The sequence below is a fragment of the Eurytemora carolleeae genome, unplaced genomic scaffold, assembly GCF_000591075.1.
Source record: "Eurytemora carolleeae unplaced genomic scaffold, Eaff_2.0 scaffold75, whole genome shotgun sequence".
In the NCBI taxonomy this organism is placed as follows: domain Eukaryota; kingdom Metazoa; phylum Arthropoda; class Copepoda; order Calanoida; family Temoridae; genus Eurytemora; species Eurytemora carolleeae.
Window position 1 is genome coordinate 42734 of NW_019396178.1, and position 144179 is coordinate 186912.

General features: G+C 31.4%; 3 protein-coding genes and 1 long non-coding RNA gene across 8 annotated transcripts in view; 2 read left to right on the top strand and 2 right to left on the bottom strand.

Moving 5' to 3' along the window:
* The window catches only part of LOC111697332 (guanine nucleotide-binding protein subunit gamma-e), a 10128-nt gene extending 5106 nt beyond the window's left edge, over positions 1-5022 (bottom strand). The window contains exons 1-3 of the mRNA XM_023467288.1: positions 4935-5022; positions 3120-3173; positions 2286-2365 (exon numbers count right to left, since the gene is read on the bottom strand). Of these exons, the coding sequence (XP_023323056.1) occupies positions 2286-2365; positions 3120-3173; positions 4935-5000 (200 nt within the window). The 5' untranslated portion in view covers positions 5001-5022. The remainder of the gene's footprint in view (positions 1-2285; positions 2366-3119; positions 3174-4934) is intronic.
* A 27951-nt stretch (positions 5023-32973) lies between these two features.
* On the top strand, positions 32974-113977 carry LOC111697310 (acetylcholine receptor subunit alpha-like). Its single transcript, XM_023467262.1, has 12 exons — positions 32974-34880; positions 67469-67513; positions 68354-68463; positions 69715-69895; positions 76879-76909; positions 78346-78430; positions 80051-80219; positions 88187-88323; positions 93402-93548; positions 102479-102697; positions 109426-109687; positions 110585-113977. Exons 1-12 carry the CDS (start codon positions 34314-34316, stop codon positions 110804-110806), a joined length of 2175 nt encoding a protein of 724 aa, XP_023323030.1. The 5' UTR covers positions 32974-34313; the 3' UTR covers positions 110807-113977.
* On the bottom strand, positions 105196-107236 carry LOC111697311 (uncharacterized). Its single transcript, XR_002764262.1, has 3 exons — positions 107177-107236; positions 106387-106509; positions 105196-105455 (listed from the first exon to the last, which is right to left on the bottom strand). It is a non-coding gene; the product is annotated as an uncharacterized LOC111697311 (long non-coding RNA).
* A 26615-nt stretch (positions 113978-140592) lies between the features above and the next one.
* The window catches only part of LOC111697312 (UPF0746 protein DDB_G0281095), an 18946-nt gene continuing 15359 nt past the window's right edge, over positions 140593-144179 (top strand). For all 5 annotated transcript variants that reach the window (XR_002764263.1, XM_023467263.1, XM_023467264.1 and 2 more), the window contains exons 1-4: positions 140593-140689; positions 141848-141909; positions 143101-143214; positions 143521-143593. Coding sequence is in view for 4 of the 5 variants with exons in the window: in XM_023467263.1 (XP_023323031.1) it covers positions 140651-140689; positions 141848-141909; positions 143101-143214; positions 143521-143593 (288 nt within the window). In the remaining variant the exon portion in view is untranslated. The remainder of the gene's footprint in view (positions 140690-141847; positions 141910-143100; positions 143215-143520; positions 143594-144179) is intronic.

Genomic DNA, 144179 nt, shown 5'->3' on the forward strand with positions numbered 1-144179 from the left:
CTGTAAAGTAAACACAACAAGGATGTACAAATGATAGTATGTATTTCTTAACGAAAGTATGTATTAGCTAGCTGTATGCTGCACAAAATGTGTATCAGCTTTACACTGCACATAATGTATATTAACTGTACACGGCACATAATGTATGTTAACTGTACACTGCACATAATGTGTATTAACTCTACACTGCACATAATGTATGTTAACTGTATTAACTGTACACTGCACATAATGTATGTTAACTGTACACTGCACATAATTTATGTTAAATGTACACTGCACATAATGTATGTTAACTGAACACTTCACATAATGTATGTTAACTGTAATCTGCACATAATGTAACTGTACACTGCACATAATGTATGTTAACTGTACACCGCACATAATGTATATTAACTGTACACTTCACATAATGTATGTTAACTGTAATCTGCACATAATGTAACTGTACACTGCACATAATGTATGTTAACTGTACACTGCACATAATGTGTATTAACTGTACACTGCACGTAATATATGTTAACTGTACACTGCACATAATGTATGTTAACTGTACACTGCACATAATGTGTATTAACTGTATACTGCGCAAAATGTGTATTAGCTTTACATTGCACATAATGTGTATTAACTGTACACTGCACATAATGTATTTTAACTGTACACTGCACTAAGTATGTATTAGCTGTAAACTGCAAAAAGTATGAATTACAGTGGTGTATGTATAAACTGTACAATTGGTGTATGTATAAACTGTACAGTGGTGTATGTATAAACTGTACAGTACTGTATGTTTAAACTGCATAGTGGTGTATGTGTAAACTGTACAGTGATTTATGTATAAACAGTACAGTGGCGGATGTATAAACTGTATAGTTGTGTATGTATAAAATCTACTCTGGTGTATGTATAAACTGTACAGTAGTGTATGTTTAAAATGTATAGTGGTGTATGTATAAACTGTACAGTGATTTATGTATAAACAGTACAGTGGCGGATGTATACTGTAAAGTATGTGTAAGAATAAACTGTACAGTGGTGTATGTATAAACTGTACAGTATGTGTAAGAATAAAATGTACAGTGGTGTATGTAGAAACTGTACAGTATGTGTAAGAATAAAATGTACAGTGGTGTATGTAGAAACTGTACAGTATGTGTAAGAATAATATGTACAGTGGTGTATGAATATACTGTACTCTGGTGTACGTAACCCTGTATTCTGTCCTCTACTGGTGCTACTAGGCCTCCTCAGCCTCCATCTTACCCTCCTCCCCTTCCTCCAACCCCNAACCATGCATTGATTTAGAGACATTTATTGTGAAACCAGCTTTGCCCGTAAAAGTCGACCCACATAAGTTTTAATTTTTAAACATAACTATATTTCGTAGGTTCTACCGAATTTTTCAATCAAATTTGAGGCAAATCGGCTACAAGGTTCATTATTTATGATCGTACATCCAATCAAATAGACAAAAAAAGAATTCCACTTCTTTTTTTATTGACCGATTTATCTCGAATTTTGATTGGAATTTTGATTGCCATGGTTTAAAGCATTCAAACGTTAAGTACTTTGAAAATCAACTTGTTAAGAGAAATGGGTAAATGAGACTGTGTAACCGCCACAATCACTAAGATTCATTTACATTGGACTATTTAAATTCATATCAATAAATATAAAGTTGTAACCTCTGTTTGTCTGTCTGTTTGACTATTTGTTCGAAAATAACCCAAGAAAACTGGAGTAACCTGGGCACGAGCAGCCGTAGTACATTTGAATTTCCAAGCCGGGTCAACCTTTCCGGTCCCAGTTTGTACTGTATCACCCGGACATTGGGTAAATAAAGCAGACACTCAATAGGACTGGTCGGTGCAACAAGGTTGACGCTGGTCAGACTTTAGGTTGAATTTACTTTAACTAAAGGGTGAGAGGTGCGTGTGGGGACCGATGGGTTCCCAAGCTATAGTATCTTTATAAAGTTGTGATTTCTGTTTTTTTTGTATGTCTGAAAAGAACTCATGAACTACTTGACCAATTTGCTTCAAATATTAACTGGGGAACTCGGTAGAACCATAGGAATGTAATTAGCTAGGTTTAAAAGTTGTAGAGAATGTCAACTTTTGAAGAAACAACTTAGTTTCCAGGTAAAACTGCGTTGCTGTGCTGCGCTAGTATTTAAATATTATCATCAATTAATGTAGTTTTTAATAATTTTCTAATATCTGTGTTTGTGACTAAATTTTTCTCTGTTGTTTCTCTTTAGAACTGTAGTAACTTACTCTTTAATATTCTCACTGAGCATTGTTCGTTCCAGGGCTATCTGAGGTTTCAACAACTGAACTTGCAGTTTCAACATATCCTAAACATTAGATTCAACATATCATAAACGTTAGTTTCAACATATCATAAACATTAGTTTCAACATATCATAAACATTAGTTTCAATATATATCATAAACATTAGTTTCAACATATCCTAACATTAGTTTCAACATATCCTAAACATTAGTTTCAACATATCATAAACATTAGTTTCAATATATATCATTAACATTAGTTTCAGCATACCCTAAACACTATAAGTTTCAATATTTCCTAAACATTACTATACAATATATCCTAAACATTAGTTTCAACATATCCTAAACATTAGTTTCAACATATCCTAAACATTAGTACAACATATCCTAAACATTACTATACAATATATCCTAAACATTAGTTTCAACATATCCTAAACAATAGTTTCAACATATCCTAAACATTAGTACAACATATCCTAAAGATTGGTTTCAACATATCATGAACATTAGTTTAACATATCATAAACATTAGTTTAACGCATCATAAACATTAGTTTCAACATAGCATAAACATTAGTTTCAACATAGCATAAACATTAGTCTCAACATATCATAAACACTAGTGTTGTTAAAATATTTAAGAACGCTTTTTCTGCATCATTTTTTAAAAGATAAAATTTTGTGATCAAAAAATTCCTGATTTTTTTAAAACAAGAAAAAGGAAAAAATTTGAAATATATGTTTTAGTACTCCTAACAAAAAAAGGATTTCAATGGTTTGTTACTTTATTTAAGATATATTTTTACTTGCCTTGTCCATATTATTGATTGCTGCAGTGTCCATTTTATTACTTATAAATATTATCTAAAAAATAATAATTTTTGATTATTTTTAGTTTTCTTTTCGTCATAATTGTCAATTCTATATATATGTGTGAAAATAGAAAAAAACCTCACACAGTTGCCTGGAATTAAAAGGATTGCAAATAAAAAAAATGTATTTTTTTGTAATTTAATTTTTTAATCTCAAATTTTAAATAGGAAAATTTTCCATAACTGTATATTCATCAGGACAATATGCCGCTGTAAACTCCGGTTCAGTTCAAGTACCGGGTCGACAGGACAATATGTCACTGTAAACTCCGGTTCAGTTCAAGTACCGGGCCGACAGGACTATATGTCACTGTAAACTCCGGTTCAGTTCAAGTACCGGGCCGACAGGACAATATGTCACTGTAAACTCCGGTTCAGTTCAAGTACCAGGCCGACAGGACTATATGTCACTGTAAACTCGGTTCAGTTCAAGTACCGGGCCGACAGGACTATATGTCACTGTATACTCCGGTTCAGTTCAAGTACCGGGTCGACAGGACAATATGTCACTGTAAACTCTGGTTCAGTTCAAGTACCGGGCCGACTTTTCACCTGCTATAGAAAGCTTAACAGTACATATACAGACTATAATGTAAGAGTAAACCAGGACGATACGCCAAGTCAATGATCCCCTTCTAGTAAAAATAAAATGATGCAGAATGTAACATATGAATTTAAACTGCAGACTATTGGCAAATGAAGCCAATGAAACACTGTGACTCCAAATGTTCTGATGTTGGGTGTATATCAAAAATTTTAATTTTTAAATCTCATAAAACAAAAATACACGTATATTTTTACATGTTTATGTTTTATCTAACATCCTAATAATGTTATGATTAGAAATATTGAAATATTTTTTAGTATCCCTAATTACAGAAGAAGCCCTACAATAAATATATATATATACTGCCGGCCCCAGGTTTATCATATCCTTTATTTTACAAATTGATTTAAATTAAATCAATGTCATATACTCAATAAAAAGTAATTTTTCCTTTTTTTCTTATTTATAATCCTACAAAGGCAGACAGATAGTAAAACAAATTCACACGGGTCCAACCGTTGCATGATCCGTACCCAGTGTGTATTGGACCCATGGCGTGAGTTATGCAAAAAATGCATGCTGCTTGAAAGTCTTGATACATGTACGTACAAACCTCACCCTACTCTCACGTTTGGTTTCGATGGCAATATCGTTTAATGCGAAGCTCAATGTGATATATATATTTTATTTAAGCTATATATAAACTTGGGTTGGTTTTCAGTCTGATTTCATTAAAAAACTTTCTTTTTAATCTCTTCTGTCAAAGGTGATTTTTCCTGTTCTCTACAATAATTGAGAAGTCCATTTTGTTCATTCAACATTTAATTTAAATCCTAAAAGGCGTTCTCTAATGTCGTCTTCTGGTTACGGTCTCTTAATACTGAATTATAAACAAGACACAAAATCATAAATAAAAGGATTGTACAATGTACATGGTTACCCACAAATGACGAGACTTGAGGAATTTTTACTGCCTGTTTCCTTGTATTCTTGATTCACTGCAATTGTAAACCTGTTTGTTTCTATGCAAAATCATTAAATTAGCCATTGGATTACTAAATCTAAGGCAGAATACTTAATTATAACCTTGGTATCAAATATTTTAAGAGTTTCCAGTTGTCTTTACAGTCTTATTCTTTGTTGATAACCTATATTTTATTTATGAATCCATTTTATAAAATAACTAGTGGTGCAACTANCACAAACCTGATTTCTGATGCTAATAGAATTTCCTAATATTTTTTCTTTTTCAACTCGAAGGAAGTTAGCCATTTTAATAAAAGGAACATCAAGAAAAAACCATAGATAAATAAACAAACATAGATAGCTTATGTAAGCAAAATCACCAAGAATTGTACAGTCCGCAAACTCATACTTCTAGGGGTCAAAGTGTATATCAATAATAAGCGGGGTGGTTTGGTGTTTTAATGGATTTCATAGAATAGAGTGTAAAATAACTACGGGAAGGTAACTATTTGAACAGTGATATTTCACTGAGAAATATATCATATTGACGAGAACTTAAGAAGGACATGAGATACTAACTTAAATTTCTCTATACAGAACTCATGTACACCACATGTACTCAATAACATAAGAACAGCCAATGTTCACAACCGACCTAGTTAATCTATATAATAGGAATATCTTTAAAATATCTCTGTACATTTATATCTTTCAAGATGAAAAATGTCGTCTTATGCGTAATCTATCTTTATCTATGGAAAAAACTAGGATTACCGGTAAACAAGAGGGGAGGGACTACAGACTATATGGATTTTAGACAGACGAAAGTTAGTCAACAAATACTTCCAGGAACTATTACTGCTTAAAGGACTATATAGACCAACAATTAATGGAACAAAAACCTGCTTTGGATTAACGGTTGAAAAAAAAACGAAATGAATGTGTAAATGTGTAAATTAACGGCAACTTTCGTTCTTATTTCTGCTTAAAATTGCATGAAAAAAGGTTTCTTTAATCCATTTTGAAGGGTTTAAACGCCCTTTTTCCCTCGCTTATTTGTTGAAATTTATAATGTTATGCAGTTATAATGTTTTGTTTTTGCATTTTTTAAATGTTTTTCAATGTTTTCTGTGAATTGTTTCGCTACTTTTACATAAAATAATCGCCAACGGCTCGTTAACGGCTGGTACCGTTACGATTTCTAAAATATTTGCCGTTTTTAGCTAAAACGCGAACGACTGCCTGAAAAACACTTTTAACGGTTTTAACTAACAAATAACGAACGGCTAGAAAAAAGTCAGAATGGCCCAGCCCAAAATAAGACTAATGTCGTTCATTTTACATCTGTTGGAAGTATATAACTTTTTATTAACACAAGAACAAGCCATAGGATATAAAAATAAATTGGTATATATTTAACACACAGGCAAACCTGCAATGATTGGAAAATTCGAAAATAAAATCCCCCCCCTCCTTCACAAAAGGGCTAGCTGCGCCTCTGCAAAAAATTCACTATTACCCTTATTACATTTATTTACTGAAATGAATGTTCTGAACATTTAAGCCGGCCCACTTCAATTCGATTGATGTATTTTCAATTACAGAACTAAATTAAAATTTATCCACGTGAGAGGAAATACATTATATTTTGATTTCATTTTTTGTTATTTATAAAATAGTTTAGATAAAATAAGGTTTAAAAACCGTTAAAGGTTAACGAATATCATGTATTTGATTGTATAAAGGTACTGTGAGCGTAATTTCAAGTCACTCTCGACATGAAAAGTTGGCAATACCAAATTCATAACAGTAACCATACAAGCTATTAAAATATGAATATAATTGTTTTCAATTGTGGTTTCTCTTCTGAAGTGACTTGCGCATTTCTACTGCAGGAAAAAATATAGAAATAATCATGCAGGAGTTGTCGTTTTTGAACCTATAAAAACGACAATATCTATCACATTATTTACCAGAAACAGGTGTTAAAGGTTTGCATGAAGAACCACTTGAAGTTACGCTCACATTCCCTTTAGGCTACGTGTACTTATGATAAGAAAAAATTGAAATATTGAATTATTTTTTACCTCTTCTGTTAAATTTATTTTCTCTTTTTTTCATTAAATTTCCAGTGTTTGTCTTCAAGAAAATGTCATCTCAACAATTTGTTTTTCATCTTATTTTTCTATTTTTGTAAAAAAAACATTTTTGTCTAGAATTTAATTAACTCTTGATGAACATTTTTTAAACAAGCGATCAAAGCATTGAACCTTTTCTACTGTCAATCCTATCTTATCAGTCAGGTTGTAATTTTCATCCCCTTCATGCAACATTTAAGTTTACTAATTTTTCGAGACACCTATTCTAGATAAATCAGTATAGGTGTTTTCCGTTGATATTATGAAGGAGACGGGAAATAATCAAATTATTGCGCGCAAAACGCGGCAAATTTTGTACCACCCTTCAATGGCAAACAAAAATGTCCTTCTCCCGGAAATGTGTACTGGAAATTTGGTAATTTTTATGTCCAAACCATGACAACCTGGTGGTGGGAGGGGGAACATGAGTTATCAAATGTTGGATTTCTATATTTATAAATTTCTTTTCTTTTAAAGTATATTCTTAAAAATCAAAATCAAAGGGCCAGGAGGTCCTTGGTCTCATTTGTTATTGGTTATCTGTTATCTAGGTTCGCGTCAACGGTAGAATAAAACAAATACTCTTTAAATCCATCTGTTTACGGTCACTTTTAATTTTTAATTTGTCGAACACAAAAATATTCTAAATCTAAAGAAATATCTGTAAGACATATCTCTGAGCAAATGTATAATTTATATGTGTATTAGAACTCCCTTGAGAGGATTGAGAGGTGTGTGGTGAAACAAATCTATTGATGAGACTCAATTCTTTTATGTTCCACTGAGTGGAGTGTATAGTAGAGTATAGTGATCAGTCTTTAGATAATTGAACACGGTATTCCGTTATACAGACATACATTACATACTCATATACTAGTACACTAGTACATTATATACTCATATACTAGTACACTAGTACATTATATACTCATATACTAGTACACTAGTACATTATATACTCATATACTAGTACACTAGTACATTATATACTCATATACTAGTACACTAGTTCAATATATACTCATATACTAGTACACTAGTACATTATATACTCATATACTAGTACACTAGTACATTATATACTCATATACTAGTACACTACTACATTATATACTCATATACTAGTACACTAGTACATTATATACTCATATACTAGTACACTACTACATTATATACTCATATACTAGTACAATACTACATTATATACGCATATACTAGTACAATACTACATTATATACTCATATACTAGTACACAAGTACATTAAATACTCATATACTATAAGTAGACCAGTACATTATACACCCATATACTTGTAAACTTGTACATTAAATACTCATACACTAGTACATTAAATACTTATATACTAGTACATTAAATACTCATAGACTAGTATCACTAGTACATTACATACTCACATATACTAGTAAACTAGTTCATTATATTTACTCCGGCACTTCAAATGAATCAGAATTTTCAGTGTTAATTGTGGCACAAAAACACATGTACATTAAAATTTAATTTGCCCATTAGGTCATTAAAGTAGTCCCACAGGAAGTGGATTACATTCCACGGTGGAATAGGGTCATTGAGTTTGAACCGGACCTACCTTTTGTACCGGACTTAGTGTTGCGCAACGAGTTAATAGTGTATAGAGTGATGATGTACGCTAATCCTTTACTAATTTTATAGGCAATAAGCTATACCGAGAGCGTACTGCATATTTGTTTGTTGTTGCGCTCCGTTTCAACTTTTTTGGACGGATCACGCAGACACAGATGTCAGTCACAAATTATTCTTTTTTCAGCAATTTGAAATCCTGTTCTAAGGTTCTAAGTTTACAATGTATACTTTGAATGCATTAAATTTGAATACACCAATAAAATAGATTCTAAAGGGTTAAAGCTATTTAACTTTCCACAAAATATAAAATATGGTTGAATTCTACAAGAATGTGAAATCTTTAAGAATTGTTTTTGATTGTGGCATTTAATTCAGAGTGCAGGACCATTTGACACTTTTTTGATTTAAAAATGTTTAGATTCTTTTAGGACGCATTTGGAATTTTTCTGTAGTAAAATTTGTAAAAGAATTTGATTTTTTTCTTCAAAAACTTATAAATCGCATGTTTTTTGGTAACTAGTAATTGAAGCCAAAAAAACGTTCTTTATAATATGTCAAAAAGAAAACCGTTCTTGAAACGTCGAAATCATTAGAGTTTATGTATACATTAAACAACTTTTTATATTGCAAAGGTTTTATATGAAAGAATATCAAAGTTATTCTGATCCTGCTCTAGCTTGAAATTAAAAATAATAATTTTATTTTAAAATATTAAAATTAAAGTTATAAATGATAATAACACTTAAAGCAGCAATGCCAATCTAGAATTGTAACAATTTTGTGCCATAACATGATCGCAACAATTCTAGTCAAACTATGCTTTTATAGCGCTTCGCGACCCTTTCCTGCAATCAATTATACATTTTACTTGTTTGCTCTGAAAGTGTGTACTAAGTAAAAAAGTATGTCCATGTCCATAATTTGATTTATTCTAAAGAAAAGTTTTGAAGAGTACGTGTTCCTTGTTAACAGATAGGTTTAGTATTCAGGCCGGGTTTACAAGATTACTAGAAACCTTTATCCACTATTTATATATATATAATATATAGTATTATTTCATGCGTGTTTGTGTGTTTGTTTGTTTGTTTGTATTTGCAATAAACGTTAGTAAAACTCAAATGACCACAAGGAAGGTTTCATAGCCTGGTCGAACATTATTGCCGGAAAAAATGTTGACTATTAGGATTTGTGAAAATCTACCAACACAGAAAAAGCAGAAAAAATTTATAGCTTCTGCTTATGGTTGAAATGGCGACTTGAACAGAACTAGTTAAAAGTTATTACTAGAAAATAAGGCGCGAAACCCCCTTAAATGGATATCTATTCATATATCAACTCTGAGACATGTACTCTATTTTCTTGTATTGGTTCCTAGGATAAAAATTTTTGTTGTTCCTAGGTAAAAAAAAAGTATTAGAACGTCCTGTCCAATCCGGTTTTAAAAAATCAAATTTAAATTAGAGAATATTATTTTATAAAATGACAAGATAATTTCATATGTGAATCAAAAATAAATTCATAAATCCAAACTATTATTCGGAACTAAATATTTTTTTCGGGGTTGAATAAAATTGTTTAATTTTAACCTTATTGTTGTTTGGGCTAAAAAACTTGCTTTTAACCACAAAGAACTCAAACTATTAAGAAAAACTTAAAATCAAAAAAAAAGTTTAATGAATTTTAAAATTTAAAAAACTTTTCTCAATTTTAAAAAGTATAATATTTAAATGGATGCATTTTCTGTTTTCAGAAAAAGATAATAATTCAAATATATGATATGTGCATATAAGTAATATATATGCATTCCATACATATTATCATATTTTGCTGTTTAAACTAACCATGCATAAAATAAGCAAGAAGTGGAGCGAAATATTAATCAAAGAAAAAGGGGTTTCAAAAAATTGAATTAGGATTCTAAATCTTGGATTTACAGTATGGTAGTGTATATATACTGTATGTTTGGGGGTTTCTTTGTACGTCCGATCATCAGAGGAACAACTAGCTGTAGGGGGGGGGGGGGGAGCGTACGGCCCGCCTCATCTTATATTAATCCATTACAACTTTTTAAGCAACGCATTTGTCGGCAAAAAAGAAGAAAAAAAGAAAAGAAATTGTTTAATGTGTCAGTTCGGATAGAAAGTGACAACTTGCTATGCAGTGGGACAAGTATTTTTTTACACAACAAAATAATTCTTCTCCCCCCCACCCTTCAAAACTACCCAGGTTGCGCCTATGTTTTTATCTTGTATTTGATGGATTTGATGCAAATAAGAAACCAATCTCAGCTGATTATCGATAAAGTTTATGCAGAGAGAGTTTAGAAACTGATGCACAATGCACAACACAGCACACTGCAGTTCTGCAACATTTTTTTACTCAACAGCTGCACAACACAGCACACTGCAGTTGTACAACAATTTTTCACTCAACAACTGCACAACACAGCACACTGCAGTTGTACAACAATTTTTCTCTCAACAACTGCACAACACAGCACACTGCAATTCTGCAACAATTTTTCACTCAACAGCTGCACAACACAGCACACTGCAGTTCTGCAACAATTTTTCACTCAACAGCTGCACAACACAGCACACTGCAGTTCTGCAACAATTTTTTACTCAACAGCTGCACAACACAGCACACTGCAATTCTGCAACAATTTTTCACTGAACAACTGCACAACACAGCACACTGCAGTTGTACAACAATTTTACACTCAACAGCTGCACAACAGAGCACACTGCAGTTGTACAACAATTTTTCACTCAACAACTGCACAACGCAGCACACTGCAGTTCTGCAACAATTTTTCTCTCAACAACTGAAATTTCTAGAATTCTTGGTAATTTCTTAACAAGTCCCGCCTGCCCTCCCTCTTTGTGGTTTCTCTTACAAGATCAGATCTAAAAAAGTAACCAGAATTAATCACTTTTGAAGCCTGAAAAACAAGGTTTTCCTCCATTGCATATTATTACCCAGTGAATCTTCAGCATGCCTTCTTTTTAAATTAAGGGTTAACATTACAAACAATCGAAGGCTTTATAGAAATCTGTCCTTTGGTTTTTTCAAAATAAGTGAAATATGAAAAAAATACAAAATATTAAATTTTCATATGTTATTTTAAGACTTTCAATTGCACCAAAAGTTACATTTATATAAAAAACAATTCTAATACAATTCAAAGGACGCAAGTACGAAAGCTCCAAACCTGAAACTGAGTGTCAGGTTTAGGCACACCTGCTATGATCTTTGTCATCATGCGACATCAAAATTTTCAAAACTAATCAGAGCAGTGTTTGAAAACTAATCATGAAAAAGAGTAGTGTTTGAAAACTAATCAGAAAAAGAGTAGTGTTTGAAAACTAATCAGAAAAAGAGTAGTGTTTGAAAACTAATCAGAAAAAGAGTAGTGTTTGAAAACTAATCAAAAAAAGAGTAGTGTTTGAAAACTAATCATGAAAAAGAGTAGTGTTTGAAAACACGAAAGATTTCAAACTAAGATGAAGTGAACTTTAGTAACGGTAAAAATGTAATAAAACTTGGAAAGTTTATAATCAATACAAAATCTTAGTTCAAAAATATAGGTTAGCCATAGCTAGCCATTCAGCTGGACCAAATCAGCAGATCTTTTTTTCTTTCAAAAATCAATTTTTTTTATTTTTTTTTACTCCACGGGGAACATCGGGCACTATGTAAAACTATTAATGCATATATACTTTATTGTCTAAGTAATTTTTTAAATAACTAGGCATTTAGGGAGCTTCGCACCCATCTTCTATTTCGATTGTGAACATTTTCTCTTTAAATACATTGTAAAACAAAAACAAACAAACAAATTTCATGAATTTACAAATTTTTCCAAAATCGAATTTAGTTAGAGGCAAATTTTTGAAAATTCGATCATCCATAAACCTTCCCTGAGGTCAAATGAGGTCACACACAAAAATTTGGACCCGGTCAGTTCAACCGTTTTGACGTTTTTTGGATACAAACATGTCAACAGACAGACAAGCACAGTATATATATATTGATTCTATAATTTGGTCGTTTCAAAATTGATCTACATTGTTATTTGTTAACGTTTGCATGGTCTTGCATTGGGTAAAATAGCTTACATGGTATAAAAAGTAAAAAAATGCTGTCAATGCATAATTTACAAGCATACATTCTTTTCCTTTTCCATATTCTCACATTTGTCCATACAACAACAAATTTCCTGTGTCCAATATTTGCAGTGAAAGATATTCAGAAAACCATTAGAGTTGACAGGAACTGTAAATATCCAGTATAAAGGACCAATACAGTTGATGTTTAGATTACCTTCTATACTCCTCTCTTATATACTACTATTGCCTGGCGTTGCCCGTGGAAACTTAAACATTTTTCTAATCATTTATAATTTTTTTTTAAAATTTGCAGTTTGAAAAACAATCGGTATTTTTTAGCCTATACACCCCCGGGAAACCCTTGAAAATATCAGCCTATTGGGTCCAGCCGTTTGACCAGCTATAGTCAACATACATATATATATATAGGTTTAATAAGAAAATAAGTATTCAAAACATGATTTGAAGTTTTATTGTATCATATATATATATATATATGATCGAAGAGCTTTATTATATTAATAGAGCAGGTATAACAGGCCTAAAATATGTTGGACCGACACTCATTTATCGTTTTTTTCTGGCAGAAAATGCTACTTTAAAAAAAATACTGTCTTACTTGTCGCTAATTTGCATAACGACTCTTTTCCTTCCAATATAATTTATCTTGTTTTTTGCGACTTTATGTATCTAAACTGACGTCTATTTAAAATTATGTTATTAATATTTTGAGATTTAGTTTCACTGTGACAAAATCGACTGTTTGTGTCACTAATGTATTTTCATGATAAAATCTCGTAAACAATTAACGATTCATAATTTCAATTTGCTAATTTTGAGTTAAAAAAAAATATAGAAAAAAGTTTTCATATTATTATAATCTTTCTCGAAGAATAAACAATAAATTAATAAATACTTTGCAAGTTTTTAGTAAATAAAAATAAGCGAGCTTCTGGGGTTTGTTAAAAAATTTGTGATCTAAAGATTGCCGTGGTGGACTTCTGCCTTTAGATGATAATTTATTTTTGTTGTAACCATGAAACTTTTTAACGTAGAAATGTAGATTATATGGACCCCTAGCTCGCAAAGGTTTCCTCCTTTTATAGTAAAATTGTAACCAATCAAAGGAATTAAGTCTTTGCCATAAATTATGATTTTCTACTTTCTATATCTTGCAATATCCCCCACAAATCAACCACATATCATCCACAAAATCGTCCATACATCATCCACATATCATCCACATTTCATCCAGATATCATCCATATATCACCCACATATCATCCACATTTCATCCAGATATTATCCAGATATCACCCACATATCATCCACATATCATCCAGATATCATCCACATATCATCCAGATATCATCCACATATCATCCACATATCATCCACATATCATCCAGATATCATCCACATAGTATCCACATATCATCCAGATATCACCCACATATCGTCCAAATATCACCCGGTCGTTACTTTTTACAACCCCCANTATTGGTGAAAAGTCAAGTTTTAATCCTTATATGGCACTTAACTATTGCCAGTGAAAACTCCACTTTTAAACTCGATTAAAACTCCACTTCTCATCATCCAGATATTACCCAAATATCATCCAGAAATCATCCAGAAATCATCCAGAAATCATCCAGATATCATCCAGATATCACCCAGAAATCATTCAGATATCATCTTGGTGAAAAGTCAAGTTTTAATCCTTGTACGGCACGACTATAACCGGTGAAAACTCAACGTTTAAACTCGATTAAAACTCCACTTCTGGAAAGCAAAAGTCGAGTTTTACTCGAGTTTAACTCGAGTTTTTGTTTGCTGGGATTCTTCGCTGAATTTTTAAACTTTTCTTTATACATGTTTTTTGGCAGTGTAGACATTTAACGTTGGCAAATACGCACTGTTAGAACGCAACACTTTTAAAACTAGATCGTGATGTTCTCTCCTGTATGAAGAGTCCATTAGCGCCTGATCCAATCAGGGTTTCAGTCATGTGTTTGTTGTCTATTCTGAACCAATAGACATAGTATGGCGGTAACATCTATCTTTCTATCTATCTCATTATCCAATTAGAGTTATGAATCCTTCAATCGGCGCTATCAGTAAATGGAAATATCTACTTCTACTGGAACTATAGTGCCTTAGTTAACTTAATCAAGTTCTATTTATTAGTGTTTGCTAAATAGTAAATAACTTTAACCGAATAAAGATATCTAAACATTAAAAAATTTTCATCAAAGTATATACGAATGAAAATTAATCTAAATGGATTACATGAAATTCTAACAGTGCATTGTAGAGCAATTCGAGGTTTTAAACATTTAATGTGAAAAATGCGATGAAATATTGATATACTAAATCGCCCATTTGCCAAGATAATATTTGAATATCTACTTAGCTTTCTATAGAAGAATGTTAAACTATAGATGAAGACTGAAAATACCTAAAGAAAGATGGTAAAAATGAAAATTGTTTAATTAATTTTTATGATTTCAGTGAAATTATTAAGTCTCAAAATACTTCTGGGAATAATATTTCTAAACTTCTGTAAGAACTTAAACTTGATTGTACAAAATGTTCAACTATTAATTAATATTAAATGTTTCTTTTTCTCCCTCTATTTTCTTTAATTTGAATCAGAAACTGCAGGCAAAGTTTCTAAACTTTTTTGTCACATTCATATCTTGACATAAACTAGTTTGAAACTTTTCAGCTCATATCCTTTCTATCATCTCTAAATACTTTTAAAATTTTTCTCTTTTATGCTAAACTCATGAAGGATTTATAGAAACTCCTGTAATATTTTTAACTATTAAATCTGTTAGATTAACAATATCAAGCAAAGTTTACACCATCATATGTTGCAAAGTTATAGGAATTAGAGAATTTGAGATTGTGGCAAAAAAAGCCCAATGCCTTTGGACAAATAATCTGTTACTAGTCCAACATTTCACTTGATTCATTGTAAAATGAAGAAATTGATCTAAGATGAAACAATTTAAATAAGAGATTAGATAGCAATTATTACAATTTTATGCTAATTACTCCTTTAGAAATTAAAGCTTGAGACAAATACTTAAAACTTCATATCCAGAGCTACAAAAAATTACAAGTTTGTTGAAGAGGTGAAACCGAGAGCAAAGACCCGGCAAAACTTCTAAATCGGTTCAGTCTCAATTATGTTTTCATAATTTTGAAACTAATTGTAGATCGCTGTAGATTATTGAACATATAAATAATGAAAAAAGATCGATAATAAACAGAACATAAATATTTATGATATATTTAAATATATCATCCATTAATGTATATATGCTTATATATGCTTATATATAGTATTTTCAACTTTTTTCAGTTTAAATATACATTTTAGATGTTTGAATAAAATTTTTTTTCCATGACAAAATGTTTATGGGTCTAACCAAATCATCAGTTGGAATAAAGAATATATATATTTATATGTATACATAAACATGTTTTTATGTAGATGAGAATTGAGAAGAGAATTTCAGTTTTCAAAACATAATCTATCATTGCATTGTGTTCATGGAATTTAGCTGTCTAAAGAAAAACTAAACCAAACTATTTTTGGCTTAACTTTAGCCTAGTAGCAGACCTTATATACATATATACAGATTTACGGTGATACGCATGAATTTGTGGAAAAGAAATTGTTAAGAAATTGTTTATGATTTTAATGCTGTTATAAAGCAATACGTAGCATTCACATCTATTTATGAAGTACCATTGCTTTTTCATGTTTATTGGACTATTTTAAGTCATAAATTGAGTTTGACAGTCGTCTTCATTTTCCACAGCTTTATGGATCAAACTGTACATTTCCAATTTAAGTTCCTTACATCAACTACTTAGAGGAAACGGAAGTGCAGACAGCTGTATCTATAAGTGGGAAAAGAGAAGACATTGGAAAACAAATATATTTCCCTTTATTTCCCTTTAGGAGACAATCTTACTCTCTAAAACTACAGCTAGGGTAGTTACTGAGAACTATAAGAAGAAATAAAAAAGAACCTGCATTAAATTCTTATAAAGTCAAAGTTTTAGAATTCCAAATGTCGAAACTTTTGTATTGGTAATCCCATCGGATGGTGCTAATCCAAATCTAGTGTGATCTGACGGCATATAGATTAAAAAACAATTGCCCGGCGTTGCCCGTGGAACTTTGAAAACACTTTGGAAAAAAATTCAAATTTCAGCCTATGTGGTTCAGCCGTTTTGCCTATTATAGCTAACATTATATATATGCGCTTAATGCTATATAATATCAGAAATTAAGAAATGGTTAAAATTCGATTTACTTGGTTTTCAAGATTTTGTAGTTATCACTAAGCACTACAGTTATCAATAAAAAATAAAACATTCTAAATTACTATCGAATGAGATGTCAGCTCATTTTTCTACAATTCCTAGTTTGGGGGTAAAAAGTTTAATCTGAATCTACAAACTTTTATTTTTTATCAACAAACTTTAATCTGAATCCACAAACTTTTATTTTTTATCAACAAACTTTAATCTGAATCAACAAAATTTAATCTAAATCAACAAAATTCAATCTAAATCTACGAACTTTAATCTAAATCTACAAACTTCAATCTAAATCTTTATTAAAACTTTATTAAAGCGTTAATTTCTATTAACAAACTTTATTATCAATCAACAACGTTTGATATAAATCTCTAAATCAACAAACTTAATCTAAAACGTCAAACTCTAATCTAAATCAACAAATGTTTTTATATTAATCAGCAAACTTTAATTCATTAAACGGTAATCTAAATCTACAAACTTTAATAATAATTTTTAACTTTAAGATGATGAACAAACTTTAAAATCATGAACTATCTTTATGGACTCTTGGGAATTTGGAATCGAAATCAGACTAATGAAATTGGGAATCCTGAAGAGGTATTGGTATCTTGGGAACTCTGAAAGGGTTTTGGAGTATTAGGAATTCTGAAAAGATATTGAACTATTGGCTAAGTATTACATGTTCAAAGTGTGACCAAATCAGGTCTAACTGGAACGTTACCAATGTCCACGATATGCGTACTTCTATATATAAATTTGGCTTGTCTGTTTGTTTATATCCAATAAACGTCAAAACGGCTGAACCGATCGGGCCCAAATTTTTTGTGGGACATCTAGGGACCCCAGGGAAGGTTTATGAATGATTAAAATTTCAAATATTTGTCTCCATCAAAATTCGATCTTCATTAAATTTTTGAAAATTTTGAAAATTCACGAAATTTTTGTGAAAATCCGCGAAGCGCCCTATAAGGCTAATTGTTTCAAATTTCAAATCCAAAAAGGTACCTTGGGCACCAAATTGGACACACGTTCCATTCTGTGTTTCATTCATAAAAAGTGATCTCTTGAGCGTTTCATTTTCGCGCTTGGAAATTATAAAGGAGTATTGGAATCTTGAGAATTTTGAATGGATATTTGAGTTTTGAAAAAGTATGAACTATTGGGAATTCTAAAAGGGTATTGGACTCTTGGGAATTCTGAACGAGTCCGCATTCTTAGGAAATCTGAAAAGGTATGGACTATTGGGAATTATGAAAGGGTAATGGACTATTAGTAATTCTGAAAAGGTATTGGACTATTGGGAATTCTATAAGGTATTGGACTATTGGGAATTCTATAAGGGTATTGGGCTATTGGAAATTCTGAAAAGGTATTGGACTATTGGTAATTCTGAAAAGGTATTGGACTATTGGGAATTCTGAAAAGGTATTGGACTATTGGGAATTCTGAAAAGGTATTGGACTATTAGGAATTCTGAAAAGGTATTGAACTCTTGGGAATTTAGAAAGGACAACATACTATTAAGATTAAGAATCCGAAAGGGTATTGTAACTATTGGGAATTTCGGAAGAGCATCAGACTAAAAAGATTGGGAATTTTGAATGGGTATTGGACTATTGGGAATTCTGAAAAGGTGTTGGACTATTGGGAATTCTGAAAGGTATTGAACTATTGAGAATTATGAAAAGGTGTTGGACTATTGGGAATTCTGGAAGGGTATTTTACTATTGGGAATTCTGAAAAGGTATTGGACTCTTGGGAATTTCGGAAGAGCATCAGACTATAAAGATTGGAAATTCTGAAGGGGTGTTGGACTATTGGGAATTCTGAAAAGGTATGACTATTGGGAATTCTGAAGGGGTATTGGACTATTGGGAATTCTGAAAATGTATCGGACTATTGGGAATTAATTTATTTTACTACGTGTCTGAAAGGTTGTTGACAATGACAACCCCATTTCAAAGGAAACTAGAGAACAATGTTTATCTAAGAAGATTAAGTATGGTTGTGCACATAAACTTAGAAACATAATATTACCATGATAATTGCCTTTAGCTCAATTTACTACAAGACTAAGCTTTAAATGAGGGGATATAAAAAAATTATGGCCAACACAAAAATCTACAATATAAACGACGTTTTAAAAAAGTGCAATCTTAAAATTTAAAGACGTTGATTTTAAGCAAGAATATGTTTCAGAGTATTGAATGATTCTAATGATGATTTTTATACTCTTTTCTCTCTCTTATCCCAACTTAACAGTAATCCGCTAATTCCTTCCAAAATGTCGTCTTCACCTCTTTTAAGCAAGAGTAACTATAGTACTACTTTACCACATCGATTTGCATAAGTATGCATATAGAGAGCATGTAAAGAGGAAATTAAAAAAAACTATTTTTTTTATCTATAATTGCTCTTCTTGAAACAGTCTTAGAAAGTCAGGTCGTCGTTTTATTTCCCTTTTTTGGGTTGTACTACTGCACCATCACGCAGATTTACTGTTCGGTCCTAGAGAACTGTGACTTTCGTTCACAATTTGATCTATTCACGACTTTTCTCTTTTATACTTTCTTGTCGGAATATATGCATTTTAGAGGAAGAAGTATAATTAAGAATTGGAACCGAAGGCATCCCGCTCTGGTTAGGCGGGGGATGACCATGTCTAATAAGCTTGTAAATATGAAGTACATCACGGTATTTTATGCATTGTTGTTGTGTATGATGTGATGTGTGCGGAAATTTTATCAAACAAGAATTTCTTTTCACTCAAGCGCCAACTTTTTTAAAGGTTTCACATCGGTATGTTTAAGGATAACTACTCGATATAAAGCAATATTTATTAATACTTATTTTGACTCAAACTCTTAACTAAGTGAATTTAGAAAAAACAGGTTGGTTTAAGAAAGTTTTAATAAATATATGCGATCACCCAGAACAAAAAGTTTTATCAAAATTAAACTTTTTAAAGGTTTGTGGTACATTTAAAAAAATGCAAAAAGAATATTTATGCCACCCCTAGGCTTAGTGCGTCAATATAATTCACCAAAACCAAACTGCAGTCCTTCAATTATTATACAGGGAAATTTTGGTGTTAGGTTAGATCCCCAGCGCAACTTCCCCAGTCACAACTTCCCCGAGACATCTTCCCCAACATCAATTTCCCCAACATCAATTTCCCCAACAACCAATTTCCCCAACAACAATTTCCCCAACAGCAACTTCCCCAACAACCAATTTCCTCAACAACAATTTCCCCAATCACTAATTTCCCCAACAGCAACTTCCCCAACAACAATTTCCCCATGCAGTAAAACAGCAACTTACCCAACAACTAATCCCCATGCTATAAAATATCAAATATTTCCATTTTAACATTATTCCAATGAACAAATGCGCAATTTTAAAATAAAAAATTAGCAACTTTTTTAATGTGAAACAATCAGTTGGATTAGAGTCGACAATGTTGGCAGTTTATACACATGATCAGAATGGACGAATTACGAGCCTTGTGTCGGAACTACAATTCCATGGAAAAATTTGATTTCCTGAGACAATGCTCGGCCAGATATTGAGAATTAAGTTATGTGTAATTTTATATAGTATGTAAAGTTTGTAAACAATGTTAATATATTTCAATATTTCATTTTATGCAAAAGTTTTACTGCATTGGGAAAATTGTTGTTGGGGAAATTAAGAATTTTACTGCATGGGGAAATTGGTGTTGGGGATGTTGCTGTTGCGGAAATTAAGAATTTTACTGCATGGGGAAATTGGTGTTGGGGATGTTGCTGTTGGGGAAATTAAGAATTTTACTGCATGGGGAAATTGGTGTTGGGGATGTTGCTGTTGGGGAAATTGCTGTTGGTGAAATCGCTTGTTGGGGAAATTAGTAATTGGGGAAATTGGTGTTGGGGAAATAAGTGACTGGGGAAGTTAGTGTTGGGGAAGTTGCTGTAGGGAAAGTTGTGACTGGGGAAATTGTGTTGGGAAAGTTGTGCTGGGGATCTAACCTAACACCGAAATTTTCATCTTTCTAAATATCCCAGGGAAAGATTTTACAGGTTCTTTACGTAGAAAAACAAAAAAAGAAAATATTATTCAAAGAATCTTTGTTGATGATTTGAATTTACTGTGATATAGCAACTCCATGATTTTTTTCTTCAACCATCTCAATATGCATTAGATAGCAATACAATTTATGGCGATCGATTCAGCTTATTTCCCCATTTTTTTTTTGCAAACACTCCCTTTAACGTGTGTTCAAACTTTCTAATTATATTTTAAATATAGTTTGATTAACAGTATATATGTAAATAGAAGAACTAAAACCATTTAAAACTATTTATATTACAGGTTTTGAACAACATATAATTAGAAAGATTTGAAATCTGATGAACTTGAAGATTTGGTAAAATTTTCTATTAAGTATATATTCTTAAGAAGATATTTGATACTTTTATGTTCTTTTTCTAAGAAAGTGGTTCTTTGTCTTTTTGTTGAATTTTCAATTTCGGTTCACAAGGTATTATATTTATGCATGGTTACTTAAAGAAAGGAAGAATTGAAAAAATGGGGATAGGGATTAGGGATAATTGTACTTATTTTACTTTTACATACACTAGACTAACCAGTTGGGTTTCTTCAGTCGCATGTTTGTCTATAATTACTTTATACTTAAAATCAAAAGTTATAGTCTTTTAGGACAAGGAGTAGGACCGAACTGTTTAATCAGCGGACATAACAGGTTTTTGAAGATATAAAAAGATTAGTTTTTTCAGATTAAAATGCACTTTCTGAAGAAAACTTTTCAACCGCAACGCATAAGAAGAACATAAATGGAAGAATAAAAACATTAAAAAACGCAAATCCTAAGTTTAAAGGTAGTGTTCGTGAAAAATGAAAGGGGGTATAGGCTTAATGCGATAAAAAAGCGCTTTTGATCGCTACTAATCTTACTTCTATCTGTTGCGTCTATAAGGAGAAAATTGTTAAAGACGTCTCTTTCGCCACATTTGTATATATTTGATATTTCATACTAGTTTTGATTTTGTTTTTTTTTAAATAATATTTAGCTTACAACTTGTTTTCGAACATTCCTGGAAAATATGAAAATGTCGTCTTCATTTCCAAAAATCCTCGAAACAGGAATAAATGTTTTTATAAGTAACTCTCAGATCATAACAATTAAAACATATTATGAAAAATCAACTATATATAAATGTGGCGAAAGATAATCGATGACTATAGGTTGTAATATCTGAATGATTTGTTTGATATTAAATTGATGTTTTACGGTCTAAGTCGTATGTTGAAATTTTCTCAATTTGTATGGACGCCATGTTATTCGGTATGAGACGTTTTTACAATTTTCTCCTTATAGACGCAACAGATAGAAGTAAGATTAGTAGCGATCAAAAGCGCTTATTTATCGCAGTAAGCCTATACCCCCTTTCATTTTTCGCGAACACTCCCTTTAATGTTTAGGTACTTCATTATGCATAACATTTTTTTTACTAGGTGCAAGCAAATATCTGAGGATAAAAGATCATGAAAAAAGAAAGTCAATACTAAATGATAATTTTCGATATATGAACGTATAATTTGAGTTGTTTAAAAAAGTATAAATATGTATTGAGTCCAGGACACTACTTTAGTTCTCAGACCAATATTGCAAAAAGAACTTGAGAAAGAACTTTCTCGTTATTCTCAAATCCTTTCACCAATTAGATTCTCTTCATTCAACACCTTCATTCATGCATTCATTCATTCATCTTTCCTTCCTTTCAACACTTTTATTCATCCTTTTATTCTTTTATCCATCCTTTCTTTCAACACCTTCATTCATGCATTTATCACTCCCTCCATCCTTTTAATTCATGCATTCATTCATTCATCTTTCCTTCCTTTCAACGCTTTTATTCATCCGTCCATTTATCTATCTATCCTTTCATCCATCCATCCACCTATTTATCTTTCATTTCACCCATTCATCCATTTATCTATCTATCATTTCATCTTTTCATTCATTTATCTATCTATTATTTCATCCATCCATCCATTTATCTATCAATCATTTCATCCTTTCATTCTTTTAATTCATGCATTCATTCATTTTTCCTTTCAACACCTTCATTCATGAATTCATCCTTCCGTCCAACACCTTCATTTATTCATCCCTTCAACACTAATTATTTTCTGAATCTGTGAAGGTTTATTTCCTTTATTTTGAAAACTTATTTCTCTCTGATCAATCCTTTCAAATTTTAATCAGTTAGAAAAGTTTTGATCATATTATTTGCTAAATCAGAGATTTTGCAAAAAAATTTTTTGAGAAAACAATATGAAACTGCACGTACACTTCTAAGAAATGAATAGTAAAAATAATCATAATAATCATAATAAGCCTATCATTCTCAAAATTCTTGATTCAAACATTTGTTTGAATTCTAGAAAAAAATTAAAAGATTCAATCAACGATTTATGAGATCGTGTGGCGCCCCTGTTGGATTCCTGGAATGCAGTACACAGCAAACTACATATACTTCATATATTATTGTATACTGCATCTGGTATGAACACATTTGTTTGATAGATAAATATTCAGTTAGCTCATACTCATTCTTACTTATCCATGCTTATTAGCAACCCGCTAAACTCTTATCAAAGTTTTATGAGATTCATTAAATTTCTATGACATATTATAGAGTTTTCTCACTAGGCTCCCGGACGCTCTGCGCCCCTCTGTCCAGTAATAATTTAAGCTCTTTGTTGCTTATTAAACTGCAAGCCTTTCTTTTTATAATTCTGTTTAAAATATAAGACATTAAACATTTTCGAGGTTTTTTTGTCTTTATATTGGTTCATTTCAAATTGATAAAAACGTTTATTCTGACCAGCAATAAACCAAATAAAATAAAAATTCTTGAATTTAAGATAAACAAGAAAAAGAAAATGAAGATGGAAGAGGTGTTGGTCTGGAGGCAAAGATGGATTAAACACAGTAAAAAAAACACATTTACGAATTAATCTAGAGTATTCTAAGTAAAATTGTATAAACTAGGCTTTCGGTACACCTTACCCCCATCCAAGTGTAGATAGTTACTCTTTGAATACAGTGTAAAAAAGCAAAGAAACGTTTTGGGATTTTTAAAAACATTTCTTGAATTTTTCAAAATGTTATGAAAATCTAATTTTGATGGAGGCAAATTTTTGAAATTTTGATCCTTCATAAATTTCCCTGGGGCCATCTGGGGTCCTACACAAAATTTGGGCCCAATTAGTTCAGTTGTTTTGACGTTTATTGGACACATATTTTTAGCAACCACATAAGTCATGGCGCTAACAGAAACACATATATCTGACCTCCATGTTGACCCCTCCTTTCAATAATGGCCTCTAAAGAGATCAAATTATATAAATCCTATGAAAATGGGTCGTGGTTGGTATTAAATGACAGGTTCTTAGGTGATTTTATTCCTAGACTCTGAATTTAAAACAAATATTTTTAAGTATATTTTCGGCCGTAAGAAACTTTTTATTAAAAAATCGTCATTTTTTTATTTTTTTTATTTTTTAACAACCTCTTTTCTACAAATATTTTGTCTTGTAAACCTCTAAAGTAACCCCCCCCCCCCGGCCTCCCCCTTTCGTTGTTGTCATTTTCCACGTACTGCAACTTATAACAACAATGATCAGTGTAGTTTTTTAAGCAAAATTCACGCGTCACAATCTAGCGTACATTTTAATAAACTTGTGACTTGTTTACAAGAATCACAAAACAAAACTTCTAAATTAACAGAAAATTTGGATAATATAGATAAATACATTTAAATATATATATACATATATATAGATATTGCTTAACGATGTGTATATATGGTTTTATATAACGTCAGATAGAAGGAAATATAGACGAATCTTCAGTTATCAAAGAACCAATGGGGCCAATATTTTTAGTAATAGTTGCTTGCAGAAAAAAATTATTGCGCCACACTACTCCCACAAGAAGGCGGAGTCGAGGCGGAGCAGGATCTTCTTTCTCCAGCTTGTCTATAATTGGGGTTCGTCTACGGATTACTTCAGGCTGAAATTATTGATGGATAGTAGAGGATTACAAATCGTTCTAAAGAAACTATATACTTCAGATTTTCTGTTTTCAGCAGAGAACTTTTCCAAACAGAAAAACCAAGTTAACATAACTCAATATAAAATATTTAGATATATATATATATATTCTAAAATATTCAGATATATTTATATTCTAGAATATTCTAATATAATTATATTCTAGAATATTTAGATATATATATATATAAACTATATATATATGAATATATATATAGTTTATATATTTATATATCAAGGACATCTGTATTCTACAAAGTGTATCTAGAATGCAGTTTTTATGTTTATCTGATGCAAAACTACATTTATAGTGGATAAGCAGAGTTGTGGATGATATGAAAGGAAAAGAAAGAAATTCGTAGAAATATTTTAATTCAAAAATGGCGGTGTAAAGTCAAGTTATGATTGCATTTTTTAAATTAAGGGGTTAGACTAAAATAAGCTTGTTATATATTGTGCTTTCTTGCAATAATTTACAGTTAAGATGGAGGGTTACCCACAAAGGATAAGTTTGGAAAGACTTTTATAAATATGATGATTCCAAGGTTGAATAAAATATTTTGTATTAAATATAGTTGTTTTCTAACTTATTATTGATTTTCTAAGGAACGAAAAAAGTTACCAGTTGCAGGGAATCATGAATATAAGGAAACAGACAGTGTTAATTTCCGTACAGTCGTCTCTGAAGTCTCATCCTATTTGGGTAACTCTGTATAGTAGCGTAAAATGGACAATGTGTATTGTAGAAGTATTATCACAATTTGACATCCATCAAAATTATCAATAAAAAAATTTAAATGACAATAATAATTCAGTTTGAATACTTTTTAAGATAACATCTTAAAATTCGGTAATGGTGACGGCCCAAACCTCTGTAGAGTAAAAAAGTAGATGTTAGTTCCACATTTATTGAAAATATATTTCGGTCTAGATAGACCCTCATCAGTTCTAATGATATAACAAAAATCGGTAAAAAAAAAAAAAAATTTTGTTTAAAATCACAAGAAAATAAACAAACAAAAAAGAATATTCAAAATAAAAATTTGGGCTGTCAAATGGACATAAGGGAAACGAACTCAAATTATGAGATGAAAAAAAGATAATTTTCAAATATTCACTTTAAAAAAAATTGTTTTAAAACAATTATTATTCCTTGAGATTGTTTCTGTCACAAAGATTAAAAACAAACTGTTTAGATGTATGTGTTTAAAGTGGTGGTGGGGGTCGAACTAATTTACATCTATAACTTTTTCAATAAAAAAGATTTATTAATTCAGGAAGTAAAAGTAGAGCTATTAGTTTAAAACTCTGGTTTTGTCTCTTAATTAATGAATTTTTCTTCGTCCCAATGCAAACCGACTCGAAATAATCTAATGTCGATTACAACTATATATAGATATTATAGAGGTCGGAGTACGGACTCTAATGAAACTCGGGTAGACTCATTCCGGTATATATATTTCTTTTTAAGAACAACTTTGTATATCATAATCTAATCGATCACACGAGACTAATGAGAATGCCGCGTTCTTCATCTGTTGTGGAACTCTGTTTTGGAGGTCGAAACATCGTCTTCCACAATATATATTATATGTATTAATCACGATGCACTTTCTACTTTTAAACTGCATTCTTTCTTTACTTTTAAACTATCTATTTACTTTATCAATCTATTCCAGGTAATAATTTTAGGGAAAATCCGCTGAAATTGCCAGGAATCTTTTCCGGGAATTCGCAGAAATTCCCAGGAATCCGTGGAAATTCCCAGGAATCTTTTACGGAAAAATCCGGTGAAAATGTTAACAGAAATTGGAGATATTCTCTAGAATTTCCATGGAAAAGTTCTCTTTCGAGAAATTCCTGGCAGAGGTCTGGTCGGGGCTGGAGATTTTCTAATGATTATTTATCAGAACCAATTACAGAGAATTTCTCACATCCAATTTAGAAGAATCTCTCGTAACCCATTCCGAGGAATTTCTCGTAACCCGTTCCGAGGAATTTCTTGTAACCCATTACGAGGACTTTCTCGTGCTTCTATCCCTTTTTTCTTATCTGTGTAATACTTCTGTTGCTACCAGTAAAGGATATGGACAGCATATCCATCACTTGATATTCAATAGGTCTGAGAGGATGAACAAATACTGATTCAGCTGAACCTATGTTCGGTGAAACTAAAGTCGGACTGGAATTCAATTATGCCAAAAATTGTATTTACTTGCAGTCAATATATATACAGCTATGTCGGAATTTCTGTGTGGAGTAATGTTAATCAGAAATACTTGATCTCCAAAACCATGTGGGCACAGGGCACTTAAAGGAATTGAGTTTCTGCCACAAACTCAGATTTTCTAATTCCTATAACTTAGCAACCCGTTTTCAAAGACCTTTGATATTTCAAACTATTAATTCTGGTAGATCAAATAGTCTAAGTTGAAATATCAAAGGTGTACACCATCAGGGTGCAAAGATATTGGGGTTAGAAAATGTAAGTTTGTTGCAAAAACTCAATTCCTTTGTGAATAAATTCTCGAAGCCTCAGTTAAAGAGACAGACCGGTTATGTAAGGTAATTAAACTGAGCATGCAGTGTTGTTGACAAATTCTTTAGGATTCATTTGAGACATTTAAACCTTTTCCACGATGTATAATTACTGAGTTTGAGTGCATAGTCGAATTTCAAAATTATTAATTTGGGTGGATACGTTTTCAGAATCAGTTTTTTTCAATTATTAAATAAAATAAAATACTAACAGATACATGTGCAGACTCTGTAATTTCTTATCATTCCTAATGCGTCGGAATAAAGCAAGATTTGTATTAAAAAGTATACTTCAATATATACATCTATATTATATATAAAAATACATTATTGTGGATGTCAAGTCTATTAAAAACATCGAGAATGGGTTTACACCCTTTGATTATTGTGGATGTCAAGTCTACTAGAAATATCAAGAATAATTTGCCACCCTTTGATTATTCTGAATGTCAAGTCTACTAGAAATATCAAGAATGGGTTTACACCCTTTCATTATTGTGGATGTTAAAAGTCTACTATGAAACAAGAATTGGATTAGGCTCTTTGATGAGTACGAAATGTGGATGTCAAGTCTATACCTGCAACATCCAGAACGGATTTACACCCATTAATATGCTGAAAAAGTCTGTATGTAGTTAGAATGTTTTGAATTAATAGCTGACATGTTCTAAATATTTCTTATATTTTTATTGATACCAAAATTTCATACTTTTCTTGAATCAACTTACTTAAGTGCAAGGAATTTATTCCTGAAAAAAATTAATTATCAAGAGGCTAACTATAGATTTCTTCAAAATAGCAGATTTATGAATTGGAGATTATGAGAGTTGATAATATCATTCCTAACAAAACAAATTCAAACTATACCATTAATATATGTAATATATAATTCATAAATGTATATTAAAATAGTGTGAATAAATCTTTAATAAAATAATAATAATATATACATCTATACTCTATATATATATACTTTGCTTGTTTCCCTGTTTGTTCGTATCCAAGGTTTATGGATGGGAAGGTTTATGGATGGGACGGTTTATGGATACTTATTTAGTAAAATTTTGAAAATCCACAATTAACTGTTAATAACACTGTTGGTTCGCAGTTTTTGGACAGAAATTTTCTCCTTATCGAAAAGATTCAAGCCTTTCAAAGCTCGGGACAAAATATAATCTAAAAATGCGAGAACCTTCGAGATATAGAGAAAAGTTAAGTCCAAAAACATTAAAGTACGTTGTGCCAAAATAAAATTGTTAGGTAATTCTATGAAACTTTTGTGTACTTGTCCTATTTTACTAACTATTTCTAGATCAAATAAGCTTTGAAACAAAGCAATAGTCAAAATATAAAGTTCATTTCAATTTTAATTTCATTTGAATTGAAAAAAAATATTTTGGAAATATCCTAAATTTTTTGGAGGAAATCCGGGAACCAATCTGTACTTTATAGCACACGTGCTATAAAGTACAGATAATTTAACTTTATAGCAGGTTCATTATGAAATTCACGATGAAGTGAGGAAGAATCATAAAGTACACAATAGTTTCATAAAAAATAATATTGAATCCACCAACTTTTTTGTTATTGTTTTATATTGTTGTAAAGAGAAGATGCTCACAGATAGAGGTGCACAATTTAAAGCTGAAATAGAAGATGGGAGCGAAGCGCCCTAAAGGCCTAGTTCTATATATATATATATATGTTGAAATACTTATGCCCGCTTCTATATGATAGATATGTATTTATACTTATATCTTAATATAGATTTATTTAATCGAAAAAATATATAGGTATGTAAATATGCTTTAAGATATATATAATGATTGCATTTTTATTGCATCTACATTGGTTTCATTTTATGCCATCTCCAGGATATAGATATGTTCCGTATATATATATTATTTATTTACAAAATGTGTATTGTTATTTTCCTAAACCCTATAAAATAAATTGCAAGACACTGTTTTGCTATGAAATAATGTTGAAAGTCGGAACTCGTAAACATTAACACTATTATTTTGGTTCACAGAGCAGTTATAAAAATTCTCTATTTTTAAAAATTGTTTTTATTCTAGAAACATTAACTTTTTTTGAAAATCTGTTAATCTTTTCAATTTTTTAGCACAGTGCTTTATTATACAGATACTATAGAAATATGGCACGATGACTACTTTTTAGCACGTCAACCGAGAAATGACCATGAATGATAAAGCACACACAAGTTTCATAAAATAATTTATCTGGATAACCCTTCAGCCTTTCCCATTCTCCCCCCCTACTACCCCCCCCCATCTTTTTCAAATGTGTTCTCTTTCCTTGAAGAAAAATGAAAATAAATCTTGGTGAATTCTCTACATCCTCTACATCTACATAACATATCCTTCAAGCTTTTACATATTGTTAAATTCTCTAGAGACAGAATATATGATAAATCATAAATCTTTTCAAACTTTTCAAGATTTGAAAGGAAGCCCCCGCCCATCCATCTTAACTTTTTATTTAAACTCTAACTTTGTTTTATTTTGTAAATTCAAGGTAAACTATTGTATTACGGACTGGGCTCGTTTAGACTGTTTTCAACCCGTTTTCTAACGGAGTGACCGGCAATGTGCATGGTTATAGTTAAACTTAGTATGCAGTATTGCTGAGAATTTTTTAGAAATCATTTAAGACCTATATAAGAAAGTTTGTTCAGCAAGAGCACAAATTAAATCTTCACAATCCTCATAGATTGTTAATTTTCGAGGGATAATTTTGAGAATCGGGTTTAAAAGATTATTCAGTACCGACGACGAAAAATGCAATAAAAATCCTACAGTAAACTAATTATAATCGTTCGAAAATACGCAATCTTATTCAGTTACTGGTTTCTGTAATGTTTCTTTGTTCACAAACATTTTCTGTAGATTTCCTAGAATTTTTATTGAAAAGACGAGAAATGAAGAATTTAAAGAAGTCTTCGAAGAAATTTATATAGACAAAGATATTCAATATAATGATGAAAAAGAGATGATTGATTCAAAAATTGATTTATTGAGAAAATTTCAATGAAAAAATATGTCCCTAAACAATTAATTAGTTTACTGAAATTTTTTTTTTACGTTTTTTGTTGTTATTTAATCAATTTTAAAAATTCGATTCTCGAAACGTAACCACCCAAATGGATGAATGTGAACGTCGACATTGCACGCAAACTCAGAATTATGCATCATTAAAACGTTTTATATGTTTCAAATGAATCCTAATAATTTCTCAAAAATATAACATTCTCAGTTCAACTACCATACATTAGCTAAAATCGTTCAAACGACCAACTCAGTTCGATAGAACTCAATTTTATTAATGAACGAAGTTAACGGAAGATATTCAACGAGAAAATAATAATTTAAAAATGGAGAATTAAGACAATCTAAAGATACACAAATATATTATTTGTAAATTATTTAGAAAATTCAAGGATAGCTAGAAAAACCTGTATAAAAAATGACAAAAATAAAAATCTATTTTAAAAAAAAGAGAGAGAAATGCACAGCAAGATGATTTTTTAGCACAAAAAAATTTAACTTTTTAAGTAAATTGTACCTAGCTTTCTAAGTCTGTATACATTGTAGCTTTTTAAGGATTGAATTTTCTGGTCAGTTTGTCTCGATAGTTAATTTGTTTCAAAACTCAATCCTCAAACAGACTCATTTCAAATAATGTATTTTGAGGTTTTCAGCTAATTAACAGAAATATTCCGATCAGAACAATTATGGACAAGCGAATTGGGCAAATAAAGTCGTTGGTAAGTTTCAAATAATATGTATTTACACCCTAATGGAAAGAAGAGAAGAAAAAGAATGAAGATGGTATATCATATTTCCCTGCCTCTAGATGTCCAATTACGAGAAAGTGACAAAAAAGTGAAAATAATGAATTGTATCTGAGTTGATATACAAAATTAGTACATACACAACAAAATAGTATCAAATATAAAACATCAAAGCTTTAGAAAATTTTAAAATATTATTAACTATAAATAGATTCTTAGAATTTTCAGCATGTTAGACCCTCCCTTAAGATTTAAAACAGTCAAAAAAGGTGTTTTGAGTTCGACACTTTTTTTAACAAATCGGGATTTTTTTTATTTCATAGACTTTTTAACACTTTTTTTGCTCAAGTCTTAAAGGGGATTCTAGGGCTGTGTTATAAATTTTCCTATTTGGGGAGATTCCAATACCCCTTGCCCTTGCAAAGATAGCATGCGCCCACAACGGTACCCTTGAAACCTTTATCTGATCAAAAATGTGGAAGATATTTTCTTATTTCAGACTAAAAAAATGTTCACTTTTGAAAATTTCTCGATTGCTTCTTCTATAGAAGAAATGCGCAAGTCACTTTTGCAGAGGAATCACAAATTGTAATTAACAGTTTGCACGGAGGTTCACTTAAAGTTACGCTTTATACAGTCCCATTAACTTTATTTTCTGAATCCCCCCACTGTAACCCTAGAAGTATGTGCATGTATGTAAAGATATATACCATTATTCTCTGGTAATTGTCAATATCATCAATACCAAGCTTAGACTAGACAAACACTGCTAATCCAACCTGAGATATTTCTTTAGGGAAGATTGGCATTAAATACTTATTTGGATATATCAATTATTGGAAGGAGGAGGTATCAGACAGAGTAGAAGAAAGAAGAGAAGAAAATAACTGGAAAGAAACAAGAATGATGAAATACGACAGAAGATAAGGTCAAAAGAGAAATAAGGAAGATGGGAGGAGGAAGGATGAAGGGATGCAAAGAAAAAAACAGGATGAAGATTGATAAATAAAGCAAAAGAGGATTGAAAGAAAAACAAGGAAGGTGTAAACAAGAAAGCTGGAAAGAGAAATAAGGCAGGTGGAAAGAGAAAGAAGAAAGGTGGAAAGAGAATCAAGAAAGGTGAAAACAAAAAGAATGCAGGTGGAAAATGAAAGAAGGAAGAAGATATATTAAAATAAAAAGAAAGGTGGAAAGATAAAGAAATAAGCTGGGAAAAGAAGAAGGTTTGCAGGAAGAGGAGTAAAGAAGAAGAAAGATGGAAAGACGCCAGATTGAAAGATAAAGAAGGAAGGTGGAAGAGGAAGAAGAAAAGTGGAAGAGGAAGAAGGAAGGTGGGAAGATAAAAGGAAAGTTGCAAGAGAAAGAAGGAAGGCATTCAGAGGAAGAATGAGGATATAAAGAGAAACAAGGAAGGGGGAAAGAGAAAAAAAGAAAGGTTGAAAGAGATACAAGGAAAGTGGAAAGAGAAAGGAATTAAAGCGGAGACAGAGGAAGGGTGAAGATGGAAGATTGAAAGAGGAAAAAGAAAGATGGAAAGAGAAAAAGGAAATTTGGAAAGAATCAAGGAAGATGGAAAGAGAAAGAAGGAAGGGGGATAGAAAACAAATTTAGAAGTTTAACAAGAAACATGAGAGGAGAAATGTAAAAAAAAATTGGACGATGGGAAATAGACAGAATAAGCATAAAGAAAAAAATTAAACCACAAGACTGGAGAATAGAAAAGAATAAAAAAATTATTAAAGTTTTGAAAATAATAAAAATTAAGCTAGATAAAGCATGAAAAAAATAATGGTATTTAAATTTCTAAAGTTGTTACTAGTCTTGAGCCAACCCCCGGAACTAATTCATTCTCGAAAGTAAATTTAATAATTATTTACGACTACTTTACAAGATAGTAAAGGGAATTTTTACTTTTCCAAGGGTTCCCAAGCACAATTTTGCCTACAAAACATCCAGAGCATAACGAAACATGTTTCTTAAGCGAAATTGGTCGAGTGAACCCGTGGTTAAGTAAAATTTGTAATTATCCAAAAAAGGTAGTTGTACACAAAAATTTTTTGAAAAAAACTGAAGAAAAAAATTTCCCCCGGCCACCCATGAGTGTTCACAAAAAAATTTCATCCCATTCGGTCCAGCCATTTGGCCGGCTATACGCAACATATAGATAATTTAAGAATTCCCATTTCTTTCCTATATTCTAATTAAACCTACTTAGACAAGAAATATGATCATATTTTGCTTTAAATAAAGATTAAATTTCTCCTGACTTTTCCCTTAACTTTCTCTGACTTTTCTTGTAAAAACAAAGATAAAACGTGTTTAAAGCTGCGACAGAGACAAGAATACTGTAAAAACATTCACTTTTTATTCTTGAAAAATTGTGAGCCAATTCAATCCTATTCTTACCAATATTTGATCATTTTATGTATACTTTGCGCGCAAGGACTTTTTATTGCATGGTACAACATTATTGAACACAAACAAAGCATAATAAAAGATGCTAAATTAAAAACTTTAGTAAGTTTCGGCATTTAAGCTAGGAAATATGATATGGGAGTGGGACACCCAGTATAATATTGTATTATTGCGTATATTAGTACACTGTAGTGTACAGTTGGTTTCGTATTGAGCGAGTGATATGATGTAAAACCGGTTTATCTGAAGTCTGGTCACCTGTGGTTGTATGGTGTGAGAGAAGAGAGGAGGCTGAGGGAGGTTGTATTGAGAGCAAAGCTTCCTCCAGTCTCCGGCACTATCCCGAACCTACCGGAGAATAAGTATACTCCAGTAGGACCCGGATATGCGACCCTACTCATCAACCCACCCTGAGCAAATGATACGCATACGTATACATCAGCCTGCAGGCTGCTAACTCATGTCTAGAGTGAGGTGTACATCTAGGACCGGGTTTGGTCGGATGCGGAGAAGATGAATGAGGAAGGTGTGTATACCGACCTAAACCAACCTTCAGATCTTCCGTTCTCTCATCGTTTCTTCAAGTGGATACCCCATTTCTTAGAGTGCTTAACCCCCCGGCTAACTCATCGCTGTGATTTCTGTGAAAATGTTGAATTAAAAATAAATGAAAAAGGTGTGGCCCCAGTGAGGGGAACACTCTTAACTTATTCAACACTCTTGAAGCCCCCCGAAAGGGTTGTGAAAATACCCCCAAAACCCCCGTCTTCAAGTAGTGAATTATCCCCTCAATGTTGGAGGAATCTATCTAGTCCTGTACGATCCTGTCAGCATAAATCCATGAACCAAGTGAGTGTATGCAGGCCCCTAGCTTCTCTATGGACCTGGATAGTTTTCAGTTTAAGTATAGTTATGTTGATCCAGGCTTCGGAGGGGGTCATTAACACAGGGAACCCGGACGCCAAGCGGTTGTATGATGACCTCCTCTCTAATTATAACAAGCTGGTCAGACCGGTTCAGAATACAACGGATCCTCTCACAGTTAGAATTAAGCTCAAACTATCTCAACTCATTGACGTGGTGAGTGAAATAATTTATTTTAACAATATAGTATCTTAAAGTGACTGTATTTTAACAATATAGTATCTTAAAGTGACTGTATTTTAACAATATAGTATCTTAAAGGGACTGTATTTTAACAATATAGTATCTTCAAGTGACTGTATTTTAACAATATAGTATCTTAAAGGGACTGTTTTTTAACAATATAGTATCTTAAAGTGACTGTATTTTAACAATATAGTATCTTAAAGGGACTGTATTTTAACAATATAGTATCTTAAAGTGACTGTATTTTAACAATATAGTATCTTAAAGGGACTGTATTTTAACAATTTAGTATCTTAAAGTGACTGTATTTTAACAATGTAGTATCTTAAAGGGACTGTATTTTAACAATGTAGTATCTTAAAGGGACTTATTTTAACAATATAGTATCTTAAAGGGACTGTATTTTAACAATATAGTATCTTAAAGTGACTGTATTTTAACAATATAGTATCTTAAAGTGACTGTATTTTAACAATATAGTATCTTAAAGGGACTGTATTTTAACAATATAGTATCTTAAAGGGACTGTATTTTAACAATATAGTATCTTAAAGGGACTGTATTTTAACAAGGACTGCATTTTAACAATATAGTATCTTAAAGGGACTGACGATGGAATTTCAAGTGACTCGTCATTTATAAAGTGGTATTTCTTGTAATCACACCCTTTTCCATTTACAGCTGGACAAATGTATAATTATGTCATCATTAATCAGACAAAAGCTTGTGGGGGTACCGTTGTGAATCGGACATACCGCTTTATTACTGTAGGGTCACTACGAATTACGTCTCTACAGTCTCTTTAAACATCACATTTGGTATTACAAAAGATTAAATAGCTAAAAGTTTGTTTGCATAAAAATATATTCATCTTTTTTATTGTACTATTAGTCTGACTTAAATTGCGGAAAATATTTTCGCATTCAAAAATGTTGATTAAAATACGGGAAAAGGAAATAATGATAAATTGTCGTGAATTTGAACTTATTTAACGATATAAGAAAAGTGCTGACTGCAAATATTGTGGTAAATTCCACTATAAATTCAATCTAGAAAACATTGAATTAAATACTGCAATATTTTCTGGAAAATATCAGCATCTAAAGACATCGGATTAGATTCCTTAAAAACTGTAAATAATAGAACCCACCATCTAACATCACTTGGGCAAAAACTATAAATCATTAATTATCTTGAAAGTGCAAAACATTCAAAGGAATTGAGTCTTTGCCACAAATTCTGATTTTGTAATCCCTATATTTTTAACCTGATGGCAAAAACCTTTGATATTTCAAATTAAGATTAATTGATCTAACAGAATTCAAGGTTAGATATATCTAAGGTGCACAACATTGTGTTGCAAAGATATAGAGATTAGAAATTCAGATTTTGTGGCAAACGTACTCAATTCATTTTCTGTGTTTTCCTAATTACTGTACCTCAACCCCTTCCTTCAACGCTAAAACTTTTTATTTGTCCATACTTCTTTCTTTCATATACTTTACTTAAATTTCTTTTTTTTTCTCCTTCATCCTCTTCCGTTTTATTACCAAACCTTCTTATTACTTTTTTTCTTCTTAAATTTTTCATCTTTTCTTTTTTTCCCCATTTTTATTCCGTTTCTTCTTTTTTCATCTTGCTCTATACTAACAGTCATTGCCATTCCTCCTTTACCTTCTTTGTACTTTGTCCTTTTATTTTTTTTATTTTTATCTCTTTGCAGTTCCTTTCTCTTTCCTTTTCTTTACACTTCCGTTCTCTCTTTTATTTCCTGTCTCTCTCTTTTCCTTTCCTTCATTTACACCTCTTCCTTTTCTTTTTTCCTTTCTTCTTTATTATTAACTTCAACCTGGTTCTTTTCTTTCACATTATCTTTCCTGTTTAAAGTATTTCTTTTTCTTTTCAGATTCATTGAATAATTCTATCATAATTTTGTTTTTCGTTTCTTGTCCTTTCTTCTCGTATTTATTACTGACCCTGTACTCTGTTACTTTACCCCCCCCCCCCTGCACTACTATGCCCCCCTCTCAAGTACCATGCTAATGAGCTGCTGTTGGTCCGATGTACTGTAGGTCGGATACACACTTTATTAAAAAAAATTAGTGTTTCCGACCTACTGTAGGTCGGTTGCACAGCTTTCTTTAGTTGGTTACACTCTTCTGTAGGTCAGATTAACAACTTTTTTAGGTCGGATGCACAAAAAAGTTTGTGTATCTGACCTACTAGCGGTTGCACACCTTTCTTAAGTTGGTTGTACTCTTCTGTAGGTCGGACGCACACTAAATGTCTTAACCTAACCTAACCCCACATATCGGCTATACCTTTGTCATTTTGATAAATGTGGCCGCAGCGCTCGGCCCCCTAGCCTGTCCTAGCCGCAGCACTTAGCCCAGAAATTGTCTTAACCTAACCTAACCCCACATATTGTCATTTTGACAAATGGAAATGCTGTAGGACTGAAGTAACATTACTCTGCTAATATCAGACCATTAATTCTAATAATTCTATCTAATATCTCTACACATTTATGGTAATAGGATATAAAATATACTCTCATTGTATTAGTCCCATCATGTGAATGAAATATTATAAATGCTGTTTCGAGATGCACTTTCTCAAATTAACAAATATATCACAAACACGCACCCCTGACCCTTTAGTAAAACTAAATTCAACCTAAAGTCTGACCGCGTCAACTTTGTTGCACCGGCTAGTCCTATTGGGTGTTTGCTTTATTTACCCAATGTCCGGGCGATAAGTACAAACTGGGACCGGAAAGGTTGACCCGGCTACAGCTGCCCGTGCAAACCCTTTTCAAAATTGTTATATAACTATTCTGTTTTTATGCAACTGCAGCAAAAAAAACATTGAAAATTTGTACAGATAATATGATAAACTTATCTGTGTTTTATTCTAAAATGTTTCTGATTTTGTCCACACTTATGAACTTTTATGTATTTCTTGATTTTATTCACGTTTCTGTTAGCAACATCCAGCCCTTTTAGTGGGGGTTCGTTTAAAAAAAAAAGTGACCACTTCGTTTTAGTTAAAAGTGCAGTATTAAAGAATAAAAATCTAAACAAATTAACTCAGATCATACACCGTGTAATCTCCGGTTTATTTCCAAAACCGGGTCGACGTTTAAGCAGCTAGAATAAGCATGTACACTGTACAGTACACATACAGACCACACCGGACTAACCAGAGTGAGCAGCATTCGGTTTCTTCTATTTGAAATCAAACGTGTTTTGGTCTTTAATTCATTAATCATTTACTTTACGGATTTGTTTATTTTGTACATTTTCATTCACAATGCATATGCCAACAAAAAGTAATTAAGAAAAAAGGCTTGCAAATTATGTTTAATGGGTCAAATTATGATCGAAAGTCACAGCTTTCTGGAATATTGACAGAACCGTTAAATCCACGTGAGACTATAATATTAGGCAAAATGGGGTAGTACACTCATTGAATGTTCCTTATAGGTAGATTATAGTTTACAGTATGTTGGTAAATTCTGTTCATAACAACAGTTATACAACGTAAAAAATCGTTTCAATTTGCCATTAAATGAATCTTAATTTTCATTTTCTAATACAGCACTTTCAGCTGAACTGTTCTTCCACAATAGTTCCTTTAAGATTCTATTTAAATAATGCTCTCAGTCAGCCTCTCTCATGTCTGGTATGGTGACTAACATAAATTCAAATACAAATTTAACTAGTTGGTAATTTCACAAATTGAAAATTAAATACAATTATACATTTGGACACATTTTTAATCATATTTAAAAATATATAAGTGATTTTGTTGTGTGAAAAAATTATTGTTTTTAGCTTGAAAAAAAGGTATCCCTACCTAAAAAATTGGATATTTTAATAAAAGAAGTGAGAAAAAGGAGCAAGGACTAATGTATAGTGAAGGAAAGTAGGATAGAAAAAGGAGCAAAGACTATTGTATAGTGAAGGAAAGAAGGATAGAAAAAGGAGAAAGGACTAGTGTATAGTGAAGGAAAGTAGGATAGAAAAAGGAGAAAGGACTGTATAGTGAAGGAAAGTAGGATAGAAAAAGGAGCAAGGACTAATGTATAGTAAAGGAAAGTAGGATAGAAAAAGGAGCAAAGACTATTGCATAGTGAAGGAAAGTAGGATAGAAAAAAGAGAAAGGACTAGTGTATAGTGAAGGAAAGTAGGATAGAAAAAGGAGCAAGGACTAATGTATAGTAAAGGAAAGTAGGATAGAAAAAGGAGCAAAGACTATTGTATAGTGAAGGAAAGTAGGATAGAAAATGGAGCAAAGACTAGTGTATAGTGAATAAAAGTAGGATAGAAAAGTTTTCAAGTAGTTTCTGAAGTACCATACATCTAACAGCTGTTAAAACAGACTTAAGTTTCAACACCATATTATCTCTATAGGTTATAGAGATATTTTCAGAACATAGTGCTAATTTAAGTTCCCTGGGGCCTGGACGTTACTGCCATGCAAATATATTTTTGTATAGGGATTGGAGAGTAGAGACGTAGTTTTAAGTGACTCTCTAGTCATAGAGTGGAATGTCCTGTTCGCACCGGAACCCTTTAAACTTTTTCTGTATAAAGAATGAATGGGATATCCTTATTTTTCTACCGAATAAAAATCTTTAATTTTCAATTGTGACTGTCCTATAACAATGACATGCAGATTGATGCTATAAGAAAAACTTGACAGAACCAAATAATATATTGAGAGGAGGGGAGCTTACACCGCCCTCCCCCCCCCCCCCAATTGCGTAAAATTATCTAAAACGGCGTTCATCCTGTTCTTATCGAAATATTTTTATTCATATTTAGATCTCTGATTCAAAATCTGTCAAAAAAAGCGTAAGCGATCATATGTTATACAGAGCCCAACAAATTAGTATAAACTAGAAAATATAAAAAATCTACATCAAATGGGTAAAAATTGAGATTAACATGATCGAATTTTAACCAGAATCTCAAGTTTCCCGTGAAATTTAAAGGAGTTTAGTCTGAATTACTAAATCCTATTTCTGTGCAACCTGATGGTGGAACCCTTAAATATTTTAGACATAAATTATTTGATCTAACTGAAGTATAGGTTTGAAATATCTATAAGTCTACGATTTTTCATTGCTAAGATGCAGGGATTAGAAAATCCGAGTTTGTGGCGAAGACTCAATAGATTTTTGCATTTTGTATTTTTTGATTGCTTTGAATAAATAAGTATTTAGCTTATAGGTTGCTTACACTTTCGCGTTCTTTTCTGGCTTTCCATTTCAAGACTCTTAATTATAATTTTTGTTTGATATTTTTATTTACATGCTGTACTACATTACGATGCATAAAGCAAAAACTTATGCAAAAATCATACACTAGAATGATCATTTAAAGAAGATCTATCTATCAATTTGCATTAATTTAAGTTCCAGCTCTGCTTTAAAACTGTGCATCGGCACTTCAAATACGCTGCAACAGTAGAAGAAGGTTAAATTTATGTTACAATACTGGTATGACTTTGTGACCTCGTAGATCATCTAGTTTTAATTTTATGCACAAGTGTGATAAAATCATATTTACCAGGTTACATAAAAATTCAAAACATTTTTGTTCTGCTGAATAGCTCTTTAATAAGAGAATTTTACTTTAGTTTAACGTGAATAATGTATTATAAGAAATCTATGTTTGTTTAACGTGTAAACATGTGTTAGATTAAACATAGTACTCAAATCTATAGGAAGCTGTATGCTACACTGGTATATTTATTCTTTAATATTTAATCATGATTCATATACACCCAGGATATATACATTAATATTTATATATCAGCACCAAGCTTATATATATATATTTTTTATTGATTATATACTATATATGTAGATATTTATCATCAAAACTTTACAGAAAATAATTAAAAAGTCATATTTCTATAATTGATTTTATATATTTTTTCCCGGATTTAGTATAAAGTTTTAAAGTTTTACAATTTAGATATTGCACTAATATTAGGTTTATGAAAGAGAATTAGTATATATATATCACTTATAAATTCAATCCAATAAACAATATTGTGCTTGCCCAAAAATAAGGTGAAATGAAAAATTCATAAAAAATGCAGACAAAATCTTTCAAATAAAAAAAAATTTATTCCAAAAAATGTATATTTTTTAAAGAAATTGTGTGAACAAGAGAAGGGAGATGGGGGGGGATATTATTCTATAAAATCATCCAGCTCCTAAGCCCTGGGGATGAAAAGCTAGAATTATATTGAATCCTTCTTTTCCATTTTATCTTGAAAGATATTTACATCCCAGAGAAAACTTGGCTATCGGTACAGAAAAATTTAAAATAGCGATAACAAACTAACCTACACTTTTAAAAGGAACCCTAATATTCTGTTCATAAGATTAAACTACCTCCAGCATATTACATTTATTTTTTGTGAAATCACGAAAAGAATGTTATATCTTCTTAAAAAATAAGTGTACAGGAGTGGTAATCACAAATAAAATTATCGCAATTTCGAATAAATACTGAATTATTGTATTCTACTCACTGAAACTAACCAGAATTGAAGGAGATTTCTTCTTCTCAAAAGCTCTTCAATACAAGATTAAAAACATTTAAAATGTCTATCGTACATGCAATTTACATTGGTTTGACTATGTACTACTTATAACAAGAAATGTACACTCCGGGACTAACAAAGGAATTGAGTTTTTGCCACAAACTCAGATTTTCTACTTCCTATAAATTAGCAACCCGTTTTCCTAGACCTTTGATATTTCAAACTATTAATTCTGTTAGATCAAATAGTCTAAGTTTGAAATATCAAAGGTTTACACCATCAGGTTGCAAAGATATAGGGGTTAGAAAATGTAAGTTTGTTGCAAAAACTCAATTCCTTTTCTCAAATATATTCTCTGCTCTGTGCTCGCTTGGCTGGAGAAGAATTAAGTCTTTGCCACAAACTCTGATTTTCTAATCCCTTTATCTTTGGAACCCAATGTCGTAAACTTTTATGTTTCAAACTTATATTATTTGGTCTAACAAAAGTCGTGGTTTGAAATATCTAAGGTCTACGACATTGGAATCCAAAGATATAGGGATTAGAAAATCAGAGTTTGTTGCCAAGATAAAATTCCCTTCGAAAATTTATTCAAAGGAATTGAGTTTCTGCCACAAACTCTGCTTTTCTAATTTCAATATCGTTGCAACCCAAGGTCGTAGACCTTTAATATTTCAAACCATGAATGCTATCAGATCAAATAATGTAAGTTTGAAATATCAAAGGTTTACATCATAAAGTTGCAAAGATATAGGTTTTAAAAAACTGGATTTGTGGCGAAGACTCAATTCCTTTACAGAAAAAAACTTAAAATAATGTTTGAAAATTATTTTGAACTTTTTAATACAAAATATTAAAATATCTCAATAATATGTCTCGTTATTTTCGGATTATCTTTTTTTGTGTGTTATAGCATCATTAGTATAAAATTACAAGGGAATAACCACCGAGGATCATTAACAACATGACTTCATTAATTAGAAGATAATAGTTCATCTGCTACAATTAACGAGAATAAAAACTAGTTTTTAATAGTCTTACTATAAACAAGACAGAAGAAGGAGGTCGAATTAATGGTACGTCTTTGATACCTCTTATTACTGATGATTATCGTGTTGAGGTCTGCTTGAAAAGTTTTTAACCTTCCATAAGGCTCCGCACGAATCTCAACAAGTTTGCTTGTATTACATTATGCAAAAGTAATTCGTTTTTCGTTTTCAAAATGTAAAAAAGCAACCTATTCGAGAATACATTTTTGCATTGTGATAAATAACTCACATTTTTTTGAGTACTGTAAACGTTAAAAAAAACCTAAATGTCTTGAAATGGGCCTCACAACTATGAGTTACTTTAGCATATATATTTTTGCTGTCAGCACACTGTAAATATATATCAATGACATTTTTTAAAATTCGCATCTTAGTGTAATTTTTTTAATATAATATTCAAAGAAAAGTTTTTTTGCAAAAAAAAAGATTTTTTTCGACTTATTAAGTTTTTTTGTAAAATATCTGTTTCTGCAAAAAATGAAATACTTAAAATTCCATAAAATCTTTAAAAACATTTCCCTTCATTATTATTAAAAATACAATTATTTGAACATCTATTTTCATTTTTTTTATTACACAAATCTTTTATCCGTCATTGCAATTAAAATTTATCAATTTTTTATTAAAAATATAAGAATTTAATAATAGGTTCTAGACTTAAAGAACATAGAATAAACATTTGGGTTCTAGACAAATATTTAGCATACTGCAGAAATGAATAATATTAATCAAAATCATTGTTCCACCAAATCAAATGGTAAAACTGGTTCACTGGTTCTATCCTATTAATTATTGATGATTAAATATTAATGATCAAATTATTTTTGGCCTACATGCTACTTTCTACTTTCTCTAAATATCTATAAATATAAAGTAGTAATCCCTGTTTCTTTGTTTGTATTTCCGATTCTAACTCAGGAACTCTTTGAGAAATCGGTCCCATCTTTTGTTTGGGGAATTCTGTAGAACCAAGGAATTGTAAGATGAGTGAGCTGACTGACTGTAGGGAAAACTCTGCAGTAAAGTTATCGGTTTTCAGCAAGTTTTAAAATAAATTTTGTTTGTATATCCAAACCTGACCGAATTAATTGCCTCATATTTTATTTGCGAAACTCTATAGAACCACAGGAATGTTTTAGTTTTGGTTTAAAAAGTTGAGTTTGTCGTCTTCTTAGGGGCAAAGCTTGGCATCCAAAACAAAACAATATAAAGTTTAAAGTTAAATGACGTGGGAACCTTTGCCTTGAAATTAATCTTCCTTTTTAACAGTCAACTGACCTACTCTACTTAACATTAATTAACCAAACTAAGAGTGGCATGCTGTTGAGTTACCTAATCAACATTTTCTGGCTCAAAAAGTGTTAAATTCCGAAAATCACTCCATTTTTTCTTGCAAGAAAAAAGTTAGCAAGTCACTTTTGCAGAGAAACCACAAATAAAACTAAAACATTTAAATAAACATAAACATGGATATCTAATTCATACTTGATCAGCCTAAGCTTTTAATGGTACCTTTGTAAATCGGACAATGTCATATTTGCATTCAAATCTAAATCACGCTTATAGTCCCTTTTATCCCTTACTAAAGGAAAATTAAGAATTTAAGATATTTTTCAGAATCACGAATTAAATAAAGTTTAAATGTTGGATATTTTTCTGGACTTAAAATTAAATAAACAGCGATATAATTTGCTAAAATCTGTATTTTATGATCAAATGAATTTTTATTAAGTGTTCAGCTTTAATTTAGAAATTTACTTTTTTACTTTAAATAATTTCACAAAAATTTGGAAAAACTAGAAAACTCTGGAAAAGGAAGACGACTTTTAGACTCAAATTTTGAGTTTAAATTTTCATATAAACAGCAATTGGACACAGGGTATTAAAAGAGATTTGATTTTTTATTGGTAATACTATTTGCTTTGAAACAACATTAAATACATTCATTATTATACTTTAATGTCATCTTCTTATACAGGGTGTCCCACGAAACATGACAGTATGCAAGACACCTTGAATGTCGTCTTGATTTTTGATATAATTTGCTGCGTTTATTTGTCAACCTAATTTTAGAAGTAAATTTCTAGAGATGATAATCACAAAATTCCCCTAGTCCTGCCATTTCCAAAATGTGGTCTGCCTTTTTTGTGCTTTCAATATTGCCCGGGATATGAAGAATTTCGTTTAGATTTCCACAATTTTGCTTTTATTTAACAAAATTGAAATCTGAACCAAACTCTTTATATCTCTGGCAATATTGAAAGCACAAAAAACGCAGACCACTTTTTAGAAATGCCAGGGCTAGGAGAATTATGTGATAATTGTTTCAAGAATCATACATGTTAAAGTAGATAGAAGACTAAATAAGACGACTTTCAAGTCGTCTTGCTATTGTCATGTTTCGTGGGACACCCTGTATCTAAGTGTAACAAATGCCTTACTCCATTAGTTTTTAAAGTATGAATCAATCCAGATACAACTCTCGCAGTTTTCTTAAGTTTGTATCAATCCATATACAGCTCTTTCAACCGACACTAGGTTGAAAAGACAGAAGAAGTAAGACGAGTAATCAATTCTTAACATCAACTATTGCGATGTGTAGGGGTGTGTATTTTTCAGAATGGCTTTTAATGATTTGCTGGAGGAAAATATAAAATTATACATCAAAAAGCAACTTTTTTCCTCATTTTTTTATACTTTTATCCAAAAATTCATTAATCTTCCCCTAAAAATCATTTATCTTTCCTATTTCAGCGAGTAAAACCTTAAAACAAATTCGGCGCAAGCAAATAGATAAATGATTTTAAAAATGGGGGGGGATGATTTTTCTAAACAATATATACCCCTCATTGGTTTTATTTTATTGTCTATATTGTTTGTGTTATTTATACTATTGGCAGGTTTATGTGTATATAGAGTCTACCAGCTTATTACTAACAGAGTGGGAATTATTGTTAGAATTGTTTTCTGTCTGAAGATTTAACAATTTTCCGGATCCATTTAATCCAGGAAATTTGTTATACTTTCTTTTTCCGAGGCTGTTTAATAGCCGAATCATTCAAACTCTGCCAGGAATAGCTTTGCAAATACGCAAACACGCAAAAAAAATCCAATCATATAACAATATGATCAATCATTTCACAATATTGCTCACATGACGGTATCGATTAACGCATATAAAATTATATGAATTAGCTTGGGTACCGAGCATTGCCTGTAAATTAAACTTCCTCTGTAAAAGTCGTTCAATTTAGCATACAAATTTTGAACCAAGCTAAGAATATTCACATGTTCTTCCGAGTTCCCAGATTTATTTGAGGCAAATTGGTGAAGGGATTCCTAAATTGCGATATGATAGTAAGTTGTAACTAATGACTGGAAGCGCCAGAAATTTCCAAATATTTATAAATCCAAAGCTAAATAAAAAGAAATCAAGATGAAAGTAAATTATAAAAGAAAATATTAATGAGAATATATAAGTTGCCAAGTGCAGGCTAAAAACAGAGAGAAAAAATGATTTATAGCTGAGCTGTCAAACATACATTTTAAATCTTATTTTCTACATTTATAATCTCATTTTTCTTGACATTTATAATCTCATTTTTCTTGACATTTATAATTTTATGTTTCTTGACATTTTTGATCTTATTATTCTCACATTTATAATCTTGTGTTTCTTTAAACTTACAAGGTGTCTCTGACAACAGTGTGTTTAGGCTTGTTAGCCTACTAAACATTATTGTATTGTGTTATAAAGTGCTTCTAGTTGCACACTGCCCCAGAAGTGATTTTGACGTCGTTGTTTTGACCATTTTTCTAATTCGTATGAAACCGGCAAAAAAATTAGTTAGAATTTAGAAAACTAGAAATTCAAGGCGCTTCGCGCCCTTCTTTCTAGCCTTAGAGGGCGCCTCGCGCTCATCTCCTAAATTAATTGTGAACATGTTCTCTTTGTGTACATCGTAAAACAAAACAAAAATAATTCACGGATTTTCACAAACAATTTCGCGGATTTTCAAAATTTTAAAAAATTTAATGACGATCGAATTTTAATGGAGACAAATATTTGAAATTTTGATGATTCATAAACCTTCCCTGGAGTCCCTAGATGTCCCACAAAAAATTTGGGCCCGATCGGTTCAGCCGTTTTGACGTTTATTGGATACAAACAGACAGACAGACAGACAAACAGACAAGCCAAATTTATATGTAGATACAATCAAATCAAACTCTGTCCCGAATTGCCGCGTAAAATTCCGCTGGACCGGAAAATCTAAATTTAGAATAAAAATGAAAGTGTGAAGCGATTGGGGTTAGTTAATTTTAAATATTTCTTGGTGTCTTTTAAACTATTCTTGACAATAGACTTATATTGAAACAGTACAGGTTTTCACTTTATTGCTAACTCAATCTTTTCTACTGCGCAGTGCAGGGAACTGTAGTATTGTGGATATCAAGATCAATGTTGGTCTCGATCTCTTGTTAAAATGAAATCAAAAGATAAAGTATTAACCCTCAAATTAGATAACCACAGTGGATATCAAGATTAAGAATCGGAATTATTTGAGTTTTAAACTCAAAAATTCTCAGCTCTGGCTATTTATTTATATTTACATGTTTTGTAGTATAATTGTTTTCACCCCCCTCAGTTTGGTGGGATTAAAATCTAGAAACTATATTATACTTAACCATTGAAATTTTTATAAAGGGAGTCAAATAAAAAGATGAAAGAATAAATATAAGGTTGTTGACTTTAAAAAAGTCAATACGATAAAATAAAAGAGATCTAAAGGTATTTCTAATCTTTATTTATTAAAACAAAAGGATTATGAAATAGTTTCCCAAGTGGGGTTAAAATTGGTTGGTTTAGAAATTAATAAAGAAACTATGGACAAATATCAGTTGGAAGGTGTTTGTAGAACTTCATGATGGTGATGCAGATCATCAATCTTGACGGCAGGCTTGCTCACAACTAGGCTTAGTCTAAGGGAGAGAGATTGTGGACTTGGAAGGAACTCTGCGTTCCGCCCGGAACTCTGGAACATTGTGGAGCTTGGAGCTAGGTGCGAGTAGTGTCTTCTGCTGTTAGTTCTGTATCTGAATCATCATCATGAAGGAGCCAGGGTTGAGACGGAGTTGTGAATGTCTTGAGTGTTTATAGCTGACTGCTGGGTGAAGCGGGAGCTAGGGTGAGCGGGGATTTTGACATGTGTGGTGTGTTGTATCGCGGAAATGGATCCTGAGTACACACACATCCAGAGAATTAACATCGGCATTTGAGTCGGTGAAATCGTCTTCCTTATATTTCGAATTTATTTTAACAAAGGTATATCTGTGTTATAATTAGTTTCACTCAAATTTACGAGAATAAAAATTGCTTTTTAAAATAATCATGTCAGGGGGATGCAAATATATTATTGCAAAAAACGCCCGAAGAAATGTAGCTCCAGCGCATTGAAGAAAACCTCCTCCAACTAAACATTTCTTGCAATGGATAAAAATGAGTTTCAAATGTAAGAAAATGAAGATATTATAATGTATATAGCTTCAATATCTTGTGACAAAAAATCCTAAATATCTTGTTTTTAAGATAATTTCCAATAAATCAGAGAAATAATGTTATTATTATGATGCCTTGAATATAAGTTATTTGGTAATATCTATATATTTTCCATTTTGGAAAAGAAATCTACAAATAAATAATTGCGTCTTGTATTTTTTCTAAATTATCAATTTAAAAAATAAAATTATTAAGAATTTCTGATCTTATGATAAGTAGATAAAAAAAATGTCCTTTTCCACACTGTCTTTGATTCAGTGAAATGGAAGCCAAATGTAAAGTGAACAGATTAATATTTTCATAAGCTTTTTTTCTTTTTCTTTAAAACTGCAAAATAGGGGTTCAAAAACACAATATAAACAACAATAGACTCAACATTTTTTTATGATAGTAGGATTCCTCAGTTTCCCTAATTCCGATCCAGTGCTATTTTGGCCGTAATATCCAATGGGCCTGATGAAATATTTATATTTATTTATTTTCAAAATCGCTTCCTGGGAAGTGTGTTGGGGACAATCCCCATAAACGGGGGGTTTGACGATGAAATTTTTTTCTCTAAAATCCTGATTTAACCTCCAAAATTAGGCATAATATTTAAAAATGTGCTCGGTCAAAGGAGTTGAGTTTTTGCCACAATCTCTGATTTTCTAATCTCTATATCTTTGTGACCCAATGTCGTAGTCCTTAGATATATCAAACTATTAATACTTATAGATAAAATAATCTAAGTTTGAAATATCAAAGGTTTGCACCAACAGATTCCAAAGATATTGGAATCAGAAGATTTTAATTTGTATTACAATCTGATTTTTCTTACATTTTCAATCTGATTTTTCTTTGATTTTTCTTAAATTTACAATCTGAGTTTTTTAAAATTTCAGTTCTTCAGTTTCAGTTAAAATCTTATTTTTTCTCTACTGCATTTACAATCTGATTTTCTTTTACATTTACAATCTGATTTTTCTTTACATTTATAATTTGATTATTCTTACATTTACAATCTGATTTTTCTGTACATTTATAATTTGATTTTTCTTTGCATTTAAATTCTTCTTTTTTAGTTTAAATCTGATTTTTCTTTACATTATTATTCCTTTATAATCTTTAAATTGAAATATTTAATTTTGCACATTTTTTAAATTGAATATTCATATATAATTTATATAATTTTTAACTTTTTTCTTAAATTATCATATTTTATAAAAGGAAGCCAAAAATTAATATTTTCCTAGATAGCTAAATTTTCCCCTCAAAATGTTCTATGAAAATCAAAATCGTCCATGAAAAGTGAAATTATTAAATTAAGTCCATTGCTCACAATTGGTCTCATAAACTTGATACTGTTTTCCACACTGAAAACTGCTTGATGTGGGGTAAATGTACACAAGTATTTATATGTCTCAGTTCTTTGAAAGTAAAAATTTTTACTGAATTTTATCACTTGTATAAATTGAAAAGTTTAAAAATACCCAAATAAAGTTTTGAAGGAGAAAAATGAATATATATATATATATGTATTTATATAAGTTACTATATGATACTGAAGCCGTACTTTCCACAGACACATTATTTTTCCTTTATTTTGCGTTTAAAATATGATATTATCACAAGACATAATATTTTTCAATTTGTCATTTTTTTTAAAAATTATAAATTAACTTTGCAACACAATTGTCATATTGGAAAATACTGTACAATATTTGAATGGATAGCTAGACAGATACGTACGTAGAAAAGAAGAAAGTTACATCTTTATAAAAAGCTCTTCTCTAATATAAATTGATAAAATGTCGTTACCTACACCTACTGATAATGAAACGCCGTAGACATTTTTAGTTAAAATGATAGGAGATTTTTAATACTGCTTCCGCATATGTCATGGCTATTTATTTATTTTACATTTACTGAGATTAAGGTAAAGTAGTAAAAAAACCATTGATAAATTGTCAAGACGACATTTCATAAATTCCTCCAATTCTCCGAAGTAAAGGGTGAAACTGTATTTTAATCCCCCCTCTCTCCTCCCTAACCTATTAAAAGAATCTTTTAGAATTTATATTTACTTAAACAAGTCTTATCCACAAAAATGAGATTTTTATATCGAGGTATTGAGAAGAGAGCAAATTTATTTCAAAAACTCCAATATTTGTAGATAATGAGAGATCAGGATGTTAATAACCATCCCTCCAATGGAGTATCTAGTGTCCTGAGTGTAAATTTCCATCCCTCAGATGGAGTAATTAGTGTCCTGAGTGTTAATAACCATCCCTGCAATGGAGTAATTAGTGTTCTAAGTGTTAATTACCATCCCTCCGATGGAGTAATATCACTCTGATAAAGTAATTAGTGTTCTTATTGTTAATTACCATCCCTCCAATGGAGTAATTAGTGTACTGAGTGTTTATAACCATCCCGCCAATGAAGTAACTAGTGTCTTGAGTGTTAATTACCATCCCTCCTGTAGAGTAATTAGTATTAAATCACAATTGTGCATTCCCTCCGCTGAAAACAATTGCCCTCCGGTGGCCTCCGCTCCAGCGGAGGGGACCCAATGTGCTGCTGCAAACTTCAATCTCTCATAGATAATTACAATATCTATAGTTTTCTCAAACAAAGAGTGAACAGACAATCAAACAAATATAAAATATTAGTTTTTATAGCCATGCAGTTTTAAACTTGTGAAGAAGTATTTAGCAAAATACTGAATTGGAATTGCAGGCACAATGCACAATGAATTTAAAGTTGCATTTTTAATTTAATTATGAATGTTGTCATACATCACACAATTGTTGAAAATGTTCAGAAAATGAAAAAAAATTTCTTTACAACAATCTTTTTACGCAATAGATTGACAAAATAGTCTGGATATAGATATTAACTGTTTTGTAAGTTTGGATAAAGCTATTAAATGTTTTTGAAGTTGGGATATAGATATTTACTGTTGTGGAAGTTTTGAGATAGATATTAGTTGTTTTGGAAGTTTGGATATAGATATTAACTGTTTTGGAAGTTTGGTTACAGATATTATTTTTTTTTGAACTATGGATAAAGTTATTAACTTTTTGGAAGTTTGGATATAGATATTAGTTGTTTTGGCAGTTTTAATATAGATTTTAACTGTTTTGGAAGTATTGATAAATATATTAACTGTTTTGGAAGTATTAATAAAAATATTAACTGTTTTGGAAGTTGAGATAGAGATATTAACTGTTTTGGAAGTTTGGATAGAGATATTAACTGTTTTGGAAGTATTAATAAAAATATTAACTGTTTTGAAAGTTTTGATAGAGATATTAACTGTTTTGGAAGTTTAAATATTGATATTAGCTGTTTTTGAAGTTTGAATAAAGATATTAACTGTTTTGGAAGTTTAAATATTGATATTAGCTGTTTTTGAAGTTTGAATAAAGATATTAACTGTTTTGGAAGTTTAAATATTGATATTAGCTGTTTTTGAAGTTTGAATAAAGATATTAACTGTTTTGGAAGTTTGGATATAGATATTAGTTGTTTTGTAATTATGGATAAAGATATCAACTGTTTTGGAAGTTTGGTTATAGATATTTTTTTTTGGTAAAAGATATGAAGTCTTTTGGAAGTATGGATTAAGAAGATATTAACTATTTTGGAAGTTTAAATAAAGATATTAACTGTTTTGGAAGTTTGGACATACACATTAGCTGTTTAGAAGTTTAAATATTGATATTAGCTGTTTTGGACGCTTAGATATAGATTTAAGCTGTTTTGGAAGTTTTTTTTTATTTATATTCAAAGAAGAACGCCAATTTAAAAAAAATCCCTGGGTTTAATTGTAAATTATCAAACCCTACAGTCCATGTATCGGTTCTGCACTTTGTTAAATGCAACACCATCTAGAACAAAATTCAATATGTAACTAATTAAACATTTTAGACAGTTCACAATTCCAAACTTCAAAGTACTTGCAAAGCCGTACAAATAGGGATAGGCGTCGAGGATTGTTTAGAAAGAATTGTTTGATTTTTTTGCCGGCAAAACTTTAGAATATAACAATAGCTTTTTTCGGAACACCCCTTTATCCGTTACCCATTTTAGGGAGAAATGTATACACCTTTTTTAATGCTTTTTATTTATTTGTTATTTTATGTTTAGATATTTTTTATAATGATTACTTATGTATGTTTTATGTTGGGATGTCTAAAAAAAACCTTCACTTCTAAATTTGAAGATAAAACCAAAGAAAAAAAAAATACCAAGGAAAATTTCACAATATTTTCATGTCCTGAGGTCGTGGTTTAGAAGTTTAGTCTTTAGTCTAAATTCCTTTGTCTTAAATCTAATGTCCACGATTAGACCCAGACATGGTTAGTTTTATCCAAGAAATATATAGACCAGGAACCGCCATATCTGATGCGTCAAATCTGTGTACTGCACTGGGAGGAGATCAAAACAAAGAATTCAGGGGCAACGCATCATTTTTGAGGGAAAAGGGTCCAAGGGGTGGAATAAGAATATATTGCTATTGTATTTTCCATATTGACCAAATACAAAAATGTTATAAGTATTCGCTCTAACTTGAATATTAACTTGTTTTTTGTTGGACTGTAATATCACATCAGAGCTTTGGTCCTTTCCCTTCAGGCTTCAACTTCTGTGGGGGCACTGGGTTTGTTTACATTCCTCCCACAGAGTACAGTACACAATTTGCGTATATCTGAGTTGGGCGTTCCTGTATATAGTTCCTTAGTTTTATCGATGTAATTTATTGGTTATAATTAATCTCAACTCTTAAAATAATAGCCTCAAAAATTTTAAGACTCGAGCCTTATTTCAGAATTAATGGGAGCTTAGTCTTAATATTAGTTTTATTTTTTCGAATATTTAAATTGCGGCCTCTGAAAGCCTAGTATTTACTATTGCTCCTCTGTATTCAAACTGAGAATGAACACTGTTGTATTAGTTCTGTAATAGTCTCTAGAACCGGTTTATATCTGGTAGAAACCTGTCCTAGAACCTCGTAAATAAACCCTTATTTAATTTAATAAAGGGACTGTAAGCGTAATTTCAAGTGACCCTCCGTACAAAGATGACAATGCCCAATTTACAAAGGTATCCTTGATTCCTTTATAGTATCGAAAATTGTCGTTTTTTTATGTTCAATTCTGATAATTTGATATCTAATCTAATATCTAATCATATCGTTATCTATCAACAAAGAATACTTGAAATTACGCTTAAAATAGCTTTAAATGAACGGGCAACGTAATAATGTTTTAATTTTAAAACATGGTATGCCCTCAATCCGCAACCCTCAACCCGCAAACATTATCCAGGACTCAAAACTCCCCAAAATAACTAGTGTGGTGGAAGTTACTTTACTGTCCCTAGGGATAAAAAATAAATAACATTTCGCTTTGTTTACCTTAAGAATAAGAATTAAAGAAACTAAGTGCCTGCCAGTTGCCACGAACCCAAATTTTCTAATCATATATCTTTGTAACATGATGGTGTAAACCTTAAATACTTCAAACTTAAACTATGGGATCTAAAAGTATTTAAAGTTGGAAAAATTAAAGGTCTATGATTTCGGGTTGCAACGATATAGGTATAAAAAAATTAGAAAATATTTTTTTTTTCCAACCCTTATTTTTGTTGTTGACCATATCTATTTTGTTATGAGTTTTATGAAGAAGCTAGGAACCAATTTATTATCCTAACTCCAATATTTATAGCATTAACTGTATTTGGGTGGCTGGCAACAATGTATCAAAATGTATCCCCCCCTGCAGGGTAAACCCAGGAATGGATATTTTTATGAGAGGACGGATTTTATTACCATATTTTATCCTCCTTTGTGAGTTTTTGCCAATACAAACATGAAGAATGGATTGCAGGGTTCAGGGGGTGAAAGAGGAATCATGTTTTTACTAAGCCTCAGAGTGGCAGAAGTAGGTTAGATCAGCCTCACACCTATCACATTAGTACTCATCAAACTAAAGTATAAAATTGCTCGTTATTGTGAAAAAAAATGTTTCAAATGAATTGAGTCTTTAACACCAACTTTGATTTGCAACCTGATAGTATGGATCCTTAATATTTCAAACTATGAATTCTGATATATAAAATAATTTAAGTTTGAAATGTCAAAGTTGTACACTATGAGGTTAAAAAAATATAATGATTAGAAAATCTAAGTTTGTGGCAAAGACTCAATTCCATCCCAATATGTAACCAAGTAAATTAGGTTTTCCCATACTTGTGTATAACTAGAGGAGGTACGAGGTTACAAAGTCGCAAGCGTATTTTTACTCCTTCCTGCTGTGTAGGCAGCAGTGAGTCTGAGTCCGAATTTAAAGAATTTGAGCCCCGGCACAAATATAGTTGGTTCCACTTTAAATTGTATCAAATTTTTCAAGATTTAAGCCGGCGCTTTATTTAAACTATAAAGAAAGATTTTTGGAAAAATGTGAATGATTTTTACTATTGAAAGAATAGCTCAGTAAAATACCATTTAACTAATTGAAGATTCTATTTGAACATCAACGATTTAAATTTTTTTAGCATAAGAACTAATATCTATTTAAAAATATAAATAAATATTCACTTTGCGAAGAAAAAATAACACAAAATTAATATGAGAAGGATTTCGTATGTTAAATAATTTTAGTAGCTGATACTTTAGCCAAAATATTTGAACACTCCTTTTATTAGATTTCTCGCATTAATCTAATGCTTTACAGATCCCTACCATCAATTCTACACAAACTTTTAACATCAATTTTATCAGTTTTTCCTAGAATGACTTTGATATATTTTAAAAGAAAGTTCTTGGAAAATGAACATTCACGTTTTCGAGGGAAACTAGTGATTTCTTCCCTGCTCGAGAAGGAAGTTGGTCTTGTAAAAACTCAAAGATACAAAATAAAATTAAAAAAACTTTTACACTAATTTCTAAATTGTAAAATTGAAAATATGCAGATATTTTTTTATTTGAGCCTAGAACTTTTGGTGTAGTGAGAGTTCAGCTGAAAAGCTTTGTCATGAAAACTTTTGAATTAAAAAGCTTAACTTGTTAGACTTCTGATTGGCTAAGAATCGATTCTAGGCTAGTTTTAATATTACATTTTTCTTAGAGGGACTATTAAGGTAAATGAAAAGGGGTAAAAAGGCTAAAACCTAGAAATGTTAGTTTAGAAAAGTTAGTTCTATCAAAATCGATATAAAACTGGGTCCGAGTGATACGACAACTTTAATATAAGTATAGAATTATAAGTTGAATGCTATAATTTTTCATCTTTGGGTTTCCTTTAGAATTATACGATATACTAATGACGAAGATTTTTTTGGCCGCTAGGTGTCTCTTCCAGGTGTAATCCCTGAAATATCGAGGGAGAGAGACACCTTGCGGCAAAAAAATCGTTCTTTAAAATTCATCAAATAATTTGTACCTCCTTTGAATTTACCTTTACAGTTTCTTTAAGTAATCTAGGTCTTCGTAGGACTGAAGGATATATAGTATGATATTACTTAACGGTATATATTACATGTATTACATTTATCATTTATATATTTTTATTGTGAGAATATAAGGCAGTCGGGAGGATTCATTTATCTTTTCTGTTTCCAGAGAATCTGCACCAAAAAATCTAAAAGTTAAATGTGTTCTACAGTACAGCTGTTCAGTTAACAGCATAGATTTTTTCAGGGGAATATACAGAGTTACCAAAAAAGGATGATATTATTGAGACTTCAGAGACGACTGTACGGAATTTATACTGTTTTTTCCCTTACATTCATGATACCCTGCGATTGTAAACTTGTTTCTTCTTCTAGATCATTTGATGAAAACTTAATTTAACCTAGGGATCGTTACATTCAAAGAGTTATAGGTCATCTTTACAGTTTCATCCTTGTGGGTGACCCTTTTTGTTACATATATTCTGAAACGTCCTGTACCCTACCTTTTGCATTAAAATAACGTTAACAAAAAGTCCTTTTAACTACTATTTCGTTTTGGGTAACCCAGTACGTACATAATCTATGGTATTGTAAGATGAATGTGTACAAGTATATAAAGCATAATATACTTGTATTGAAAGTAGAGAACCCTGATTATGCATTATGCTAATCAGGGTTCTCTACACCAAGCCACATAATCAGGCAGGAAAGCTTGGATTAAAGGGACTGTAAACGACACTTCAAATAATTCTCCATTTGTTTACTTTTTCATTTTGCATAGTTTCACGTTCAGCAAACACTCTCCTCATCTTCTAGTTGTCTAATTCATATTTTATTGATATTTCAAACTTTGACCATTTGCTCTGACAGATTTTATTTTTGAAATGTAAGAGGTCTGCATAATCAGGTTGCACAGATATAATAGATTGAAATGTAAGAGGTCTGCATAATCAGGTTGCAAAAATATAATTAATAGCAAATACAAACTTGATGCCAGTAACTACATCCTTTCCAGAGCTCTTCATGAGAACCTTATTTCTTTGCAACCAATCGAATTTGCTTTATTTTTTGGATGGTTTTGAAATGAAGTTTCTTTAATGGAGATTTCAATTTTCAATATTGCTGGTCGATAAAATGTACAACTGTATTAGGCTGAGTTTGTATATATTAGTTTAAAGGGACAGACCGGCTATGTAAGGTAGTTAAACTGAGTATGCAGTGTTGTGCACAAATTCATTAGGATTTATTTGAGACATATAAAACTTTTCCACGATGTATGGTTACTGAGTTTGAGTGCATAGTCTACGTTCAAAATCATGAATTTGGGTGGGTACGTTTTCAGAATTGGTTTTTTTTTAAATTATTAAATAACACGACGAAAAAAAGTAAAAATTATACAGTAAACTAATTAGATGGTTAGGGACATATTTCTCAAAAGAAATTTGTCAATAAATCAATGTTATTATCAATTATTTCGTTTTGATCATTATTTTGAATTAATTTTTTTCTATGCATTTGTTCGCAGATTTCTACAAATTCTTCAAATGTCGTCTTTTCAATATAAATTCCAAAATATCAGCAGAAAATATATATATTAGAGATTATAGAAACCAGTAACTGAATAAGATTACCTATTTTTGATGATGAGATCAATTTTTATTTTCTCAACCTGTTCCTAAACAACTAATTAGTTTTCTGTAGAATTGTGGTTACATTTTTTGTCGCCGTTATCAAATAATAAAAAAACAATTCTGAAAACGTATCCACCTAAAAGTGCGATTTTGAACATCGACTTTGCGAACAAATTCGGGATTTACACATCTTTAAAAAGTTTTATATGTCTCAAATTAATCCTAATGAATTTGTCCACAACAATGCATGCTTAGTTCAGCTGCCTTACATAGCCGGTCTGTCCCTTTAAATGTTCATTATGGAAATATCTATTGACCATGACGACAAAAAATTCATGACAAATTATTTGATAGCATAATTCTTCAATCAATGATAAATATTTGAAAAATTTAACATTTTGTTTTAAACAAATGTCCGAAGTTTAGTACAACGTTGAGAACTATAAACAGATTATCTCTTTAACAAACTGTAATACAGTCAAGCTAATTGTGGACAACATAAGTTAAATGTGTTCTACATTGTGGATTTCAAAAGCTGATTGTGGACTGCATAATCTCAATGTGGACTACTAAAGCTCACTGTTAATTACATTAGCTCATTCCACATAAGCTCATTTTGGACTACATACGCTTACTTTGGATTACATAAGCTCATTGTAGACTACATAATCTCAATTTTGACTACTTTAGTTCATTGTGGACTACGTAATTTGATTGTAGACTTCATAGGCTAATTGTGGACTACTTAAGCTCATTGTGGACTGCATAAGCTAACTGTGGACTACATGAGCTAGTTGTGGACTACATAAGCCAATTGTGGACTGCATAAGCTAATTGCGGACTACATAAGCTAACTGTGGACTACATAAGCCATTTGTGGACTACATAAGCTAACTGTGGACTACATATGCTAACTGTGGACTACATAAGCTAACTGTGGACTACATAAACTAACTGTGAACTACATAAGCTAACTGTGGACTACATAAGCTAACTGTGGACTACATAAGCTAACTGTGGACTACATAAGCTGATTGTGGACTGCATAAGCTAACTGTGGACTACATAGGCTAGTTGTGGACTACATAAGCCAATTGTGGACTGCATAAGCTAATTGTGGACTACATAAGCTAACTGTGGACTACATAAGCCAATTGTGGACTACATAAGCTAACTGTGGACTGTATAAGCTAACCCTGGAACAAGCTCTTTGTCATTTATCTATGTTTTTGTTTTTTACTCTTTGTTTTTTCATTTGCGGTTTTAATTCTTATAAGAAGCAAAAGAGAAATTATCATAATTTCTAAACATTTTTCAACAAGAAAAATGACGGTATCTTCCACATTTTTTATTAGATTAACATTTCAAGGGTACCGTTGTAAATCGGCATAGTCATCTTTGCATTGAGGGTCACTTTAAATTACACTTACAACAGTCTCTTTACGTAATTTCAGAAACATTGATAAAAGTACATACAAGGTCACACCCGTAAATGATGAGACTTTATTCAGTCTTAATTCTTGCAAAGTTTCCCCTGGATCTGCAAAATTGTTTCAATTTTGCCAGATAATTTTATATACTCTACACAAATTTATTCTAGACAGAAGACAAAATTTAATATTTATTTGAGTGGGAATTATTCATTTAAACTACATTGCAAACTTGTTTTCTTAGTTAAGATAAACTCGTAAATAAAGAAAAGTTGTTTTGTGTAATTTTCTAAAGTATGTTTATACTGTTTTGTGTTTCAAAGTCCCCAGACCATACATCACGTTCACTTCATACATTCCTAGATAGTCTCTCATCCTTTCTATTCTTCAATCTTTACATTTTCCTTTCTATTCTTTACATATTCCTTCTATCTTTTTCACATTAATTTTTATTTTTCAGACATTCCTTTCTATCTTTTTATACATTCCTTTCTATTTTTCATACATTCCTTTCTATCTTTCATACATTCCTTTCTATCTTTCATACATTCCTTTCTATCTTTCATACATTCCTATCTATCTTTCATACATTCCTTTCTATCCTTCATACATTCCTTTCTATCTTTCATACATTCCTTTCTATCTTCCATACATTCCTTTCTATCTTTCATACATTCCTATCTATCCTTCATACATTCCTTTCTACCTTTCATACATTCCTTTCTATATTTCATACATTCCTTTCTATCCTTCATACATTCCTTTCTACCTTTCATAAATTCCTTTCTATTATTCTTGATAAAATTAAAGATGAATTATTCATTCCAAGTTGAGAGTTTTATATTCTCTTCTTTGTAATTAGTCAAAATATACTTGCAATACATTACTCGTTACATATCTTGAGACAACAAGTAGATTGAAATAACACCTTGAACTAAACAGAAATAAATATATTCGGTCTTTGTCTGAGAAAACTCAGCCTTATATTGTTATTCTTAACCTATCAAACAAAACTTAATGAAATTATCATAATGCATAAAGTTTATATAGGAGTATAACTCTTATACTTCCTGTTGTATGAACTGTATCTTAAGACTTTTATTGTCATGATTATCATAATTTCTATTTTTGTGTTTCCTGCGCTGCTCTCAGAAAATTCATGATTTTCAAAAAAGTATTTTTCCCATGTTTTTGACATTGAAGCTTTAAATTCCTTTCTAATGTATATTCTGTTTAAAAATATAAAACTGGAACTTTTATACTTTTTGCAGAATATGGTAAAATAGGAAAAGAGAATATGCTTGGAGAATTCTGGTGCCGACCACCGGGGATACTCTTCTTTATTTTCACTTTGGTCCGGGAACAAAAAACTTATCTCCAGAGACGGTTCGTTCAGGAGATAAAATCCAGGAAATATTTATTCCAGAATATTTGAATATTTGAATCATCTATATATCTAGATGGTAGTCGGGGGAACTCTAAAGGGACTGTAGGTGTGATTTTATACGGACTTCACGTCAAACTAAAGTAAATTAAACGTAAGATTGAAATTTTATATGTTTTCAATCATAACTTATTGTATTCAAAAGTTATTAAGAAGAACTTTTTAAATTTCTAATATGTAACCAGATACATTTACTTGTCTCATACTTGCCTAACAGTCGTGAAAGTAATGTATAATTGTTTTATTATCTAACTCTCTAATTGTCTCACGTGGATTTTACGGTTCTGTCAATATTCGAGAAAGCTGTGACTTTGGATCACAAATTTACCCATTAAACATATTTTTTTGCAGTTTGTCTTAAATACTTTTTTGTTGGCATATGCATTGTGAATGAAAAAGTATAAAAGAAACAAATCCGTAAGTTAAAAGATTGTTGAATTATAGACCAAAACACGTTTGATTTCAAATAGAAGAAACCGAATGCTGCTCACTCTGGTTAGTCCGGTGTGGTCTAATTGTTTAATTATCGATGACGGATATATCCTTATTTGTGTAGCTTTCTTTAAATCTGAACTTAAACATTAAAATGATCCTTGTTATTGTTCATCTTTTTAACAGTGAAAATTAAATAATTTGTTACAATGCTTAAAGTAAAATTTAAGATTCTTATTCTTATTCTTACTTTAATATTTTAATTCAATACTAAATCAGGTACTGAAAATATTACTGGATAAAGGAATTGGGTCTTTGCCACAAACTCAAATTTTCTAATCCCTATATCTATAGAACCTGATGTTGTAGACTTTTGATATTTCAAACTAAGATAACTTCATGAAAAAGAATTTATAGTTTGAAATATCTAAGGTCTACGACACTGGGTTGCGGAGATATAGAAATTAGAAAATCAGAGTTTGTGTCAAAGACTCAACTCCTTTAATACAATTTAGTTTCTTAAAATAAGAAATAATTACATACAAGTATAATTTTATAACAACAAATACTCGACAAAAAATTAAGGAAGAGGTCAAACGTTGGGTGGAATTTGTAGTGGTATGCTTGTGTAAGATTATCCTGATTTTTTAAGGTTTCTGCTACTTTTTGAATTTAATATTCTTTTACTCTTTTTGTTTGTCTTTCTGTCAGATCTAAATGGTTTAACGGGAGAGATTATACTGATCTTGTTTATTTACACAATTTATTTTTAAAACCTAAATTATCTGCGTTAAATTGTAAAACTTTTCAAGGATTGTCTTTATAAATCCTGTCAATATATTGATTTCAGTCATGAATATAATTAAGTTGTTAGAATGAGCTTGGGGTCGGCCAGTTGGAGCATTGGGTTTGGCGGGTTGGAGCTTTGGGTTTGGCGGGATGGAGCTTGGTGTCTGTTGGTTGGAGCATTGGGTTGGCGGGTTGGAGCTTGGGGGAGGCCGGTTGGAGCTTGGGTTTGGCGGGTTATAGCTCCGGGTCTGCGGGTTTGAGCTTGGGGTTTGGAATTTAAGGTCTCTGATCGTTTAAAGGGAGTGTTGACGTAATTTTGAAGCAAATCTAAATCTCAAGAGATGTATGCTCGATTAGCAATGGTAAAATTTAAACCTAAATCCTAGTAAGAACGAGGAAAATATCTTTGTGTTTTTCTAGTTTGAAAACTGTTTCATTGAGACAATTTTATAAGAGAAAAACATGGATAAACATAAAGTAACTGGTTTTTAAGTTTTGAGATTTTCTTTTTCTTGAAAAATAAAATTAAGTCCAGGATTTCCGATATTAGAGGATCTCTCACCTTTCATCCGAATTTTCTTTACGACTTTAGAATTAGATCTATATTCCACATCATACCCATAGAAACTTTAGAATTGGATCTATATTCCACATCATACCCATACAAACTTTAGAATTAGATCTATATTCCACATCATACCCATAGAAACTTTAGAATTGGATCTATATTCCGCATCATACCCATACAAACTTTAGAATTGGATCTATATCCCACATCATACCCATACAAACTTTAGAATTAGATCTATATTCCACATAATACCCATAGAAACTTTTGTCTAGCCGCTTAGCTATAAATAACATAAATATATATATGAGCGAAGAACTTTAATTTATTATATAGATATGCATACAGCTTAGGAACCTATAGCTTTGCTTGGATTTTCTTCTCAAAAAAGTCAACCAATTGAACTATGAAATTTTATACCAGGCTATGAAAATTCCTATAGTTTCTTCTATGGATCTAAGCATACAAACAATCACTACTTTATATTTAAAGATGTGAAAAGTATAAGTTCCAAGGGGGGTATTCATGCTGTTTAGGCTAAACCTCCGTCGGATATTTAAAAAAGGTTATAATACCTTTGGACAGTAAACGCCTCCTCCCCTTGGGTTAACTGATAAATCCATTGTTTAAACAATTTATAGTTCTAGAATGTTCTCGAAGTTAAATCAATTTGGGAAATTAATTATCAAATATAATGTTTAAGTCTTGAATCCAAACTATTCTAAGATCGGAACCAAATCCTGAATTACATATTATTAGAACCCTGATATAGGGCGCTACGACATCTGCTCTATAGATAGATAGATAATATATAGATAGATTGTTAGATAGATAGATAGATAGATAGATAGATAGATAGATAGATAGATAGATAGATAGATAGATAGATAGATAGATAGATAGATAGATAGATAATAGTAGTGATAATATAATAAATACAGTAATAATGACATTGTTGATACCCACGTGGTTCATAGATACATATAATTGATCATCATCATCATAAATACATAATACATATATTGACAATAAAACTTTAAGTAAGATTTAAAGGGACAGACCGGCTATGTAAGGTAGTTAAGCTGAGTATGCAGTGTTGTGGACACATTCTTTAGGATTCATTTCAGACATATAACACTTTTCCACGATGTATAATTACTAAGTTTGAGTGCACAGTCGACGATTAAAATCATGAATTTGGGTACATTTTCAGAATCGGTTTTTTAAATTATTAAATAACGACGACGAGAAATAAATTAAAAATTACACAGTAAACTAATTAGATGGTTAGGAACATATTTCTTAAAAGAAAGGAATTGAGTTTTTGCCACAAACTCGAATCTTCTGATCCCAATATCTGTGCAACCAGATGGTGAAAACCTTTGATATTTCAAACTTAGATTATTCTATCTATAAGTATTAATAGTTTGAAACATATAAGGTCTACGACATTGGGTTGCAAAGATATAGAGAATAGAAAATCAGAGTTTGTGGCAAAAACTCAACTCCTTTGTCAATAATCAATGCTAGAATCAATTATTTCGTTTTCAACCATTATATTGAATTTCTTACTTTCTATGAATTTATTCGCAGATTTATATAAATTTTTCAACGGTCGTCTTTTCAATATAAATTCCAGAATATAAGAGTAATGAAAATATAGAAACTAAACATTGAACAAGATTACTTTATTTTTGATGATTAATTTTTATTGTCTCAACCTGTTCCTAAACAACTAATTAGTTTAATGTAGAATTTTGTTTACATTATTTGTTGTCGTTATTTGATAATTTAAAAAAAGAAACAATTCTGAAAACGTATCCATGCCCAAAAGTATGTTTTTGAACGTCGACTTTGCGCTCAAACTCAGGTTTTACAGATCTTTAAAAAGTTTTATATGTCTCAAATGAATCCTAAAGAATTTGTCCAAAACACTGCATACTCTTTTTAACTACCTTACAGAGCCGGTCTGTCCCTTTAAAACTGTTCTAAATTTAACGTCCATGAAGACTTCAAATGATATACTGAATAATTTTTCAAAAAGGGAAACAATTTTAAAATTGGAACTTAGAGCCCAAGGTTAAAGTTTGGTAGAGTCGAGTTTCGTAGATAAACCTGTATTTATATATAAAGGGGAAAATATACATATATTTATATATATGTATTGATACAAAGATGACAATGTCCGATTTACAACGGCACCTTTACAACCTAACTGATAAAAAATGTGAAAGACAATTTATTTTCTGATTTGAAAAGTGTTTTTACTTCTGTGAGTTTCTACAATGCTTTAAGAAATCCGCAAGACACTTTCGCAGAGAAACCGGAAATGAAAATGAAAATGCATGGAGGAACACTTGAAATTACACTTACAATCCCTTAGATATGACTTATCTATAAAACTTTTTTCCATTCGAAGATATCTTTAGTTTCGCACACTGCTAAATTTTAGAAAGTGGATTTCATAGCCATATTTTTCAGATTTCACAATTGAATTCAAATTTTCAAATTTTATTATTAGATCATTTCTCGATTTGGATGCTTAAATGCTTTAATACAGGGGGAAGAAAGGTTTCAGGGAGCAAAATATTGTAAAAATGTCCTTACCCCTTCCTCAGCAATTATTTGGAACACACCACTTTTTGGTAGATTTTAGTATCGAAGGGATGTTGAAGACATCTTTGTGAAATAATGAAAAAAGAAGAAAAATCAATTTTATAAAAACAAAACAAAGCAAACTTTATAAAAACTACTAATTTCTTGTTCAATCGTGAGCTCACCAATGAACCTAAACTTAAAGAAAACCATTTAACCCTGTAATCTATCTTCTTCTATCAGGTGTTGTCCACTTTTTACCAGGAGCCAGGGATATCTAGCCAACAAGAAGGACTGGGGGGGGGNNNNGAAATAGTAAAAACATTTCAACTCATGGTTAAGCTCATTAAACACGGATATTCGTTGGAAGGGATTCATTCAGTAGTGGATAAATTAATCCTCAGAATTTATGAATGCAAGAAGTAGTTGAACCAGGCATGTAGGAGAAATAGTTGAACCAGGCATGTAGGAGAAGTAGTTGAATCAGGTAAGTAGGAGAAGTAGTTGAATCAGGTATGTAGGAGAAATAGTTGAACAAGGCATGTAGGAGAAGTAGTTGAACCAGGTATGTAGGAGAAATAGTTGAACCAGGTATGTAGGAGAAGTAGTTGAACCAGGCATGTAGGGAAATAGTTAAATCAGGTATGTAGGAGAAGTAGTTGTATCAGGCATGTAGGAGAAATAGTTGAACCAGGTATGTAGGAGAAGTAGTTGTATCAGGCATGTAGGAGAAATAGTTGAATCAGGCATGTAGGAGAAATAGTTTAATCAGGCATGTAGGAGAAATAGTTGAATCAGGTATGTAGGAGAAATAGTTTAATCAGGCATGTAGAAGAAATAATTGAACCAGGCATGTAGGAGAAGTAGTTGAACCAGGCATGTATGAGAAATAGTTAAATCAGGTATGTAGGAGAAATAGTTGAATCAGGTATGTAGGATGTTGAAGCAGGCATGTAGGAGAAGTAGTTGAACCAGGCATGTAGGAGAATTAGTTTAATCAGGTATGTAGGAGAAATAGTTGAACCAGGCATGTAGGAGAAATAGTTAAAACAGATATGTAGGAGAAAGAGTTGAACCAGGCATGTAGGAGAAATAGTTAAACCAGGCATGTAGGAGAAATAGTTGAATGAGGCATGTAGGAGAAATAGTTGAATCAGGCATGTAGGAGAAATAGTATATGTAGGAGAAATAGTTGAACCAGGCATGTAGGAGAATTAGTTTAATCAGGCATGTAGGAGAAATAGTTTAATCAGACATGTAGGAGAAATAGTTGAATCAGGCATGTAGGAGAAATAGTTGAATCAGGCATGCAGGAGAAATATTTTAACCAGGTATGTAGGAGAAGTAGTTGAACCCGGCATGTAGTAGAAATAGTTGAACCAGGCATGTAGGAGAAATATTTGAACCATATCTATTTCCTTATAATCAAGGCAAAAGATTAAATTCAACCTTCAGATCGTTATATTTCATGGACTTTTGGTCGTAATTATTTAAGTCTCACCCTGTGTGGGTAACCCTGTATACTTCTTGCAATGCATTATTCATCAATTCTATCCATATATACTTTGCATGTCTTTATGTTTTGGTTTTTGTTTGCATCCTATAAACGTCAAAATGGCTGAACCGATCCGGCCCAAATTTGTTGTGGGACCTCCATAAAATTTTGTAAATCCACGAAATTTTTTTTATAAACCCGTGAACCTTTTGTTTTGTTTTTGTTTTACAATGTAAACAGAGAAAAAATGTTCACAATTGAACTAGAAGATGGGTGCGCTGCGCCTTGGAAGCCTTGTACAATATACATTTCACCCCAAGTAAATTCAGACAGCCAGGAAAGTTGCTTCAATTTCAAAGATTAAAAGTCGACTTTAAAATGCCTCATCGTCTTTGGCTTTTATTTTACCTTACTAATTCACATTTAAATCGAATTACACGTAGAAGGTTTCAACCTATGGATTACTGTGAAGTAAATGATCAGTTTTATAGTCTTTCGTCAATCAATTTATCTTATAATCGTTTATATTATTTTTTCATCTATATGTCATTCTATATTTATCTATCCATCTATCTAGAATCTAAAGAATTATCTGGAAAAGTTGAAGAAATAATCGGATTGAAAACTTAGGGTAAAACAAGAATTCTGTTGAAGAAACACTAATTTCTTCAAACTTTTTCACAATTCCATTTTCTTTTTAGAATTATATTTCCATTTTGGGAAAAAAATTTAAAAAAAACATCTTATTTTACAGAAACTGAAGTTAATAATTTTCATGCGATGATTTAATTTCGATCTTTAGTTTTGTATAAGTACAAATGGAGGGGTAAATGTAAAATGCGCTTATTTCTGTTTTATGTCAAATATTCAACCTAAAGAATTACTGGAGCTACTTTGCAATCTCATAACTTCTTCAGTTTTCTCTTGACGCCAAAAAATGAGAAAAAAATCAATAAATGCAAGAACAAAAACTAAACTCACACTTTAGTTTAGAAAATATAGTGTGTTTACAGAAAACATATATTTTCTCCTTGTGATGTTTGTTCTCTATACAAGTACAATAAATTTTATGCTAACAAACTTGCAGTAAAAATCATATAAACAGTGAACACAGTTATTGAATTGAATTTTTCCCACAAACTTAAATTTACCTTTGCAACCTGATGGTGTATACCTTTGATATCTCAAACCTAGATTATTTATCCATACTTTGCAACCTGATGGTGTATACCTTTGATATCTCAAACCTAGATTATTTATACATACTTTGAAATATCTACTTCGTTATTGGGTTGCAAAGAAATATGGTTTAGAAAATCAGAGTTTGTGGCAAAGATTCCATTTATTTTTATTCAATCGCGAATAAATGATTTGATATATGAATTTTTCATTCATGATAGATTTAATGATAACATTGAAATAGTAAATATTCCACTGTTTAAGATGTTTTAATACTTGTTTGAACAAAATTAAATATATGTAAAAAAATGAACTTTTCAGAGAATTTAATAACTTTACACTTTTATAATGTTTAAAAATGAAACTATTGACCTTTTTATTTTAGAATTTGAAAAACCAAATTATGACAACAAACTTGTGGGTCGAACAGGTAAAAAAATTTTTAATTCTTAATTCTTTGTAACCTGATGTCAGAGACATCTCAAATTAATTTTCAACTTTTAAATCAAATAGTTACATAGTGTGTTGTGCTATCAATTCTTTTAGTTTAAAACTTACTTTTAAAAATCAAAAATATGGAAAAATTGTTGAATAATTATTTATTATACAAACGTTTAAAGTTTGCTGCAAAATTATTAGTACAGTTAGGTCCCAATATTATATCATAGGATGCTATAAATTAGGATTTGATGAAAAAGTAAAATGTTTAGATGATAATGTTTAAATTATTAGATCTACCAAATCTGAAGGATAATGAATAAATATATATATATTAATAACATTCGAAAGTATGAGTGGGCGGGGGGATATCTAGCACCATGGAAATCGATAATCAAATTACGGATTATTATACAAGAAATAAATACGTAATATGAGAACTACACAAATAATCAAATAGAAAAGATGAAAAATCTGGAATATGTTAGCTTTTTTTCTTTTTACACTTTTGGCAATTTTTGTAATTTTTGTTATCATAATAATCAACAGTAACAATTTATGCTCTTAGCTAATGATTTTCAAGCCTCGATTTTTTATCACACTCTTTAAAAAAAATTTCGCGGATTTAAAAAAATCATTTTTACCGTACTTAAAGGGAGTATTCGCGAAAAATAAGCGCTTTTGATTGCTACTAATCTTACTTCTATCTGTTGCGTCGATAAGGAGAAAAGTTTTTAAAACTACTCATATCGAGGATTGTACCGTCCATACAAATTCAGAAAGTTATTATTATTATTATTATTTTTATTATCACTATTATTATTATTATTAGTTCTGGTACGACTACAAGCTGAAATGGGATCCTGATGAGTATGGTGGTGTACGACAGCTTCATGTACCCAGTGATCACATCTGGAGACCTGATATTGTACTGTACAACAAGTAAGTGTACTGTGCGATAATTAAGTAAACTGTACGACAAGTAAGTTTACAGTACGGCTAGTAAGGTTTCTGTACAAAAAATAGGTTTACTGTACAACAATTAAGTGTTCTGTACAACAAGTTCTCTTTTTTGTTCAACAAAGAAGTCTGCTGTACAGCAAGTAATTACTTAAAACAGTTAAGTGTACTGTTCAACAGGAAAGTGTATTGTATAACAAGTAAGTGTTCTATACAACGAAGAAGTCTTTTTTACAATAAGTAAGTGCAGCTCTGTACAACAATTAAGTGTACTGTACAAAGATTAAGTGTACTGCACAACAAGTAAGTGTACAGGACACTGTACTAAAAGTAAGCGTATGGTACGCCAAGTAAGAACACTTTAATGCAAGGAAGTACTGTAAACCAAGTAAGTACTGTACGCAAAGTAAGTGTAATTCACGCCATATAAGTGCGTTGTACATATTCTATTTAGCCAATGAAAAGAAAAAAGTAAAAAGTTCTAATGGATTAAATCTGGCGGGTGGGGTGGGTTCCTGGAACTATATTAAGGATTGGAAAGATATAATGAGAAACTGGAAAAGGCATGCGCTCCTTCCCAGAAATTATTTCATGTTAGAGAAAATAAAAAAAAATAAATGTATTTTTAAATTCTTTATTTAATCTAAATCATTAAAGTTATTATGCGAACCTGCAGACTTATAGCAAAAAGGAATCAAAATATATTAAATCAAAATATATACTATATATGGTGTATATACCTGACCTAATAGTTCATCGGATAGTTTAATTTAGGCCAATTTTAATTCACAAATTTCTATAATTTTACAAACAAATAAAATTTTTTTTAAATATAATGCATCAAGGAAATATTTTTCTCTTCCTGAAAGATTTATGAAATTAACTCAAAAACTTGAAATAAAGTAAAGAGTAAAAAAAATAAAATATTTTTTTTAAAAATTTTTAATGAAGTTAAGCTTGTTGAATATCTGCAACTGATACTCTGAAATGTTTTATTAATGTTGAAAAAGAAAAAGAAATTGAAATAAAAATCTTTTCTGAAATTTGTATTTGAGTCAGGTAGCAGAACACTGTTTTCAGAGTTAGAAAACTAAATTTCTTTTCAATCCTTTCCTAACATACATCCCCCCCTCTCCCCTATATCTATCTATCTATCTATCTATCTATCTATCTATCTATCTATCTATCTATCTATCTCTATCTATCTATCTATCTATCTATCTATCTTTCTAGTGCTGATGGTAACTTCGAGGTGACCCTGGCTACTAAAGCAACCCTATGGCATCACGGCCTGGTTGAATGGAAACCGCCGGCTATTTATAAATCTTCTTGTGAGATAGACGTAGAATATTTTCCCTTCGATGAACAGACTTGTGTAATGAAGTTTGGATCCTGGACCTACGACGGGTTTCAGGTTACTTTTTAGATCATGTTTTTATATCATGTTTCAGGTTACTTTTTTTAGATCATGTTTTTATATCATGTTTCAGGTTACTTTTTTAAGATCATGTTTTTATATCATGTTTCAGGTTACTTTTTTAAGATCATGTTTTTATATCATGTTTCAGGTTACTTTTTAGATCATGTTTTTATATCATGTTTCAGGTTACTTTTTAGATCATTTTTTTATATTATGTTTCAGGTTACTTTTTTTAGATCATGTTTCTTGTTTCATGTTTTAGGTTACTTTTTTAGATCATGTTTTTATATCATGTTTCAGGTTACTTTTTTATATTATGTTTTTATGTCATGGTTCAGGTTACTTTTTTATATTATGTTTTTATGTCATGTTTCAGGTTACTTTTTTATATTATGTTTTTATGTCATGATTCAGGTTACTTTTTTATATTTTGTTTTTATGTCATGTTTCAGGTTACTTTTTTATATTATGTTTTTATGTCATGTTTCAGGTTACTTTTTTATATTATGTTTTTATGTCATGATTCAGGTTACTTTTTTATATTATTCAGGTTACTTTTTTATATTATGTTTTTATGTCATGTTTCAGGTTACTTTTTTAGATCATTTTTTTATATTATGTTTCAGGTTACTTTTTTTATTATTTTTTTATAAACGACTAAAAATATGGTTTGTGTGTTTGCCTCTGTTAATTAAAGAAACTATTCATGTAATTACAAGTGCTGGATTACCCTTTGGTTCTCTATTGGAATTTAATAATGGGAAGATATTGTTTTTGTTTTGTTTTACAAATGCCCAAAAAATCCCCAAGTAACCTACGATGAGAAGCGGCCGCCATTAAAAAAATTATTTTGAATTGAAAAAACTTAATTTTTTGCTAATAAAAATTGGTTTGCTTTGTTTTTACTTAACTCAAATTTTCTTATCTCTGTATTTGATCTGGTGGATTATCAAACTACCAGGTTGAAAATATATAGGGATTGAAAATATATAGGGATTTCAAATATATAGGGATTAAAAAAATATATAGGGATTAAAAATGTATAGGGATTGAAAATGTATAGGGATTAAAAAACTAGAGTTTGGGGCGAAAACTCATTTTTCTCCAGACAACTTGGCACATCTTTTTGATAAAGGAATTGGCAAAAAAATGCAAGGTTTAGAAGTAAGGAAAATATTTAAAAGCGTTATTAGACTTCTATATTGAAAAATGGAAAAGGTCAATGCCTCCTTTTTATACAACTTTGTAACCTCGTGGCTCCGCTAGTTTTGATTTTACGTTCAAGTATGATAAAAATTCATTTGATTGCTTGCATTTTAAAAATTCAATTCTTACCTTACTCTGCAGAAAGAGAAGTTATGATAAAAAACATTCAAAATTTAAATCTAACATAAATTTACTTTATTTTTTGTGATTATAGTTTCTACATGGTTTTCCTGAAGTAGAAATGCGCAATCGGCAATTGTCAATCCAAAATCTTTATTTTTTTAAATTATAAAATATCTTTAAATAAATCTTTTTTTAGCAAATCAATGGGTTGAAGTATGAACAATAAAGAAATGAAACATTAACCATACATTCAGATACAAGTTTTTACCAGACATATATATGTAGATTGAGATTTTTAATTAAAATATATAAATAGAATATGATTTTATAAACCTTGACCAACTTACATATATGTGATAGTAAGCAGTCCTTTGTCTTGATATGTTGTTTCTCAGATATTTCTTTTATCAATAAAAATTATTAGTCAGCTCTATACGTCTTTTTATTCCTATTGTGAATTGAAAACGTGTATTTTAGACAAATTTTATAGTATATATGTATTTTCATTGTACAATAAATGTACATTAAAGTAGTTCTTTCAAACTGAATTAACTGTTTGGTCCTTGGTCCAGCAAGCTGTCACGTTCGACCCCAATTTGACAATATTTCTTTTTCTCTTTTTGATTTATGTTTTGGCAGAGATTTGAATGAAAATGTAAATATTGACAACTCCTTAAATTTAAAGATAAAAGATAAAAATTGAAGAAACCGATCACATGGTGGTTTAAATGTACAGACTACTAAGGTAGAGGGAATAGGGGTTCTGTATGTATTTGTTTCTCTAGTCTTCAAACTTCGTTCATGACTAATATTTTTTACTTTCTGTGACGAAAAACTATTTTCTATATTTTATGGTTTATGGAATTAAGTCTTTGTAACAAACTCTGATTTGCTAATACCTATATTTTTTCCACCTGATGGTGTAAACCTTAGATATTTCAAACTTAGATTTTCATCTAACAGAATTCATAGTTTGAAATATCTAAGGTCTACGGCATTGGATTACAAAGCTATAGAGATTAGAAAATCATGGTTTGTGACAAAGACTCAATTCCTTTAAGCGTTCGTCATTTAGGCTTGGTCGTAAAATTTATTGACTCTTTATTCATTAAGTGGCATGTCCGATTCACAACGCTACCCTTCAAAACTTTATCACATCAAGAATGATTGAGATAGTCATGATTTCTACCGGTCACCACTTTTTAAATTGTGGGTTACTTGAAACAATAACGACAGCTCTTTTAACATGTTTTAAAAACTGTAAGAAAATTAGTTCAGGAAAGTTTTGAGTTTAAGACCATCATATATTTTAAAACTTTTGTTAATATTTTAGTCTTTTGTTTTCACTTTCATCTAGATTTGTACGTACAGAATACAGAATACACGATACAGGATAGAATGCAGAATGAAAAATACAGTATACAGAAGATACAGAATGCAGAACACAGGACAAAATGCAGAATGAAGAATACAGTATACAGAACACAGAACAAAGGTTATAATGCAGTTAAAAAATAATACAGAACACAGAACGCAGGACAGAATGCAGAATGAATAATACAGTATACAGAACACAGAACAAAGGTTTTAATGCAGATTAAATAATACAGAACATAGAATACAGGACAGTATGCAGAATGGAGAATACAGGACAAAGAATGCAGAATGAAGATGCAGAATTTTAGAAAGAATGCAGAATAAAAAATACAGAATGCAGAATGTGGAATACGGAATACAGGACATAGTGTAGAATAAAAATGCATAATGAAGAATACCGAACACAAGAACACAGAATGCTGAATACAGAATACAGAGTACTGAATACAGACTACAGATTACAGAATAAAGGATACAAAGAAAGAATCTAGGACGGAATTTGTTTAATCTAATTTAGTGTTGACATGTTTAGAACTCTAATATATTTAACTACAGTTCTTAACTTAGACAATATACTCATAAACCTACTGCAGAGTCAAAAAATGACTAAGTAGAAAGTTCACAGACCGTAAATAGTCTTCAGGACTACGTAGAACCTACACATACCGTGGGTAGTCTTCAGGAAAACGTAGAAACTACACAAACCTATACGTAGAACCTACACAGCCCATGTGTTCCCTTTTAGGACTACGTAGAACCTACAACAACTTTGCATAGTCTTTAGGACTACGTAGAACCTACACAAACTCTGATAAGTCTTTAGGACAACGTAGAACATGCACAGACTAGGGTTTCCAGCGAAAAGGAAAAATCGTTTCCGAAAGAAGAATTTTTAGCGACCAATTCGCTTCATTTCGCATTTAGTTCACTTGCGAAAAATGCGAAGATTTTCGCTTTTTTGCGCGAAATTTTCCTTCAATCTGTTTCGCGGAAATGGAAATAATGCAAAAAAACACGAAAATTTCGCGAAAAATACAGAATTTTTAAAAACAAATGCAAAATTTCAGCGAAAATTCATCAAAAAAGACTAAATTTTGAGAATACAAGACTTATTTTTAAAGAGGGATTTATCCGCGAACCCAATTGATGGATTAACACAAATATAAATACAGATTTAAGAACAACTAGGAGACATCAAACAATTCATAGACTTGCTTGTAAATACTTTCTTGACCGTTAAGATCTTTCTTCTTAAAACACTAAATAAAGTCTACTACGGGAAGAACCAAAATAATTCGGAAATTTAAAAAGATAGCTATTCTTCAAATATCAGAGGAGAGAATTCCACAAGTTCTCATAGAGCAATTATTTTTTGCAGCTAGAAAGCTCATGGTTTTCACAAATTTTTCACATTTCGCAATAATATTTTCGCGAAATTTTAAATTTTGCAAATATATTTGCATATTTTAATTTGCTGGGTCCAGGGATTTATAAAAGTTGTTCAATTTATCATTGTTCGCGCACTTTTTGTTTTCGTACATTTTTTGCTAAGTAACTTTATTTGGCAAATTTGCTAATTTTGTTGGGGTAACAATTTTGAAGGGTTGAAATTAGGCCGAGACGAAAAATTATTATCGTAATTCGGAATAGCAAACCTATAAAATCAGAAATAAAAATTAGACATTCTTGTAAAGCCTCCTAACAGTTGACAACTTTAATCAAAGGTTTAAAGAAAAACCAATAACCAGGCTTATCTCTCGTCATAATATTGCTGAAGTATTGAATCCTTTAAATGATATATGTAATACAATCCATAATATTGTACGGCTTCAACCAATTTATTTCACCCGGCGCAGTTATAATATTAAATTATATTTGATTAAAAACACAAGAACTCGGCACTGCATCCTTCAATATTCAATATTTCGCTTCAAAAGAAATTATTGTCACTAACTCAAATGTTCTAATCCTTATATCTGTTCAATCTCATGGTAAACCTTTCATAATTCGAAATTATATTATTTGAAAACCTGAATGTTTGCGACAATGGGTGGCAAAGATTTAGGGATTAAAATTAGAGTTTGGTGGCAACAACTCAATTCCTTCGTCTTTATACTCTTGTATTAGTTTATAGAATAAAAACAAAATGGAAACTAGTTCTGTCATGCTTTTGAGAGGAAAAATAAACGTTTCTGCTTAAAAAATATTTTTTCACATAAAATGACATCTTTTGTCGCTTAAGCCTCATGTTAGGTATATCTTAGATATTTACAATACAAATGTTCTTATGCTACCATTATACATCATCTATTGATTCAGGGGGTACATTTTTATATGTTTTCAGCAAGATATTTGTACACAAAAAAAAGGGATCACATTACCATGAGAAAGAACTTTAAACTTTAAACTTTAAACCGGTTTTTGTTTAATTTGAGACGCAACTTAAATTCATTAAATTCTGACAGTGATGTTGTAAACCTTTGATATTTTAATTTTAGATTACTGATCTATTAAAATTAAAAATTTGAAATATTATAGGTTTACAAAATTGGGTATATATAATTGGGAAAGAAAATCTGAGTTTGTGGGAAAACTCAATTCTTTAAATTAAAGAAAAGATTAAAAATAGTTTTGAAATATACCAAAAACAATTTTTCAACATTCCAACTCATTCTAACAGAAACAATAATTATATAAAGAGTAGTAAATAACATTTAAATCCTCAAAATTCTAGATGTACCTTCCTCTCTATATTAGATTTTTAAATTGAATATTTCCAATTTTGCAAATTATCTTTTTCCATATTAAACCAATCTTTTGCAGAAATATTTCAGCAGATTTGCAATTTCCCAAAGAAAAATGCACCGGGGGCTTATACGTATTCGAAAGTAATTGTCATAAACTTTATCTTTGTAACTCAACAAAATCTTAAATCAGTCAAACTAATGTTTACCCCATCAGGTTGCAAAGATTTAGGACTGAAATAATTGGGTTTGTGGCAAAGTCTCGATTTATTTTTTCTAACAAAAATCAATTCTTGATATTTTTTCAAAATTTCAAATTTAAAAAAAATATTTTAGCAAATTTGGTACAGCCGTTTCGCTGCAGTGGCTGCAGTTATAGCTAATACATAAATATATGAGCGAAGAAATGTATTAAATATTATAGATTGTATTATACTTCTTTAGTTCTTATTATTAGGATTAAGGGTTTCCTAGTTTTATGAAACTTACGTTTCGTTTTTATTTTTAATGAAGTAACTTCAAGTACATAGATAACTCTTTTTTTAATCGTCTCGTCACATCTTGGAACCTATACCTGTCAAAATTTTGAAAAGCCAAGATATACTTAAACATTTTCAAGAAAAAAAAAACGCGAAGAAAGATACAATTATCTAAACCGAAAAATCGATTATGCAGGCGCGCTTAAATTAAAGGATCATATTAAATCTTCAGTTTAGAATTTTTTAATTTATTTGAGATGAAAGAAAAAAGTTTTTAAACACTCTATTTAATTGAGCTTATTTTAAAGTTTTTAAGTAAACTTATTTTAGTGGAGAAAACTTGAAAATGTTTAATTTTACATCTTCAGAATATATTCAACCTCCAAATCTATTTATCACTGAATTTTAAAGTGAAAATTCCTGAAATAAATAAAAAGATAAATTATGGTTCGAAGTTCAAAGAAAAATAGATTTTAGTTTAAAATCAATAGGACTGGAACACGTAATTTTAACATTTTTAATTCACCTTAAATGTGAAATGTTTCATGTCCTGGACTAAAACTGTAGGTTTAATAAAGATTAGATAAGATATTGTTTTCTAAAAGAAAATTGATAATTTTATTAAATTAAAGAAATGGTTAAAATTAAAAATGTTTTAGAATAAAAAAACGACATTTTCTTGCTTATTGTTAATGAGAGAGAGGTAGCGTGTGTATATCCGATGTTTTATTTTAAATGTATTTGGTATTACATATCCGGTAGTATAAGATTTGGTATTACATATCCGGTAGTATAAGATTTGGTATTACATATCCGGTAGTATAAGATTTGATTTGGTATTACATATCCGGTAGTATAAGATTTGGTATTACATATCCGGTAGTATAAGATTTGGTATTACATATCCGGTAGTATAAGATTTGAATCCAATAACTGACTTTTAATTTTCTTTTTAAAACAGGATTTGTGTTGCAAACACTTCTACAATTAAATCTTATTACAATTTAAAATGGCTAAAAGCTACGTAATTAACGTATTTTAATTTCAGGTTGATCTGCGCCACATGTGTGAGATCGAAGGTGATCATCGTTTTTATAGGGAGTGTTCGCGAAAAATGAAAGGGGGTATAGGAGCTAATCCCGAATTCAATTCGATATCGATCGCTACTAATTAGACTTCTCTCTGTAGTTGTATATAAATAAAATATGGTTAAAAACAACTCATACCGAAGAGCGTAGGACCATACAAATCCACGAAGTTGCATTATTTTACCTAGATTTGGGATCAGCCTATATCCCCATTTCATTTTTCGCGACCACTCCCTTTAAAAGGAAGAGTTAACATTTCTAGAAAAACGCAATCAAAGTAATTTTTTGGATTTAAGGACTCAACTTACGTTACCTTGTTTGTTCACCTAAATAAGTTTAAAATCTTGTTTCGTCTCATCATTAAAAAAAAAATAAAACGTTTTATCCTGTATGTTGACTGGTGACTGGTGATGTCTTTATTTCCGACATGTTTTAAGATAGAATTAATATGAAAGTTATGTAAATCTAAATGCTAAATATCACTGTGACATAATGCAATCAATTATATGTTGTATAATATAGTTAATACAATCAAGAATGTGTTTATTGTATATTGGTCCCACTATTTGGCGAGTTATAACAATAAGTATTTTTGAGATCCTAAGCTGAGGGGAAGGGAGGGGAGCTAGGGGTTAAGAGAAAATGGAAACTTTTTTTGATTTGTAATTTCAAGTGACCCTCCATGTAAAGATATGGCAATACCAGATTCAAAGCGGTTCCTTGAAACCTTAGTATGAATTAGATATCAAAGTTTGTAGCCAAAATATTAACGAAGAACGGTCAATGTTTCTCGTTATGAAGCTAACTACAATTTTCTCTAATATGAAAAAAGACAACTCGCTCCCATGCATGTTTATGTTAAAACATGCACAAAGTTATTTATGGCAGTTTCTAATAATAGGCAATCTTCCTTGATGAACGGTCAATGTTTCTCGTTATGAAGCTAACAACAATTTTCTTTAATATAAAAAACTCGCTCCCGTGTATGTTTATGTGAAAACATGCACACAGTTATTTGTAGCATTTTCCAATAAGAGATAACACACACTGTGTTTGTAGTATCTCCCAGTCATATTTCATAAAAGAATGCTATCTTATCATGTATAATGTAGTTTTTTCTTTTGAACTGCTACTTCGTCAATACTTGAATATAAAATTAGCAGCAATTTTGGCAAGAAAAAACGAAAAAATGTATTCGTATACTACTAGATTTCTTCTTAATTAATTTACAAATGTATGTACACGATAACATCGTAAAAAAGTTTTTTGTTAATTCCATATAAACAATTTTGTAAACATGTAAAAAGCTCGATGCATAAATAAATATCTAGATCTTAAAAAAAATTCAATTGGAGTAAGGTTTTTGTATGAATAAGTATTTTTTTCAAGTTGAATATAACTTTATATTTTATTTTATTTTATTTTAGGAACTGACACGGTAGAGCTGGGGATCGATCTGTCTGAATTCTATATGTCTGTCGAGTGGGACATTTTGGAGGTCCCCGCAGTCAGGTATAGGACATTTTGGAGGTCCCCGCAGTCAGGTATATGACATTTTGGAGGTCCCCGCAGTCAGGTATATGACATTTTGGAGGTCCCCGTAGTCAGGTATATGACATTTTGGAGGTCCCCGCAGTCAGGTATATGACATTTTGGAGGTCCCCGCAGTCAGGTATAGGAAATTTTGGAGGTCCCCGCAGTCAGGTATAGGACATTTTGGAGGTCCCACCGGTCGGTCTAGGAAATTTTGGAGGTCCCCGCTGTCAGTTTTAAGACATTTTGGAGGTCCCCGCAGTCAGGTATATGAAATTTTGGAGGTCCCCACAGTCAGGTATATGACATTTTGGATGTCCCTGTTGTCAGGTATTCGACATTTTGGAGTTTCCCGATGTCAGGAATAGGACTTTTCGGAGGTCCCTGTTGTCAGGTATAAGACATTTTGGAGGTTCCCACTGAAAGGTATAGCCTATACCTGTCAGCGGGGACCTTCAAAATGTCCTATACCGTATATGACATTTTGAAGGTCCCAGCTGTCAGGTAGTGAAAATTTTGGAGGTCCCTCCGGTCAAATTCACCCTGTACAAAGATTAACTGTAAGCATCAAGTCCAAAAACTAACGACACAAATATCATCAAGAATAAACGTAAAAATGTTTTCAGTTTGAGTTATTGCTTTAAAAAAAAACATTGATCCATTGAAACCATTCAAATATTTTCATTTTTAAATTCTCATATTCACTTGCTGCATCTTTTTTTAGTTTTAATATATAAAATTTGGTAAGTTTTATCTCTAAACGTCCTGCAAACAAACAAACAAGTTAGAAAGAAACATAGTGTTAAAACCACGAATTTAGATAAATATAGAATTATTTCCTTCAGACGTTAAATTTCAGGGCTTTGTCATAACTTCAAGAAAAAACGTTTAATTCGAATTCTCGGCACAATATCCAACTTGCACTTTTGAACCTTTTAACTGTTTAAGTCTTAAATCCCTTTGCGACATTAAACTCAACTTTGAAGATTAATTCTGATAAATTTTTCTCCTGAAATATTTTCAAGAATTGGTTGAGTCTCATCTCTTCTCAGTTCTGATCTGAAGAATATAATTTCATGGTTGAATGGTTAGTACGGATGGTATATAGATGGTACCAGGGCAATTTTGATTAACATTCTAATAGAGTTTTGCAGAAAAAATATTAATCCAAATATATTCTTCCATTTTATTTTTATTTGTTCATTGATTTTTACAGTGTACCTGTACCTGTACCCGTACCTGTACCTGTACCTGTGCCTGTGCCTGTATCTATACCTGTACCTGTACCTGTACCTGTACCTGTACCTGTACCTGTACCTGTACCTGTACCTGTACCTGTACCTGTACCTGTACCTGTACCTGTACATGTACTTGTACCTTGGACTCACAGCTTTGTTTGGAAACTAAAATTTCCCTATAAACAATAAACATCGATTCAAATAAAAAATTTCAAATCAAATTTTCTACCAATTTGAGGCAAAGTGAATAAAGAACTCATATTCTATGATCGGACAAACAAACAAACTGACATCCAAATAGAGTTTACTACTTTTTATATAAATAATATGATTAGATTGTTTTAACATTTTATTTGTTTAGAAATGAGAAGTTTTATACCTGCTGTGATGAACCCTATCTAGATATTACCTTCAATATAACTATGAGAAGGAAGACATTGTTCTACACTGTCAACCTAATCATACCTTGCATGGGGATATCCTTCCTTACAGTCCTTACCTTCTACCTTCCTTCAGATAGCGGGGAGAAGGTAATATTTAACTAAGGGTGGGACCATTTGCCATTTTTTCGCATCGAAATGTTCAGATCCTTTTAGCACGTGTCTTAAAAGTATTTTAAGACACGTAGTTTTTTAAGACACGTGCTGAACAATTTTTGCTTTCTTTCAAATTCGTTAGGCGCATCACAATTTTGTAAATATTACTTTCAAAATATGTTAAAATGTGTATATACAAAAGAAACGGTAAGATCATAAAAATTTTACTTCTCCAAAAAACTTCTTTTTTGGCCTTAGATCAAACTGTGCAGAACGTATAAGAAAACAAAAAAACATTTCAAACATCAGAACATTGAAAGAAAGACGAAATTCGCAGACTATTTGTGTAATCTAGGAGCGCAAATGTTTTTTGTATGAAATAGCGCTTATCTAAAACACTCGCTCCCAATTCCAAGCTATACCAACTTTTCAATATTAGTCTAATATGCTTGATCTTTCAATCTTAGTTATCTCTGAATAATATGCTTGATCTTTCAATCTTAGTTATCTCTGAATAATATGCTTGATCTTTCAATCTTAGTTATCTCTGAAACGCTCCGAGCATAAGATATCCAAGATAGATTGTAGATTAAATAATAAATCTTTTAAAATTGTATCTATTAAATAATAAAAGACTAAAATAATCCAAAAACAGCATTTAGTGTCAAGAAATTGAGTCTTTGATTTTAAACTTAAATCATTTTATTAAACAAAATTCTTATTTTGAAATATCTAAGTTTTATGAAGTTGGTATATAAGAAATAACATAAGAGACACTTATTGTGATAAAAATAAAAGAAAACTGAATAAAGTCTCAATCCTTTGAAGGTAACACTGTATAAACAACAGATCTAAAAGGAGTTGAGTTCTGGTCACAAACTCTAATACTTTTATGTCTATATTTTTGCAACCCGATGTCATAGACCTTTGATTTTTCAACCTTTAAAATCTATAAGTTCAAACAGTTTGAGTTTGAAAGTATACAAATGTTAATACCATCAGTCTGCAAAGATATAGGAATGAAAATATTTGTGTCAGTGGCAAGAACTCGGTTCCTTTGGGTAGATTTTAATTAGACCATTCGTTAAAAGGAAACACCTTTTCGATAACTGGTCCGACGTTTGTACTGTTCCGACGTTTGTACTGGTCCGACGTTTGTATAGTCCAACGTTTTTACTGCTCCAACGTTTGTACTGGTCCAACGTTTGTACTGGTCCAACGCTTTTGCTGGTCCAACGTTTGTACTGGTCCAACGCTTTTGCTGGTCCAACGTTTGTGCTGGTCCAACGTTTGTACTGTTCCAGCGTTTGTACTGGTTTCACGTTTGTGCTGGTCCAACGTTTGTACTGGTCCAACGTTTGTGCTGGTCCAACGTTTGTGCTGGTCCAAACGTTTGTACTGGTCCAACGTTTGTACCAGTCCGACGTTTGTACTCTCCGACGTTTGTAGGTCTTAGGTTTGTACCGTCCGACGTTTGTACTGGTAGAGAAAAAAACCTCTATTTTACTGTAAAACTATGAACTATGAACTTGCGAAGTAAAAAAAGGCGTAACGCGCTCATCTCTACTTGTAATGCGCGCATACGATTTATCATTATAATATAATTAACATGTATCCGAGGCTGACGTCATGCCCCCCCTTTATTCCCTTGGCTGAGAGTAAAATAAGAGAAAAATAAAAGAGTTTCCAAGTTTTTATTTCTCTCCGGTACAATATATAAACACGGAGACTGCCAACTCTAGTCTGGGTTAAACAATAGTAAAGCTACACAAGCAACAGATGATTAGGAATCACCATGCCAACAAACAATGAATCGGCACCAAAAAAAGATATTATAAACCCAGCATGAAAAGGATTGAATAAAAAATATGTTTTTTTTTCTATCCGAAGTCTCTGTTTTGGATCAAAATGCTGCGTTTTTTTTTCTTGAAAGAAAATGCAAGAGTTGATAAAATGATCATTGATTAAAAATATTTTTTTTCGGATATAGCTTTATTAATAGCAAAAAAAATAGCAAAATTTGTTCAATTATTTATTTCATTAGCTATTTAAAATGAATAATTTGAAAGTTATTCATTTTTAAACAGTATTAGCTTAGTATTTGTGTGCCTGATTCCAGAATTGGTTTCTCTGGCATAGTTGTAAGCTTTTCTTGAATATTCTTGAAGAGTTTAAGAAAATTTCATCAACTCAAAACTGTACTTTTCATTTCTGTAGTTAGACAGCTGAATTCTTCTTTTTTGTATTGCTGGATAATTGCGTCAGCAATCGAGACTGGGAAAAGCGTTATAACTTAACTTTTTTCCAGAAACGTATTTGTTTTCAACATGTTTTGCACAGACAACATTAAATTTTCCTGGAGTCCAGAAACCTGGCTTTCCTGGAAGTTACTCCACGTTTTTTTAAACTTTTCATCTTTAGGAAAAGAATGAAATCTTATCTTATATGTTTGATCCGTGTAACAATTTAACACTGAAAAATCCCCATGCTTGTTTATACTTAGAAATCATGTAACTGATCAAAACAAATCCCCCAAGAACAGTGTACTACATGTACACAATAACATACCAATACATGTTTACAATGTCATACCAATACAGGTGCCACCTGTTATTCTATAGTATATATATTCTGAGGAATACACAAACTTCATTTTATTTGAATCCCCAAAAATACAATACAAAAATAATCTATTTCGAATACACGAAAAGAACTTGATTGTATATTGAAAAAAGATGTTCTACTAAGAATACCGTTATTAATCGGGCATTGCCGTCTTTGCAAAGAGATTGGAGGGACACTTTAAACTATGCTTACAATCCCTTTACCAAGAATATACAAACATTAATGTAATTAAAATATTATATCTATTGAAGGAAGATAAAAAGTAAGAGAAATAAAATGAATCCAATGGAGACCATGAGAGAACAGGAATTGAAAATTCTACAAAAAGATAAAAGACCACTTTGTTATGAAAAGAAGATGAAAGCTTTCAACGACAATCTTCTATCTTTTTGAGATACACATTGAAAGTTCTTATATAGTATCTTTAATGTTTTATAAAATGTCTCAAATGCTGGCAATAAAATTGTTTTAGACGTGAAAATCAGATTAAAGTAAAGTACGGACGATTTACAAGCAATTTGGCAATTCAGATTTTTTATTCAACTCGATTTTGACCATACACTGTTTATTTAGGAAATCTCATTTTTTACGTCACCATCTTGTTGAGTGAAAATTCAGTTCGGCCATATTGATTTATTCTTCAAAAAGGTCCTAACGTCGGAGCCTGGTTTGTTTTGTAAATTTCTTCTTCTTATCCGGGAATAAAAAAATGCATTTAAAAACTTATTTTACAGATTTTCGTCAAACTAAGAAACGGCTTTTTAAATGTCACATAAAGACTTTTTCATCAAATTTTTGGTTATTTTGTTTGTTATAAAAACAAAATGATGTAATTTTTTCCTGAAATATTTTAAATCCTTTCCAGATACTGTTTCTGATATCTATCTAAAGAAACTGAATTCTTGCCAAAAAGTTTTAATCTTCTAATTACTGTATCTTCTCAATCTTGTGATGTTAACCTTTTATACTTCAAACCAAGACTATTTGCTCGAACAGAATTTATAGTTTAATATATCAAATTTCGGTTGCAAAGGTAAAATATATTAAGAGTTTGTGGCAAAAAATCTGTTCCTTATGTTATGTTAAATGATATGAAGACCTATTAAGAACAATTCTCTAGATTTACTTTTATTTTAAACTTTATTTTTCAATTTTATGACTTTGAATTTGTTGTTAAACTTTGAGGTGCAAATATTAAAAGTTATTGAGCTGAAAAGTTGACAAAATTGTACTTTAAAAGCAAATACAAACATTCCAGACGAAAATATTTGAATTTGTCAATGGCGTAATTATAGATGTTAGATACAAAGGACTGCATACCTAATTTCAAGTTATTTTGTTTATCCGATTCACAGAAGAACCCTTTAAAGCTTTATCTGATCAAGATTTCAAGAATTTATCATTTTCCCTTTGAAAATTAAGTATTTTCAATTGTGGTTTCAGCATATATGCTTTAGATAAGATGGAGGAAATTGCCAGAATCTACCTAACATTTTTCAAACAGAGAAAAAAGATTTTTCTAATTTTTTTACCAGAAAAAGATTTTTAAAAATAAATTGAACGACCTCTTCAAAAGAAATGTATATGTGCTATCTAGACAAAACTAAAAATAGAAAGCTTGATAATTAAATACTGAAATCAAAGTAATTTTTTAAATACTTTTCATTTAAAAAATTAGACACATTTCTAGATTGCTTAAACAAATATAAACATTTACTATGCAAGAAATTCTACTAATTAAAGTATGTAATTCTCTCTGAAACTCTGAATCTTAAATTACAACGAAAAATACGAAGACTAAAAAGCTAGATAAAGAAAATGAGTCTTTGTCACATACTCAAATTTTGCAATCCCTATATATTTGCAACCTGATGTAAAGTTGTGATATTTCAAACTTGATTACTTTATCTATCAGAATTCATAGTTTGAAATATCTTAGGTTTACTACATTGGTTTGCAAAGATATACGAATTAGAAAATCATAGTTTGTGGCAAAGACTCAATCCCTTTACATCTTTATGCCAGTACTTTCCTAAAATTGAAAGGGAGGGATTAGAAAAAGTATATACCCAGTAGCTTCACCTGAATTGGATTCTAAGTCGATCAGAAGTTGACATGTGTTTGAACATAATGAAAAAGAAGATTGACACCGATCAATTTCGAATTTCAGAAATTATTATCACTGAGATTGGAATTTATGAATACTAGACTATCAGGACGCGTCGCTAGAAGATGCTGATCAATCGACCAGCATTTTCCATCATTTTCTTTCCGTTTTTTTTCGTGGATTTTCAAAATGTTATGAAATAAAATTTTTTGGAACCCAATTGTTATAGCACTGGGCATCCATAAACCTTTCGTGGGGTTATGTGAGGTCCCACACTAAATGTGGACCCAATAAGTTTAGCCGTTTTGACGTATATTGGATACAAACAAACAGACAGACAAGCAAAGTGTATATACAGACTAGAAGATTAAATCTTGTTTGCTTCCTTTGTTTATTTATTCATTTGTTTTTTCCTTAACACGTACCTTTAAACCGGGTTTAGCATGATCACAACTTCGGACGAATAGAACAGATAAATTTAGTGTTGAGCCTTGAACACAACTGAATTAATATAATGAGATGTGGTGCAGACATCAAGAACCACAGGCAGGCTTTTAAATCACATATTGTAAACCTATACCGAAGAAACACACGCTTTTAATTTTATACAGGGTGTCCCACGAAACATGACAGTTTTGAATGTCTTCTTCCATGCACTGTATTAGATGTTAAGGACGTTTTGCAGTGTATTTAGTTTATAAGACCTTTTACTCAAATATATTTTATCTTGAAATCCATTTTACTATAATATGACTGCCATGAAATATTTTTTATTATTCTCCTTAGTATCATATCAAACAACTTAACAAACTATTTTAAACTATTCACCAACTATCATGTTTCGTGGGACACCCTATATTTTAAAAGAAACTGAACATGTTCCTAAAAACTACGATTTACTTTCTATATTTTGCAACCTAATATTGTAAACCTTTAATATTTTAAATGTTCACTGGTTGAACTAGCAGAATTCATATTTTTAGAATTTACGAATACAGGTTGAAAATATTAAAGGATTAGAAAATTAGATTTTTTGGCAATTGCTTCTTTCATGAGTACAAATGAGTAGAAAATGTAAGAAAAAATGTACATTTTATATAAACGATACATATTGACAAACAACATATTCAACACATCTATAAATATCTGGAATCTATAAACCTATATATTGATATATTATGTATCGTGCCGACATCAGCAGTTTTCCCACTTTATACCCCTCATCTCATCCCTTCTAGCACACAGCTGATCAAGCAAATATGGAACTAGGCTCAACCATATAAAAGGGTAAATGACACTAAGTGCTGTGGAATAAAAAGACGACTTTCTGAATTATGTTTTGAATAAATTATATGCAAACCTGAAGTGTATTTGTAAACAGAACATTTCACATTTATTGCTCGTCTTTTGCTTCTCCTTTCTTATTGTAACCCCAAAAAAAACCATTCATATTAAATTGAGTTGTCCAAACACGTCAAATTGAGTTGTCCAAACACGTCAAATTGAGTTGTCCAAACACGTCAAATTGAGTTGTCCAAACACGTCAAATTTTTTTTTCAAAGTTTTTTTTTTTGATTTTAAACAATCGTCTCTGAGCACTGCTGGTTAAAACGTATATTTTTTACATTTTTTTATTTTCATTTTTTTTGTTTGAATCTTGTTTTGCCGTTTAAAAACAAGCAGGCTGGCTGGGGGGTCTAAATCTAAGTATAGCCGGGGGGGGGGGGGCGTTTGGCGTTAGGAAGTAGGAAGGGTTGAAAAAAAATGCCTAAGAAAGGGTAAAAAAAAATAAAGAAAATTTTTTTTGTTGTTTAATCAAATCCCAAAGTGTGACACATGCATTTTTCAAGGACTTTTAAAAAAATAGTTTTTAGATCTGTAGCTTTAGTCACTTTTTCACAGACCGGACTTTTTTCCGCCCTCTACTTTACCCTATAAATTTAAATTACCATTCATTAAAAGTCACAAAATTTCACCCTGATGGTGTCAAAAATGAGAGTGCTAGGACAAAAAAAAACTACAGGGGGCGCCAACCCCCCCCCCTTCCCAGCCTGTTTAGGGTTAACAAATTCGTTTAAGATCTCCGACATTCTTTTCTTGTTTTATTTCTCCTTTGTTCAACTTTGATAAATTAGCAAGATATCTTTTCTTTTTCAACCTTTTTGTAATTATATTGTCTATTTGTTGTATTGTCTACAGCTCAGTATTGTAATTATATTGTCTATTTGTTGTATTGTCTACAGCTCAGTATTTATTACCCCTGTCTCTTCACCCATTGAAAATACATCAAGAGACCCCACACTACAGACTAGATAGATCAAAAAAGGCCAAAAGAATTGAGTCTTTTCCACAGACTCAAATCTTCTAATTCCTTTATCTTTGATAATCTCAGACAATTTGACCTAACACAATTTATGGTTTGAAATATCTAAGGTGGCAAAGACTCAATTTCTTTCTGCGACATTCATTACTGGTTAAACCTTTTCACCTCTTAATTTCTCTAGTTTTGATTTACGCAAAAGTATGCACCCACTCCATAAGTTGCATTATTCAAGGTGGTACAACCAGTACTATTTATGCCAAAAGTCGTACTATCCACTCTATCTACCCAGTGTAGAGTGCAGGTTTTATGCAACGAATTTAGATTGGAGGAGTTATGATTGAAAACATATAAGATTTTAATCTTTCCTAAAATTTACTGTAACAAAACACTGCCTGAGCTGGACTTAGTTTGTTTTTACATTTCTTCCACTAACTGCAGTACACGATTAATGAAAACAATGATATCGAGTATCTTTGCGTTATAGTTTCTATATAAAAAAAACATTGACTATAGAAATACCGGGGAGTTTATGAGGCATGCGTATGTAATTTTCTTTTCCAAAAACGATTGATTTTCTAAAAACGACAGTTTTTATGAAGTTCGTCGTTTCGTTAACGATCGTTAACATAGTTGTCGATAATTTTTTTTCAAAAACGATCGTTTTTTCAAAAGCGATCGTTTTTTAAAACAATCGTATAAAAACTGTCGCAAATCGTTTTGATGAAAACGATCGTTTTCAAAAACGAAACAAAAAAAAAGAACGCTTAATGATCGTTTTTAAAAACGATTTACAACCCTAGGTATATATATACTCTTTAAATAGAGGACCAATCGATCGAAATTATATTTACAGTCCCTTTAAAGTTTAACTAGATGAGCCTTGAATAAAACTATCCTGATGTTTAGGTGACGTTATCCATCTCTATCCTCACAAGTTTATACGTTTTCTTCCTCCTGGTGGTAGAGATTATACCTCCCACCTCACTCGTCGTTCCTCTTCTAGGCAAATATCTTATATTCGCTATGATTCTGGTATCTTTAAGGTAAGATTAAAGGGATTCACTGCGAATTTAAAGATTTTTTCTGGTGTTAAAATAAACTAAGTTATTATCCGAAAGGAATTGAGACTTTGCCACAAACTCAGATTTTATAATACCCATACCTTTTCAACCAAATGTCTTAGACCTTTGATATTTAAACTATGCATTCTGTTAGATCAATTATACCTAAATTTGAAATAGTTTACTTTATCAGGTAGCAAAGATATAAGGAGTTTGAGTTTGTGGCAAAGACTAAATTCCTTTAAAAAGGCGAACAATCTCTTTAAGGCAGATTACCCCCCCCCCCTCCTCTTTAATAAAAAAGAAAGTATAAAAGCTATTCTATATATATTCGTTATTTATGCATATACTTCCTACAATCAATTGTGCTTTTTCCTAATCCATATCATTAGTGTTTATATATATATGTATATATCCATGTAATATATGTTAATTTAATGTGTATCTATTTATATGTAAAAAAATGCATACATATATACATATAAAATACTGCTGGGGCATGGTATATAGTTTTGGGGTTTTTTACAGCTTCACAGCAGTTTTTTGGTGATTTAAGAGACTTCTTAAGAATCCGAGTGAATTTGTCAAAGAAATTTGGCGTTAAATTGATGTTTAGTTTTATGATATTCAAGATTGTCGCCTTACGTTGCATTTTTGCCAATTTTACATTTGAGATTTCATCTGAGATAAATTTGGTTGAGTGACTTTGGAAAGATGAAAACAAAAGTTTAATCTTGTTTTATAGTGTCCTTCAGAGTTTAATCTTGTTTTATAGTGTCCTACAGAGTTTAATCTTGTTTTATAGTGTCCTTCAGAGTTTAATCTTGTTTTATAGTGTCCTACAAAGTTTAATCTTGTTTTATAGTGTACTACAGAGTTAAATCTTGTTTTATAGTGTCCTACAGAGTTTAATCTTGTTTTATAGTGTCCTAAAGAGTTTAATCTTGTTTTATAGTGTCCTACAGAGTTTAATCTTGTTTTTATAGTGTCCTATAGAGTTTAATCTTGTTTTATAGCGTCCTACGGTGCCGTGACAAACTCCTGAAAGACAAACTCCTGAAAGACAAACTCCGGAAAGACAAACTCCGGAAAGACAAACTCCGGAAAGACAAACTCCTGAAAGACAAACTCCTGACGAGACAAACTCCTGAAATTATGAAATTTTTCTCTGAATGAAATTTGATAAAATTCATAAACTTTAGAAGAAAAATCCGCAAATATTCTAGAAAAAATTCTCAATCTTTAGTAATTTGAATATGCTTCTAACAGCAAAGTATTACAATGATCAGAATAACCAGCAAATTTATTATTATTTATTTTTTATTATTTAGGGTTAGGTTAGGTTGAGACACTTTCTGGGCCGAGCGCTGCGGCTAGGACAGGCTAGTGGGCCGAGCGCTGCGGCCATGGGTTAGGTTAGTTAAGACACTTTCTGGGCCAAGCGCTGCGGCTAGATTAAATATAAATTGTGAAACATTTTTTCAAATTTGATATTTTGGAGTTTGTATTTAAGAAGTTTTTATTTTCAGGAGTTTGTCTCGTCCGGAGTTTGTCTCGTCAGGAGTTTGTCTCGTTAGGAGTTTGTCTTTCAGGAGTTTGTCTTTTTCGGAGTTTGTCTTTCCGGAGTTTGTCTTTCAGGAGTTTGTCTTTCCGGAGTTTGTCACGGCGCCGTGTCCTACAGAGTTTAATCTTGGTTTATAGTGTCCTACAGAGTTTAATCTTGTTTTATAGTGTCCTACAGAGTTAAATCTTGTTTTATAGTGTCCTACAGAGTTTAATCTTGTTTTATTGTGTCCTACAGAGTTTAATCTTGGTTTATAGTGTCCTACAGAGTTTGCCATCCAAGTTCTAAATATTTTCATTTTCATTAAAAAAAAGTAAATATATGACTTTAAGTTGAAAAGGTCCTAAGTACGTCGAATTAAATTGTCGAAATTGTATCTAATTTTTCACTTTTTTATGCTTATTTTGAATTTACGAAAACCTTTATTAAATTAAGGTTTATGTCTATTCTTATTCACAATATTTGCACTATTGCAACAAGAAACCTGAAAGTGTCCTGGGCTTCTGGGACTGTCCCAATTTGAATACACCACCAATCATTTTGCCGATTTTTTGTTTTAAACTTTATGATGCTAAATTCCCTGAACACAATCCAAAGATAGATTATGGTTTATGAAAACTTAAATTATCTTCTCAGAGTTCTTATTTACATAAAAATATCTAGATACACATTCTACATCTTACCTTTCATATTTATTATATTCTAGCTGAAGGGCCCGGCGTTGCCCGTGAAGAAAATTTGGGGGAAAAAAATGTTGAAAAAAAAATTCAGCAAAATCGGTCCAGCCGTTTGGCCGGCTATAGACAACATATAAACATATATATATATATATATATATATATATACGAATGTCTTGTTTTATCATATAGAAGATATACATGGTGACGAATAAAATTGGGACTAGAAATATTTTTGTGAACTTCTCATATATGGTATATTTCTGTTAGTTAAAAAAAATAATTATTTCACACATGGGCATGGCCAAGAAAAAATCCGCAAGATTTTTGTTCCTCAAATTTTAAAAGAATATTCTTCTCTATAAGTGAACATTCCCTTTCGGTAAAACTTTGTTCGTTAAAAAGTTCTCACATAATATATAATTGATAAAGTAAAATAAAAATAATTTCAATAAACCCAGGGCTTGGCACGTTTATATTTTTTCTGTCTTTTACCAACATTATCGATTTCGCGACAAAGTTTGCGTGCAAAACATCCCTCGCTGCACTCTAGATGTTTTCTATGCAAAGGAATTGAGTCTTTGTCACAAAATCAAATTTTCTAATTTCTATATCTTGGCAACCTGATAGTGTAAACCTTTGATATTTCAAACTTTGATAATTTGATTTAACCAAATCAATAGTTTGAAATATCTAAGGTTTACGACATTGGGTTGTTAAGATATAGCGATTAGAAAATCAGAGTTTGTAGCAAAGACTCAATTCCTTTGGTCTTGAGAACTCTTTGTAAAGTAAAATTCCTTTAACTTTTCTGTAAAGTAGTTGTAAATAATTAAAACTGTCTCTTCGGACAATTAAGCAAAATAACATCCCGCGTTTTTATTCAATAAGACGATAAACCATACTTTGGGAAATACAAAATTTTACTTAACCACGGGTTCACTCGACCAATTTTGCTTATAACCCTTGGTAAAGTAATATTCTGTTAACCCTAAACAGGCGGGGGGTGGGGGGGGGTCCCTAGTTTTTTACTTTTCATGAAGGGTTTTAAAAAATCTAAAATAGTTAAAGAATTCACCGTTGATTCCTAACTATACGTGAAACGTACGCTAAAGTTATTTTCATAATAATTTAGAATTATCGGGAAAATTTATTTGAAATATTTGAAAATACTAATTTGAAATAATAATCAAAAAAATACAAGCTGTATAAATATGCCGTACATTTTCAGCTTATTTTTAGTAAGTTTTGTTTTTAAACATGAAAGACATATTCTCCATTAGTTTATCCGCCAAGCAAGAGTAAGTTGGTTCAAGTTAGAAGTAAAAGTAAAAATAAAGGTAAAAATTACTTTTTATATTTTCCTTCTTTAAGAAACCAATTTTGTTTATAGGAAAAGGGAGGGAAGGGATGACAAATCGAATTTTTGAATATCACCATTTGAAAATTGGATGGGGCATAAAAAATGAAATCTGTAGAGAATCATTTGGTCGAACACGGGCAGCCGTAGTATAATTGAATTTCCGATCCGGGTCAACCTTTCGGGCTCCATTTGGTACTGTATCGCACGGACATTGGGTTAATAAAGAAGACAATCAACAGGACTAGCCAGTGCAACAAGGTTGACGCGGTCAGACTTTATGCTTCATATAGGTTGAATTTACTTTTCCTAAATGGGCAGAGGTGCGTGCGAACATATTTCTTAAAAAAAAATGAAATCAATTTTTATGCAAACTTTGGTATTTGAGAATTTAAAATCTCAGACTTCTATTTAAATGCATTAGACTGTCTGATTCATCAAAGAAAAAAAACAGCGTTGAACTTTATGTTTATTTATATTTTATATTATACAGGGTTACCTATTTACGATGAGAATTTTCTCACAATTGCTCGTATGTTTGAAAATTTGAAACCCTAGGATTTGTTTTTACCTTTTAAACAACTTTAGTTATAAAGACAGTTATTTGTTTTTATATACAATACATAGCTTTACAAGGGAGGATTAAAAAACAGCTAACCTTTTTTTCGGATTTTTTTCTCTCATCCAAATATTTTGGTAGTTTGTTTGCACTTTCATGAACACGCACTTTAATAGACTAAATGTACTTATACTTCAAAGTACTATATGTACTTATACTTCAAAGTACTATATATATGTACTTATACTTCCGTGTACTATTTATTTTCATATTTAAACATTGTACTCTTACACTTTCCTTATCGGTTAGTTTGAAATTTCAAACTAACGAAAGCATATTGTTAAAATATTGTTCAAATCCCTCACATTGTCTTCGTCATTTTAAAGTTTCATAATTTGTACTTTTCTAAAAATTAATCTATTTCAAGTGACCCTCCGTGCTAAGAAGGCAATGACCGATTCACAACTGTAACTTTAAAACATTTAACTGTTCTGAAAGCTCTGTGTTTAAATCTCTTGAAAACCGCTTAAATTCCTCTAAAACTTGGTGTAATACCTGGCGTTACAGCGTGAACTTAAAACAGCTGATCCGTTACTTTTATCCCTTAACATTACCAAGTATTTCATATTAAAAGTGGTTTCCAAAATTTTGTAAATTTTTTAAAATTTTCTAGTAAATAATATTAATATATTTAAAACTTAAAACAGCTTGAAAAAAACAAAGTATTTATCAATTAAAAGCGTTTTTGTAGATTAATAAAAGTAAACCTGACATGCTTCATCATTCAAAAGTTCAAGGGTACTGTTGTTAATCGGACATTGTCATCTTTGCATGGAGGGTCACTTGAAATTACGCGTACAGTCCCTTTAGTTCATTAATTTAACTCTTTTAAATGTTTAGTATTTGTGTAACAGTAGTGGTGCTAAACGTTCATTTCCGTTCCCCGCAGACCCATCGAATGGCCCCGTGGGTTAAACGGGTTTTTGTTCATATTCTTCCCCGGCTTCTCATCATGAAGAGACCGCAGTTTCAACCTGATAAACAAACGTAAGTTCTTTAAATAAAAGACATTAAGTCTTTGCCACAAAGTTTGATTTCTAGTCCCTATATCTTTGCAACCCATGGGTGTCGTGACCTTAGATATTTTAAACTAAGAACTTTGTTAGATCAAATAGTGTAAGTTTATAAATATCATAGGTTTTACCATCAGGATGCAAAAAAAATTGGGATTAGAAAAATTAAAACTGAATTCATGAATAAAACACATCAAATTAAGTTATTAGAAAAAAGAGAAAAAACATGCCTTACCCGTTAGGGTTAAATTTAATAACAAGCCAACTAACCAGCTGCAGTTGTGAATAAATATTTAAATATCTAGATTTTATTGTTTAATGAAGTTTTCCATCTAAAAATTATACTTTATTCTCTGAATACATCATGAAAAATAACGACAATCAAATAAAGACAAAAAAGATCAAAAGGTCAAAATATACAAGAAACCACTAAAAAGAACGGGCCCGCAAAGAGACTACAAAGAACGAGCCCACAAAGAGACTACAAAGAATGGGCCCGCAAAGAGACTACAAAGAACGGGCCCTTAAAGAGACTACAAAGAATGGGCCCTTAATGAGACTACAAAGAACGGGCCTGAAAGAGACTACAAAGAAACGGCCCACAAAGAGACTACAAAGAATGGGCCCGCAAAGAGACTACAAAGAACGGGCCCACAATGAGACTACAAAGAACGGGCTCACAAAGAGACAACAGAGAACGGGCCCGCAAAAAGACCACAAAGAACGGGCCCACAAAGATACTACAAAGAACGGTCCCGCGAAAAGACTACAAAGAACGGGCCCACAACGAGACAACAAAGAACGGGCCTGCAAAGAGACTACAAAGAACGGGCTCACAAATAGACTACAAAGAATGGGCCTGCAAAGAGACTACAAAGAACGGGCCACGAAGAGACTACAAAGAACGGGCCCACAAATAGACTACAAAAAACGGGCCCACAAAGAGACAAAAAAGAACGGGCCTGCAAAGAGACTACAAAGATCGGGCCCACAAAGAGACTACAAAGAACGGGCCCGCAAAGAGACTACAAAGAACGTGCCTGAAAGAGACTACAAAGAACTGCCCCGCAAAGAGACTACAAAGAACGGGCCTAAAAGACACTTCAAAGGAACGGGCCTTCAAAGAGACTACAAAGTCCCTTTGCAGTCCCTTTAAGAGTTCGATAAAGCTATAGTAAACTAGATAAGAAAGAAAATGAAAATGAAAATAGAAAATAAATCAACTTGTTTCTATTGAAAGAACGATATATTAGCAAGGACAAGAACAATAAACAATGGATTTTAGTGACTAATCTTTGATCTTTATCAAAAGCTTTATGATCATTGAAGGTAAATGGATTTATGATAATATTTAAAGGATCAATGATAGTAGAAGGATTCATAATCCCTGATGGGTAAACTATTCATGATCAAGAATTCTTAATCAATGATGATCAAAGGATTTATGATCAAGGATGGTTATAGGATTTACAATCAATGATAGTTAGTTATTAATGTGAGTTTAAAAAATTCATAATTAAGTTAAGCGATTCATGATCAATGAGAGTTATAGGATTCACAATCAAGGATAGTCAAAGGATTTAAGATATAGGATAGTTAAAGGATTCTTAATCATCGACAGTTAAAGCATTCATGAGCCATGATAGTCAAAGGATTCATTAGTAATGATAGTTCATGATCAAGGATAGTTAAAAATCATAATCAAGGATAGTCAAAGGATTTTTGATATAGGATAGTTAAATGATTCATGATCATTGATCAATGATAGTTAATGGATTCATGATCATTGATCAAGGATAGTTAAAGAATTCATGATGAAGTTATAAGCGATTCATAATCAAGGATAGTTAAAGGATTCTTAGTCCATAATAATTAAAGAATTCATGTTCAAGGATATTATAAGAATTCATGATCTATAATAGTTAAAGAATTTATAATCAAGGATAGAAAAAGAACAAGGATTTAAAGTTGTCACCGTCTAGGGACTAGGGAGACATAGTTTATCATTGGAGACAGGAGAATGGGGGTTGCAGGTATAAAGAAGTTGTAAAATATACTTTCAGAGAAAAGAAATAAAAGTCTTCGCCCCTCACTCCCCTCAGCCCGCCCCCCCCCCTAAAAACTCCTTAGGGTAAAGATATGGAGTCATGGTTAATAGCCCAATTTTTTCAGGCCAGCTAATCAAAAAAAATAGACTGCTAACTTGAACGGTTCGGTTGCTAAGAATAAATTACAAAAATAAGTTAGACAAATGTTTAAAAACCAAAAAGGTGTTGCATTATTTTAAATTATGTTAATTTTAGAATTGTAGCTTAAACAAAAAATAAATGTTTATTTTATTTTATTAAGGAATATTCTTAGCGCGCGGGTAAAACGGCGGGAGTCACTATGAAGCAGGGGTGAAAAAGTTTTTTAATTCCAAAGAATATTTATATTTTGCATTTCAATAATCCCTTTGAGAAAGAGAAGTAAAATAAAGTATTAATGTTCAAAAAAAAGAACCAACAACAGTCTAAATATTGTCTAATGAGGCGAACAAGCTGAAGTATTTCTTGCTGTGGAATTCAGGGTGGGAGAGAGGGGAGAAAAGAAGAAAGAAATCAACTGTAAAGAAAAGGGTTATTCATTGAAGGAGTATTAAAGAGAGAGGAGGAGGTCAAGGGAGGTTCAATAGTTAGAAGTTAGGAGTGGGGTTTACAGAACTTTACAGATAGGAAAGGATTACAGAGACAGGAGAAGATTACAGTGACAGGGAATGATTACAGTGACAGGGAAAGATTATAGAGACAGGGAAAGATTACAGAGACAGGGAAAGATTACAGAGACAGGGAAAGGATTACAGTAACAGGGAAAGATTACAGAGACAAGGAAAGATTACAGAGACAGGGAAAGATTACAGAGACAGGGAAGGTTACAGGGACATGGAAAAGACAAGGAAAGTTTACAAAGACAGGAAAGGATTACATAGATAGGAAAGGAATTCAGAGAAAGGGAATGATTATAGGAGAGGAGGAAGGCCAGCCACAACAATTTCTAGTCCGAGGCACTTTCTCTTCATTTTTTCGTTCCAGCCACCTCTAAATCCTCGTTCTTCTAATCTAATTTTTGCTCTCAAACCCGTATCTATACAGGCACAATTCAGTTTCACTATGTCTGAACCCGGACACAATCAATGTCAACCAGGACATGAACTCTTAACCCTATCCCCGCTGGGGTACTTGAAAACCAGGATACGCTGGGGGAGATCAGCTATCAATGTCTAAAACGACACAAGGACGTAACTATCAATGTCTCAACTAGGACACTATCTTGAGCTATCAATGCCTTAACTAGGACATGATTTTGTAAACTATCAATGACTCAACTAGGACACGATCTTGAGCTATCAATGCCTCAACTAGGGCATGATCTCATAAACAATCAATGTCTCAACTAGGACACGATCTTGAGCTATCAATGCCTCAACTATGACATAATCTTGTAAACTATCAATGTCTCAACTAGGACACGATTTTGAGCTATCAATGTCTCAACTAGGACATGATCTTGTAAACTATCAATGTCTCAACTAGGACACGATCTTGAGCTATCAATGCCTCAACTAGGACATGATCTTATAAACTATCAATGTTTCAACTAGGACACGATCTTGAGCTATCAATGCCTCAACTAGGACATGATCTTGTAAACTATCAATGTTTCAACTAGGACACGATATGTGTTACCCGATATTTATTACAGAGGTTTGCCAAATATTTTGCTGGTTATTTCATATCACTAAGGTTAGCCCTTACGGAGGCAGAAGAGATTTAAGTCTTAACTAAATAAAGTTTGACATCATTCTCATAGCTTTAAAAATTTCAACATGATGTACTCATTGCAATACTTTAGTCTGTCAATATCTTATGCCCTAACGTGGCCAGATTAAAAAAAATTTGTATCTAGAATCAGAACTTTAAAACACATAATAATCGAAGGACAAGGATTTCGAGGTGGATCAGATGAGAAAATGACTATGAGGATAATGTGGCTTTGACGAGAAATTGTTGTGGCTGGCCTTCCTCCCCTCATTACAGAGCGATAGGAAAGGGTTACAGAGAAAGGAAAGGATTATAGAGATAGGAAAGAATTACATAGATAGGAAAGGATTTGAGAGAAATGAAAGGGTTACAGAGAAAGGAAAGGATTACAGAGAAAGGAAAGGAATACAGAGATAGGAAAGGGTTACAGAGGCATGAAAGGAGTACATAGACATGAAAGTATTACAAAGATTGGAAAGGATTACAGGGAAAGGATAACAGAGATAGGAAAGTATGAAAGAGACAGAAAATGATTACATAGAAAGGAAAGAATTACATAGATAAGAAAGGATGGCAGAGATAGGAAAGGCTTATATAGAAAGGAAAGAATTACAGAAATGGGAAAGGATTATATAAAAAAGGAAAGGATTACATAGATAGGAAAGGATTACAGAGATAAGAAAGGGTTACAGAGAAAGAAAAGGATTATAGAGACAGGAAAGAATTACATAGATAGGAAAGGATTTTAGAGAAATGAAAGGGTTACAGAGAAAGGAAAGAAATACAGAGATATGAAAGGGTTACAGAGGCATGAAAGTATTACTAAGAAAGGAAAGAATTACAGAGATGGGAAAGGATTACTGAGATAGGAAACGAATACAGCGATAGGAAAGGATTACTGAGATAGGAAAGGATCACGGAGAAAGGAAAGAATTATAGAAAAAGGGAAGGATTACAGAGAAAGGAAAGAATAAAAGAAATAAACAGAGATTTGATAGGTAGAAAGAAGGAAGGGAATTAATTTTGGACAAATATTTCACAATCTAGGGGGTAGGGGTCTCTGCACCCGAAGCCCGACAATTTACGCCCTTGAATATATAGGTGCATTTTCGGTTTCTGTCAACAGTAATGCTTTTCAAAATATCTTCTCCCTCTACTTTGGTGGATACTAAACACTGGATATTTATAGTTCCTGGTTTCAGAATATCCTCTCTAGTGTTATAGTGGATATTCAACACTGAATATTTCTTGTTTCTTGTTTGAAATATCCATCCCCTGTATGGTGGATACTAAACACTGATATTTATATTTTCTGGTTTGAAATATCCTCTCCTGCACAGATATTTGGGTTGATTCTGGAGCCAAAAATATGAGCTTTTAAAATAGAATGTAATTTTTTTAAATGGTTAAATGAGAGCTTTTGTAAGAAAATAATATGTATATAGCAAAGAGTAGCCTCAAAACATGCCTTAGATGGATGATTTTTATATTTCACGGATAACGCCGGGCACTTTAGCTAGTTGTCAATACAATGCACATTTTCTTTTATAATGGCTTCAATTAGAATAAATCCCTTAAAGGGGTTGTACAGTAACACAGTTAAACCCTAAATACATCAAAAGAATTCAGCAAATGTCGTATTCTTTCCTTTCTGATAATGGAATGTTGCAGATATTTAGTTTTTAATTAAACGATTATATGGAGCGTTTTAAAACTGTTCCCGCATATTTATGGCTATTATCTATTTTCGCAATTACTAAGATTTACGCAAAATAGTATAAAACCCATTGAAATATTGTCAAGACGACATTTCATAAATTCGTTCGATGTATTTAATATTTAGGGTTTAACTGTAGAAGTAAAATTTAATGTGGCTCAGCATTTATTGAGTTATATGGCCGATTCACACAGGTGTCCTTTAAACATTTATCAGATTAATAATGAGGAAGTTAAAGGTTCGTTTTTCTATCAATTAAAGTGTTAAATTCTAACAAACTCCTCCATTGTGTACTGCTGAATACACCCGCAAGTCATTTTACTTAATTTGAAACCAGACAGCTTGATATCTACGTATCTACGTCATTAGTCGTGTCATCAGATAATGGTTTTAAGGGTACCGATGATAATTGGACATGCCACTCTGTAAAGGTAGAGTCGAATGAAATTAGGTCCCTTTAAAAATGCAAAATTCTTATCGGAGAACAGTTTTCCCTGAGATTGTTCCGGAGTTTTCTCTCAAGTTGTGTATTTGGGTTATTTCTGTTTTCTTGTTTGCTCTGGGAGGATATTGAGTCCTAGAAGCGGGGGGTTGGGGGTTGGAAAGGGGTAAGGGAGAGGAGGGAGGGGAGGCCAAGCTTTCATCCTCAACTATTAAACAAAAATGAATTTTAAGTCAGAAGTTAAACAAAAGAAAACATCTAAAATTATACCTTATAGTATATATATTCATTACATAAAGGTTCATAAATACATTTTTGGGAGCTTTAAAGTTACAAAAAGTTAAAAAAAAATTGTAAAACATAATTTAACATTAATCATTTGTTTTTGATTTGCATAAACCTATATATTGCACACAGTGTACTGTATGCATTAGTTTCTGAACTATGCATAAACTTTTCCTTCCTTAGTAGTTAGTAAACATTGGTTTCATTCATCTAAACCAACTTGTAAACAGAATTCGAGATAGGAAAAAATACAGAAGATAGATAGATAGATAGATAGATAGATAGATAGATAGATAGATAGATAGATAGATAGATAGATAGATAGATAGATAGATAGATAGATAGATAGTCATATTTTAGGAAATATAACATTTTATAAAAATATCATCATATGTTTTTTCTGACAGTGTGTAAAACCCAATTAACGCTTTGATGTTGAAAATGTTTTAAAGTGCTTCTTAATTTAGTATTTTAACATTTACTATAATTAGATATCACTAAATATCTAAAAATAATAAAGAATGAAGACTAACTATAATTAGGAAAGCTTAAAGTAGATTAATGTTCAAACAAACAATCAAGGGACAGGGTGGGAGGAAAGTAAACAAATAATTTAGGGTGGGAGGAAAGTAAAAAAAAATGTGATACCTTGTGAAGTGGAAGGAATGTAAACAATGTGTAGAGAAATAAGTTTAATTTTTAATTTTCTCCTCAATATATCTTTGCAACCTCTTATCTTACAGAATTTTTAGTTTGAATTAGATATATCAAGTATTTCAATTGAAACTGTTTCTATGCCTTAAACTCAAATTTTCTTAATTCTATATCCTTGCAACCTGATGGTGTGAGTTTTAATCATTATTATTATAAACTTAGATTATTTGATCTAACAGAATTCATGAGTTTAAAATATCTAAAATATGACATTCGGTTGCAAAGATATAAGGATTAAAACATCAAAGTTTGTTTCGGAGACTCTGTTCCTTTTTAGTATTACTTCCTTTTCAATCCTAACGATACAGATAATGACGTAAATATTTGTCTAATATTTATTTATGAATTTATTGTGTAAAAAAATGGATCTATTTCAATCATTGTGCACATTATATATATATATGTATAAATATATGTTTATTTCACTATATTGAAAGATAAAAATGTCTTATTTTTCAAAATTTAATTCTTGATAAATCCAATTTAATTCAATTTCAAGTTTATAAGATTCAGTAAATTATTGAGAAGTGTTTTGGAAAGTATATAAATAATTAAAGATGTAGACCCTAAACTTTAAAATCTTTAAAGTTGGAACACTTTTTATCAAAATCTCCGCAATACTGTAGGTAATCAGACTTGGAATAATTGAGGGGTGGAATACAACAATATTTTTACTAAGTTTTCAAGATCGCCATTTATTACTTGCAGAGTACTTTCTTCATTCAAATGAAAATGTATTCATTCCTTAATGAGATTTTTAGAAAATAAAAATAATATCTTTTTATTTGACATTTTACCGTCCTGAGTTTGAATGAGATGTTTATTAGACAGATATGTTGACAGGTGTATACAAGATAAAAATAGAGAGGAAAAAAAACAGCCTTTCTTTGTAAAATTAAGAAAAATAATCTTTTTAGCAAAGCAAAACACCTCTGGGGCCATGACTGGTTCCTTATTCTTATATTTAGCTCTGGTTCTTGTTCGGTTTATAGAGAACAGCTGTGTTAGACAATCTAAGAGTTAAACAATTTTTAAGTTATAAAATCTTTAACTTAGAAAATCTTTAGGTTAGAAAATCTTTAAGTTAACAATATTTAAGTTAGACAATCTTTAAGTTAGACACTTTTTGCATCAGGAAGATCTTTGAGTTAAAAATCTTTAAGTTAGACAATCTGTGAGTTAAAAAATCTTTAAGTTAGAAAATCTTTGAATTAGACAATTGTTTAAGTTAAACAATCTTTAAGTTAGACACTCTTCAAGTTAGACAATGTTTAAGTTAGAAAACCTTTAAGTTAGAAAACCTTTAAGTTAGACAATCTTTAAGGTAGATAAGTAAACCATCTTTAAGTTAGACAGACAGACAATTTTTGATAGAAAAAATATAGACAATCTTTGAGTTAAACACACAAACAAAGTTTTACTTACATTTCAAACATTAAGTTAGACAGACAAAAATACAGAAAAAGCAATGCAATTTGTCTATTGAGATTGTTCAATACTTTTTGCCAAAACTAAAACAAATAACAAATATATTCGCATATTTGAAATATCATGGACTAAGGCTTATCAAACAAATATATTGCATAGAATTTCGTGATGCGAATTTGTTTAGCAACTCAGAAAAACAACATTAGCCTTTCAAGATATTGTAGTTTTTCAAACTTGAAAAGTGTAAAATTCCAACAGTTTATCCCAAAATTTACTTCCACAGTTGAAAATAATTAATTTTTAAAGAGGAAATTAAAGATATCTCATGCGTTATTGATCAGACCACGCTTGCATATCACCAACAAATAATTACAGTTACGTCATATGGATAGACGTAGATATAAGTGATTTTTTTACATCACTAGAGCGTTTTATTCACAAGGTTACCCTTCAAATGTAAATCCACGGCGCAGATATGATTTCCTTTTTTCTAACGTTTATTTTTTATTTTTGTTCAGATCCCTGAGGAAGGTGATGTTGAACACGTGTATAAGCACAGATCCCAACTATATAAAAGACTATCCTCGGTATGCCGAGAGTAAGATACCGTTTCAGAACGGTAACGGTGATATCTTCCACGGTTCAGGTGGAGCTGAACTCAAGGAGGCGCTTAGTGAACTCCTGCCTGAGGAGATACCTGGACTACCCAGGCATAGACCTGGAGAATTCTCTCCAAGGTAAGGTTTTATCAATAGAAATTCACGAAGTTTCCTGCGACTCTCACCTCAAATCAGAACTTTTATGTTTGAAATTAAGAGATTAAGCACTAATCTCAATCTGATCTAGATTAATCTAATTTCTTTCTGATATCCCGTGGTGGTCATATCCTTCAGGAATAACTTTAATTGAGTGATCAAGCATTAATTTTTAAACTTAAAAGAGCTCACATTGAATATCAAGATAAATAAAACAAAATGAGCAAAAGTTATGAAAAATGGAAGTTTTCCTTCCTTGGGGCGTTTTTACTAATTTGAGAAAATGTTTAATCACTTTATTATCCTTTGAATCGGAAACTAATAAAAGAATATATATGTAGCCATGAGCTCTAGAAAAGGATATTCAAAAAACCCATGCTCCTATTACGGTGATTACAATTGGAAATGAAAGTTGAGTTTTCTAATCTAAAAAATAGGAAAGATTTAAAATCCACTCACTAATATTAAAATAAATGGTTAATAATATGATAATACTCTCCCCTTCCCCTACTCCCCTAACGCTCACCTACCCCTTCCCTAAAAAAAATTGTGCTTTTTAGTCTCAAAAGACGATAAAAATATTGTAAACTACTTTATCTGGATATCAAAGATTTCAATCAACCACTGGTTCCTTAAACTTCCCTGTAAAGTAGTTGTAAAAATAAATAAATCAGTGATAAAATTAATAATAAAAAAACAAGTTTAAAAAGCCGGTTGAAAAATTTCCAGTCTCTGATCTAAACTCGACCAAGGTTCCTATATTTTCTAAACTCTGTCCTTTCTAATGGTTTTCATCTTTGGTAATGGTGAACTTAATGGAAATCAAATGAGATCTTTATTTAAACTCACAAATCTGTCAAAATAATCTTTTTGTTTAAATTCTAAACAAAAATATTTGATTTCACTGCTTTTTAATCTTTTAAACTAATTTTCAACAAACTTTCTTTTTGATGCTGTTATATTCAGAAAAGTTTAATAGAATACACATCCTAGGGCATTTAGAGTTCGGACTAAACTAAACCATGGTTTAGTTCTTAGTCCACCATTTTATATCTTGATCAATGCACTGTACAAATTCTTTCAAATGATCTTTTATATCAAGAATCTCATGTCCAATTCACAAACCGTACCCTGTAACCTTTAGCTGAGTAACAATGAGGATGATATTGCGTTTTTCGTTTTCATTTTTGTTTTGCAAAAATCTGGCAGTTCCTTATGATTGTGTCTACAATGTCGATCTATACTTCAGCAAATGTCTGTGTTGTCTAACTATCAGACTAACAAACACCTAGAAAATTACTATATATTATATATATAGATAGTGGATAAAGGTTTCTAGTAAACTTGTAAAACCGACCTGAATACTAAACCTATCTGTTAACAAGGAAAACTACTATATATTATATATATAGATATATAGAGAGTGGATAAAGGTTTCTAGTAATCTTGTAAACCCGACCTGAATACTAAACCTATCTGTTAACAAGGAACACGTACTCTTCAAAACTTTTCTTTAGAATAAATCAAATTATTGAGTTTGACAATAACATTCTATTTTACAAATGAATGATGTATGGATATTTTTAAAGTTTTCTATAATGCTTTTGTCGACAAGACCTGCATAATGAATAAGAGTTAAGCTGAGATTTTAAAACCGTAAACCCGAGTAGAACCCGGCCGGTCTATTTAAGCCCAAGTTAAGCTCAAGCCAAGACTCGAATTTAGTTGGACTTGGGTTTCGTAAAAAATTGCAAAATCATTTCTTTTAGTTTCATAAAATTGCAACTTTTCCTAGATTGCACAATTTAGTTATTTTCCTTCTCTTTGATAATTTTGATTATTCCTGTGATAAATGCTCAGAAAATTCTCGAAATATTCAGAAATTGTGATTTTTGTAAAAAAACTGCAATATTAGGCATTTGTTGTAAAAAGTACTCCAAACATCGTATTCATAATATCCAACTTATCAAAGCTTTCCGAAATTGCTAACATAATGTTCGACACAACGGAAAGATTGTTAGATGTGTTAAAAAAAAAACTAAACACTCTCTACAATTATATAATCACTGTATCTTTGCATTCTGTTATCGTAGATCTTGGATATTTAGTTAGACTAATAATCAGTTCATAATAAAATTTAGGTTTATATGTAAATTATCAAAAAACTAGCCTTTGAAAAAATGCACAACTATTGCTATGCAATACATGCGATAAGTTTTTGGGATGAGACGCAAAATTTGTATTTTTCTTCCGGCAGTGGAAAATAATTTGTTGTCCTACCTGTACGATTTTTTGTTTTTATATTTTATTATTTAATGGCTGACACATAATGTCATTAAAATATGAAAATTTTAGATTTTATTGGACTGTTGTTACTAAAAAAACGTTAAAAAAGTGTCTATGCAAAGGTATCATACCTTTGCGCTGGAATTCTAAACGATAAATCGGATATTTGAAAAGTAAGAAATTACCTAAATTAACCAAATGAGTGAACGGTCCCCTTAACAAATTAGCATTGTTGGCCCGGCAAGTTCCTTGTTTAATAAATATGGTACGTAATTATAAATAAAATAATCGAGATAAAGAATAAAATATTTGATCAGCCTATTTATCTTTATGTTTGATCTGTTCTGAAAGCGTGAGAGTTTTATATCTTTAGAAAACCTGGTAAGCTGCCAAACTTGAAGCCAAATCCTAGAATCTAATCGAGCTGCAGATCTGCATTCTGCATCCATGCAACCTGTTAAATAAACAAGGGACTGCAGACTAGACTCAAAGTCCCCAAAAGTACCCTTTATGGGAGTGTGCATGCCTGATTCACAACGGAAACCTTGAAACTTAAATCTGATCAATGATTTGGAATATAACGTAGTTTTTTCCAGCTTGAAAATTGCTCAATTCTGATTTAAAGCTTTTAAGGATACTGTTGTGAATCGAACAAGTTCATATGGGGGGTCACTTAAGGTTTTTCTGAATATGTATTAATAAATTAATTGATTTTAATTGCGGTTTATGCCTAAAAACGATACGTCAGGAATTAACAAATTCAAAACTTTAAAGATAGAAAAACCAATGATCTATATCTATTTCCATATATATGTATACTTTGCTTGTCTGTCCGTTTGTTTCCAATAAACGTCAAAACAGCCGAACCGATCGGATCCAAAATTGTTCAGACAATTCACATCACCCAAGGAAGGTTTATGGATGCTCAAAATATTTCGATTTCGTAAAATTTAAAAATCCACGAAAAAAATATGATTAAATCTGAGAACTTTGTTGTTATTGTTAAAAATGTATAAAAAGAGAAGATGCACACAGATAGAGCCATACTTATACGTTTAAATAGAAGATGGTCGCCAAGCCTAGTTTTTTAAATGGAAGGTCACTTGAAATTACATGGATAGACCCTTAAAATCTCCAACTGTGAACTTTGCATTCTGTGATTAGCTCGTAAAGAAGAAAAAACGCCCCATCATTTGCAATTTAGATGCTAAAATGTCTTCTCATGATTAGGCTTTTCTTGTAGGTTATATAATAGAGGAGTACAGTTGAAGTACACACATTTTTATATACATATTTTTAATAAGATAGCGCATATCTTCAACGCTTAAACTTGATACACAGCAATATTTTAAGCGACTAAAGCATATACAAGCGAATTTTTTAACCTGTGAAAACAGCTGGCTGAATTGGCGGATTTTTTGGTCGGACCTTTTCAAAGGAATTAACGTATCCGGCAGACAAGGGCCGTCACTGAGGGGGAGCTGGGGCGCACGTCCTCCCCTGTGTTCCTACAAGAGGGGGAACTGTTGGAAATCGAAAATAGCCAGACAATGTTTGGAGTTTTATGAATTAAGAATGAGAAATAAAATTACGCATAGCCACATGTATTAGACGAATTTCTTTCCTTGTCTCTGCTTTATAAATTTGCTGGAGACTTCAATAGAGAACTGCAGTTGAAAATTCTTGGATAGAAGAACTGAATAACTCCCTAAAATGTTCTCTAGCAAAAAATAAAAGGAACTGTTTTAAAATAAAGGGAAATTGAAATGGGAAATCACGCCGATCGTCCCATAATACAGATGATCCGTAGATCCGTAGGACACTTTTTCAAAATATTTAAAACAAGATAGAAGTTCAATAGATACATGCTGACAAGTTGCCCCATCATTCAACAATTATTTAACAAAATCTGCCCTGTTTCATTTTGCAAATCTTAGACTAGATTTTTTTTTTTACTTTTTTACATTTATGTATTATGCGGGACAACTACACATCACAAATAAAGCAGACTTGCATTGAAATCGGGTTCCGAACTTTAACAATTTTTATGGAATCGTGAAGTTTCACTAAATTTACTTACTCCAGTTGTAAACTTAGGGAAACTATAAAAATGTCATTTTTCAGATCTGCCAGCCTAAAATTGGACTCATTGAATCGGAAATTGTACGTAGTTACCTTGAAAATCCGATTATAAATGTGTCTGTTGACCTGTGTTCCCCACTTTTTTTAGACACCCTGTACATTTCTAATATCTAACATCTAGAGCAAACTTTTATTAGATACATTAATATTATATCGTTAAAAAATAAGAAGGTGAGAAAAAACAGCTGCTTCTGATAAGAATAAGAAGAAAGATATATAATATATATATGATAATATAGTGTACTTGTGTACTATCATATCAGAATGTAATGCACTTGTGTATTAGTAAATGAGAATATAATAAGATAAAAAATAATAAGAATTTTATTTTTTTCCATTAGTGAGTCAATGGAAGTATAGTTCAACCTGAAAATGTATTATTGATCGATCTATCATTTCTTTTTTATATAAAAGAAATAACTGAATGCAATAACTGAATGCACATTTATAGTAAACAGAAATATATATATTCACATTTTTAGTATTTAGTATTTACTCTGGGTTTATATGCAATTCTACGAATAAAGAGTTGCACAGTAGTCGAGCAAGATATTTTTATAAATACACAAATATTAGAATATTTATTTATATAAATAAACAAATATTATAATATTTATTTTTATAAATAAAGAAATTTCAGAATATGTATTATATAAATAAACAAATATAAGAATATATATTCTTATAAATAAAGAAATATCAGAATACATACATATTTATAGTTCTAATCCAAGACCTGGAACCGGCCCCTAAACAACATTTCTTTGTTCTTATTGTATTATTTTCTTTATTTATAAAGAATAAATTAAGTGGAACACTGCCACAGTTTTTCATCAAAGGGTATACAATTATTAGTACAGTGTTAATCAAATATCCAGATTTGTTTAAGTCATGAAGCCTTCAGTTTCGATAGTTTGCAATAAAACTAGATATTTCAACCTTAAATATTTCAAACTTTGAATTATGTAAGATCAAACAATCCAAGTGTGAAATGTCAAAAGTTTACATCATCAGTGATGAGATTTTAAAAGCTTAAACCCAACTAAAACCCAAACTCGGGCTTAGATAGAACCCAAGTCAGGATTGGTTCTGATTCGACCAATGAGAGACTGTTTTGCAAGCTTTCTCTCTGTAGCAGACATAATGCCGGCAGATCAGCTGTGACAAGGAGATGTAAATTTCTAAAGTTCAAACTTTATGTAGATACATTATTTTCATAGTATGTTTATTTTACATAATTAATAAAATTTGACACCAAAAATAATTCCTGAGATTTTAAATAAAAAATATAATAGATTTTACAAAATGTACGATCATTAGCTGCTGAAGACTCGAGCCTTAAAGGGAGAAAAACCCAAGATGGTTGGTTCTTACTAAACTAAAGGAGGCCATCCAAAACCCGGGTCTTGACTTGAGCTTTACTTGGGTCTAAGCAGACGAAAATACCGGGTTTTACCCGGTTTAAGCTTTTAAAATCTCATCTCTGGTTGTTAAGACCAAGGACTCATGGAGTAATGACTACATGGGAGATGGAAACGACGTGGCGCGCCCTACCATATAATTTTATTATACATGCTTTGCAGACGATACTTCATTTGAAAAGAATTTATAAATTAAAAAATTTGTGTCCAAAAGTTTTTGATTTTTGTAAAATATAAGTAAATCCGCGAACTTTTTTTTTATTCGGCGATGGTGATGGACCAAACCTCTGTAGAGGAAAACAGTAGATGTTAGTTCCACATTAATTGAAAATATATTTCGGTCTGGGTTGACCCTCGTCAGTTCTAACGATATAATAACCATCAAAATCGGTAAAAAAAAATAAAAAAATATTTTTTGTTTTTGTTTTTTATTGTACAAAGAAAAAACAATCATAGCTACAATTAAAAATTTAGATGGAAGATGGGTGCAAAGAGCCCTAAAAGGCTCACGTATAAAAGGTAGAATTACAAAAGGTAGAATTACAAAAGGTAGAATGACGAAAGGTAGAATGACAAAAGGTAGAACAATTAAAAGGTAGAACGATCGTTTTTTGACTTTTTTTTGACATTTAAAAAAAAATATAATTTTGAAAATTCTACCTTTAGAACGCTCTACATTTTGTAATTCTACCTTTTGAACGTTCTACCTTTTGATTGTTCTACCTTTTGTCATTCTACCTTTTGTAATTCTACCTTTTGTACTGGAGCCCCCTAAAAGTCTAGTATTGTATATATGTACATACTGTACATATAATGTACATACTGCAACATACTCTGTTTTAAAATTATATTATTGTTTAGGCACTACCACGAGGGAGGATCTCTATATAGCGGATGTGAGCTGCATGGTTGCACGGACCACCATCTACCGGATCATGCAGAGAAGGAAAAGGAACTATCTCCCCCTGCATATTCCCCACCAGATTCCCCTGACTCCAGGTCCCCCCAACGACCTGCCACACCTCCGTATGATCATAGTGGGTGTTCTGCTTTAATGCATAAATCGTGTATCTGTGTTAATTTCATAGCAGAGCACACGAGAGCTAAAGAGGAGGCTACTAAGGTATACATTTCTAGTTGATTTTTGAAATAGTCATAGAAGGACCTTTTAGAATTTTGTATTGAAAAAAATATTCTCCCCTCGCCTTCTCGTTAAAGTGTGATTGCTTACTCATTTTTTATCATTTTTGATTATAGGTAAATCCAATAAATCGCGAAAAATATGATGATAAGTTGCCTCTAAATCAATAAGGCAGCCCTTTGTATTTTTTGTTAGGTAAATTTAGGGTTTTGTATAAAAAGGAAAACTATTTATAATCCTTATTTATCTGCAAACCCAAAATACTTCAATTTTAAGTGTAAAATAAAAAACTGTAATTCCATTTTCTCCTGGAATTTTTAAATTGCGATCTTTTTATATTTTTGACATGATGATTAACAATTTTGACTCTGTTCATTTTATAAAACAAGTAAATTTCCAATATCTCCTTAAAAATGTTCATAATTTTCCGCTATTGCGCATAGTTGAACTTTTTGTATTAAATTTTATTATACTGTCTGTACGTTGTAAACATATAAGAAAACAAACAACATACAAAGAATACAAATATGCTAGTACAAATATGCTAGTACAAATATGCTAGTACAAATTAGGAATTTGACAATATTTAGCACACAGAGACGAATTACATAACTTCAAATTGCAATATTCTAATTTCAGAACATTTAAAAGTTTTACAAAAAAACAAGCCAAAAAAACATTTAAAGAAATTATTCTGAATTATCCTGTTTTTTTCTGAACATTTAGCTCCAATAAGAACTTGGAACCTTATTTACAAAATACAAAATGCGAAAGTTTTTCAAAATCGCATAAAATATTACTGCTAGAAGGATTTTCTAAACACATCCGTTTCCTTCAGAATATAAATATTTGTTCAGTATTAAATTTTTGTATTTTCAGGCAAAAGAAGATTGGAAGTATGTAGCTATGGTGCTAGATCGGCTTTTTCTTTGGATATTTACAATGGCCGTCGTGGTGGGAACCGCCGGTATTATTTTACAAGCTCCAAGCCTTTATGATGATCGAAAGCCGATTGATAAAGAGCTTTCAATTATCGGAATAGTTCAAGGAAGTGGAGAGCAGGAAAGAAATGATGACAAGAAACGTAGAATAACCTGCTAACACGTGCAATAGTGAAATAATGCAGCGTTAATTATTCCTGCTGTGATTATAGCAAAGACGATAATCACACAAAGACAATGCTGCTAAGCTATACAGCCAAATTAAACCATTGAAAAGCACAAACCATTAGTTTTCTCAAATTGTGTCTGATGAATGAAACGGTGCGTATTGATTGAGGTGCCTGGTGTCCTAAGTCTCGTGTTTAATTAATTAAAATCTTAGTTTTTAATTGAACTTTTGAGACACCTTGCTTGGTCTAGAACAATTTTTGTATTTATTATTATTGAATTTTTACTAAAAATCGATTTATTGTACTATGTGTCCAGGTTTATATCGTTTGAAAGGGGCCCTAAATATTGGAATATATACAATCAACACCCCCCCCCCCCACGCCTGTGACACACAATCCCCGTGAAACTTTTTTTTCAAGGTCTCCTTTCAGTTGTACAATCTGTAGAATTTTTTGAATATTTAGTTTAGGAGAATTAGAACAATGTCGTTGTCTTACACGTTTCAAGTTTGATTCGTCTTAAATGGAATTTTGTATCAAGTTGTCAAAATATTATTTGGAAAAACTTAGAAAAACTGCAATCTTTGAATGAAAAAGATATTCTTCTGACAGTATAAATCCTGGCATATTTATTCTTTTTCTAGTATTTTTCGAAAAAAGGTCAATAAGTATTTTCAGCTAATTTCACAAACTATACTTTTACATTTATTGCATTGATTTTTTATTCCATATATCCATCTCCCCTCAAAATACAAGATTTGTATGTAATTGTAAACCAAAGATATTAGGTTGGGAAATTTAGATTTTTATGAATATAAGTAAAAAAAAAATATTTTTACAGGAATATTTTACACTTTCACACAAGAGATTGTATTTTTATAATAATACACGGTAAACTGTAACATTATCTGAGAGTGTAAACTGTAACATTATCATGACAGTGTAAACTGTAACATTATCATGACAGTGTAAACTGTAATATTATCATGACAGTGTAAAATGTAACATTATCATGACAGTGTAAACTGTAACATTATCATGACAGTGTAAACTGTAATAATATCATGACAGCGTAAACTGTAACATTATCATGACAGTGTAAACTGTAATATTATCATGACAGTGTAAAATGTAACATTATCATGATAGTGTAAGCTGTAACATTATCATGACAGTGTAAACTGTAATAATATCATGACAGCGCAAACTGTAACATTATCATGACAGTGTAAACTGTAACATTATCATGACAGTGTAAACCGTAATAATATCATAACAGTATAAACTGTAACATTGTTATCATCAGTTTAGTATTTGTTGCATGAATTTTATGAATTAGTTTCAAATTTATTTGATATAAATAACCAGACAAAAGATTCCACGTTTTATGTCCGAAATTCTGAGGGAAGATCAGTATAGCCCACCCTTTCAGTTCTATAATTGTTTTTTTATCTTCATAATGATGAAACTATGAATACCTTTTGTCTCCTATATTTATCTTTCAATCCGGCCGGGAACTTTGTCAATTCTTAAAATTTCGTAAATTCTGTCATAAACTTTACAATTGTATTATGGATCACAAAAAGAAAAAGAAAAAACTTCAAGAAACATTTTCAAACTTAAATAAGTAAAAAGCTAGATATATTTTTTTCTTCATATATTTGAGTGGTCACAGGCTTGGTTAGGGTTTCTGGGACTTTTGCATATGAACTTTTTCTGAAGCAAGTTATTATGTATTTTTTCCGGATGCCCATCACAAATTCAAAATAATTTCTTCTTTCCCTTCTTCAAAGAAAAATGCACCGATAGAAACTCTAACTTTTTGTTCTAAATATTTAACTTACCTAAAGTTTTTCGAAATAACGAAAACTTAGTTCGGAATTGTGAACAAGGTGTTAGGTATATATATCTCAAATATTCTGTTAATAATTTCAAACAAAATGTTTTTAAATTATAGGTTTAAAACCAAATACGCAGCATGAAATAGTTTTTTGATAGTTTTGCCAATATTTTCCTTTTACTAAAAACTTGGAAAGAAAGTGAAAAGTTGGTAAATTTCTTGAGATGTTATTTAAACAAGTTTTGTTTTGAAAAGTAAGCTTTTATGTGAATACTTTGTTTAAAGTTTGAACAATTTATATATTTACAAACATCATTTGTTCCACATACTTAGGGTTACCCAAGGGTGAACACAATCTTAAACCTCAACCATTTTTTATCATAAAAAAGAGAAGCATCTAGTTTTAAGAAAAAGAAAGAAAAAAAATGTTTAACATTTTTTCGTTTTAAAACAAATAGCAAAAAATACAAAAGAAGGTTGCTGCAAAATAAAAAAAAATCTTATGATTACAAAACTGGTTTCGATTGTTTATCAAAAGGGAATTCGAGAAGTCGTAAACTTGAGTAAACTTGAGTAAACTGTTTGTGTGGAAAACTTAAAATAAGAATTGATGTCCTTAAAGCTGCCAGTTTTCATAAGCTTCACTTAAGTTTATCTTTTACAAAATTCAAGTTTCTGTCTCTGAAAACATTCTGATCATAACTTTGATTGAAAATATTCTAAATTCTCTAAATTAAATACGAAAATTGTTTCTTAATGCTCAATATCTTTGATTTCCAAATTGTCTTTATAAATATTTAACTTATTTTTCATTTACAACTTTTTACCGTTTTCACCATAATTCATCGGTCTCTCGTTTGTCATTTTGAGTTAAATCAATTTTTGCATATTTTCTTATTTTGGTAATTTTTCTCATTTTATCGCTTTAGTTCACTGACCGATATGAGTGTGTAAAAAGTGATTAGTATTCCTGTATAAAATGTTTGCAAGTATTAAGTATTATATTAGATTTATAAAAATTATATTGATAAATGTATTTGCAGACCTAGCTAAGAACATTTGAGCTGATTTGCTTGATTTTAATTTGCTCATTACAATCTTTAAATGCAAAAATACATATTTTGCACGTAGACCATTATTATGAATAAAATTTGATGTGGACTAAAAATGATGAAAGGGGGAGAGGGGGTTTAGTTGTTCTAATTTGTGAGCTACCATTTTGAAACTTCTGACTTAAAAAAATTACATTCTTGCAAAAAAAATATATTGTAAGTAGAAACAGAAAGATTTGTCACATATGAATATATATTCCAAAAAAAAATATATCTTTTACATTTTTAAGTTGCACTTTACTACATTTATATTTAATTTTGTATTCTATTAAAAACCTCTGTTGGGCTTTAAAATTCGCGGTAAAAAAATCCTTCCATTTAATTAGAAATTCGGTCTAGAAAACGTAGATTCTGACCCAAACAAATCAATTCTGTTCTGCCAGATCTCTGAATGCATTTATCTCTTGGATTATAAAATAGTTTAATATTTTGTCTGAATCAGCCAAAAATAAATGCCAGGATATATATTTTATATCCTTTAAACTGTGCAGTTTATTATTGTAATTAATATATATATTATATAGAGACTTAATTGTTAAATAAAGGATTCTATCATTATTTTTTCCCTTTTTAAAGTTTTGGAAAGATTATTTTGCTTCTCCGGATAGTCCATCTTAGAGTTTAGATTGTTTGGAATTTGAAAAAAAAAAGTTTGAACAATATGAGTTATGAAAATATGAATTATGAAAATATGAGTTATGAAAATATGAGTTATGAAAATATGAATTATGAAAATATGAGTAATGAAAATATGAGTAATGAAAATATGAATTATGAAAATATGAGTTACTAGAAATTTAGAGGGCACTTCGCGCCCATCTCCTAAATTAATTGTGAACATGTTCTCTTTGTGTACATCGTAAAACAAAACAAAAATAATTCGCAGATTTTCACAAAAAATTTCGCGGATTTTCAAAATTTTAAAAAATTTAATGACGATCGAATTTTGATAGAGACAAATATTTGAAATTTTGATGATTCATAAACCTTCCCTGGAGTCCCTAGATGTCCCACAAAAAATTTGGGCCCGATCGGTTCAGCCGTTTTGACGTTTATTGGATACAAACACACAGACAAACAGACAAGCCAAATTTATATCTACTAGAAATTCAAGGCGCTTCGCGCCCTTCTTTCTAGGCTTTTAGGGCGCTTCGCGCCCATCTTCTAAATTAATTGTGAACATGTTCTCTTTGTGTACATCGTAAAACAAAACAAAAATAATTCGCAGATTTTCACAAAAAATTTCGCGGATTTTCAAAATTTTAAAAAATTTAATGACGATCGAATTTTGATAGAGACAAATATTTGAAATTTTGATGATTCATAAACCTTCCCTGGAGTCCCTAGATGTCCCACAAAAAATTTGGGCCCGATCGGTTCAGCCGTTTTGACGTTTATTGGATACAAACAAACAGACAGACAGACAGACACCAAGACAGACAAGCCAAATTTATATACCGAACCGAACCGATCGGGCCCAAATTTTTTGTGGGACATCTAGGGACTCCAGGGAAGGTTTATGAATCATCAAAATTTCAAATATTTGTCTCCATCAAAATTCGATCGTCATTAAATTTTTAAAAATTTTGAAAATCCGCGAAATTTTTTTTTGAAAATCCGCGAATTATTTTTATTTTGTTTTACGATGTACACAAAGAGAACATGTTCACAACTAATTTAGAAGGTGGGCGCGAAGCGCCCTCTAATGCTAGTATAGATAAAAATATGAATTATGAAAATATGAGTGATGAAAATAAGTGTTATGAAAATATGAAAAATCTCAATTTTTGTATCACACGAAATAAATATGGCAAATGCCATATTTTAACTTAAAGGAATACAAAAAGTATATTATTAAAACCTCAAATTTTGTACGATAGAACCGTTAGTACCGGCCAAATATAGAGATTGGCATAGTTTGTATAAACGAACGAAATTTGAAATGAACGAAATTTTTCTTGAACGATAATGTCGTTTCGAAATAACGAGCGATGAAAAACGGCTTGAATCGTTTTTAAGAGAAATGAAAAGTCTATCGTTTTTAGAAACGAACAAAAAACAAGAACGAAAGATTTTAAATCGTTCGGATCAACGAAAATTTTAAGAACAAATGAAATCAATTGTGTTTCAGCGATTGAAAAAAACGAACGAAATGAGTCGTTCATGAACGATAAACGAATGAAATAAAGAAAACGAACGCGCCCATCATTATAATGTTTCCAGTGCGGAGGGGGGGGGGGGCTTTGTCCGTTTATCTTTATTCTTATGAAGTCGGCTCAAACGTGTTCTAAATAGATTATCCACGTAAAGAATCTAAAGAAAATTTAATGATTTTAACGAAAAAAAATATGTCCGAGCTCTTAGAGGAAAATAATAATTTGAGCATCGAGTTCTATTCCCTTTATTTCTTAAATTTATGTCTTATAAAGGGACTTTCAACGTTATTTGAAATGACCCTCTATTTACTGAGTTGCACGCCCGATTCACAATGGTAACCTTTAAATCTGAGTAAGGACTATCAAATATCGTCGTTTTTTTAAGAAGAAATTAATGGGCCAATTGTTATGTTTTTCCTGCAGCATTGCATATATCCGAGCAAGTAATTTTCAGAGAGAACAAGTAAGTTAAAAACAAGTAAATTTTACGCCAGAATATACATTTCGTGTTCATAAATCATCTTTTGAAAGACTAAAAGGTTTTTATTTCTAATTTTAGAGGAGTTAAGTTGTCACAAAGTCGTCAGAGTAAATTTGCTTTAATTTTTCCCTTTCAAATTTGTCTACATTAGTGTGATTAATTTTTCTTTAACTTTCTTTTCTTTTCTCTTGTAATCTGTGCTATTTTTAATATTAAAATAAAACGTAAATTATTTTCTTTTCAAAGTTTTAAGTATTTTCTGGAAAGTAAACAATCACTAAACAATGTTGATTATATTTTTATAAGAATTAACTCTATAGTTTATTTTGAAAGAAAACTCGCTGAATCGGAAGAAAATTAATAAATGAAAATTATATTTCTAAATCTCTATAAAATAAAGAGTAAGGGTTTTCTTGGTTTTACACAAAAATAAGATGATGTTCAACCAAGCGTTCAGATTAGAAGGCGTTATTTTAAAAGATATTTATATTTAAATCTATATTAATATATTTATACATTGAATCTGTCAATTGCATTCCTACAGCCTAGAATAACAGAGCTCTGCTAGAAAGCTCTCTGTACTATTTGCAGTGGACGCTGAGAAAGGGGCAAAGTTCTGCTAACAAAACGGAGGTTTTCGAAAACGGAAGAGTCCGTTAACAAACAGCAAAAACTATGGATTTTTAAATCCTTAACGAACCGGATTAGCTGTTTTTGAAGTAAAAATAATGGTTAAAAACATTAAATAAAAACCTAAAACGGCCCTAAACCTCATGCTCAATTAGCTAGCCTCCTTCTTAACTACAGTAGCCATGACTAGGGTACTAAGTCAAGAAATAGGAATAAAAATAGCTACTATGTCTTATTCTAATCCAGTTTTTATATCACTCCAATAAGCCATTGGAGCCCTTTCTGGAAGGGTCCTTACCCTTTTCCCTGAGCACAGCTGTTTAATGGGAACATTTTTCTGCATGCAGCGGTGCACACTAAATTCAATATTTCATAAAGAATTCCGCGGACTGGGAAACAGTATAACATGTGGACAAATGGAGTGTTTTTAACAAAAAATTCCTAATACGCCACTCCTACAAACCCTTATCCCATCTCTACTCTCCTCTACCCACAGAGTGTCCCTCGAAACATGACAGTTGGTAAATAGTTTGGAATGTCTTCTTCCATAATTTGTTTAATTGTTTAATACCAAAGACAATAATAAAAATATTATATAGGAGTCATATTATTGTAAAATTAATTTCAAAGTAAAATATTTTTCAACAAAAGATTTTTTAAATGAAATAAACTTGTTAACCAAAATAAATGATCTTACTTCGCATCAAGATCGTCTTTGAGATTTTCTACTGTAGCCAAACCAAACATTTTATACCTCCGACAGATCTGTAAACATCCTCAAGTGCAGTGCTCTTGCTTCAAATTTAGCTTAAAACATTAAAATTTGTGATTTATAAATCTTTGCAACCAATTGTCATTTTATTTCAGAAGATAAAAATGTTGTTTTAGCACTGTCCAATATCCCGCTTATCACGAATTTACCCTCTACAAGTAAGATCATTTTCATAATAATAAAACTAATTATTACAGACATTATATTTGTACCCTAAAATAATCAGTGTTAATTACATTTATTTTTTAGGATTGAAATATATGAATTCATGATATTATTGTCTATGGGTCAGAACGAGGATATGTGGAAGCCTATGAACTATTTGAGAACATTAGTTGACTAGGATCATTGTTTGGAAAATAAATACCCTCCTGTTTTGCATGGAAAAATAACTCTACCAGTCTGCGCATTTCGAGACCCCCCCCCCCTTTAAACTCAACAAAACTGCATAAAGCCTTCACTATCTAATACAGTGTATGGAGGACGATATTTAAAACTATTTACCCACTGTCATGTTTCGTGGGACACCCTGTACCATCTCACAAGCAGCGAAATGAGACTAGAGGATATTTCTCTGTTGGATCCTACAACAAAATTACCTCTGAGCGGGTCATTTGATTATCCTTTGTTGAATGCAACCCTCCTTAACTGTACATGCAAGTAAAAAATGTGTGGATCATAGCAGGGAAGCTATTGCTCCCTCGCTGAAAATAGAAACTAACTTGAAGTGCTAGAAGTGATGACCTTGCCAATGCAAGTAGACAGAATGTTCAGCACTGAGACTGCAATTACAATTAAGCAAAACAAAAAAACGGAGAGGGGTACATCAATACAATGATAGGGTCTTATAATGGCTTCAAAGACAGCGAATCGTAAATATTCTTTCAAAAGCAGCGCCAGAAATGGACGGGCATAGGGAGGCAAGACAAGGAGAAAGGAGAAAAAAACTGAACATTTGAAATTATTAAATATGCCTCGTACCATTTTATTTTACAAAAATTATAAAAATATGGTTAAAATACATAGAATCTGTAAATTGAAAAATCACGCTTTTATCCTTAGTTTAAAAGACACAAAGGATTTGAGTTTTTGGCCACAAACTCTAATTTTCATCCCTACATTTGCATTCCGATGCTGTAGACCTTTGATATTACAAAATTATGAATTGTCTTAGATCGAAAAGTCAAAGTTTAAAAAGGCAAAAATTTTCAACGATATAGGAAGTGGACAATTTAATTGAGTTTGTTGAAAAAACTCAATTCTTTAGATATTGATTAAGAAACCCGACGCTTTATGGATTGAGCATTTGCCAGTTTCATGGTTCTACTTCTTCTGAGTTTCCCAATAAAAATTCCAGGCAAATGTAGTTGATTTATTATCCAAATATTGTAAATGTAGTTGATTTATTATCCAAATATTGTAACTGTTGAGTTATTATCCAAATATTGAAAATGTTGAGTTTTTATCCAAATATTGAAAATGTAGTTGAGTTATTGTCCAAATATTGTAACTAAGTTTTTATCCAAATATTGAAAATGTAGTTGATTTATTATCCAAATATTGTAAATGTAGTTGAGTTATTATCCAAATATTGTAAATGTTAAGTTATTATCCAAATATTGAAAATGTAGTTGAGTTATTATCCAAATATTATAAATGTAGTTGAGTTATCATCCAAATGTTGTAAATGTTAAGTTATTATCCAAATATTTTAAATGTTGAGTTATTATCCAAATATTGGAAATGTAGTTGAGTTATTATCCAAATATTTTAAATGCAGTTGAGTTATTATCCAAATATTATAAATGTAGTTAGGTTATTATTCAAATATTGTAAATGTTGAGTTATTGTAAATGTAGTTGAGTTATTATCCAAATATTGTAAATATAGTTGAGTTATTATCCAAATACTGTAAATGTTAAGTTATTATCCAAATATTATAAATGTAGTTAGGTTATTATCCAAATATTGTAAATGTTGAGTTATTATCCAAATATTTTAAATGCAGTTGAGTTATTATCCAAATATTGTAAATTTAGTTGAGTTATTATCCAAATATTGTAAATTTAGTTAAGTTATTATCCAAATATTGTAAATGTAGTTGCAGAGTTATTATCCAAATATTGTAAATGTAGTTGAGTTATTATCCAAATATTGTAAATGTAGTTGAGTTATTATCCAAATATTGTAAATATAGTTGAGTTATTATCCAAATATTATAAATGTTGAGTTATTATCCTAATAATGTAAATTAGAAGGAATATATTCAACCTGCATCTTCGGCTTTGTGTAGAATAGGCGAGGGTGGGGGGAGGGAAGGAGGTGGGAATATTGAGAATAAGGTTATTTAGATTACAGGGGGACATGGAGAATAAAGGAAATATTGGAAATAGAAGGATAATGGAGAAACAGGGGGAAAAAGGAGAAATAAATTGTATATTGAGAAATCGGGGAAATACGAACAAATAGCGGTAATATAGAGAAATAGGGGAATATGGAGAAATTAGTAGGATATGGAGAAATAGGTAGGATATGGAGAAATAGGTAGGATATGGAGAAATAGGTAGGATATGAAGAAATAGGTAGGATATGGAGAAATAGGTAGGATATGGAGAAATAGGTATGATATGGAGAAATTGGGGGAAAAGAGAAAAGCAGGGAGAATAAGGAGTGATAGAGGGAATATATGAGAAATGGGGGAAATATAAAGAAATATGGGGAATATTGAGAAATAAGGGTAATATGGAAAAAGGGACAATGAAGAAAAAGAGGGAATCTGAAGTAATAAGAAGAATTTCGAGAAATAAGGGATTTATGAAGAAATAAGGGAAATATGAAGAAATGGGAGTATGGGGAACTAGGGGGAATTAGGAGAAATATGAAAAATGTGATGTACTTAGGGGAAATATGAAGAAATAGGGGTAAAATAGAGAAGTATTGGGGAATATGGAGAAATAGGTGAAAAATTGAGAAATATATGGAATATGGAGAAATAGGGGGGAACATTAGAAATAAAGGGAATATAAGATGGTTTTTCAGAGTATGGTGAATAGAGGGAATACAATTTTTGATTAAAATATTGTGTTTAAGGCTGGTTAAACTCTGTTGTATAGTTTTAAGAAAAGTTTAAACTATAAAGTATTCTATTAAGCACCTTTCAACAAACTCAAACACTTCCTAAGGAAAGGATTTATCTAAATTGAACATTTTATGGAAATTACAAGATATTTTCCTTTATTTAATTCGAAAATATTAAATTCTTATTATTTTGAGAAATGCTTAAAGAATAAGTAAATATTTCTTTAATCATAAGTTTTTTGACAGATTTAAAAATTTTGATAAAAGTTTATGAGACGAGATTTATCTTCCGAATTCATTTTCTTATTTGTCATTACTTCTAAAGTTAAGAGAGAACTTGTAATTAAGTACAAAAGTATATTTATATAAATCCACTGTAACCTTTTAAATATGTACATCAAACTTAAACTACGCTATAAATGGTGATAGCTTAACTAAGTTATAGCAATTCGCTCTAATCTTGTAAATACATACAGAAATATCTATATAATAAAACAAGACATTCGTACATATTTATATGTTGCCTATAGCCGACCAAGCTGCTGGACCAATTTGGCTGACATTTTTTGTGGACACTCAGGGTTGGCGGGGGGTGTTACAGGCTAAAAGATTCGACATTTTTTTCAAATTATTTTCCACGGGCAACGCCGAGCCCTTTAGCTAGTTTATATTAAATGCAAAATTTGTAAAATAATGGAAATATGCAAACAGACTATTTTCTGCACAAGTACACTGCATAATTTAATTTCATAATTGTTGAAACTATATTTGAATTTTGAAAAGCTAAAAAACTAGATATTTTATTTTATTTTCGACATCTCTGTGGAGAGTTTCTGTTAAAAAATATTGGAGTAAATAAATGCATAAATAAATGAATAAGATTCCCTAACTTGAACAAGATTTTAAGGGACTAATATAGAAAGTAATCAATTTGCTATAGATGTCTCTTTGTGCACATTTTTTCAGAGGTTCAAAAATTAGTTGTCTGCTACAGGCAATTTAGGAAGGAGGTTTCTACCTGCCTGCATATCTATATATATATTATCGTTGATAAGATTCCCTAGCTTGAACAAGATTAAGGGACTGTAATTGCGTAATTATTAGTGACCCCCCAGGCAAGAATGTAAGGCAAGGAAAGTTAATTGCGGTCGTGTATACTCAGTGTACATATTGAAACCAGTTCTCTTTGGGCGGAATTTGTAAACAATAATAGATGCATCAGTGTTCGTTTAGTATCCGAGGAGGTTAAAAGCATTAGATTTTGATAATTATGATAATTCACATAATAATTTCCTATGACCAGAATATTTCATTGATTTTTTATGTGAATGATGGATCCCATGTCAGGCTTCGACATCCGTCTTGTGTTTACTTTAGCGCCCAGAGACAGTACACTGCAGTACTAAAGATGTGTACTCTTCTGAAATGACTTTCCTTGCCTTACATCCTTGCCCCCAGGCAAAGTTGGAATGCCTGATTTACAACGGTAAACCTGAAAGGTATAAATAGGAAACAATGGAAAAAATATCAGAATCAAAAACTTGTCGACCCAGAAAAACGACGTTAACTTCCGTATTTCTGATCAGATTAAGGTGTTAAGGGTACCGTTGTGAATTGGGCATTGCCATCTTTGCTTGGAGGGTCACATTGAATTGCGCTTTCTGTCCCTTTAATACCAACATTTTGCAGGATTTGATAGAAGCCTGGCTAAACGTATAAAGTATACTAAAGATATAGGTTAGAGACTGTGCACAAGTTCTTCTCCTAATCTAAGGTAATATTTATAGTTAAGGGATTGCAACAACATAATTGTAAGTGAACCCAGCTCCAAGATTGGTATCCATGATTCACAGCAGTACCCTTATATCTCTATCTGAGTAACAATAAGGAAGAATTCGTAATTTTCTTTTCTCACAACTATTCAGTTTATAGCAAATAGATTCTAGTACAATAGATGGCAACGAAGAATTTGTACACTCTCAGTACAGCTGTACTCTGACGTCACAAGTGTCAACTTAGTTTGTGAGTCAGACAAAATCATCAATATTAGTGATAATTTTAGAATAAAGTGTTTTTCTTACAGTAAAATAAGTGCAATTTTATGTGTTTTTTAGTTTCTGTTTTTACACTTTTTTATTTAATCTTGGAAAACATGTCAATTAATGTGAGAAAATTTCGTTTTTCTTGTTATATTTGACACTTGTGACGTCGTGTTTAATTGGTTAATTTCTCTGTTGCAAAAACTAGGATATCCAATCAATCCTTGATCAGATAAAGATACTGTTCTGCACCAGACAATTAATCCTTGATCAGATAAAGATACTGTTCTGCACCAGACAATCAATCCTTGATCAGATAAAGATACTGTTCTGCACCAGACAATTAATCCTTGATCAGATAAAGATACTGTTCTGCACCAGACAATTTCAACTCTTGTCGTTCTTACACATCTCTTTCTTTGATAAACTTTAGGATATTGCTTTCCTATATTTTGGTCGTAGAAAGAGAATGCAAAACTAGTACACAGTCCCTTTTACCCGTAAACCAAAGCCAGGTAGGATTTCTATATCCGGTCTGAGCCTGGAAATGAAAGTGAAGATCCGATCAAGATAACTTCAACAAGGTGTTCCACATCTAGAGAGTAGAGAAATCAGAGACAAAATAAGTATTTCAAATAGAGTCAGTGTTGCATCAATTTTAAGGACAGGGTTGACTGTCAAGTGTCACAAAGCCTTGGGCTTTAAATATACCGCTAGAACTTTTTTATGCTTTTTGAAGCCCTAAACTTGTACATTTAAAACTATAAAGCACTTGTTTTAAGCTATTGTAAGAAGTTATTGGCAAAATTCTCATAGATTTTTGCGGTTAAGCTTTAACTTTTAAATCACAATACATATCAATGTTTTCCCAATTTAGAAAAGTTGTTTCTATGTCTTTGTCTGGTCTATGATAATGAAAGATACTTTTTCATCATACCATTACATTATGCTTTTTTAACCTCTTTTAGATAATCCTTTTCCTAAACATATCAAAGGTGTAAAGCCATTGTTTGTGGAGACTACGCTATTCTGATTGGTTGAATTTGCGATTTCAGATCAATTAGGAGGGACACACATGCCAATAGAAAAACTAAGTGAAACTTGAATTTTTTTTTGTACTGAACCCAATTTCAATAAGTTTTTTATTGATACTTTCAAGTATAAAACATTTGAAATGTCGAAAGATCAAAAGGCAATATTTTCAAAATTTAAAATTATTTTATCTTTGATCTATTCACCTCTAGCTTTTATTATTTTTATTAAAAATTTTGTAATTTTCATAAAATAATTCTGTATTTTTTTCCCATGATGAGGCATGTGCTTATCTTTGCACCAAAATCTATATTTATAAAATAAAATGGTTTTTTGTTCTGAATAGAATGAAACTTTATATTTGCAAATAAAAGGAAACATTATTCTGTTCTTATCTATTCTGATTTATAGGTCTATTATTCAGCCACAAACTGACCAATATTTCACAGAGAATCACAAGTTGAAAGCTCTCACGCTAGGTAAGTTGAAAATCCTGGTTGTAAGTCAGTGAGTACTAATTTTGGAACCCATTTTCAAGACTTTTCGAATTAACAATAACATTTTGTTTTATATAATTTAAGCATTTACGCATCACTCACTGGACAGAAGGAGAAGGTCAAATGTATGGTAAGACTTTTGGCCACTTAGCTTAGCTTTTGATTTTACGTGCAAGTATTAAAAAAGCAAAATCATCCGGTTATCTATCTATAAATGTAGCTTGTCTGGGTGTCTGTTTGTTTGTTTGTATCCAATAAACGTCAAGACGGCTGAACAAATCAGGCCCAAATTGTGATAAAAATTTAAAAAATTTGTGATTAAAAGTTTTTTTTATTTTGGTAAAATTTTCAAAAATCTTGAAAATCCGCGAATTTCTTTTTAAAATCCGCGAAATTTTTTTCTTCTTTGTTGTAAAATATACACAAAGAGAACATCTTCACAATTTAAAAGGAAATTGGGCGCGAAGCGCCCTAACGGCCTAGTTTATTAGGAGTTATGATTTAAGACTCATAATAGCTCAATCTTGATATAGATAAAAAATTTACGCAATTTTCGACGGATTTTGAACAAGATATCAAAATATGACTGATGTAGACCGGACAAATTTCACGTGGTCTAGGTCCACAACAAAATACAAGTAGGGTGACGAGGTTTAAAAGCCAAAGCGTCACGACCCAGTCTTCAAAATTGACACAACTTATACAGCAGTGTACAGGGGTACCCACAACTTATACAGCAGTGTACAGGGGTACCCACAGCTTATACAGCAGTGTACAGGGGTACCCACAGCTTATACAGCAGTGTACAGGGGTACAGGGGTACCCACAACTTCTACAGCAATGTACAGGGGTACAGGGGTACCCACGGCTTATACAGCAGTGTACAGGGGTACCCACAGCTTATACAGCAGTGTACAGGGGTACAGGGGTACCCACAACTTCTACAGCAATGTACAGGGGTACAGGGGTACCCACGGCTTATACAGCAGTGTACAGGGGTACCCACAGCTTATACAGCAGTGTACAGGGGTACCCACAGCTTATACAGTAGTGTACAGGGGTACAGGGGTACCCACAACTTATACAGCAGTGTACAGGGGTACAGACTTTAGGTTTAGACTTTAGGGACGACTGCGCGGAATGGTTTCTTTATATATTTATGGTCTCCTGCGACTTCAAACTTTTTATTACAGATATATACAGTTTGAGGTCTTTTAAGTCTCATTCCTTGTGGGTAACCCTGGATATCTAGGAATTCTTCAAGTACATATTCAAGGCGTCTATAATTCCTGTATCAAATATCATTTGCCACATTTTTGTGAGCTGTCATTTTTCCTGATTTAATATTTTACACTTAATTGATAGCTTGATCTCCTACTTTTTAAATAATTAGCTTTGCCCAGGGTTCATGTTACTCCCACCGTTTATCCGTCGTAATTTACAATTTTAGTTATTTTTCCATATTAAAGTAGACCCATCTCAACTTAGAATCTTAAAACCAGGTTAAGAACATTCCCGGGATTCTCCAGAGTTTCCCAATCAAAATTTTAAGCCCATCGGCAAAGGGGTTAATGAGTTATGATCGTACATTCAAACAAATAGACATACAGAGATTATACAACGTTTTAAAAAAGATACTATATCTTACATCTTCTCATTTCTTTACGGAAAGATTTCGCAAAAAAAAACTCGGGTTTATATATCATCGGGCGAAAAAATCTCGGGTTTTGTCATCGGATGACAAATAATCGGAAATAATATTATTCAAATAATTAATTTGATTTATTAATCAACTTGTTTTTGATTCCCATGTCAAGAAAGATAATTTGATTTTATCCGTTCTCAGTAGAAACTAAATATAAACTAGAAAAAAAGACAGATTTCCTTCTGCCGACTTAGCCTTAATACAGGGTGTCCCACTAAACATGACAGTTGCTGAATATTTTAAAAATGTCTTCTTCCATAATTTGTTAAGTTGTTTGATACCAAAGAAAATAATAATAAACATTAAATGGCAGTTTTATTATAGTAAAATCTATCCCAGATCAAGATATATTGGAGTAAAAGATTTTTCTACCAAACTAAACTACAAAAAGTATTTAAATCTAATCCAGTATTTGGAAGACGACATTCTAAACTGTTTATCAACTGTCATGTTTCGTGGGACACCCTGTATTTTGTTTTTGAAACAGGCGGTGGATAGTTATTATTAAATTATCAAATAAGATTAGAAAATAAAATGGTGCCAAATTACTTTTTCTACTTTCTTTTGCTTAGTTTAGCATAAATTTAAAAAAGGTTATTTTTTACCTACAGGGTGTCCCAATGAACATGGTAATTGAGAGACGACTTAAATATCGTCTTTGATGATTGATAAATGACATGAAATGCATCAAAAAAAAATGAAAGTCTCATGAGCTTTCAAAAATGTGGTCTCTTTGTATCTTTCAAATTGACCAATACAGTTTTGTTGATTTTTAACTAACTAGATTCTGGACAAATATCTTAATATCTCAGTCAAAGAAATTGAGTCTTTGTCACAAATGTGATCTCTATATCTTTGCAATCCAATGCCTTAGATATTTCAAACTATGAATTCTGTTAGATTAAAAAATCTATGTTTGACAAATCAAAGGTTTACACCATCAGGTGGAAAAAATTTATGTAATAGCAAATCAGAGTTTGTTACAAAGACTCAATTCCTTTGAAGGTGGAAATCCCGGGACATAGTGGTTTTCGGTTTTAATGTTTTAGCTGTGATAGTACAAAACAATGTTTATAGAATAATCCCACGCATTGAATAAAGATGATGTAGAAGTCGTTATTTAATTCACATGTTTATTGGGACACCCTGTACCTAAATATTGACTTCAAAAATAACAGAATAAAAGTATCGAAAAATTTTGTATCCTAATCCCCCCCTTCCCCCTCCCCTAGACTAACCAGGACTAGTTGTGTTCGGTTTCTTTAAAATCTAAATTCAATCGTGTTTTGTTCTAAAAATTACAAAGTTTTTTTTCTCACTTTTTCACAAAAAAAAATTGATTTGTCAAATTGGAATCGTAAATGACAGCTTGTGGGGACAAAGACTGTGAAATTAAATCAGTGTGCCCCTTCGGAAAGCCGAAAATTTTTTAACGTGTCAGCTTTTTTCGAAAATTTTTGACTTTACTACAACTCACCTTTTATCTTGTTTTACCATGCATGAAGAATAAGGTCTATAGAATGAATAAGTTTCTAAAAAAGTTCTTCTGGATTATATATTGAAGAGAGAGCTTAGCAGAGAATATGTATGCTTGAGGAGTAAACGCACTGTAAAATACAAATTATAGAAATCTTGAAAAATGTTAAAATCTTTGGGTTTCTTCTCACCACAAATTGAGCAATGAGTTATTGTACAATTATATTGANTGCCTGATTGCGTCGGATTCTCTTTCTAAGAATAATATTAATTTCAAATGACCTACTGTAAAAGAGTCCCATGCTTAATTCATAATTATGCCCTAGCTTTTCACTATGCACCCTTTTTTGGATAGAAAGTTGTTGATCAAGCATTTATATAGTCTTTATAAAAAGAAGGTCTTTTAAAATTGTGTTGACTGCTGCTTTAATGAATTTTTTCTTAAATTTTTGTGTTAAATAAACCCAACTAAGTTACTTACTATACTTTTCTAAATTTTGTTCCTATTTACAGTGTTTCTGTGCTGAGGAGTCTAAAGCTATAAATCAACAGGAAACTCTGTCAAATACACATTATCTCTCAAATATTCTCCTTTCCTACTCTCTAAAGGGACCGTGCTCAATATTCTCCTTCCCTACTCTATAAAAGGGACCGTGCTCAATATTCTCCTTCCCTACTCTTTAAAAGGGACCGTGCACAATATCTCCTTTCCTACTCTGTAAAGGGACCGTGATCAATATTCTCCTTTCCTACTATTTAAAGGGACAGTGCACAATATTCTCCTTTCCTACTCTCTAAAGGGACAGTGCACAATATTCTCCTTTCCTGCTCTCTAAAGGGACCGTGCTCAATATTCTCCTTTCTTACTCTTTAAAGGGACCGTATTCAATATTCTCCTTCCCTACTCTTTAAAGGGACAGTGGACAATATTCTCCTTCCCTACTCTTTAAAGGGACAGTGCACAATGTTCTCCTTTCCTACTCTTTCAAGGGACAGTGCTCAATATTCTCCTTTCATACTCTTTAAAGGCACAGTGCACAATATTCTCCTTTCATAATCTGTAAAGGGACTGTGCACAATATCTCCTTCCCTACTCTATAAAAGGGACCGTGCACAATATTCTCCTTTCCTACTCTTTATAGGGACCGTGCACAATATTCTCCTTCCCTACTCTTTAAAGGGACAGTGCTCAATATTCTCCTTTCATAATCTTTAAAGGGACAGTGGACAATATTCTCCTTTCATAATCTTTACAGGGACTGTGCACAATATCTCCTTCCCTACTCTATAAAAGGGACCGTGCACAATATTTCCTTCCCTACTCTGTAAAGGGACCGTGCTCAATATTCTGTAAAAATCTACCAATTTAAACAGAAAAATCCTCAAAAATGATAGCTTATGGGAGAATGTTTAAAGAAATATTGACTTGAAAATCTATGATTTAATTTTTTTGTTTTTCAGAGACAAAGAAATAACAAATCGTCCTGGCCTGCCATGTGTTAAAAAAATCTAGATTTTTTACTTTGTTGCCGTTTGGAATTAAAAAAAACTAAAATCAGAAAACTATATTCTTACTGAACTTTCAAAATGAAAACTTTACCCAATTTTCAAAAGTTTAATATTTTAATGGTTGCATTTCTGTTTTCAGAAAACATATATATCAATTTCAATTAATCCACTGATAAATTTTGTAAGATTGTTGTGCCTCTATGTATATCTTTTTTTGAAAAGTGCAACCTTGCAGCCATTCAAAATATGGTTTGTAGTTTCTTGTCTTCTACTTTGCAATTCATTGCCTGCCTGAAAACATAGTTTACTGAGATCTGATGCAGATTTTCCCCGATGTGGAAGGTTAGTTTGTGTTGACAGGGTGTCCAAACAGGGAGTTGAGTAGAAATTTCAGTGAACCTCAGATCGAACATGAAAGATTTCCAGATCATGTCAGATTTTTCAAGCATTGCCAGGCAGAGAAAATGTCCATGTTTTATGAGTGTTTCTGTATGTTCTCTCCAGAAGTGTTTAACACACGAAACAAATTATACAGCAGCATTAAACAAGAAAAAAATAACCTGTAAGTGTTTATACTTATCAGGGAAGGTTTATAAATGTATGTCTAAAGCTAAAATTGTTGTAAAAAGGGGGCAATAAAAGCCTTATAAGATATATACACATAAAGGTGTATCAGGGTGGGTTGATTTTGGAACCTCCGAAGTTCTAGGTTAAGCTGTATAAAATTTTAAAAGTGCCGAAATGAGAAATATTTAAAAGAAATTAATTTTTTCATCTTGCTTTTGACTTTTTATTCTATTTTTTTCTTAAAATAACTGTCAACAGCTCGCTCTTTTTTCAATTTGCCTTTATTTTTTTTTGCCGTACTCTTAAAACTTCGTCCAGAACTGTATCAATCCAGGCACAGTCTCAGCTCTTATGTTTCAACGAGGACTAGCTATCAATTTCAATACGGACACAAGCTTTTACTCCATCTATGCCAAACCAATGGGCACAATCTCGACTTATTTGTTTCAGTGAGAACTAGCTATCAATTTCAATACGGACACAAGCTCTTACTTAATCAATGCCAATCCAATGGACACAATCTCGACTTATATGTTTCAACGCAGGACTAGCTATCAATTTTAACACGGACACAAGCTCTTACTCGATCAATGCCAAACCAATGGGCACGATCTTGACTCATATGTTTCAACGAGGATTAGCTATCAATGTCAACATGGACTTAAGCTCTTACTTAATCAGTGCCAAACCAATGGGCACGATATCAGCTCATATGTTTCAACTAGGACCAAACTACTTCTATCACCGTAATCAAAGCGGAATCTATACCAACTAATTTACATTTAGATATCTATATGACAACTTAACGTATTTACAGCATAGTTTACGTTTAAATGTATGTAAAAATATAGATGCTAGTACAAAAAAATTGCGAATTAAAACATTTGCAACCTGTTTAGGTTTAAAATATAATGTAAAAAAAACACTCACATTTAGGCACATACAATGGGATCCATAAAATACTGGAATTCTATTCGTATTTGTCGTATCTTTCACAAGGGAAAGTAATAATTTGAAATTTTTCGCCGTAAGCCTATACCCCTTTCATTTTTCGCAATCACTCCCTTTACGACTTATCAAATTCTACCATGTATTTCAAAAAAAAAATATTTAAAAAAAAACAATTATCATTTCACTGTTTTCTTGCCACCACTGTACAGCTTTCGTCTTCATTTAAAAGGTCAGTGAACTTTAATGTTCATATTTTTGGAAACTGATTATTAGGGGTTTTCTACGAAAATAATTTGCACATTTCCATTGTAGGAAATTATAAAGAAATTATCAGAAGCAAACACAAATACCTAGACAACCGACAAGATCTTTCACGTTCTTGATCAGACAAGATCTTTCACATTCTTGATCAGACAAGATCTTTCACGTTCTTGATCAGACAAGATCTTTCACGTTCTTGATCAGACAAGATCTTTCACATTCTTGATCAGACAAGATCTTTCACGTTCTTGATCAGACATGATCTTCACATTCTTGATCAGACAAGATCTTTCTCGTTCTTGATCAGACAAGATCTTTCACGTTCTTGATCAGACAAGATCTTTACATTCTTGATCAGACAAGATCTTTCACGTTCTTGATCAGACAAGACCTTTCACGTTCTTGATAAGACAAGATCTTCACATTCTTGATCAGACAAGATCTTCACGTTCTTGGTCAGACAAGATCTCGATCAGACAAGATCTTCACATTCTTAATCAGACAAGATCTTCACGTTCTTGGTCAGACAAGATCTCGATCAGACAAGATCTTCACATTCTTAATCAGACAAGATCTTCACGTTCTTGGTCAGACAAGATCTCGATCAGACAAGATCTTCACATTCTTAATCAGACAAGATCTTCACGTTCTTGGTCAGACAAGATCTCGATCAGACAAGATCTTCACATTCTTAATCAGACAAGATCTTCACGTTCTTGGTCAGACAAGATCTTGATCAGACAAGATCTTTCACATTCTTGATCAGGTAAGGTTTCTACAATACCATTGTGATTCGGGAATCGTCATATTTGTATTTCAAAATTTGCACTTATTCTTGCAGAAAAGCATGAAAAGACTTTAATCTAAAATTTCTAGCATTCGATTATGAATTATAAAACTAAAACCAAATTTTAAAGCTATTTAAAATTGTAATATAACATGTAATACATTAATCCTAATTGGGTTAAGAACCAACAATAGAATGTAGGAAGACAAGATTCAAGGGAAGATATTAATGAATGTTATGTTTCTAAGAAAATAACTTTGAGGACAGTTTTGTAAAAACAAAAACCTTTTCTCATAATTCTTCTCAAGAAAACTGTTTCTTCTTATCCATTGTTTTCTTTCTATTCAATTTAAAATAAACGCAAAATAAAGTTAATTGTGTTGTATTCTCCAGTTTTGAAATCGTGTAAAACTATAAACCCTAGATTTTAAATTTATGAAACAACTATTTTTGAAAATAAAGAATTTTTATTTGATATTTTTATATCTGTAAAATGAATATTCATGATTGAAAAAAATAAAAATTTGAAATTCTAAATCGAAAGGAAACAAAAAGATCAAATCCTTCTTATAAAAGGTTAGAAAACAAAAATATGAAATAATTAAACAATAAGATTATTATTGTTGTATTTGTTATTGTTATTGTTATTATTATTGGCGCTGCAGTTATTGTTACTGTTTTTGCCAAATGATTGAATAAAAAATAAACATTTGAAATACTAAATTAAAACGAGACAAAATATCAGATTGATTTTGATTCTTTAGATTTTTTGGACTGAAATAATGAAAGTAACACTATTTTAGGTTCTCAGTTGGTCGATGGCATTTTCTCAGCTGATAAGCAACCTTCTCAGCTTCATCATGGGCTCAGATAGGCTTGGAACCAGTGGAAGACATCGTTTTTAACTCATGAGTTATATATCCCTGTTGAAGCCTAATCAGTGATTCACTATTCAGACTCAGATAAAAAATATATCGACTTATAATCAGCATAGGGCTCAATTCGTCTAGAAAGATATCCACTCATCAACTCCATCATTTTAGAGAGATATCCATCCATGAGCTCCATCATTTTAGAGACAAATCCATCCATCAACTACATCATTTTAGAGAAAAATCAATCTAACAGCATCACTTGTAAGAAAGCAACTTTACTTTTAAACTCCATTAAAAAAAATTAGCTCACGGGAAAAATAAAAACTTATAATTGGTATATTTGAAGGGTTTGGCTACGTATTTTAAGAGACCCATAGACCAAAAAGTAAAATTGACACTGCATCCAGGGTGTTTCGCGAAACTTTAGCGTCTCTGACTTTTAAAATAATTTGTGGCATTTGTAAATAATTCTGATTTTATTTAATAAATTTAAATCTAACCATGAATTTCTTTCATTTTGTTGGCAAATCATGAATTCAGCCTTTAAAAGACTATTTCCAAGACAGAAGACTTAAATAATCCTTGAAATCGTCCTATTTTGACCTTTTTAAGTCGTCTTCACAGACTCTAACTGTAGGGTAAGTCTGCATCTGCGGTATTTTCAAAGAATTTTGTGATTATAGTTTAAAGAAGTTTGACTAATATGTGCCGCAAATTATTTTCGACACCAAAGACGATCTTTAAGTCGCCTCTGAACTGCCATAACTTGTGGGACACCCTGTATATAAGAGAAAATACCTTGTAGAGCTTTCTAAAACAGATAAATAAAGAACGTTTTCAGATATTTTGCAGCATCTATTTGTGAACATAATTTCCAAATATTCCAAAAAACTAAAAACAAATTCCTAGTCCTGGGATCTTCAAATTGTTGCCTGTCTTTTGTCTTGCTGAAGATACAGGATTGCCCTCAAAGGATGAGCCATCAGAGACGACTGTACGGAATGTATGATTCCATATATTCAGAACTTCTGCAACTATGAACTTCTTTCTTTCGTTGTCAAAACATCATATACGACTAACTTACTCCTGGGATTATCATATTTGAAGAGTTTCAGTCTTCAGGTCGTCTTTACAGTACCACCCTTTCCTGTAGATAGAGTTTCAGGTCGTCTTTTCAGTTCCACTCTATCTTGTAGATAGAGTTTCAGGTCGTCTTTACAGTTCTACTCTATCCTGTAGATAGAGTTTCAGGTCGTCTTTACAGTTCTACTCTATCCTGTAGATAGAGTTTCAGGTCGTCTTTACAGTTCTACTCTATCCTGTAGAAAGAGTTTCGTTCAGATCTCAGATAAAATCTAAATTTTTTTTAAATCCAAGTTCAAGGAGAATGTAAACATAATTTCATATGAACCTCCTTGCAAAGATTCCAATGCCCGATTCACAATGATACCCTTAAAAGCTTTGGCTAATCAAGAATAATACATCAATGTTTATTATTTTGAAAACTGTTTATTTTCAATTGTGGTTTCTCTAAAAATGTAACTTGCACATTTTTACTGCAGGAAAACTATACAGAAAATATCAGAAATAGACACTTTTGGACCTAAAAGAATGAAAATATTTTGGTCAATCATCTTTGCATGTAGAGTCACTTAAAACTACGCTTACAGTTCTTATTAACCGTTGAATCTCTTAATTATCATGCTTAGCGCGATATTCTCCGGGGGGCTGGATCTCAGCTACCTCTCCATGGGTACTGGAATACTGGAATATTGACGATCTTGTACCTCTCCCTTCCTGTGTATTAGCCTGAGTACACTTGGGATAGTTTACTGATAATGGATATTAAGAGATTATGGAATATTCATACAGTACAAACATCAAATATGCAGTACGCTTTCGGAGTACAAATGTATTAGGAGGTTTTGTATTTTGAATTTTACTCAGTTTTCTCAGAACCGTTTATTAACGATGAAATATTGCTCTGTAACAGACTGTAAATGTACGTCTTCCTGTGAAAATGGAATCCTGCATACGATAAAGGAGTAGTGGACTTTAATAGTTACGTGGGAAACAAATTCGCCATTCAAATATTTTCAGAAACCACCCCTGAGTACTGTAATATACAGATTGACCTTTGAAGTACATGGCCTGTTCAACTAGTAAAGGATTAGCGTACATCATCACTTTATATACAGTAAGTGTCCCACGAAACATGACATTTAAAGGGAGTGTTCGCGAAAAATAAAAGGGGGTATAGGCTTAATGCGATAAAAAAGCGCTTTTGATCGCTACTAATCTTACTTCTATCTGTATATAGTATATATTTTGTAATATTTTATATTTTTAGAAATCGTTTTAACTGATTTCGAAAAATGTGAGTGGTCCGCGGCATTCTTAGATAGTTGCGCAAGCCGCAAGAGAAATAATCAAATTCAAAACAAATTAATTAAAAAATATTATAAAATATAAACTATATACAAATGTGGCGAAAGATAATCGATGACTATGGGTTGTAATATCTGAATGATTTGTTTGAAATTAAATTGATTTTTTTACGGTCTAAGTCGTATGTTACAATTTTCTCAATTTGTATGGGCGCTAAGTTATTCGGTATGAGACATCTTTAACAAGTTTCTCCTTATAGACGCAACAGATAGAAGTAAGATTAGTAGCGATCAAAAGCGCTTTTTTTATCGCATTAAGCCTATACCCCCTTTCATTTTTCGCGAACACTTCCTTTAATAAATAGCTATTTTTAGTTAAACAAATCTTTTGCTAATTATATTTTACTTTGAAATCAATTTTGATATAACATGACTCCCATATAATATTTTTATTAATCTTTGGTATATAACACCTGAACAAATTATGGAAAAAGACATTCTAAACTATTCACCAACTGTCATGTTTCGTGGGACACCCTGTACTATAACCTCGTTGGATATTCTCCATCCTTCCTGCTAATAACTGAAGCTTGGAAGGTACCGTTGTGAATCAATTATAAGAATTGTTAATTAAAGGGTCGCCAAAAACTATCATCAAATATTAAGATTAACTTAGATTAAATATGAAGTATGCTCGATCTATATTTCTAAGAGTTAGTGGAATTCTTGAAGAAACAGAAAACTAGAAAGGTTGTCTTTCTCCGGGAAATGTCGTCTTCGAGAAGATAACAAATAAGTATTTTGCATTAAAACAAACCTAAGGTTGGTTGGAATTCGTTCTAATAAATTTTTTATGAAATAATTTTACATACTTTTCCTTACATTAATCATCCATATTACACCAACTCCCAAGATAAAGGTTGTCTTTAATCATAAACGTCTTCTTTGCCTTAAAAAATTAAGAAAAATAAAACTAAGCAGTTTTTCCATTTTTTAATGAGTAAATTCAGAACTTTTTATTCCGTGATTTTTTTTTAAAAGGAAGACCGGGAAAAAACATGTGTCACCGGTTTTGATGTTCATTATCGAGTCTCGTTTTTTTAAAACTTCAAAGGTTTTTTAAATTTTTAAAAGGTTCCAAAATAATTTAAAAAGTTTCATAACTGTTTTATTTTTTTTAAACATGTGACTTCCTTTAACTAGGCATTTGGATTTTTATAGATATAAATGTATGCACAAACGAGAGATATGCAAAAACGAGATATATGCACAAACGAAAGATGTGCAAAAACGAGATATATGCACAAACGAAATTTATGCAAAAACGAGATATATGCACAAACGAAAGATATGCAAAAACGAGATATATACAAAAACAAGAGATATGCACAAACGAGAGATATGCACAAACGAGAGATATGCAAAAACGAGAGATATAACCATATTGTATAACCATATTGTGGAACCATTTTGTAGAACATTTTGTAGAACCATATTGTAGAACATATTGTAGAACCATATTGTAGAACCATATTGTAGAACCATATTGTAGAGCATATTGTAGGACCATATTGTAGAACATATACATATTGTAGAACCATATTGTAGAACCATATTGTAGAACATATTGTAGAACCATATTGTAGAACGTATTGTAGAACATATTGTAGAACATATTGTAGAACATATTGTAGTTCCATATTGTAGAACCATATTGTAGAACCATATTGTAGAGCATATTGTAGGACCATATTGTAGAACATATTGTAGGACCACCATATTGTAGGACCATATTGTAGAATCATATTGTAGAACATATTGTAGAACATATTGTAGAACCATATTGTAGAACCATATTGTAAAACATATTGTAGAACATATTGTAGAACCATATTGTAGAACATATTGTAGAGCATATTGTAGAACCATATTGTAGAACCATATTGTAGAGCATATTGTAGAACCATATTGTAGAACATATTGTAGAACCATATTGTAAAACATATTGTAGAACCATATTGTAAAACATATTGTAGGACTCGAAGGGACCCAATTTAATGATTTGGACAGTTCGCTGAACTAATTACTGCCAGTTCAGCTCAGGTCGCTGAACTAACTTCTGCCAGTTCAGCTCAGGTAGCTGAGCTGACTTCTGCCAGTTCAGCTCAGGTCGCTGAACTAACTACTGCCAGTTCAGCTCAAGTCGCTGAACTAACTACTGCCAGTTCAGCTCAGGTCGCTGAACTAACTACTACCAGTTCAGCTCAGGTCGCTGAACTAACTACTGCCAGTTCAGCTCAAGTCGCTGAACTAACTGCTGCCAGTTCAGCTCAGGTCGCTGAACTAACTACTGCCAGTTCAGCTCAGGTCGATGAACTAACTACTGCCAGTTCAGCTCAGGTCGCTGAACTAACTACTACCAGTTCAGCTCAGGTCGCTGAACTAACTACTGCCAGTTCAGCTAAGGTCGCTGAACTAACTACTGCCAGTTCAGCTTAGGTCGCTGAACTAACTACTGCCAGTTCAACGACCTAACTCAAATTCATTAAATTCAGCCCGAGAACTACTTTCTGCTAGACTTGACAGCTACAAAGTGCTTGATACTATTTTTCCAACCTAAATCACCGATTATTAAACAAAATCTTTTTGATTTTTGAGCCATGTTTGCTTGTTAAAAATATTTAGCATCTTAACCTATATAATTCAAGAATTAAATTCTAATTACAAAATAGAGAATAGGGTAAATATGTGTCAATAAAAATGTTATCCCTTTAAAAACTAATTTGCGAACCTCAAACTGAACCCCTTTAGAAAGTACATATTAAAAAATATTTTGCTTTCTCCAGACATTAGACACATACGCACTTGGACGCCCTGGACGCATGTCTAACGGAACCTAACCTTGATCAGAGACGAATAGAAAGCACGAGGTTCTCCGAGGGCGAGGAAAACAAGCCGCATTATTTCTGCTTCTGAGCCGCGTTCATTGGAATCTTAACATCTTTACTATTTCACTTACTTCATTTGTAGATGTGGGTTTTCATTTTTAACCCTTTTTTATAGTCTTTTCTCACTTTTCGTTTACCAATAAACTTGTCCTGATTGGCATAGTATTGTATTTTAAATATTTTATTCAGTCTAACTTCTCTTTTATGATTTATTTTCCAATTATAAAAAAATATACAATTTAAAGTTTATAGTTAGTTTCATCAATCTTAGTAAGGGTCTGTATAATATAACATATATTCAATTCTCTGCACAGACAGTAGAATAAACATAAAAATAGTGCCAAACCATTTTTGCTTTATTACTGGGTTGTCCTGTAACCTTTTAATTTTCGCGAATACTCCATGTAATTCAAGCAATCAAAATAGTCCAAATTTTGATCAAAGGAATGAAGTCTTTGCCGCAAACTCAAATTTTGAGATTACTTTATATTTCAAATTAGATGGTGTAAACCTAGAATAATCTAATAGAATTCAGAGCTTGAAGAAAAAAAGTCAACGGCATAAAGTGGATTAGAAATAAGAGTCTGTGGCAAGAACGCACATGGAATTACTACTGCATGCAACCAGATAACAAGGTTGTGAGATCATTTTTTCTTTAGAAAAAGAATATTATAAATTAAAAAGTCTTGTCACGTGTGGGCTGTGGCGCGTTTTTGTTCTTGGGGCTCGTTCTTGTTCTTGTTGCGGCTCATCCTGATGTACTTTTCAGGATAGAATGAGCGTTATTTTCCTTCTTCACCCGCAACTAAGCTTTTTGTGTGCACTGCTGTACTGCAGTGATTTTCAGTACTCTGACTGAAGAAATAGCGGGTTTTAGTGGAGAGTGTATTTGAACTAAGATTTACAGTGCAAAGTGCGTAGAGCTAAATAAGATTTAATCGCCTTTTCTGACGCAAATTCTGAAGAAAAAAACTAAAAAGGTAAGTATTCCGCTAAGGTAAAGCTAGACAATCAGAAAAGCCATAAAAGTCTGGAATCAACAGATTATAGAACCTGGCTGAGTGAGAATTAGTTAGTGAATGAGAGAAATAGCTGTGTAAGACTGAAAATAAAATCTTTAGCAGTTAATCTCAAGCAGTGTGACAGACAACAGGCCGAGATAAGGCCTAGATGTTAGGCCTATACATAAACTTGGCTTAGCTTAGATAGTTCAAGGCCTTTACTTATAATATTTGAGCATTTTCAATGTGTTAAAAAAAAATATTTATTTTATTTCTTTTTCCTTAAACTTGAATTGCTGTAATAAAGCTCTTACGTTAGCTGATTTACCGTATACAGTAATTTTACCAGGCTAAGCCAAGTTAACAACAAGTGAGTTCCCCTATTAAAGAGAGTGTTCGCGAAAAATTAAAGGGGGTATTGACATACTACGAAAAATTATCGATGGGGATTGCTACTAATCTTACTTCTATCTGTTGCGTCTATAAGGAGAAAATTGTTAAGAACGACTGATACCGAAGAACGTAGCGTCCATACAAATTCAGAAAGCTGCAACATTCAACTCTGATCGTTCAATTCCAAACAAATCATTCAGATATTACAATCTATAATCATTGATAATTGTTCGACACATTCGTATGTAGTTGACATTTCATAATACTTCTTATTTTTTATGATCCGAGAGTTACTTTTGAAAACATTTAATCCTGTTTCGAGGATTTTTGATAATGAAGAATGAAAGAATGAAAGAATGAAAATGTCTTTCATATTTTCCAGGATTGTCCAAAAATCCAGCGCCAGCCGTGAAAACAAGTTGTAAGCTAAATATCATTTTTTTAAAACTAAATCAAAAATATTCTGAAATATCAACTATTTAGAAATGCGTCGAAAAATCATCGATGATTATAGGTTGTTACATCTGAATGATTTGTTTGGAACTAAATAGATTTTTTTACGATCAGAGTCGAATTTTGCAACTTCGGTGTGAGCCGTTTTTAACAATTTTCTCCTACACCCCTTTTCATTTTTCATGATCACTCACTTTAATGCATACAAAAATACCTTTTTAATAAAAAAAAATAGAACATACACTGAAAACAGTTTTAAAATTGTAGTAAAGACCAGAATGAGCAAAGTTAATGTGTTAGATAATACTTTTTTGAGTAACTATGAGTAACCTGGACAACGATGGATTTCCAAGCTAGTATGAAATAAAACTTTATCTAAGACAAAAAAAACTAGGACTGCATAAAAAAAAAGATCAAGAAACCTGATTTACGAGTAACTGTTCTCAGCTTTTTCTGTGAAAATATATGAAATTGTATAATTCTCTGCAATTACAAGGATATGTAAACTTTAATATTTTAAAAAGTTTTTAAACAAATCCTAATCCTGATCCTGATCATGATCTCAATCCAAATTATGATCCTGATCATGATCCTGATCCTAATCTTTATCCTGATCCTGATCCTGATCCCAAACCAAATTATGATCCTGATCCTGATCCTGATCCTGATCCTGATCCTGATCCTGATCCTGATCCTGATCTTGATCCTGATCCTAATCTTTATCCTGATCCTAATCCTGATCCTGATCCCAATCCAAATTATGATCCTGATCTTGATACTAATCCTAATCTTGATCCTGACATTTGCCGGATTAGAGTTGGATTAAAAACAGCTGTGCAGTGTTTACAGAAAGAAAAGATTTCAGATTCTAATTAAAATGAGAAATGAAAATAATTGAAGAGGATTTTCTTGAAGGTTGCAAGGTAATTATAGAATTCAAGGTCAAAGAAAACAGCTCTATATCATAGTATCCATGATGACAGCTTCAAATATTTAAAAGGACTGTATGCGTAATTTCATGTAACTCTCCATTCAAAGACGACAATGCCAGATTTACAACGGTACCCTTCAAACCTGTGTCTGATCAAGTATGAATTAGATATCAATGTTTTTGTTTCTTTAAACTGTTAATTTACATTTTCGGGTTTTCTGCGAATGTGATATCTCAAAGGTGTACACCATCAGGTTGCAAGGGCAGATTAGATAATTAGAGTTTGAATTCCCTTGGCAGCAAAAGTGTTCGGGAAAAAAATCGGTTTATATTTGAAATATTTTCATTGGGTGAACAAAAATCTAAAGTATTCAAAAAAAAAGATTTGTTTTCCTTTTAATCAAGGGACACACATATACAGGAGTTGAATCTTTGCAACAAACTCTGATTTTCTACTTCTTATATTTTTGCAACCCAATATTTTTGCAACCTCGATATTTTAAACTATGATGGTATCTGTTAGATTAAATAATTTAAGTTTAAAATATAAGAGGTTTACACAATCAGATGGAAATAAAGGGATTATCAAAATTATTCTTCTCTGCTCCTCCAAAGAATGCCTTAAACAATTTTTTTGTCGTATAACATTAATTTGATGAAAGAATAAGATGCAAAAAAAGATGTTTGCATAATTGTAATTGTAATTGGTGTGAGGTGATGTGTTCTGTTTGCTTTCTTTTTAAAATGTTTTTTTGAATTCTTTAAATACACCTGTACTGTATAGTCTGACCTCAGGGGCGGATACAGGGGGGGAGGCAGGACTTTTGCAACCCCCTGAAATTTCAGAATAGCTTCTCAATAGCACTTAAAGGAAAGAAAACCAAGTGCAAAACAGAAAAAATATCTAAAAGTTTTCGCCTGCGTCGTGTCTTTTGGTTCCTCAATCCTAAATAAATTCCGAAAAAAATGTAACACCCTCCTCACGTAAATCCTGTATCCGCCCCTGCCTGACCTTCACGTTTAACACCGGGGGGGAAATAATTCCGGGAAATGTTACAGCAGCATTTTTACTTCCGCAAACTTTAAAGTGTATTTTTCCACCAATGCCCGATTCACAAGAGTACCTTAAATATTTTTTGTTTTGTTACAGGTTGGTACAGTAGTTTGTAATGAGGAAATAGATATTAATTGTTGTAATGGTTGGGGACTCAGGTATTTTACTTTATATACAATATACATCTTTGCTTTTGTTTTTATTTACATTTTTATTTTTAAGTTTGTCAGAGTTTATTCTTACATTCTGACATCTCATTTGAAAAGGGACTGTTTTCCTATTTCTATTTTCGTCAGTACTTTTATCCAACTCATTTGTTTACTTAAATACTTTATTTTCAATTCTGTTTTTATAATCATATTTTATAATTTTTATTATATAAGTTTAAATGAAATTTTTATTGTTTTATTTCGTTATTAAATCACTCTTTTAAATTTTATATCTGAGTTTTGTTTTCTCATTTTTATTTTTTTATATTTGATAATTTAATATTCTAAATCTTATTTTAAAATAAATCTTTTACAATATTTTTAAATCTCAAGATCTCATGTTTAAACTTTTCTGAAAGTTTTGATATTATAAATTAGTTTTAAAAGTGTAGATACCGATTTTGTAATCAATCTTATTTAATCAGTTTAATGTAAAAAAAGTTTATTGTTCTATAACTTTGGATTTTTTTTAAATGAACTTTTTTATATATTTTAAAATGGTTTTTCCATAGATCAATAATAATGATAATAAATAAAGCGAATATATTCAATCTGTAAAGACCCGTATTTCTGCATGGAGGAAACCTTACAAATAATATAAAAAAAAATCATAATTCTTAATTCTGATCTAATAACCTTTAAATATAATTTGTATGATGTCTTTCCCCACTTCCATTTTTCAGAACTAAAATTAGAGTTATAAATTATTGTGAATTAAAATTATTCTAATATGAAATTATTAAAATTTTATAATTTATAATATATTTCAGATATTTGAATACAATATGTTATGAAATAAAATACTATGAAGGATAAATAAACTAAAATAAATTGAATAATTAGACTTTAAAGAATAAAAATATTGCCAATTTAAGAAAATGCAAAAACATTCAATTTATCAGAAACATTCTGCTTGGATTCTCTCTTTTCATCATTTTTTCAATATTTTATTTCTATATTTACAAAGAAACTTATAATTTTATAATTGAAGGCATTCAATTGCAGGTATACCGCAGATCAACATTTTTAGAAGATCTCTAATGTTTCTCTTATTTTCTTCGTCTGTTCTTGGACCCCTAGATCAACTTTTTGTATGCTATTGCAAACAGATTTTGAAGTTTATGTTTAAAATCATTATAGACGAGCAGTACGACACGGCCAACCTGAGGTTTGGGGATACCTGTTGACACAGCCTAACCTGGATGTAAATAAAATTAACCGGTTTGGTCTTTCCGCTCTACATACAGCAGCCAGGTAAACAAAACAAACCGGTTTGGTCTTTACGCTCTACATACAGTAGCTAGGTTAACAAAACAAACCGGTTTGGTCTTTACGCTATACACAGAGCAGCCAGGTAAACATAACAAACAAAGCTAACCGGTTTTTTTACTTCTAATTCTCCTTACACGAAGAAGCAAGTTTTAAAAATGGATTAACCTAAAAGGTTTTAATTTCAGTTAGAATACCTCGTTTGAATTATTTGTGGCCCTTTTTCCTTAAAATTAAGAACTTTTAAATAATTGTTGAAGATCTTAAAATCTAAATTTTACTTTTTTTTAGGTTTAATGTCGAAGATGCTGTTTTGGATTTACTTAATCATCCAAATATAGAATTAAACAACCTTACTGTAAAGGTATTTATTATTATTATTATTATCAAAATTATCTTGAATATTGGTGCAATATCAATACGAATACATGAATGAGTGGACTAACGTTCGTTTGAACTAGTGTTTATAAGGACTAATAGTCCAAATGAACTAAAATTTGTTTTTAAAAATTTGAAATTTAACTTATATCCTTAAGTTATATTCTTAAGTTCTTTTACACAAAACAATAAATTTTATTATTGAATACATGAGTGTTAGGTTAGATTACGACAATCGAGCTATGGGGCTATAGAAAGCTGAGGGAGCGAGTGTTGCGGGTAGGACTGACTAGGGGCGGGGCTATGCCACCACAGATCTCTCAGATGATGCCTCTGAGATCTATATTTCTGTTACTTAATGTCATTTGAACATAAAAAATAATTATTTTTTCGAAGGGGCTAAGAACAAATTTGTAAACAGCTGACTTTTCCGCAATTTGGGTTTAGTGCAATCGGTTATAAGTTTAATTGAAAGCATCTAAATAAAATTATATATCCAGGTATCCAGGTATCCAGGTATCCAGGTATCCAGATATCCAGGTATCCAGGTATCCAGGTATCCAGGTATCCAG

Coding starts and splice junctions, on each gene's coding strand:
- LOC111697310 (XM_023467262.1), top strand. CDS start 34,314: ATGAATGAGGAAGGTGTGTATACCGACCTAAACCAACCTTCAGATCTT. Junction 68,464..69,714: donor GATATTGTACTGTACAACAA/GTAAGTGTACTG, acceptor CTATCTTTCTAG/TGCTGATGGTAACTTCGAGG. Junction 102,698..109,425: donor CCTGGAGAATTCTCTCCAAG/GTAAGGTTTTAT, acceptor ATTATTGTTTAG/GCACTACCACGAGGGAGGAT.